The 144,179-nt window shown below is 42.1% G+C and overlaps 2 protein-coding genes and 2 long non-coding RNA genes across 10 annotated transcripts; 1 reads left to right on the top strand and 3 right to left on the bottom strand.

Moving 5' to 3' along the window:
- Window positions 1-26,654: 26,654 nt before the first annotated feature.
- LOC120718119 lies at window positions 26,655-36,004 on the bottom strand. The gene is made up of 7 exons (XM_040006471.1): window positions 35,772-36,004; window positions 35,176-35,221; window positions 32,926-33,017; window positions 32,726-32,836; window positions 32,341-32,614; window positions 31,863-32,024; window positions 26,655-27,179 (listed from the first exon to the last, which is right to left on the bottom strand). The coding sequence occupies exons 1-7, from the start codon at window positions 35,897-35,899 to the stop codon at window positions 26,985-26,987; spliced, it is 1,008 nt and encodes a 335-aa protein (XP_039862405.1). The 5' UTR covers window positions 35,900-36,004; the 3' UTR covers window positions 26,655-26,984.
- Window positions 36,005-36,951: 947 nt separating this feature from the next.
- On the bottom strand, window positions 36,952-47,351 carry LOC120717999 (tubulin-specific chaperone cofactor E-like protein). 6 transcript variants are annotated; one of them, XM_040006300.1, is made up of 7 exons: window positions 45,495-45,689; window positions 45,030-45,199; window positions 43,194-43,320; window positions 42,925-43,041; window positions 42,703-42,814; window positions 38,434-38,478; window positions 36,952-38,341 (listed from the first exon to the last, which is right to left on the bottom strand). In XM_040006300.1, exons 3-6 carry the CDS (start codon window positions 43,274-43,276, stop codon window positions 38,470-38,472), a joined length of 321 nt encoding a protein of 106 aa, XP_039862234.1. In that variant the 5' UTR covers window positions 43,277-43,320; window positions 45,030-45,199; window positions 45,495-45,689; the 3' UTR covers window positions 36,952-38,341; window positions 38,434-38,469. The 6 variants fall into 6 exon arrangements, with proteins under 6 accessions (XP_039862234.1, XP_039862235.1, XP_039862233.1 ...); XM_040006301.1 differs by lacking the exons at window positions 45,030-45,199; window positions 45,495-45,689 and adding an exon at window positions 47,304-47,351; XM_040006299.1 differs by having other exon boundaries at window positions 43,194-45,199.
- A 7,408-nt stretch (window positions 47,352-54,759) lies between these two features.
- LOC120718003 lies at window positions 54,760-59,258 on the bottom strand. Of its 2 annotated transcripts, XR_005692340.1 has the most exons (4): window positions 59,142-59,258; window positions 55,682-58,942; window positions 55,431-55,570; window positions 54,760-55,111 (listed from the first exon to the last, which is right to left on the bottom strand). It is a non-coding gene; the product is annotated as an uncharacterized LOC120718003 (long non-coding RNA). The 2 variants fall into 2 exon arrangements; XR_005692339.1 differs by having other exon boundaries at window positions 55,431-58,942.
- An 80-nt stretch (window positions 59,259-59,338) lies between these two features.
- LOC120718002 lies at window positions 59,339-97,051 on the top strand. Its single transcript, XR_005692338.1, has 3 exons — window positions 59,339-59,912; window positions 92,978-93,049; window positions 93,221-97,051. It is a non-coding gene; the product is annotated as an uncharacterized LOC120718002 (long non-coding RNA).
- The last annotated feature ends 47,128 nt before the right edge of the window (window positions 97,052-144,179 follow it).

The following is a 144,179-nucleotide window of genomic DNA, read 5'->3' as shown; positions in this document are numbered from 1 at the left end:
TGTAAGCAGGAGTAATAAAAATACATAAACTGTGTTTTCATACGTTTTGATTTTCTTTAAATGTTTCTGACCAGGTTTGACTCTAAATGCAGAGTCGGTGTACAAACCGATGCAGCTTAAATTCATGGTAAGGCATCAATAAACCACAATATGTTATTCAATGAAGAGAAATCACCTGACATGCCACTGATACACAGGTATCGTCAGCTTGTTGTCTGTAGATGCAAATCATTAAATATACTAAAATTTTTGTAACAGGCTTTGTTGTAGAACAAAATCTGCTTAGTGTCACTAATGTTAGCTATTGATTATGTTAGACACAGGTTAGCTTTATGAAGCAGGATAAAACTGTCATTTTTGGCTAGGCCCATTCAAAATACAATGCTCTAGCTAAATGTTACACAATACAAACCCGGTTCAAAAAGACATTTTAAGTATTTTAAGTAAGCTTTAATATAAAGAGTGCAACACAGATTAAGACATGGGCAGCCTGTCAGTAGGAGACACAGAGAGAAGAGGGCAAACAAAAAGCTTACAATGACTGCTGTCGGGTGACTGTCCTTCTCGGTGTCTGTCAGTATGTTGTTATCTCTCCGGCTGCAGCATCCACTACCAAACACCTTCCAGTCTGCCACATCTACAGCATCTCTGCACGCTGAGCAGGGCAGAGCAGACTGGGAGGGGCGGGGTGGGGCCTGGTGAACTGATGGAGGAGGGACACTGGATCTGACAGGGGAGGAAAATTCTCCTTTACTTCGTAGAAACGTGGATTTCTGCATTTCTAAGCTTTATCATGAGAGACAGGTGCCGGCTTATGTTTCTGTAACCCACATTTCCAAAACCATAGCCTGTAGCCTTATTTTACACTAACCCCTGCTTCACAATGTGCAAAGTGCAGTCATTGGGAAGGTAAAGAGATGATTTAAAGATGATTTATGGTATTTGCAGGTCCTGCTGAACACTAAACAGTAGTAGCCTGTAACTGTGCAGCCTACGTATAATGTAGAGATACAGCAGATGCCACCGTATCTACTGAGTGAAAGTCAAGGATGTGAATTTTTCAGAGTCTTCAAAGATGTGACAAGTACAGCAACACTCTTAAAATCATGTCTTAAACTCATGAAATCATTATCAAAAAAGTGCATTTTGTATTTACTCAGGTTATCTTTGCCTAATATTAAAATTTGCTTGATGATCTGAAATGTGAGTGTGACAAATGTGCAAAAAGAAAGAAAGAAAGTGTCAAATACCTTTTCACAGCACATCCCTCTCTACCTGGGACATGCCCTGAACACACCTGGTGTCAAACAGGGACGACGGGGCCCTTCAGACGTGTTGCTTCACTCCCAACAGTGACGAGATTTAAACACAACAGAAAAAACAGGCGACTTGCAAAGAGACATTTTGAAAACCTGTGTTTACAAAGTGAATGAAAACTTTATTGACTGAGTCGATTTCAGGTGAGAAGTTGCATTTCCACACTCTGCAGTTAAGATTTGTTTTCAACACCGTCATACAAAGGACGCACCAGGAATATGACTAAGGCTTCCCCTAAAAAGAAGCGAATACTGAGAGATTAGCTCATTTTTGATATGAGCAAGCTATGCAAGCAGTCATTGTTGCTGTGTGTTACTTTGGACACTAAATGAAGTTTAGAAGGAAGAGTAAAAATCCACACATGTATGTAATCTGTCAAATTCTCCTCATAAAACAACATATACATTAAATATTTTCTGTAAATCCTTGTAGAAAACACTGGTCACAGTTTCCAGGCTTATGTGTCCTCTGTACCCTCATAAAGATGTAACATGTGAAAATGTCACTCAACAAGAGTCTGAAAATAGTTTTGTACTAACTGTCATAAAAGTAATAAAGAATATTTATTTACCGTATTTACCGCACTATAAGGCGCACGTAAAATCCTTAAATCTTCACAAAGATCGACAGTGCGCCTTATAATCTGGTGCGCCTTATGTATGAATTTTGGTTTGTGCTTACTGACCTCGAACCGGTTTTATGTGGCACACTATGCTCAAAAATCTGTCAAAAAAAGATTTTTAGTGCCACTTTTTGGAGCATTACGGTTACCGTTGCCAGGAGCCTCGCGGAGTAATACGTACTGTGCTCCAACACAACATTACCATGTTGTGTGTGTATAACGACTCCAAAATGGCACCCGCGAAGAGACACGCTTACGAAGCTGATTTTAAACTTCGAGCAATTAGTTATGCAGAAGAGAATGGAAATAGAGCAGCTGCCAGACAATTCAGCATTAATGAGTCCATGGTGCGCAAGTGGAGGAAGCAAGAAGATGACCTAAAACAAGTAAAGAAGACCAAAAGGAGTTTCCGAGGGAACAAGGCGCGATGGCCGCAGTTAGAGGACAAAATTGAACAGTGGGTTATTGAACAGAGAACAGCAGGTAGAAGTGTCTCTACAATCTCTATTCGACTCAAGGCAACAGCGGTAGCACGTGACATGCAGATCAACGACTTTCGAGGGGACATTCTTGGTGCTTCCGTTTTATGAAAAGGCATAATCTCTCAATCCGCACAAGAACTACTGTCTCACAGCAACTGCCAAACGATTACAAAGAAAAGTTGGCCATTTTCCGCACGTACTGCCAGAATAAGATCACTGAAAAGAAGACCCGGCCAGAACACATCACTAACATGGACGAGGTCCCCCTCACCTTTGACATCCCCGTGAACCGTACTGTCGAGAAAACAGGGACCAGTACGGTATCTATATGCACCACAGGGAACGAGAAGTCATCCTTCACTGTAGTTCTGGGCTGCCAAGCTAATGGCCAGAAACTACCACCCATGGTCATTTTCAAGAGGAAGACTTTGCCAAAAGAAAAGTTTCCGGCCGGCGTCATCGTCAAGGCTAACTCAAAGGGCTGGATGGACGAAGAGAAAATGAGCGAGTGGCTGAGGGAAGTTTATGTCAAGAGACCGGATAGCTTTTTCCACAAATCTCCGTCTCTTTTGATCTACGACTCCATGCGCGCCCATCTCACCGAGGCTGTCAAAACCCAAGTGAAGCAAACTAATTCGGAGCTTGCCGTCATTCCGGGTGGATTAACCAAAGAACTCCAACCACTAGATATTGGTATCAACAGGTCGTTCAAAGTTAAATTACGAGCTGCGTGGGAGCATTGGATGACAGAAGGCGAACACACATTCACCAAGACAGGGAGGCAACGCCGAGCGAGTTACGCCACTATCTGCCAATGGATCGTGGCTGCTTGGGCTAAGGTATCAGTCTCAAGTGTCGTCCGAGCTTTCACGAAGGCTGGAATAATCACTGAACAGCTAAGTAACAGCAACGAGACTGATTCGGATAATGATGAGAGGGATCCGGGCATGCTTGATGCCGAAATTGCCCAGCTGTTTACCGTAACTCAGACACGGAAGGTGAAGAGTTTGATGGATTTGTGGAAGTTGAATGTACTGGAAATGTAAGTGTATTGTTCAATATTTGATGTTTAACAGCTCAACAATGTTAATAGTTACTGTGAATGAGTTGGTTAAATTTTAACTGATCCGATTGTTTTATTCTGCTGAATGCACTTTAAACGCCTTTTAATCCGGTGTGAGAGGGATCCGGGCATGCTTGATGCCGAAATTGCCCAGCCTGTTTACCGTAACTCGGACACGGAAGGTGAAGAGTTTGAGGGAATTGTGGAAGTTGAATGTACCGTACTGGAAAAAGTGTGTATTTTTCAATATTTAATGTGTTACAGCTTAACAGTGTTAAGAGTTACTGTGAATGAGCTTAATAAAGGTCGAGTTATTTTTTGTTTGTCTTAATGCGTCTTATAATATGATGCGCCTTATGTATGAAAACAGAGCCAGTCTTCAACAGTGCGCCTTATAACCTGGTGAGCCTTATAGTGCGGTAAATACGGTAGTAAAAATTTACAACCCTATTTAAGTAATGTATCATTCAGTTTTTAAATGCACATAGAGTACCCAGTATTAGTAGATCATTATATAGAATCACAAACATGATTTTATTGATTGATTCATGAGTCACTTTAATGCTGTAGCTATTAGCAAACAATTAAAGTCAACCAAACTGGTCTAAATAATACAGAAAGGGTTGAACAGAAAATGTAATTCGAAATGACTAAACACCACCCCCTGGTGGACACAAATGGGCTACTGCACAGGGATAGACTCCATCTTTACTTTGGGCAGCTCAGTTTACAAGGGTGGCGCCATTTTGGTCAAATCAACATGAGTAACTACGGCCACGGTCTCGTGGCGACACAAACCACTGGCAAACTCTATATAAGTATCACACGACATACATGGGCGAGTATAGGATGAGTTACAACCATAGAACAAATACAAGGCACTTACTTATCACTGAAGTCTGGGCTCGGGTGAGCCTGAGTGTCCTGGAGGTACTTTCCCTGCCGGATACACGATGAACGGGTGGCATAACTGGAGGGTCGTGTGCCTGGCGGGACTGTCGATCGAAGACGCTGAAGATATCTACCTATTCGGAACCATGATAACAGGGTTTTTGCTGATCGGAGCTGGCTTGGCCCTGGCTTATCGGAGATTAAAGAAAGCAGAATCGGCTGTTCAAACCCCCACAAGGCTGGGATTGAAACAATGGGACGAGTCGTGAGTTCTCAAAATGGGCTCATTGAGTGCAGCACGGATAAGATCTTGGAGAAGCTACGGCTGCCGTGAACACTCAGAATAAGACCTCTGAGCGCAAATTGGATTACATCTTGGAGAAGCTCACTGTGGTCGTGAGTTCTCAGAATCTGCTCTTTGAGCACAAGAATGACAAGATCACGGAACGTAAGGTTGATAACATCATGGAGAAGCTCGCGGCTCTCCAACGGGAGATTGAGAGGCCAGTGTTGGAGTGTTAGAACAGCTTTGAAATTCACATGAGTTGTTCGCACTAAAGTATAAACCACCATCACTTCATGCGGAGACCACTTCGGCGCCAACTGCGCTCTCAAGGCTGGAGCTGAACAAAAACACCCTGATGACGACGGTGTTGAGTCTGTTCCTTCCCACTCAAGGCCACCTGGGTTGGCTGGAAGACTGTTTACTTAGCCTGGCAGGGCGAAGGACACTGTCTCAGCTGAACTCTGGACACACACACACACATACACTGATACACACTCATCCCCCCTCCCTTTCCAAACGCCTTCGATGCTTGTGCCCTCCCGGGGAAGATGGCGGTCGACTGGACCAGCGCAGACATGCTGCAGGACCGGATGCGCTGTCTACACCGGCTCTCTTACCCTTTACCCGCCCTGTTGCTTGTCTTGTGTTTCATGGTGTATTGACAGTCATGTGCTTTTTGTGCTGAGGTGGTTTTTTTCTGTTATCAAACTGTTCTCCCACTAGGAGCTCAGTCTGAGTGGAGTTTTCTCTCCTCTCACCTCATGTTATGTATTGTCGTTGTTTTTTCCTATCAGCCTACCTTTCTGACATGTCTTCCCAATGTGTTGTTTGTGTAAGTCTGGTCAGAAGGTTCCTTTGTAACGGTGTGTTCACACCGAACGCGATGGACGTGAACAAAACGCCCCAAACGCCCCTAATTTGACACGTGCACATTCGCGTCTCAACGCGTGTCCAAGAAAAATCCATCGCGCGTCAAAATATCATATTTTGATACCTGTGCTAATATGCTAAACCATCCATTTATACACTGCTAACATGGATGTGCTATGCTAACAGTGAATGCTCTCGGTGTTTACTGAAAGCAAACTGTGGTAAGGAGACGACTCTTTATAATATTTCTAGTGATACTCAGAAGGTCTCATCAAGTCCCGATTTAATTCGATTTATGCTGTTATCAGTGTTTGCGATGATAGCATGGCTGTGGTGTCACATCAATGTATGCGCTCGGTGTTTGCTGATATCAAACTGTAGCATTAGGACCACTGAGTTAACCTTTGTAGTGATACTCACTCTTTTTTATTTAGACCTGGTTTGATTCTGGGATAGTTGAATATTTGTATATAATCCCTGCAACTGTCAGACTCTATAACAGGGGTCACCAGCCTTTATTAAAACAGAGTTAGATAAAACTGTGAACAGTTTGGTTCATCTTTAGTTATATGGTTCTATCTTGATAAGCTGTCTTATCACAGATTAATTTTTCAAAAATATTAATGATTTAAGCAAGGAAAGGGCTACATGTCAACATACAACTCTTTATTTCTATTAATGTCTTACTTCATTCCTACCTGATTGACATGTTTAGGAATTATGAGTGATTGGCTCACTGTAGTTGTAAAAGTTGCTACCAATCAAATTATGATATGTTAAAGTTAAAACAAAACACAACTGCTTTTAGATATGATCTAATATACATTTTGTAATTATCCTTATAATTACAAAATGTTTTATGTAAGATTTAAGTTTTGTGATTTAAATCTGACATCACAAAAGTATTTTGGAATTTGAATAATGTATTTTGTAACTGCAGTACACATAATACTGATTTTGAACAATTTTGTCCAGGTTCCTTGTCACCGCGGACTCCTTCACGACCAAGCGTTCAGTTACAGAGTCGGTGTGTCCACGGTGAGCCAGATCACCCCCCAGGCAGCGACGGCCATCTGGGACTGTTTTATTGTAACAACCAAGGATTTATACAGGAAAATAATGTCTATTAACAAGGTTGCCCAAACTTTTGCATCCCACTGTATTAGTATATTTTGTCATTAGTATAATATGAAATAAATTCTACATGTGTCAAGTCGTGTGCCAACATTTGCTGTGTAGTAGAACTGAGACATTAGTCATTATAAAAATTTATTTGAAATAATATTAAAATTCTCAAACTGAAAAACATTAAACATAAATATATAAAATATAAGAATTTACAGAGAGACAGGAATAAAAAGGACCAGCTGCTCTCCAGAGCAGGAACAAGGCTGAGGAGGAAATGCTCCATTGGAGACTGGTGTGGCCTCTTCAGGGACTCCAGGATGGCCAGCTCCACCGCCGATGGACCGTCCTGGGACCCGTCCCTCATCTGCCTCGGAGCCGTCCTCCCCTGTGGGCCTGTAAAACAGCACAAAACACAAAGAAATGAGAAGGCTGCTACTAGATTTTAATTTCAACATTGAAAAAAAAACAAAAACAATAACAGGATATAATCAGATTGGTTGTAGATATTTAGTAAAGGTGATCACAAGGCAATCCCACCGACTAAAAAGCTATCAGTGCTTGCTATACATACCTGTGGGTGCAGCAGCAGGAGCTCAGGGACTGGGGATGCTCTGCTGCAGAATCAGTTGGTTCTATCAATACAGTATTAAATGTTAACAGGTTGAATATAATAATCATAGAGTTGACAGTGGTCCCTCATTTATTGCAGCAGGGGTTCTCAGAATAACTAGCCCCTGGTCACGCACTTTATACACTTTTTTCCCCACACACATGAACATTGGTCACAGTTCTCACGATTGATTCTGAAAGTGCAAACCTTTGTAGATTGCAAAACGTAAAAGTATTATTATGCCGCGGTTTGTCTTCATCTGCCCGCCACTTTCGTGCGCCTTTTTCCCTCGCGGTGCAGGTGTCTATTTCCGAATGAGGGTCATAGTTATGGGTGTTTTTGTGCTGTTTTTTCTATTGGACGTGATGGTTATCAAAACCAAACGTGACAAATTTGGCAAGCGCAGGAGACACGACACGGAGCAGATTTGTCAATCAGGCTGCAGAATGCAATGCTGTACGGTGCAATAACAAATCAGCGAAAAAGCAAAGCAGTGACGGATGAGCGGGACCACTGTGTGCTGTTTATTAATAAACAATAAAATATATTCCTAAATGACAACATGCATAAAAGCAGAACGGTATTTGTACGTCAGTGGGAAAATAGCGGTGGCTTGCTAGCTTTTGTGCGGCTTCCCCGGGTCAGCGAAAACTTTCAAAAGAGAAATGAATGAACTTACCAGGTTGCCCGATCTCTTCACATATCTTCCTCCAAGCTCGGTCCTTTTTATTCCTGTCTCGGTACAGAAAGCAGCTGGTGTCGTACAGCTCCGGGTTGTTTGCTACGCGTTGATTAGCCTTCCCTCCATTGAAGTATGAAGGGCTTTGGCTGGATCTGCCCCTTTGACCTAGGTAACAGCCACGTCACCAGGCTCCTGATTGGTTGTCGCGGCGTGATTTGACGCTGGAGTTCAGATTTTTCCAACTCGAGCGGTAGACGCGAAACATGTGTATGCAAAAAATGCAACACAAAAACTGACGCGAGTATTTTTATTCACGCGTCAAACGCGCTACACTGACGCGCGTTTGACGCGTTTTGGCGTTTTCGCGATGCAAATCTGCTTCCGAATTTTCGCGGGACCTGCAATCGCGTGTCATCGCGCCTTTCCATTGACTTTACATGTAAACCTGACGCTCTATTCGCGTCCATCGCGTTCGGTGTGAACACACCGTAACGGTGTGTTCACACCGAACGCGATGGGCGCGTGAAAAAAGCCCCAAACGCCCCTAACTTGACGCGTGCACATTCGCACCCTCTACGCGTGTCCAAGAAAAATCCATCGCGCCCCAAAATATCATATTTTAACGCGCGTGAACCGGAAATGTGGGAGGGATGTGGGAGGAAGTTTTGCAAGACCGGTATCTTTGCAAGATGGCAGCTGTCGAGCTAGCGCTTGAAGAGAGAGTCTCCCTTCTCTATTTACTGTGGAGAGCAGAGTAGCGGCGTAAAGGACATCCTTGCCGTACCTGGGTCCATCAGGTCCTCCAGAGGCGTGAGCAGTTTGGTGAGTTTCACCACTTGCTCCAGGAGCTGCGCCTGGATGACGGACGATTCCAGCGCTATCACTGTCATTCACTCGGCCAGTTTGAGGACCTGCTGTCCCGCGTCAGTCCCAGAATCGCCCGCCTAGATACCAATTACAGGCGCTCAATCCCACCTGCAGAGCGCCTGTCCGTCTGCCTGAGGTTAGTAAAAGTGTTTAATACGGTAGTCCTTTATTGATACCTGTGCTAATATATGCTAAACCATCCATTTATACACTGCTAACATGGATGTGCTATGCTAACAGTGAATGCTGTCGGTGTTTACTGAAAGCAAACTGTGGTACGGAGACGACTCTTTATAATATTTCTAGTGATACTCAGAAGGTCTCATCAAGTCCCGATTTAATTCGATTTATGCTGTTATCAGTGTTTGAATGATAGCGTGGCTGTGGTGTCACATCAATGTATGCGCTCGGTGTTTGCTGATATCAAACTGTAGCATTAGCACCACTGAGTTAACCTTTGTAGTGATACTCACTCCTTTTTATTTAGACCTGGTTTGATTCTGGGATAGTTGAATATTTGTATATAATCCCTGCAGCTGTCAGACTCTATAGCAGGGGTCACCAGCCTTTATTAAAACAGAGTTAGATAAAACTGAACAGTTTGGTTCATCTTTAGTTACATGGTTCTATCTTGATAAGCTGTCTTATCAGATTAATTTTTCAAAAATATTAATGATTTAAGCAAGGAAAGGGCTACATGTCAACATACAACTCTTTATTTCTATTAACGTCTTACTTCATTCCTACCTGATTGACATGTTTATGAATTATGAGTGATTGGCTCACTGTAGTTGTGAAAGTTGCTACCAATCAAATTATGATATGTTAAAGTTAAAACAAAACACAACTGCTTTAGATATGATCTAATATACATTTTGTAATTATCCTTATAATTACAAAATGTTTTATGTAAGATTAAGTTTTGTGATTTAAATCTGACATCACAAAAGTATTTTGGAATTTGAATAATGTATTTTGTAACTGCAGTACACATAATACTGATTTTGAACAATTTTGTCCAGGTTCCTTGTCACCGCGGACTCCTTCAGCACCAAGCGTTCAGTTACAGAGTCGGTGTGTCCACGGTGAGCCAGATCACCCCCCAGGCAGCGACGGCCACCTGGGACTGTCTAGTGGACGACTTCATGGCTGTGCCTTCACCTGGAGACTGGCGGTCCATCACAGAGGGATTCCAGGAGCGCTGGAACTTTCCTCTGTGCTGTGCAGCTCTGGATGGGAAGCACGTCCAGACAAAGGCACCCCATATATCATATAGGAGACACACACATTGATATACACTAAATATTTATTTCATTTATTTTTTGTGGTGCCCAAATTTATGGACCTGCCTGATTTTGTTTAAACAATTATTGCACACTTTCTGTAAATCCAGTAAACTTCTTTTCACTTCTCAAATATCACTGTGTGTGTCTCCTGTATGATATTTAACTGACATTTTTTATTGTAACAACCAAGGATTTATACAGGAAAATAATGTCTATTAACAAGGTTGCCCAAACCTTTGCATCTCACTGTATTAGTATATTTTGTCATTAGTATAATATGAAATAAATTCTACATGTGTCAAGTCGTGTGCCAACATTTGCTGTGTAGTAGAACTGAGACATTAGTCATTATAAAAATTTATTTGAGACTTTTAATATTATTTCAAACAGAAAAACATTAAACATAAATATATAAAATATAAGTATTTACAGAGAGACAGGAATAAAAAGGACCAGCTGCTCTCCAGAGCAGGAACATGGCTGAGGAGGAAATGCTCCATTGGAGACTGGCGTGGCCTCTTCAGGGACTTCAGGATGGCCAGCTCCACCGCCGATGGAACGTCCTGGGACCCGTCCCTCATCTGCCTCGGAGCCGTCCTCCCCTGTGGGCCTGTAAAAAAAGCACAAAACACAAAGAAATGGGAAGGCTGCTACTAGATTTTAATTTCAACATTGAAAAAAACAAACAAAACAAAAACAGGATATAATCAGATTGGTTGTAGATATTTAAGGTGATCACAAGGCAATCCCACCGACTAAAAAGGTATCAGTGCTTGCTGTACATACCTGTGGGTGCAGCAGCAGGAGCTCAGGGACTGGGGAGCCAGGAGAAGCAACAGGGGATGCTCTGCTGCAGAATCAGTTGGTTCTATCAATACAGTATTAAATGTTAACATGTTGAATATAATAATCATAGAGTAGACAGTGGTCCCTCATTTATTGCAGCAGGGGTTCTCAGAATAACTAGCCCCTGGTCACGCACTTTATACACTTTTTTTCCCCACACACATGAACATTGGTCACAGTTCTCACAATTGATTCTCAAAGTACAAACCTTTGTAGATTGCAAAACGTAAAAGTATTATTATGCCGTGTTTTGTCTTCATCTGCCTGCCACTTTCGTGCGCCTTTTTCCCTCGCGGTGCAGGTGTCTATTTCCGAATGAGGGTCGTAGTTATGGGTGTTTTTGTGCTGTTTTTTCTATTGGACGTGATAGTTATCAAAACCAAACATGATAAATTTGGCAAGCGCAGGAGACACGACACGAAGGAGATTTGTCAATCAGGCTGCAGAATGCAATGCTGTACGGTGCAAAAAAAAGAATAGAAAAAGAAAATCAGCGAAAAAGCAAAGCAGTGACGGATGAACAGCGGGACCACTGTGTGCTGTTTATTAATAAACAAAATATATTCCTAAATGACAACATGCATAAAAGCAGAATGGTATTTGTATGTCAGAGGGAAAATAGCGGTGGCTTGCTAGCTTTTGTGCGGCTTCCCCGGGTCAGTGAAAACTTTAGAGAAAACTTAAGAGAAATGAATGAACTTACCAGGTTGCCCGATCTCTTCACATATCTTCCTCCAAGCTCGGTCCTTTATATTCCTGTCTCGGTACAGAAAGCAGCTGGTGTCGTAGAGCTCCGGGTTGTTTGCTACCGCATTGATTAGCCTTCCTTCCATTGAAGTATGAAAGGCTTTGGCTGGATCTGCCCCTTTGACCTAGGTAACAGCCACGTCACCAAGCTCCTGATTGGTTGTCGCGGCGCGATTTGACGCTGGAGTTCAGATTTTTCCAACTCGAGCGGTAGACGCGAAACGCGCGTATGCACAAAATGCAACACAAAAACTCACACGCGTTTTTTTTTTCGCGAGTCAAACGCCTGAAACGCGCTACACTGACGCGCGTTTCACGCGTTTTGGCGTTTTCGCGACGCAAATCTGCTTCCGAATTTTCGCGGGAGCCGCAATCGCGGGTCATCGCGCCTTTCCATTGACTTTACATGTAAACCTGACGCTCTATTCGCGTCCATCGCGTTCGGTGTGAACACACCGTAAGTGTGCATGTGCCATTAGCGTGCTGCCTGCTGTAACCTATAATTTCCTTCGGGATTAATAAAGTATTCTGATTCTGATTTATCATAAAGTAATTCAGAGTCATTCATACGAGAGTAACCAGAGAGCACAACATATATTTAACTTTCTACAGGACTTAAAGATATTATGTAAAAGTCCAGACCCTCTGAGGATTATCTGAGTACTTCTAACATTACACAAAGCAAAGGTCTCCATCAGTGTTCATGAAATGCTGGGTTTATCCATCTTCTGGGGTGGGCCTACAGTGGAGCTCAGAAGACTTCAATGTGAGGGAGCTGCTGGTGAAGATCACGAGCCCTGCTTGATCCCTGCGATGAGTTTCAGTGTTCCTGGTGTTTCTCAAATGATGCCTCTTATTGTGGGTCAACAGAACATCTGGCACAGGACAACTGTAATGAAATAAAGGGAAGAAATTTTTTTTTAAAAATCTTGGAAATGACCTACAGAAATAACTTTTAAAAATGCAGATTTTTTATTTACTTTTTTTTTTTGCCAATCAAGATAACTAAAAGTATAATTTTCACCATACAATTACTAACCTTGTCATCTCCTGCACTGTCTGTTTTGGGCTCTGGGCTTGTCCTTCCCAGCGCTCATGAGTAGGGATGGGTATCGTTTAGGTTTTATCCGATACCGGTGCCAAACCGGTACTTTTGAAACGGTGCCGGTGCTTAAACGGTGCTCAAACCGGTGCTTAAAGAATGGAGAACACAAAATTGGTCCAAAAACCTCTCATGTTCAGCTGTTTTTATGTAAAAAGATAACAATGTTAGCCTTTTCTGCAGCTATGGGACATATATGGTATCACTCTTGGCTGGAAGCAGTGCTTAAACAATGGAAAAAACACAAACTTTGTCCAAAAACCTCTCATGTTTAACTGTTTTCCACTTTTTCTTTGGTCATTTTAGCCTTTTTGGCCAGGGTGAAGGGAGCATCTGCCATCAAACAAGAAGACAGCTGCATGTAGCTATGATGATGTTTGCTAGTTCACCTTACATGCATTAATGTAATAGCTTGGTTAGCCTACTCAACGTAAATTACACACGAACAACATTAAGCTACTCACGCAGAGAAGAACGGCTGCTGCTGCATCATCATCCGTCATCATTTCTGCTACTCTGGCAGGGCTAGGGGCCAGGACTCTCCTCTTCGGGTTTTTGGGGGATGTTGCTAAACTCCGGGTCCGATAACAGGCACCACACCGGCAGTAGACGTGCACGGTGTGAGGTCTCGCAGCAAGCTATCAAATACGGCGCATTTCTCGGCTTTTTAAAAAAAACGCTATGCGTTGCCAGGTGTTTCATCGGATTCGAGGTGTTACCTCCTTTGACAGTATCACAGTATCAGCTTAAAGCACTTGTTGCAGGCTGCTGAGTTTGCATCTTTTGCTGTGAAGTACAGCCAGACTTTTGACCGCTTGGCCTTGGGCATTTTTAATCTGTAGCTCTGCTCTAAAAGAACGTACGTACCTGGGCCCGCCTACTATCCTCGGAAACGTAAAATGATTGGCTAGAAGTGTATCACAGCTCAGGAAAAAAAAGCACCGAAATAAAGCACCGAAATGTGCGCTGCTTTTCGGTCTGGTTACTACCGTTTATGTCAGAACCGGTGCCATCATGGCACCGGATACCGGTACCCATCCCTACTCATGAGACTGCTTTTGCTGCACTGTGGTATGAGGTGCTAACCTGTTGACAATGTTGGGAAGGTTACTTTTAAAATTTATTCCATTACACATTACAGAAGTAACGTATTCTGAATACTTTACAACTACATGAATGTACTATTGCTGTGTGATTTATTACTATTACTGAAGGTTATTCGCCATACCAACACCAACTAGATTTTTAAATCTTAATATAAATGAGTAACAGTAGGTGGACAGTAGGTAAGGCTGCACTTTTTGCAGCGATCTCGTATAGAAAACTATTCGGCTGCTCTGAACCGTAGTAAAGGGACCTCTGGCTAATACGTCGGGTTCATGTCGGGCTCGTAGCTGAAAAGTATGGCGTTATTTTTGTGCCACTATTCTGACGCACGTAAAAAAAATTCGAGTGCACGTAAAAAAAATTTGCAGGTGCAAGTGTTGCATTTTGAGGAGAAATTTATTATGAGCGAAGAAAAGCTAAATTTGAGTGAACAAAACTCATTGCTGCATGCAAAAAATGTATTTCAGTGTTTGCTATTATCCACACAATAGCAGCCCCTCTCGCTCAATTTTTCATTCTGGGATATTGCATTTTGTCATTTCGAGCTGAGACCAGCCAATCAGATTTTTTTGCATCCAAGTCTGTGATTGGCTGGTTTTGTGACACAAATATGTAGAGAAAGAGTTGAACGCGCACGGGCAGAAATGTTGAGAGCGCGAGCAACACATTGCGAGCGAGCGCAAATGGAAAAACTGAGCGAGAGGGGCTGCTGTGTGTGTGTGTGGATAATAGCAAACACTGAAATACATTTTTTAGCAATGAGTTTTGTTCACTCAAATTCAGCTTTTCTTCGCTCAAAATAAATTTCTCCTCAAAATACAACACTTGCACCTGCATTTTTTTTTTTTTACGTGTGCTCAGAATGGTGGCACAAAAATAACGCCATAGAAAACTAGCTTTACTGTGTTGTCTGGGTCGACTTTGCTAGCGAGAGACAGAAAGAGGCGTTGAAAGGCTGCTCCAACAAAACTTATTGTTTCAGAGGAAAACACGAACACAGCGTACAGTCGAGTCTTAATAGCTTACTTACAGCTGGGCTCGTCAGGCACTCTTCTTGGCTGCAGTGGTTATTATTATATTTACATGCTTCCAGCTCCCGTTTCTGCTCGGTGACAGCTCGTTCTTTTCCTTTTTCTCCCTCCCTCGCTCACAGATACATAACAGGTATGGCGGTCCATTCTCCCTGCAGCAGGGACTACACTGCCCATGAGGCTACATTCTTTAGGGCGATGCCCGTAACACTCTGCCTTTTGCCTTCATATTAAATCATTTTTGCATAATAATTTTTAAAAATATTTCTTCACTCACGGGCCGTAAGTAGTGGTGACATGGGCCGCGAGATTGAGACACAGGCGTTAAGAGCTTCTTATTGCGTGTTTTGTTTGGGTTTCCACCGGGTGTTCTGGGAATCCATCCTACCTGACAAACCATCCTGTTTCTGCGAAATTAAGTGCCAAACCATACCTTTGTGAATGTTACCTACAAGCATACTTTAACGGGTAAAATGAAGTGGCAAACCATCCAGGCTTTATGAATATGAGCTACAAGCATACTCTGATGGGCAAAGTTAAGTGGCAGTGCTGGAATTACTCTGTGACAGCAGAAATGTGCATAAACTACTTACAGTAGGACGTTTTGCCAAAGGATGGTTTATCAGAACTGCGTGGAATTAACAAAAATAGATTGGGGGCAGCCTAACATATGAAACAGGAAAAGACCTCCATGTAATCCACTTATTTCAACAAAGTAACTGTATTCGGAATACCACCTTTTTAAATGGTAACTGTAACAGAATACAGTTACTCATATTTTGTATTTTAAATGCATAATGCCGGCACATGTATTCTGTTACTCCCCAACACTGCAGGACATACCTGCTGCAGCCGCACATGTTACAGATGACACTGTAAACACTAGACTGTGCACCACAAACCTCATTGCACAGGTATCATTAGGTGCAGATGGTGAATATGAAAGTACTCTTGGGACTTCTTTGAACCTCTTTGAATGAGGTTTAGGAAGGTGATAAGCACGTGTTGTAATGTGGACTGTGGTAGCTAAACTAATACATACAGTCTGGTACAAATGTATTCGGACGATGACACAATGTTTGGAATTTGCCTCTGTACACCATCACGGTGGATTTTAAATCAAACAAACAAGATGTGATTAAAGCGAAGACCTTTAGGTTTAGCTCAGATGGTTTAACAAACAATCTGAAGCATTACATTTATTCAGGAATTATAGACATTTTTATACATAAACCCACAATTTTATAAGCTCAGATGTATTCAGTCAATCGATCAACAAACAAATTAATGTTTAGCTGAGACATTTTCCCTTCATTTTTCCATTCAAGCAGAATGACCTGAAAGACAATAGAAGACAACTGAAGTGGATAATTCGAAATTTTCGTCCTTGTTAAAAAAATAAAAACAAAACAAGACAAAACATCTTGAGGAGTTAGATCCATCATTACATTCATGGATGGAAAAACAATAACGTCTTTTTTCCCATTAATATTGATGATTTAGTTTACTTTATGTACAGTTTGATGTTCTATAATGCTCTGCCATATAGTTTGCTATAAATGCCCTTTTATTGTCATCATCTCATGCTGCTGCAACTAAAGATTGTTGAAATCTGAAAAAAACAAGATTAAAACTGGGCAAATTAATAAATGAGACAACTGAGCGAAAACCTGTTAATGTACATCCTTAATGAGCGATGCAGTTCTTTGCAAGCCCGCTGCTATCCCTAATATTAGTCTGCCTGCTGTTCACTATTGTACCACACACTTTTTGCATTGTCTGTTGGTTTTGTTCCTTCTTGAGTTGCTCGATTATGTGTTATCTGCCTGTCTGATGCAGTATTTGTGTTAGATTGGATGTTATTCGTGAAGTGTGTTTTCACATGGTTTGTTTGGTGGGACTTTATGTAAATTAGGGTGTGTTGAGATGTTTAAGGATGTGTGCAGCTTAACTTTGAACTTTTATATCTTTCTTTTTAGCCTTTGCCATATTTTCTCATGAGGCTTGGCTGTTTGGCAGGCCACCATGGTAAATAACCGTGTGCTCTTAATAACTTGCCTCGTTAAATGATTAACATAAATGATGTGTTCTCACATGGTTTGTTTGGTGTGACTGTATGTAGAAAAGGATGTGTGGAGATGTATACGGATGTGTGCTGCTGATCTTTGAACCTTTTATATTTCTTTTTAGCCTTTGCCATATTTTCTCAATAGGCTTGGCTGTTTGGCAGGCCACCACGGTAAATAGCCGTGTGCTCCTAATAACTTGCCTGATTAAATAATTATAATAGGCAAAGGTACAATAACCTTATTGAACTTCCTTTGCAAGCACATGGTTAATGATTGCAGTTCTGAAGTGTCAAGCAGCATTCATGTATATGGATAAGGACTGTGTAGACTAAAAGATGAAATTTGTCATTTAATATTTAATGTTACACTGTATATAGAATCATCCAGAAGGATGCAGTATTTTCATAGGAGTGTTATCATTGTTATAGGTACCAACTAGGACATGTAGGGACCATACTGAAAGCAATAATTAAACTTTTTTTGTGTTTTTGGACATAAAGAAATACCCAAGATATTAAGAGAACTTTATTAATAATTTCAAAACCCAAAGTAAACCTATCTGAGAGATTGCAAAAACTTTAGGAGTAGACAAATCAATAATCTGGTACATTCTTAAAAAGAAAGAATGCATTGGGCAGCTCAGCAACACCAAAAGACCTGAAAGACCATGAAATAATACTGAAGTGAATCATTCTAAATTTCTTCCTTTTTTAAGAAAAAAAACTTGAGGCCTTACGTCTATCATTGCCAGCAGGGCCGTGCAGAGAGGTTTAAAGGGGCGGGTGCTCAAAGTTAAAAAGGGGCACATTGAACCAGGCTGAATAACAACAACACACATTCATCAAGAATCTAATATGGGCAACAAGGCAAAGCAAACGTAGCCGATGCTTTACCTGATGGGTACAATGTTGCTGTTGAGGGGTTGCTGTGGATAGTGCTGGAGGGCAGGGCTGTGCTGATCTGAGACTGAAGACATTAAAAAGTCCACAGGAGAGATGGTAGCTGATTAAACAAGTGTCATGAGATAATAACTAAATGCAAAGATTGGTGACAGCGCTTGGAACCATAAGGCAACAAAAAACTGTGAGAAATAATTTAGGCTCTGCCTGTGAATCACTCTTTGCTTCTCTTCTTCCTTCCATCCCATCATTTCATATATCACTCTCCACTTGCTGTCTTTCTGAGAACAAGGCACAACTTGCTATTGCAATAAACTATAATCTAATTATCCACACCTAACAACTCTTGCACTTAATCTATAATAAAATGATGACAGAAAAATGTTATAGCCCTGCCTTTAGTAGCCTCACACAGCTCCTGCTGTTTCCTCCTCATGTCCTTACCAGGCATGTCTGGACAATGTTATATCATGAGTAATAATTTAAAATAATCCATATACATAAAACACACACATGCACGCACACACAGTGACATTTTAGACCTTCTTCAGAATACTGTATATACTATGGGCATCATGGTGCTGATCCAGAATCCTTACATTATTATTTATTACTAGAGCTACAATAATAAAGCAATGAGGAGGGGGAAGTAATAAATATGAAATAATGTCATTATGACGATTCCATTTGTTTCACTATCCACTCTGTGCAGGGGCAAAGCTTATTACATGCTTAAACTGTAGAGATACAATCATTTTACTGGTGTAAAATCCAAATTTTGTCTTATTTAAAATATAAATCTAATATAATCTGCTTCTTGGGGCGATCGTGGCTCAAGAGTTGGAAGTTTGCCTTGTAATCGGAAGGTTGCCGGTTCGAGCCCCGGCTCCGACAGTCTCGGTCGTTGTGTCCTTGGGCAAGACGCTTCACCCGTTGCCTACTGGTGGTGGTCAGAGGGCCCGGTGGTGCCAGTGTCCGGCAGCCTCGCCTCTGTCAGTGCGCCCCAGGGTGGCTGTGGCTACAATGTAGCTGCCATCACCTGTGTGTGAATGGGTGGATGACTGGATGTGTAAAGCGCTTTAGTAAAATACAAATACAGGCCATTTACCACTTAATGTATGTTCTTTAAAATACAGCGTGTGTTTTTTAAAATATTATAATTATAACAATGCATAATTATGTGGACATGCATATTAGATCGTTTTTAGTGAAATATAATCCCTCCAGAAAGGCCGGAAAAGCCCGGAAACTTACTTTAAAACTAAATATGTTTCTAAATACTTTAAAACTAAATATGTTCCCTAAAACGGTGACAGAGCTACAGACCCATGACAGCCTTACACAGGTAGCCAGCAGCTATGACCAGCACTACTTGTGCAGTTAATAAAAGGACAGGTAATGTTTGTCGCGCTGTTGCACACACAGCACGCTCGTTTGTTTCAGTTCGTCAGTTGCAACAAGACAGCTTACCAACGTGTACGTAATAAGCTAATACTCCTGGGTGCTACACACTACAGTGTACGCTGTACACCTACTTACTGGTTTTGTCGCATCAGTCTGTGTCTCTGAGTTAACTTGTGTTTCTCCTACAGCTCCGGACCGGAAAAAAATGCGCGTGCTCTTTGTGAGCTCGTTCCCGGCTCGTAACCAGCGCGTTCTGTCGTCAAGGGCGATCATTGGTTAAATGTGATCATGTGACTGATGCAAGCCAGATCCTTTTATTTAGCAAAACTGTGATTAATAGTTAAATATTATTGTTGAGGGGCACAGACAGGACTCCGCACGCACACACACATTAAAAATAATAATAATAATTTTTTTTAAAAAGTTGCCTCAACAAAAGGGCACCTTGGGCACCCATCAGGAAAGGGGCAGGTGCTCAAGCCCCTCTAGCCCCCCCCCCTCTGCACGTGCCTGATTGCCAGAGCCTACGATCAGGAGATGTATTCATGAATGAAAATACAACAAGATCAGGAAAACCAGATTTGAGTTTTCCGATAAAGATCTAAAAGAATCTGGAGAGAATCTGAAAACAAAAGAACCTAGTTGGTCACAGCAGATGGCCCCGCCCCTCCCTGAGCCTGGTTCTGCCGGAGGTTTCTTCCTGTTAAAAGGGAGTTTTTCCTTCCCACTGTCGTCAAAGTGCTTGCTCATAGGGGGTCATATGATTGTTGGGTTTTTCTCTGTATCTATGAAGCACCTTGAGGCGACTTTTGTTGTGATTTGGCGCTATATGAATAAAATTGAATTGAATTGACGATGAAACCAGGATCAACTTTCCTTTTCCAGAATGACTGGAAGCTCATGATCCAAAATATACCATATCATTTGTCTGACATAGCAGAAGCAGTATAATGGCATGGGTATGGGCGTCATGTTCATGTATGAGTTGTATAGATTTAATGTTTTATTTGGGAACAGAATGGTGTGTATGTGTAAGTTTGGTGATGGAGTTTTTATTATGAATGAATGATGAATTTTTATGAATTATTATGTCTATTTTTTTATGTTTAAGAACAACAGATGGAAATTAGCCTTTGGCTATAATCTGGCATGTTTACATTCATGTAATTTTTTTACATTTATGTTCATTAACATGCACTGTCCTAAATAAATAAATAAATAAATGTTCATTAGTGTCAGCAGTGTTCACTGTGTGTTTACACTTCCATCATTACCCTTCTGTGTATTTAAGTCCTCTGTTTCCTTTTGTTCATTGTCAGGTTGTCTGTTTTCCCTTGTCTCATGTTTCTTAGAACAAATGAGATGTCACAGCGAGTGAGAGGAGCCGTGTGGAGGAGGAAAAGGAGGATCCACACGCAGGCAGTCGTGAAGGTGTAAAAGGTGATTTATTGAACACAAAAGGAGAGGCAAACGGCAACACGGAGAACTAAACTATACTGGGAAACAACTAAAACTACAAAGCACAAACCTGAATGAGAATGAGCAGAGGAGAATGATGATGGACAGCAGGGAGAACACACAGGTGAGACATGGTAGAAACGCTGATGAGGCAGGGTGGAATACACAGACGGACCAGCAACTACAATGACGGAGGACACGACTTAAATACACACAGAGAAATACGGGAATTACACACAGGTGGTGGACACAGCTGGGAACAATCAGTAAGACGAGACAGAGGTAAAACTGAACACACTCACATGAGACGCAGACCTTCACAATAAAACATCACACGCAGGCTCGACATCGAGAGACAGACAGGAAATAACATATGAAACTAAACCCGCATCTTAAACCCAGATAAACAGAAACATGGAACTCTAATAATAAACATCATAATCATCATCATAAACACAACAAGAGAACAAGAAAACAATCCCCGATGCAAACTAAAACCCAAACATAATAAAACTCAAAATACTGGGTCCAACGGACCCAGAACCGTGACATGAGATTCCTGATGTTGACTGAAGTGTCAAGCAGCATTCATTTATGTAGATAGGCATTGTGAAACAAAAACAAAATATCCAAGATATTAAGGGTACAGAAATAATAATTTAATAAAAACCCTGTAAAACTGTCATTTTTACACTTTTGTTGTTTTCTTTTCATTTCTTGCTGATGTGCACAAAGTTTAAGCAATGTTAAAAAACAAAAATCCCAATCCAGAAAGGTCATGGGAGAGTTCACTGATGTTGGCACATGATGCAGCATGTTGGTACGTCATTGTTCATTGTACAGTTACAAAGTTATCAGTTCAAACATGATTTCACAACAAGGACTCAAGGTGACATTAGAGTTGGTTCAATGGATAACTTTGTTTGCTTTTTCAAACCAAGATCAATAAAGTCTGTATGTAAACACTGATCAGTGAAATAAAACATGGGGAGTGAGCATCATCATCAGTGAAGTCGAACTCCTAACAGCCATGATGACAATGATGCCCTCTCTCCTCTCTGCAGCCCTGTTGCTCTCACTGATTCCTTGGACTTTGACTGAAGGTAAGTTTCATAACAATAAGTGTAATTTTTATTAGAATGACTGTCATTATCATTTAATATCTATTTTTAACCTTTTGTCTGTGGCTCATTTAGCATCGCCAATGATTCCCATTGCTATAATGGTGAAGAACACCTTACAAAACAAACCTCTACAAACCTACAAGACTGAAGTGATTAGTGGGGGGATCCTGCTGGGTGCGATGAAGAGACTCAGTAACTCCGATGCAGGCTTCAAGTGAGATAACAGCATCAGTTGGAACCTCAGTCTTTTAATTTACATGCAGAAATTTATGTTGACACAAGAATTTTAATAATCTTATAACTTCTAGGATGTTTTAAAGGACATGTAATCTCCATTGAGCAACTATGGCTAACATACATCTATGAAATCTGGTGCATACATCTAATATACTAAGATATGCACAGAACATCATGGAACCATGCCTTAATCCCAATATGACGCTCACCATACTTTGAATGAAATTTGCAGCTTTTCATTTTGCACTGAAGGACTGTCTGTGGCAGCTTTGCAACTGTTTAACTCCTCTCCTCGTGTCAGTATGTTGTTATCAACTGTCACATCATTACTGAGTTTAGTTACAGATTCCACAGAACACATCGTCACAGAAGGCAGTAAAATACTAGTATACAGTACATCGTTTTAAAAAAAATATGAAATGGTATCTGTTATGACAGTTACTAATCCTGTTGTCAGATTTATCCACATTTACAATTTATAGCTTAAGCCTGTTTCAATACATCCTCTTTCCAATAAAACGTAGACTACAACAGATGAGGCAGGGTGTACATTAGGGTGTTGCTGCCATTTAATTGACAGTCCAACCCAGTATCACAGGAAAGAGTGTAACAGACACGCCAGTCCACTGTGTCCATTTCACGCTTTGCCTCTCCACAGACATGCACGTAGCTCCAGTACATTGCAGTAAGCTTCAGTACCAGAAGAGGGTGATAGTTTATTTCAAGCCAACACCAAAATAATCATGGGAAAGTGTTTAAACACACATGTAAATACATATTATCCACGTAGCATAATTGTTTCTAACATCACCCTGGAAAGGACTTCATACCTTCTTCGGTAACGAGCACTTTATGGCTTTAGATACATTATCTCCTCCTGCTGGTATTTCAGCTTTTGCATGTGCATCTATTTCAGACTCTGGAGAGAAAAAGTGTGAAATGGACACATTGGACCTGTGTGTCTGTTACATGCCCCGAAAAGGCCTTCAGCTTCTGAGTCAGATCCATGCCTTACTCTCCTCTACTCCAATCTGCTCACCGAATAATTTCATCATCATCATCATCGTTTATTTATATAGTACTTTAAAAACACACCTGATAGACCAAAGTGCTCTACAAAACAAATATAAATATAGTAATAAAATAGCAAAAACCAAACATAGCAATAAAAGAAATAAAAATGTCAGTGACCCACACAGTAAAAGCCAGGGAATAAAAATAGGTTTTTAATCTGGACTTGAAATTAATTGTATTTTTAAAATCTATGATAGCCAATTGCCAAACATGTAGCTTTAAAAAACACCACTTTGGTGACATAAGGATCTTCTGTATAGTCTATGCTGTAAGTATTTGAGATTATCTGGACATCAATTGTCTACCCAAATTAACCAATCTGATATACACTTTCTTTGAAGTTAGAGTGACCCGTAGCAGCCATACTAATTATACTGAGCTGATGTAGTTGCAGAGCCATAACTCAGCACTGAGAGGAGGTCTTGGTGATGTTTGGGACAGGAAGGCTGCTGTTTGTTTTCAAAACTGATGGTCAGTGTTTTGTCTTTGGCCGTTTCTAACTTTAAGTGGCTGTTTATACTCTTATACATGATGACTTTCATCGTCATGTTACACATACATAACACCAAACCAAGATCGTTCCCTCACCCGAACCACGTTAGAAAGAAAGAAGAAATGCAAACACAGCTGCCACGTAACAGGAAATTTGCTGAGGAAGTGAGCTCAAATACTGAGCCTGACTGCTGTTGTTGATCATTTACAAGGTCTTTTCTTTCTCACAGATTCACCTACAGTGACAATGATAACTATGGGCCTTATCTGGAGAGTGTGAATGGCGTGGCTGGGAATAATGAAGCTCGTACCTACTGGCAGCTGCTGGCCAATGTCACAAACAGTGAATTCAAACCAACCGAAGTTGGTAAGCTCACTGTAAAATGTTCCATAACATTTCTTGTTGTATTCAACTTATCATACTTTATTGATACATCTATTGAATATTTCTAATACTGAACTGTTTGCAGGTATCGGCTGTATCATTCCCAGCCCATATCAGCAAATTATCCTGAACTTTACAGTGTGGTAAATATTCATCAGTCTGAATGCAACAGAATGACTTCAAAGGCTAATCCTGGAAGTGACTGCAGAGGAATTGATTTCATAGATCAGTAACATCTAGCTGTTTGTCGCTGAGTGACAATAAATTTGAATAAAGCATCATTACAAGTGTTGGTGTTGTTAGTCTGCAAGAGGCATACAGCATTACTGACACGGCAACACCTGACATCTTTGAATTTATCATCATCACTTACAACAATTATATGTATGCAACACAGTTATACAGATGTGTTATACAGTTATACAGATGTGCTGAAGGCAGCAACCTGAAAAAAATGCAATATATGTTCTCAAGAACAGATCCTGGCAGAGAAAAGAAACAAAAGATGCTTTCTGCTTGATTTGGGTGAATGATGTGTCCATGATCGAGTCCATGATGTCTGCTAATTATGACCCAGTGTCGTCACTCAGACGATGCCAGGGCTTTTGCATTTTATTTTAAAACTAAAGAACCACTATATAATTACAGTCTTCTCCCATACGTCCACGTATAACAATTTTTAACTTTGTTACATTTGAACTTAACAAAAAGTGACACTTCAGTGTCATTTAGCAATAACTATTTCATATTCATACACACAACAAAAACAGCAACATTTTCTTAAATTCAATGTGGTTTCCAGATGTGACAAATAATATTTACGTGATGAAATCAATTAAATGATCATTTATCATTACTGGAACCTCAGTCCAGTCCTCTATAATCCAGACAAGTCCCATCTTAAACCTTCTACCCGTACGAAAACTGAAACTGAGACAAGACTTCTTTATTCTTTCATGTCTTATAAAACCATTTCATGTCACTCCTCCTGCAACCCTGGTAAAGATAACCAGAAGAGACTGGATGCATATTTCATACTAGTATTTACTTCTCCAAGTTCCCACTTGTGCATTATGTGTTGCTTTGTAAATTCTTGTGATGTCTCAAGTAGAGATGGACCGATCCGATATTACGTATCGGTATCGGTCCGATACTGACCTAAATTACTGGATCGGATATCGGAGAAAAATAAAAAATGTAATCCGATCCATTAAATATCACGAAAGCACCTTACAAAACTTGCAACACGCCGTAACTCACCTCAGAACGTTAGCACGTCGGAGCAGTATGCATCACGTGATAGAGCGGCTGTGGCATGCGGGACCTGTCGGTGGTCTGGATAGCATTTGGAGCTTCGCTAGCAACCCGGCATTTCATCTCCGACAAAGTTATCCCCGAGAGAAGTAAAGCAAGTGTGTAAGTCCATCTCTGAATGTTTGTAAAGCAGTCCTGCGTTAAGCTTAACAAGCGATATATGGAGCGACTGCCTCTTCTTGCTGCTACTTCAATCATGAAACTGCTTAACGATCAGCTGATCGGCTTTTCTGTCGGGAGTCCGTGTCTCTAGTTTGTTTTTGGCCCACTTTGCACCAGAAAGAGGAAACCAGCGGCTGAACAACAGCAGCACGTTTAAGCTTGATCAGCTGTTGTTAGAATGTATTTAATATTACTTTCTACTCGAGGATCTTTTTCTACGTAGCTGACGCTGGTAACTGTGCAGGGGCGGATCTAGCAAAGTTTAGCCAGGGGGGCCGATAGGGCATTAACAGGGAAAAGGGGGCACAAAGACATACTTTTCTTTCTTATTCTCATTTAAAATGTCTAGCTTTTAATAAATAATTATCTGACACCCAAAGTTTTAATTTGATGCAAAATGAATAGAAGTCAATTACTGTATATAGTAACTATTAAGTCTAATATATATACCCTAGTAAGCTATAGTACTTTTTCCTTTGGGAAGGTACCATCTGTGCAGTCTGCAATTTTGTTGAAGAAAGATGTTGAATCTATTTAATATTTCTTGAAAAATAATTGATTTCTGTGCATTTTTTTTCACACTGCATCAAATTAAGGTTGATTACGTCGATTAAGCATCATGAGGTGGAGCGTGAGGGGTGGTTCCCTATTTTTTATTTATTTATTTTTGTTGTTGCTGGGAGTTGGAACCCTATTAGTTAGGTTGCTTAATATTTATGCTAAGTACTCTTTAAAATACCAGAATAGGGAGGATGGTGTAGGTTTAAGTTTATTAGATTGATCAGTATTGCTGAACTATGAAATATTTTTTTTTGCATACAGGTATAACAGAATAGCTTTAGTGTAGTTGTTGTTTTAAACTTGAGTATGAACTTATACAAAATGCAGCAAGATATTTAAAAAACAGTTTTGTTGATTAAAAAACACTATATCGGATTCATATCGGTATCGGCAGATATCCAAATTTATGATATCGGTATCGGTATCGGACATAAAAAAGTGGTATCGTGCCATCTCTAGTCTCAAGCTGAAGTTTTACTGCTGCCATCAGTGTTTTGAAACAGGATGTAATAAGTGAAGAGTCAATGTACTTGAGAAATTTGGAGACGTTTTCTTACTTTAATGAGATGATAATAGACAAAATGAACATGTTCAGACTTGAAATTAGCATCTGACATAATTTAAGCACAAGCAAACACACAGACATGATAGGAAAGTGCAGTTTGTTACACAGTGTGTCTGTGAACTAAAATAGCAAAGCCCAATATTTATGTACTGACACCAACTACGGCTGTTTGGCAGCTTAAGTTGAAATTTATTTTTAATTTAACCACTGATGACTTTTTCAGCACTGTTTTTAAAAAAAAAAAAAAAAGTTTGTTTCAAACATTCAGGTAAAAAAAACAGTCTGAATGATTTTTAATGACCTTCAGTCTTCCGGATGTTTCTGAAATGATGCCTCTCTCAGAGGGTCAACAGAACATCTGGCACAGGACAGCTGTGATGAAAGAAAGGGAGGAGGTTTCCCCAAACCTCTGGATCCAGGAAACCCAGTTTGGTCCTGATGGTCTCCCTCACTAGTTTCCCCCCAGGGTGGACGTAGCTGTTGATAATATTGTGGACTCTATTATTAAATGAAAAGAATAAATTACACTTCTATGAAACCGTCTGCTGTGTTTTTAATTTAAAGTTTCCATGTTAGCAGGCTGTAGAGTGCTCTGTAAGTGTAATGGATCTAAAACTGTTTAAATCTTCAGTTTTATATCATCCTCAGTCTTATTTTAAAATCCTAAAGGACAACATTACATTTCTGATATTAACAGTAACTCTGGGCCTCTGTGGAGTGTGCAGCTGATGTCATATCTGTCTAAAAAGGATAAAAAAAACAAGTAAGGAGTGCTGCATCACTCAAAAATACAGACTATTAGAGTAACAGGTGTATGGCACTGCTAACTAGCTAGCAAAACAAGCCTCTAACACACAGTGTGTATGCTAATGGATAATCTAGGAAACTAATTAACAACAGAGTGATTTCAGATATTGTAGAACTATAAGATGATAAACTGTGTGTCTTTTTAATAATAGTGATGTGGTTGTATTTACCTTAATTTAGTGAGTCGTCAGTAAAACCATCAGCAGATAAACTGGAGCAGCCTGGCTACGTAAGAAGTGTAGGGGGGCGTGTTCGCGGTCACATCCAGTGAAGGTACTCAACTAGTGATGGGATTTCCGGCTCTTTTTACAGAACTGGCTCTTTCGGCTCCGAACCAACTCTTCAGGTTGTTTTGTTGCTTTAATTAATTTATTATTAACAATAATATAAAATTACGCACAAAAGGAATTACTAATGTAAAAAAAAGTTGTTTTATTTATATATGTTTATATATAATTATAAATATATATATTCGTCACTTTTTGCTATATCTGCCATAATCTTGCATGGGCATCATGCAAATTCGCTACAGTAGAGACACTCTGGTTTCTATTGGGCTACAATTCACGAACATTTCACCATGTTTAACTCCGGACCCAACCTGGCCAAAGGAGATCCTGAGAGAGAACAAAGGACGCGACCCTAAGCGACGGCCTCGAGGGAAACGAGCCGGCATCAGGAACAGGCTACGGGCTCGCGCACACCGCGCACCCATGCCCAGTATCCTGCCAATGTTCAATCCATTGAGAACAAGCTCGATGACCTCAGAGCCAGAATCAAGTTCCAGAGAGACATTCGGGACTACAACCTCCTCTGCTTCACCGAGACTTGGCTGAACCCAGCGATACCAGACCACGCCGTGCAGCCGACGGGATTCTTTTCGGTTTACCGCATGGACAGGACAATGGAGTCAGGGAAGAAAAGAGGTGGTGGAGTGTGTTTGATGGTGAACAACAGATGGTGCGACAGCACAAACATCTCCCCACTCACACGCTCTTGCTCGCCCAATCTGGAACTTTTGATCATTAAATGTCGACCTTTCTATCTCCCTCGGGAATTCACTGCGGTCATTGCCTGCACTGTTTACATTCCGCCTCGCGCGGACTTGGACACTGCCTTATGTGAGCTACATGAGGCTCTCACACATCAACAAACACTTCACCAAGATGCCGCACTCATTGTTATGGGAGATTTTAACAGAGTGAATCTCAAACGGACATTTCACAACCTTCACCAGCACATCAACTGCCCCACCCGGGGCACGAGGACATTAGACCACTGCTACACCCCGTTCAAGAACTGTTACAAGGCTCAGCCCCTGCCGGCATTTGGAAAATCGGACCATGCTGCCATCTTCCTCATGCCTGCTTACAAACAAAGGCTAAAGCAGCAACCACCAATCAGGAGGGAGGTCGCTCGGTCGACGGACCAATCAGTGGCCGCGCTGCAGGACGCACTGGATGACGCAGACTGGGACATGTTTCGGCGCAGCTCTGATGACATCAACATGTTTACGGAAGCGGTTGTGGGATTTATCGAGAAACTAGTGGACGACACAGCAGAAAGAACTATCATCTGAACGTTTCCCAACCAGAAGCCGTGGGTGGATAAAAACATCCGCAACGCTCTGAGATCACGCACCGCTGCCTACAATGAAGGGCTCGTCTCCGGTAATATGGACCTATACAAGGCTGCGTCCTACAACATGCGCAGCGCGGTCAGAAAGGCAAAGCGGAGCTACGGGGAAAACTAGAGTCACAGCTATGACAGTGCGACTCTAGGAGCCTGTGGAAAGGACTGTGGACTATAACGGACTATAAACGACCAGCTTCTTCAATGAGGAATGCCGATGCTTCACTGGCTGATGAGCTGAACACGTTTTATGCTCGCTTCGACGCCGCAGCAATTAAAACAACAAACGGCTGCGCGCGCTCGAAGTGCACCAGTGCAGAAAATGCATTCGTAATCACAGAGCATGCCGTGAGGAACACCTTTAGGAGGGTGAACACCAGGAAGGTAGCAGGACCAGATGCAATCCCTGGCCGGGTCCTGAGAGCCTGCGCTGACCAGCTAGCACCGGTGTTCACGGAGATCTTCAACCTCTCCCTGGCCCAAGCTGTGGTTCCCACGTGCTTCAAACAGTCCATCATTGTTCCTGTTCCAAAGAAACAACAGCCCGCTTGCCACAATGACTACCGTCCAGTACCACTGACTTCAATTGTGATGAAGTGTTTTGAAAGACTGATGAGAGATCACATCACTTCTTCACTTCCTGCCACCATCGACTCATTTCAGTTTGCTTACCGGACTAATCGTTCCACAGACGATGCCATATCTCACCTGCTCCACACATCCCTGAGTCACCTGGACACTGGCAGAGGGAATTATGTTAGGATGCTGTTCGTGGACTACAGTTCAGCATTCAACACAATAATTCCCTCTAAGCTTTTCACCAAGTTGACGGATCTAGGACTCAGCTCATCACTGTGTCAGTGGATCCTCAACTTCCTCACAGACAGACCCCAATCAGTGAGCGTGGGAAAACAAGTCTCCCCCTCCATCTCACTCAGCACTGGAGTGCCTCAGGGCTGTGTTTGAAGCCCCCTGCTGTACTCACTGTACACTTATGACTGTGTAGCCACATCAGACACCACCTCCATTGTCAAGTTTGCTGACGACACTGCTGTTGTGGGCCTGATCTCCGACAACATCGAGACGGCCTACCTGGAGGAGATTAGGAACCTGGAGACCTGGTGCCAGGAGAATAATCTCCTCCTAAACATCAGCAACACTAAGGAGCTGATCGTGGACTTCACTACAAAGCAGGCGAGGAATTACAAACCCCTCAACATCAGTGGCATGCCAGTGGAGAGAGTGGACAGCTTCCGATACCTGGGTGTCCACATCACTCAGGACCTGTCATGGTCCTGCCACATCAACACCCTGGTTAAGAAAGCTCGTCAGCGTCTCTTCTTCCTCAGAAGACTTAGAGACTTCCATCTGCCACTGAGGGTGCTCAAGAACTTCTACTCCTGCACCATCGAGAGCGTCCTGACGGCAAACATCTGCACCTGGTTTGGGAACAGCACCAAGCAGGACAGACGAGATCTGCAAAGAGTGGTGCGCTCAGCCGAACGCATCATTCAATCAGAGCTCCCTGACCTGCTGTCCATCTACACCAAGCGGTGCAAGACCAAAGCTAGGAAGACTATGATGGACCTCTCCCATCCCAACAATGGACTCTTCTCACTGTTGAGGTCTGGGAAACGCTTCCGCTCCCTTAAGGCCAAAACAGAGAGAATGAGGAGGAGCTTCTTCCCCCAGGCTATTCGGGCCCTGAACCAGGTGTAGGACTGGACTCTCACACACACATCACATCACCACACGCACTCTGGTTTTTCTTTTTCTCTATGCACACTTCCTATAATTTATAATCTTTATAATCTCTTTCTGCTATTTGCACATTTTTTACTGTAAATTTCTAAGTTAAATTGTAAATTTTTGTAGTGACCTGTAAATTGTAAATACTGTAAAACTTTTTTCTGTCATTTAATGGTCGGGCATTGCATTGCACAGCTACAAGCATTTCACCCCATGTCATACTGTGTATGGTTGTGTGTGTGTGACAAATAAAATTTGAATTTGAATAAATATATGCGGTGGCCCCTGGGAAAAAAGCACGTACAAACTCCAAAACACATTTCTAGCATGAACTGAACTTCCAAAACAGAGCTACCTAGATCACTTAAATTACACAATTGAATGCATATGTGTATTGTTTGTGTATTTATACACAAGCACTCATATATATTCAAATAATTTAAAAAAAAAGTTCATTTACCTGTTGCTACCACACACCAAATCCGGTCGTTGGTACTTGCTGACTTGTGTAGCCACTAGGTAACAAAAGCTCAACACTGCAGCCTAGCATCCTGGAGCACTTCTGTTGTGTTTGTACGTTTTTTGGAGTTTTTATGCGCTTCTGAGTTTTTACGTGTTTTGGAGTTTGTACGTGTTTTGTCTCTAGGGGCCACCGCATATATCTATATATAAACATATATAAATAAAACCACTTTTTTTACGTTAGTAATTCCTTTTGTGCATAATTTTATATTATTGTTAATAATAAATTAATTAAAGCAACAAAACAACCTGAAGAGCCGGTTCGGAGCTGAAAGATCCGGTTCTTTTTAGTGAGCCGAACCGAAAGAGCCGGATCTCTAAAAAGAGCCGGAAATCCCATCACTACAAATTACAGGGACACCAGCTCAAACTTCAGTATGCACAACAGACAGGTACTTTTTGCTCAAGGGCAAAAACCCGAAGTATTCTCTGACCGATCTTGATAATGAAAACTTTAGGTTGGTTACTTACAAGCTTTGTGTACTCAGAATGTTCCAAGGGATTAATAGTTCTCTGAAGTCCCTCCAAGGTTTCCTCATCCAGTGGGCATTCAACTTCAGGAACCACAACTGTGCTGTTAGATTCTTCTTGCAGTACAGCACTCTCCCAGTCAATGCCAGGATCCTGAAGCTCCTTCAAATCCACAAACATATATAATAGTCATTATTCAAGAATAGGTACTTTTGGGAGGAATGTTATTTTGTGTAAGCGTTTTTTCCATTAAATACAACAATTTAAAAAGAATGCCTTTGTTTTCATGTTCTTCTTACTGTAATTTAGATTAGTGGTAATTGATAAGCAAGAATGTATAAAATCACCAGAAGCATCTCCCAGATGTGCTACAAGAGTTTAATTTGTTAATTTCAGAAGAGCAGAGTTAACTGCTAACTAAAATTTTGAAATTCAACATTTAAATAAATCAAAAAAAAATCGGATTATGATCTGGTACCTCAAGTCTCTCGCCCTCGTCCAGCTCTTGTAGATGTCCCATACACCAGAGCTGTTCAGGAGTGAGACCCCCTTCTGTCCTGAGGGGATGATTATTCCATCCTCCAACAAAGGTGACAAGATCTGCTCGGAGTCGAGGGACAAAGATGTAGTGGACACCAAAGAGATGAATGACATCTGAAATGTCAAGCAGGCCATCCTCCTCGAGTGAGTGAAGAATATCATGGTACTTGCTAGTGACTGCAATCCAGACATCACGCCAAAGTCGTTCTACTCTGTAAATACATTTGAATTTCAGGTATTTCATGCTTCAAATCAATATCAGAACTGCTACAACAATCTACCCATGCAGTCAATAATAATATAAAAAACATCAAAAGACTAACCTCTGATTGTGGACACTCTTTCCAGATATGAAACTCCCTCTCCCTGTTCCTCTTGTGGCAAACATGAAATGTGCAATGTCCAGGTTTTCTACTCCTTGATCTGCCCTAACCCTATGATAAAAATACATTTTTAAGGAATTTTTAAAGTTTTCTTTAATGAAACTTGTTGCTAGCATATAAATTTAATCAGGGCATAAAACCTTGATGGCAAGCCGTGAAGCTGGGCTGATCTCAGGAAAAATGAGAATGCAGTTTTTGCCCTGTTGTTAGTTGTTGCATCCAAGTACAGGACCTGCAGTAAAAACAAATAGAAAATTAAAGATCTGGGCCCTATTTCAGGAAGCCGGTTTAGAAAACTCAGAGTGAAAAACGATACTCAGGGTTGAGTAACCCCGAACTTTCCAACTCGGAATATTCGGTTTCAGAAAGGCTGATAACAATTAGTTCAATCAACGCGGAGTTGCTTTAACCCCAAGTTAAGCGCGCGCACGAGGATACATAAAGCCCTGATTAGTGGAGCACAGATTAAGCGAGTCACCATGGAGACGGAGGGAAAGAAGGCGCGGTCAATGTATCTTACAGCGCTTGAGGCCGAAATTCTGATGGCAGCATATGCCGATAACATGCAAATTATGCGGAAAAAAAGGTAACACAGCCTCAGCTGCAAAAGAAAGGGAGCATGCATGGCAAAACATAGCCGACAGAGTCAATGCGTGAGTGTTAATTTAAACATTGATCTAGGGATTTCCACCCATTTAACACGTTATTTTATTATATTTTATTTTATTTTTTATTTTATACATTTGATTTTGTGATGTGATGTGATTTGAGCGCAGGTGCAACCCAACAGGCCCCAAACGTTCCTGGCAGCAAGTAAAAATGAAATATAAAAATATAGTCCAAACAGGTAAGGTGTAATTATATTATGAGCCATAGTGCTTGGTCTGTTTGTCCGATGTCAATCAATTGCAGTTAGAGGCTACATTAATTTCCTTTCTGTAAGCACTTATTGAAATTATCTGAGCACATTACAAGTACATATTTGCTTACTCTGTATGCTCAAATGTGACCCGTTATAGCCAACAGAAAAAGAAGCGGAGGCCCGAAAAACAGGTGGAGGTCCTCCACCACCACCACTCACAGAGGCTGAGCAGTTGGCTTCCACATTTGTGATAATGTTGGCAGCATCACATATGATCTTCACAGTGCAGAGAACACAAATTGGCATCCATTACTATAATGAAATAATTTGTTAGTTTGAAATGCTACAGGGAACTATGTACCTGTACATTAATGCTGTGGAAAGACTTCCTGTTCACATAGTCTCCTTCATTTACTGAAGGAGCAATGATTGGAATGTGAGTGCCATCTATACAGCCAATCACGCCTGGGAACCGTGAGAATAAATGTAAAATTTAAGTAGTAGTTCAAGTATCACCACATCATGAATTAAGTTTCGTTCATCCTGATACCTGCAATTTTGTGGCATCCCTCTTTGATAAATCTTGTGGGTCTATGACCGGGGAACACCACCAACGAGTACAGGAGACGTTTCAGTGCAACTGTAACATTCCTGACTGCCCGACAGACGGTAGCCTTGGAAACGTGCTCAGCGTCACCAATATTATACAGAAAGCTCCCGTTTGCAAAAAACCGAAGTGCAATACAAATAATATGTACAGAACTGAGAGAATGTCCGCGGTGTGTCACATGAGCAGTATTAGGCCTGAGGATGTTATTCGAATGAATTATAGATTGTGCTGAAAAACAGTAACGTTCACACAGAAAATCATCAGGAAATGATCAAATGTCCAAACGCGCTCTAATCACTCTCTCCCGGCAGAGAGCTCTGCGGAGAATTTGGGCTTCAACATCTACTGGCTCTTCAAGGAAGGGACACGCCATGTCTGACACTTCCTACAGTCAGGTGTCCGACAAAGAGGCGGAGAAAGTCAGGGTTAGTTGAAGTAAACCTGCTAGGGGGCAGGTTAGCTTCACGGAGTGTGTCGTCATAGTAACTCACTCAGAATTAATCTAAACTCGCTTTGTGAAACCGAAAACCCAGAGTTTTCGTTAACTCAGGGTATACTTACTCAGAGTTTGCACTAAACCGGCTTCCTGAAATAGGGCCCTGGTTTCAGATCATGTATAGTTTTTCAGTTAATAATGCAGTTTCATAATAAGTGTTCAAGGAATATTGTACGGTTCTATGTTCATTACCATAATTCAAAGCTTGAGTAGTCTATACATCAATATTGGTAGTACTTATCAAAAAATGAAAATGGCCTTTTAGTTGAACCTTTTCTTTGTAAAGAACTGATTAGAAATTTTAAAAAATGCAAATCGTCCACTATGTTGGCTTGCTGAATAATTGATGTTCATAAAAAATAACCTAATAAAGCTCTCATTTCAAAACTACCAAATATTCTACATAACAGTTACAATTTTACCTTCCTTGAGTAGCCATCCACTCCACCAAAGATCACAACATTGTACCTGTTTCAGAGGGAAAACAATCTCACTAAGGCTGGATTTGCAGAACATGTAAGACATTGAAAATACATTTTTCATACGCACACTTGCCACTGATTTAAACTGGACACTTGTCAGGTGTGCTGAAAATAATACCAACATTTTTAGATGTGAAAGTGGATAAGTTCAATGAGACTAAATATTTTAGTTCTCTTGTCATGATTTTCTGGAGCACTTACCGTATTATGTGTTGATAGGCTTGTTATCATGGAAAATATCGATATACAAAGTGTAAATAATTGCTCAAGAAAATTTACAATTAACAATATTACTGGTTATGTTACACATCCTGTATTCCCTTTACTTAATATTACTCTATCAAGTGCTTTTTAAAATATTATAAATACACTGAAAGCGTGTAATTGTACCTGTGCATGTGCAATGACAATAAAGTTGAATTCTATTCTATTCTATTCTAAAGACCTATCAGATAAGGTTGATTAAAGCAGATTTAAAGTATAACGTGCATCTTTCTGCCCAACTTGTGTCAGAGCTATATAAGTGGGTATTTTACCTTATTAGCTTGTGATTTGTGTCTATGTGGACCAGGGAGAGAGGGCCTCGCACCGAGTAGCTTCTTTGCACAACACAGCCTAGTTCTGTGATCCGTGTGAAGATCCCTACAGCATCAACTCGATGCATGGAGTACGGTGTACATTTTAGGACATCGTCAGGTCTCAGGAAAAAAGTTGTCAGGTCTCAGTCTCACATGAAAAAATGTCAGGTCAAATCTGAATAAACTTTTAGGCATTACGCTGACGGACAGATGGATGGACCATGAATGCTTTCTCATCCTTCTTGTCATGCACCATGGAAGTGTCTGAGGGGCTTTTCCACTTGGAATCGGGATACTGTGTCCACACTTCAGAGGTGGAATTTCCAGCATCTCACCTGGGCCTCATCTGCAAACAATCAGCAGGAGGGCTTCTTAAACCAGCGCTGCCTGCTACTCCTCGCCAGTTTGTTCTGCCATCTCCAGTGGTAACTAGGCTTCCCCTCTGCTCCAGTTCTGGCGTGCTCCTTGCCTGTGTTTAACCTTGTTTTCCCTGTGTTTAGGTCTCCTCTGCCAACATACTCATCCTACCCTCAAACTCCCTTACCCGTCCAGCAACTTCTTCTCCCTCTGTTGCAGAATTCCCGTTGGATTGTTCCCATCAGGAGCCAGGTGTTCAGTCTCTCGATAGCTTTTCCTCTGGTTCCTGCTCTCTGCTGACACTCCTAGCTCGAGCCACGTTCTCCATTCCCTCTCTTTAAACAAAGTCTCATAAATAGTTTAACCATGTGCATTGAATCTGCATTTGGGTCTAAGCTTTCTATGGAGGCAAGAAATCATCACAGTGACATCTATTCAATTTTTAATTCAATTTTATTTAAAGAGCGCCAAATGACAGCAACAGTCACCTGAAGGCGCTTTATATTGTAAGATATACTTACAAAGAAAACCCCAACAATCATATGACCCCCTATGAGCAAGCACTTTGGCGACAGTGGGAAGGAAAAACTCCCTTTTAACAGGAAGAAACCTCCGGCAGAACCAGGCTCAGGGAGGGGCGGCCATCTGCTGCGACCGGTTGGGGAGGGGCAAGGAAAACAGGATAAAGACATGCTGTGGAAGAGAGACAGAGGTTAATAACAAGTACCATTCAGTGCAGAGAGGTCTATTAAACATAGTGGGTGAAGAAGAAACACCCAGTGCATCATGGGAATCCCCCGGCAGCCTAATGCTGGGCATACACTGTGCGATTTTTGGCCCATTTTGAGCCGATTTTTCAGTCGTGCGACCGTTTTGGGGGTCGTTCCGAGTTTGGCCTTGATCGTGTGTCGTGCATCGTCTACATAACGAGGGTAACGGGGTAACGAGAAGCGATTAAAACCTCACGACCAGCTCCCGATTGATGATCGGGAGCTGGTCGTAAGAAATCGTAAGAAAATCAAACCTGCTTGAAATCCTGTGGGTCGTCCTGAGGGTGTCACCGCAGCGTCTCACACCGCGCACGTGCAAACGCAGAAATGAGAGCGAAAAGACGGAGTAGAACGGCGGTGCGGCGTGTGATCGGGACACAAGCGATGGAGGCACAAACTTCTCACCCCTGCGAGTCAATCGTACAGTTTGAGCAGGAGCTGAATAACGCGACTGAAAGAAATCGCAGCACAGTGTATGCCCAGCTTATTGCAGCATGGAGGATTCAGGGTCACCTGAGTAGGCCATCAGCCTACTAAAAGGATACTGAAGAAACCCGTCGAAATAGGCTTAGTCTTCATCACTGCTGCTGCTGGACTCATTTGAACACCTCCGAAGTTTGCAAACAGGCAAGTATTCCTCTTCTTCCTCAAAGTCCTCTCGGGAACGCTTCCTCGAGCCTCCAGCTTCATGGTTGTCAAGCTCTTCGTGTGCATCTTCAAAAAGTCCATCACTGCTGCTCTCAGAGTGGTCGTACACAGTTGAGCTGGTCCCCGAATCAGAGTTTGCAAGCCTGGATTTTTTGCTATTACGCTCTTCTTCGTCTACATCTTCCTCTCTGGACCTTTTCGTGGATCCACCAGGCTGCGGTTCTTCTTCTCTTACCTGCTGACTGATGTCCTCATCGGCAATATTACCAGCATGAGGACAGCCCTCGCTATCAGTGTCAGAAGCAGAGAAGAAGTCAGAGTCATCATCGCTCCATCTGATTCTTTTGTTTGGTTCCACATCTTCTTCATCCAGCTCTCTAGACCTCCTCCTGGAAACACCTGGCTGAGGGTCCTCTTCTGGGATGTACTGGTGAACATCCACACGGTCTTCAAATGCCTCATTTTCAATGCCACCAACCACAGCATTACGATCCTGGTGCTGTTCATTGTTGTCAGCATTGGCATTATTGTCCCTCACATTAATATTTTGAGCGTTGACATTGTTGTCATTGTCATCGTCATCGCTACCGTAGAGGTCATCATATTGTTCCAGTACTGAAGCTATTAGCTCATGCAGAAACCAACGAATATCACGGAGAGCGAGATACAGATTGCTCACGAAGCCTCCATTAACTGGTTCATTAGCAGGTTGCTGATCTCCATTTGCAAACCTTTGTTGGTTAACCTGTTGGCCTGCAAGATCATTAAATCTTTTAATTAACATCCATAACTATCTGCTGAAAATCTGTTTTTCATCAATTTCAAGACTGAGCACATGTGCTTACCGTTTTGGTTATTTTGTGGTCCGTCTCCACTTGCACTCATTTTGACTACAAGGAACACAAAACAACAATGATCAGTAAACCTCAACTAAGAATGTTCAGAGAATTTGCTTTTTTTGTGATGACTTCAGGCTGCGTCCGAACGTACGCGGCTATGTTTGAAAACGCACGTTTTCCTTTTTTGTTTAAAAGAAATCCAGTCCACATGTGCAGTTTTGAAAAAATATCTCCTTCCACATCTAAACGCTAAAAACAAAGTGAAACGCTGTCAAGAACACGCCAAATCTTAACCGTGTAGAAATGTTGGCCAATCAGAAGTCTAGAAGCCTGGGTGGGAAAACCTCATAAAACCTTACGTACTTCTGAGAAGTTTTTGTCTTTTTCTGGAAAAGCAGCTAATTTTGTGTTACTTTCACGTGCCTTCATCGTTTCAAATGTTAATAACTAAAGACAGCTTTTTGGCTGGAACAGACTCACAACTTTGTAATGGACAAAATGCATACAGCATACATAAATGTCATTTTTTTAAATGACATTTATTCCAAACCGACGTCAGGATTTGGGTTGGGAGAGCGTCTGTGTTGAATGTAGAAGCCACGTCTGATGCCTCTGTGTTTCTAAATGGAGGCACAGTAACTGTGTGTGTATGTAAGTGTGTAAAAACTGCAGATACTAAGATGAACAGACACAGTATGTTGTCTACATCCGCCATTGTAGAAACTGATCTCATGTAAACACTAACGTGGCCACAGCGTCAACAGCGGCGCACACTTTTGACATTACCTGAGTAAATGTCCGTTTTCCTCGTCCACACCTAAACACAAAAACTTCGTTTTTAAAAATCTCACCTTTCAGTGACTCAATCTGCTGTTTAGGTGTGGAAGAAAGGCCCAAATGCAGAGACAAAGCTGCGCTTTCAGAAATGTGGACGCAGCCTCAGGTTCTCAGAAATTCTAATAGTTTGTTTGAGAATAAAACTTAAGTCTTCTCTATTTTCCTAAATGAACAAAATAATCTCAGAAATAATCGTGTTAAAAAGAGCTTCTGTCACTCTAACATATGATTAAGAACATTTTCTCATTTATGTACATTTGTTTTCCTGAATAGATCCACATCATCCTCTCTATGATGGAAAATATAGTCTAGTCTTGCACAATGTAAAGTACATAAATACTGTCCTGGCAGGCAGGAAAATCAGGCTTTATATATTTAAGTAAATGCTCTTAAGTTTATAAAGTGAAATTTGAGCTTACTTTAGTTCTTGGTAAATTGCAGAGCAGTTAATCCTCAGGGAAACGTCGAAATGTCACTAAATAGTGGTCTGCTTTCATACGGTTGGAGTGTCTCTTCAGTTTTGTGTTCATATGCTGATGTTTTCATTCAAAACATGCTTAAATGCTGTGATGTCACTTTAGCAGCAAAGACTGTGGAATGTGCAGAGATTCTTTTTACATTTGCTCAGAGTTTGATATCTTTTAAATGGAGACAAAACAAAACAGACAGAAGTGAATCTAAAAGACTAAAGCAGTCAAAGTGTTATTATTTTTATTTATTCTAATAGTTCCTGTAAAGTTCTACTCTAAGAGATTCATCTCGGCCTTCATGCAGGATTAAAGCTCAATAATCAGGACACACACACACAAAATATAAAACATTTCTTTATGGTTGTTAGGCAAAGTTATCAAAGCATATATCCACTAATATGCTCTCATTCTTGCTCTGCTCCCTAATTTTTCCCTGGAGGCATCGCTATGGCAACAAAACAACAAGCTGTTTCCAGAGCTTAATATTTAACATGTCTTTGTTATAAACTTTATTTGTACAAACCAACTATTCACAGTTCAACTTTTAACTATTTAAATTTTCAGCTTTTTCTTTTTAAACAAATTTAAAATGAAACAACACAAAACACTGCAAACCACAACACAATTAAATATAAATTAAAATATGAAAACAAAAAGAAGATGCACATTCTCTGTCATATGGACCTGCATGAATAAACTTTCTGAATCCTTTATCATCTGCAACTGAAAATAGTTGTAGATGATTACTATACCTTTCTAATGTGACGTTGTTATTGTTGTCCCTGGCTCTCTCTCTCCCGCCCGCTCTGTTCCTGTGCTACTGAGTGTAACTACCGCCCCTCCCCCCTCTGCTCAGCGTAAAGCACAAGGCTGGCATGCTGAGTAGAGAGAGAGAGAGAGAGAGAGAGAGAGAGCGAGAGCGAGAGAGAGAGAGAGAGAGCGAGAGAACAAAACAAACAAGGAGCCGGCTCTAAGAGCAGTTTCGTTCGCGAACGACCCATCACTGCTCTTCTCAGCCCGTTCTCAAGTGTGACACGTTTGTGCGCTCGCTCCAGTGGTTCCCCCTCAGAGAAAGCTCAATTAAATAAAGACAGCATCCGCTGCATTCCCAGTGCTCACTTATATTTCAGAGGCACTCAGCAGCCATCTGTAGTCCACTAGTCTAGTCTCCTTGATGGTGCTCATATTGCTTTCATAATTTCTGTGTATGCCCTCTCTCAGTGGGCCACTGCTGCTGTTCTAGTTTCCAATTATTTTGCTGTATCAGTTAACCAATCAGAAAAAAATTATTTTTTCAATTCACTCTCGTCAGCCAGCAGGTCATCAGCTGTTCACTTGGTTTTGGGCACCACCAGTATTTCGTCACCGTCTTGGATGCTGTAGGAGTGGAGAGCTCGTGTGTTGTACTTCATTTCCTCTGGACCGAAGGCACTGCCCTTGTCGATGTAGTAGAGCGTCATGCTGTTGGTAGACAGCTGGACCACTGCTCGCCTGCTCCCTCCAGGCAGCTATGGAGCTGCCCAGCACAGCGTCCGTAGAAAGCTGAGTAAGCAGAGGGTTGCTCCGAATGATGGCATCTACAGCGCTTAGCCCAACTGCCATGGTCCTCAAATCGTTGGCCTGAGCAATGCGGTCCAGGAGCTTAATCATCCGCTCCATCTCAGCGTTGAATTCAAAAGCTGAAAAGTCTGCGGGGTCCATGTTCTGGTCGTGATCTTCTGTCATGGAGCGGCTGTGTGCAGGCAGGAGTGGAAGTAGAAGGACCCAAAGTGCAGACACTCGGAGGCGGAAAGCAACTCAAAACTCAGCTTTTATTGCTGGATGGCAAAACGTGGCAAACGTAACAAAAATCCAAATAAACTTACATGAACAGGCAGACAAGACCACACAGCATAAATGAGAGTAGATCCCGACACAGAAACACAGGGCTTAAATACACAGAGGGAGCAATCAGGGAATGGGTAACAGGAGGGAAACACAGCTGGGGCAAATCAGGCCTGACGAGACAAGGGGAAGCAAAACCAGACACGTTAACATCAGACATGGACTTTCAAAGTAAAACAGGAAACACAGACTCACAAGCAGGCATTATAACAAAGGGAACAGAGACGTGGGACCAGGGCAGACACTGACTGGACGTGGGGATACAGCAGACAGGGGAGACAGCAACTATGGAACACAGACAGAAAAGCAGAACACTAAAACTCTAACCAAACCCACCCAGAGAACCTAAACTAAGAATAACCCTAAAACCCATAAAGCAAAGCTAGAATATAATGAAATAACAAAATCAACCAAAAACACAAAACACTGGGTCAACGACCCAGGGACCCTAACACTAGCAGCAACTCCCTCTACATTACATGCAGCTGTGGGGTTTATTGGTAATATAAAAATACTGATTCAAGCACCTGTAAACTATGACTGAAATGTCAGTGTTTGGGACAAAAATGCATATTTCTATATAAATTTCACTACGATTGTTTCTAATATATGTGCAATCTTTTGAAAATTTAGGATTTGCAAATAAATGTAAAACTGTATTTTTTTAAGGTTTTGTTGTTTTGAGTTTTTGTGGGCTTGAACAAACATGTGCACTGATTACATCATTGATAAAGTATACCCAAGCAAAATAAATCATCTCCAGGGTCCTTCACAGCAAAGGTATTTTAAAATGTTAAACTGGTGCTGATTGAACTATTAAAATTGTTTTATAGTACTAGTTTTTAACACCGAGTTTTGTAAACTCTGTGTTAAGAGATTTCATCTACTTCTAAATGTCAAGTGCTTAGGCACTAAGGGCAAAGTACAAAGGCACAAGTCATTTACTAAAGTGATTCACAGTGGTATGAGTAGTAGAGAAGGAAAAGAAAGCAACGGTTACATTTTATAACATTTTATAATTTCCAAAAGGTATTTTTCATTCGAGGATTCTCCAGAACAGCAGATTATTAAATGCCACACTGACCTGTTCTACTTTTTCCTCACAGTGAACCTCCACCTGGGCACGGCAGCGAGGTCGGAGGTCAATCTCAGCAAGTGGTTCAAGCTTGCCATACTTGTTTACGAGGGAATGGTATCTGAGGAGGAGAGCAGGGTGTGTCGTCTGTTTTAACAGCACTTACTGTAGCACACATAAACCAACACTCATACCACTGCTCATACAGTGTAAACAAGGGTGTGGGTGTACCTATAAGGCAGCTCCTCTTCAGGGTAGTCTAAGTAGTAACGGATGAAGAACCTCTCTGCGTCCTCTCTCTCACTGTCAGTCACAGCACTGCCGTTTAGCAGTGATACTGAGGGAAGCCTGAAGAGGAGATATGACATATTGTGCAGGTGTCTGTTTATTGACCTTCTGCAGGTCAGAGTACAGCTCAGATCTGTGGATTATTCAAGCTCTCATCAATGTCCTCTACTTGCTGTGAAGGATGTCATTTCTCTCTAATGTCACAGACTTACTGCGCTATCATGAGGCTGCGTCGCTCTGCATTGGTGTAGGCCTGCAGTAAGGGAATGCCCTGCAGGCGCACCTCCTCCAGCATGGGGAAGAAGTTCCGCTTCTCTACATCTTCCCACTGGTTTAGACCTGACAGTGCACGTGCGCGCACCAGCACACACACAAACACAAACACACATAGATGTCATGTTTCAAGCTTGCACACCAAAAAGTCTTTATAGGGATGAGGTGTGAAACTGCATATGTGATGAAAGTTGGACACTTGCACGATTTTTATTTATTGAGGAAGCTGTGTGATAAATGCCATCAAGTGGAGTCAACTGAGTTGGGATCGGGGATGTAACGTTAAAATTAAGCCAGCTCACCAGACCTCTACAGTCTGGCTCTGTAGTAGCTACTCATGTCCACTTAAGACAGACAACCTGAGCCTACCTTACTTACAAGACATTATATATACAGTATAATATAACAGATGCAATATAATATCACACAAATAACCCTCCATCATATTACACAATATACATATAACATTATGTCACTCTATTTAAACATGATACTTCATGTTAGTTTTAAAATGGTCCTATTGTGCATTTCCCCATTTACATATCTACTATTACAGTGATGGATATGCATATTTAACCTGGTCACGGTTTTAAGTGGTGTGATCAGAGCATAAACAAATGGATCCTTTGAGCCAGAAGCTCAAGCTCAGACTGCTGTAGCCTAAGCTTTTGTGCCTGACAGTGTTTCCTACCCTTGCCTCTGCATGATGTCAATTACAAAGGAGTGTTCTACATTAGCTGATACTAGAACAGCTATATCTGCAGCTGAACCTTCAGAGGTCATGTATTGCAGGAAATCTAGTTGTCAGGTTTTGATAAAGAAGAACCCCGTGCATGTTCATCTATGCTCTCCTTTTTTTCCTCTTCTTTTTACCCTCAACCCCAACAGGACCTGGTAGATGGCCGCTCCTGACTACAGAATCAGAATCAGAGAGACTTTATTTATCCCCAAGGGGCAATTAAGATACAGAGCAGCATGATGTTAAAAATAAGGACAGGGCATAAACAGGCAATAAGAATGATATAAAAAAATGCTTAAAGTATACAGTATACACAGTTTTAAAATTAAAGTGACTGAATAAGTGAATAAATAACTGTAAGTGACTAAAACTGAATAAAGTGTCGGCAGTGTAAATGGGCGTAGGATATGGTCTTATTGGCTGGAGTTAAAAAGCAGAGTGGCTTTGAGGACAAAGGTGGCGCTCCTCCTCTCAGTCCTGCAGGAAGTGCAGTGGACGCGCAGCGCAGCAGGGAGCCATTGAAATGCAGGACGAAGAATACGAGAGGGGTCATTGATAATTTTGGCTGCCTGTCTAAGGACCTGTTGGCTGAAAACCTGTGCAAGAGTTCTGACAGGCAGGCCGATGATTTTTGAGCACACTCATGCAGTGCCCTGCAGTCTGCTCCTGTTCTGAAGGCTGAGGGAGTGGAACCAGCAGGTAATGGAGACGGTCATGATGCTTTCCAGGAATACATAGTTAAAAAGTCATCATGATGGGTGTGCTGACTCCAAAGGAGCTGTTTCCTAAGGAGGTATAGCCGTTGGTGGCACCTCCTGAGAATCTCCTCTGTGTTAGCAGAGAATTTCAGGAGGTTGTCAAACCTCCTGAAATTCTTGTTCTTCTTGTTGCTCAGTGTCCAGTCTCACCGGTAACTCGCTATAAGCCTTGTCCTCTGCGACTTCTCTATGCTGTACACTTCTAAGCACAAAGATGAAATTCAACATCCAACAGCTAATACACCATCTTTCATTAATAGTTTGATATTCATGGTTACCCGTGTCACACAGTGCTTAAAGTGCTTCTTTTTTTAGATGTAGTAGAGCCTCATGCTGTTGGTAGACAGCTGGACCACTTGTAGCATCCCCGGTTGAAAAGATGGTCTCTCAAACTGATGGTTCACAATCCTTTTATTAAACAGCCGTGTATGTGAACACACCGTAAGAGCTACAACACACAGAATAAAAGACTATTAGTAAATCAAACAGTGTGTTACCTTTAACCTTTTGACTTATTCATTAATCACAAATTAATTCTCCTTACCTTACATAACAAATAACACTAAAACTTGTAAATTATTGCATATAACAGGAAAATCGTTGCATCGCTGCCTAAACATGACGAGGTACGTTAGCACCTTCTAGTGGGTGAAAACTTAGCCTTTATGCTTAGTAGCGGTCAGCAGCTATATGCTCCGTAAAACAACAGAATACATATCTACAGGACAAACTTTGTTACAAACCTTGTTCCCTCATCAACCAGGTGCTAAGAAACTGCTTTCAACTCAGTGTTGCACCTTAATAGCCGTTCTTTTCCCCATTCCTGTCCATTAACCATAGAGCACACCTTCTCTCTGTGCATTAAAACTCGCGCTTCTGCTTTATGGTTTACGCCACTTGATTTACGGCACCTTGTCGCTCTGTGACTTTCAAAATAAAAGCACCCGCTCCAACAATATAATAGTCACTCATAACTTTACAAAACAATTTACAAAATATTAATGAGGTGATTTACACCACTGTCGTGAACTGCTTTTTCAGCTCAGCCACTGTCTGGTCCAAACGGATGCTCAGCTGGCACAAAGACAAACAATTTCTACGTTTGCGACTTTCAGAGTAACAGCAAGAGCACAGCAGGTTAAAGTTAGGAGCCGTCTGTAGGTTGACAGCTATACTGTTAAAAGTGAACCAACACAACCCAGGTCATGAACTCAAGAAGCTGCAGTTCACGCTGTTACGAACAGACTCTGAAACAGGAAGAGACCGCCGTGTAAGCCGTTTCATTAGTTATATTTAAGAAGAGTTAAGTTATTCACCTAAATGAATGGGTTTTTTTTTTCATTTTGCATTGTGTTGTACATGTAGAGATCAACAAATCACTAGTCGTACTGAATTTTAAGGTTTAAGCTTGTGTAATTACACGTTCAGCAGACATCAAAGTACATCCTCATCCAGCTCAACTGGTATCTTTTTTTCATCTTATAAATTCCAATCTAAAGTGAATTTACTGTTTGAGCTCAGCTTTGGTCTTAAACTTCCAAAAACAACACGTGGCTCAATAATCTTTGCCTGATGATTGACAGATAGCTCGCCAAGGCTGGAAGTAAAGCAAGAGAAACTCTAACTGAAAGAAAAAATCTAAAGAATGTTGAATTTTTTGAATAAATAATTTTCAGGGAAGGATATTCCCAAAAGTTAAGTTCCTGTGGACCTTTTTCCAAGGGAAGAATGTTTTGTTACTCATGTAAGTGACTTCTTAAGTAATCTGCAGTCACATAGATGAGTGATGAAATGTTTCTCCCACTAGCTAAAAACGGTAGCTAGCTAGTACTGCTGGGACGCAATATTTTCATAAGCTAAGATGATCTTGAAAGTCCATTCATAGCTGCCGCCACTTCCTCCTCACTAATCCTCTACACTTCCTGACTTTCTTTGTCTCTGTCTCATTTTCTACATTCATGAGCTTCATGTGCTCCAGCTGTTTTCTCAACACACTCCCTTTATTTGTCACTACGTTTTCATTTTTGTCCTTGATTACCTTAATTTGCTGAATATTCCTTCTCTGGTCCTTTTCTTGTTGCTCAGTGTCCAGTCTCACCGGTAACTCGCTATAAGCCTTTTCCTCTGCGACTTCTCTATGCTGTACACTTCTCAGTACTCCTGTCTTTTTTCGTCATCTCCCTGACTGACCTTTCTTTCATCCTACAGACCACCATCTGATGCTGCCTTGTTGCATTCTCCTGACACCACCTTGGATTCTCCTGTCTCTTTCAGATTGCATCTTCTGCATAAGCTGTAGTCCACCTGTGTCCACCCTCCTCCCCTCTTATGTAACCCAACGTTCCTCCCTCTCCTGCTGCCTCTGTTCCATCCCACTTATCCAACACCACCTTATCACCTCTGTTCCCTTCACTTCCATGTCCACTGAAGTCTACTTCCATCACCACTCTCTGCTACTTCATCCGACCTACTCCAGAATTCCTGTCTCTTTTCTGACAACATCCAACAGCTAATACACCATCTTTCATTAATAGTTTGATATTCATGGTTACCCGTGTCACACAGTGCTTAAAAGCGTTTTAATTAGTTTAAGTCTGCCCCAGGGCAGCTGTGGCTACAACTGTAGCTGCCTCCACCAGTGTATGAATGTGAGAGTGAATGAATAGTGGTATTGTAAAGCGCTTTGGGTGCCTAGAAAAGCGCTATATAAATCCAATCCATTATTATTATTATTATTATTATTATTATTAATTCATCTGTGTCAGGCTGTGGGTCTCAAAACCAGAGCAATGCTAAACTGCTCTGTAGAGTTGGCGTGAGGCACAGATGATGATGCCCATTGAACCATTCTGGGAATGTTTCACAACTGCACGTCTGCCATTTCTCCACAAGAGTGAGCCATAAAACAAACTCTTCATTTCCATGACTAAATGCCAGAATGAGTCCATAGATTTTTAGCGCCAGTTCAGCCAGAAAAGTGTGGCTTTAAGTACATCAGACACCAGGTGTTCTCAGGTTGCTCTCCTCCCAAGCGTAGGCAGCTGTCGATAACAAATATGTTTCCATTCTAGCGTCGCGTGATAAACTTGAAACAGGCCTGTACAGTAGAATGCAGAATGTAATGAAATATTCTCGTATTTCCAGTTTGCAGCCAAAAAAGATGATCTGCCTCTGTGGCCTCACTCAACCTCAGCCCAGTGAGCTGCATCCCATCCCATGCAGCCATGCATGCATTTCACCACACCGCTGTGGACAGGCTGAGGTACACAGTGTTTATATGTTACTGTAAAACTCAAATCCAAGGTAGTTCAATAAGTTCAACTTAAAAAAATATCTGTTTTTGTTTTTTCATTTGGCTGCACATACTTTGGTCTTGGCCACAAAAGGCTTCTTGTTGGGTTGAGTGAAAAACATTGTGCACTGTTTTTGGAACAGTTATTTGCTGCTGTACATAAATGCACATAAAAGGCTACAGCCTGGACAGATAACCTGAAATGAGCCCATCTCGACATCATGTTGCAGTGTCTGCCTTTTTTTTAGCAAATTAAACTGAATCTTTTTTCATAATGTTGAGCAGTTTTGCAGATTAAGTACACACTGCATAAAAGTGTGCATTTGTATTGTTTCAAAGGCAATTTTATTATAGTGAAGATTTCTAACACAAAGAAGCAATGCATGAATCATATTAACCCTTTAAAGCCGGTCGGAACGGCACGCTCCATTTTGCATAACTATTTTTAAATCCCGGTAGCACTGCAACCATGTAAGCTAGCGCAATAATTTTTTTTGCATATGAAATAGTGATGGGATTTCTGGCTCTTTCGGTTCGGCTCACTAAAAAGAGCCGGCACTTTCGGCTCCGAACCGGCTCTTCAGGTTGTTTTGTTGCTATAATTAATTTATTATTAACAATAATATAAAATTATGCACAAAAGGAATTACTAACGTTAAAAAAAAAGTGGTTTTGTTTGTACGTGTTTTGTCTCTAGGGGCACCGCATATATTTATATATAAACATATATAAATAAAACCACTTTTTTTTTACATTAGTAATTCCTTTTGTGCATAATTTTATATTATTGTTAATAATAAATTAATTAAAGCAACAAAACAACCTGAAGAGCCGGTTTGGAGCCGAAAGAGCCGGAAATCCCATCACTACTCTGCCCAGCGTAAAGCACAAGGCTCGCATGCAGGGTGAAGCGGAAAAAAAGTGCAAGAGAGAGGGTGAGAGAAAGAAAAAAAAATACAACCCACGTGACGGCTCGTGATAAGGATACGGCTCGTGTCGTTCACGTCAAAGAGCCGGCTCTAAGAGCCATTTCGTTTGCGAACGACCCATCACTAATATGAAACCGGAGGAGTTGTACTTACATCTTATGCCATCAGTATAATTCCCTCGAAGCACAGGCAGACGCAAGTGGTTTTCTGTCACTGGTTTATTTGAAGACTTCTCTCCAAAGCCACCGTGAAAACTATACAGCATTAACAAAATAAAACTCAGCGTAAGACACAGCAGTAAAAACTAGGGGTGCAACGATACACAAAGTTCATGGTTCGGTTCGGTTCGATACTTTGGTGTCACGGTTCGATATTTTTTCGATACAAAAAAAATGTTCATGCATTTTTAATTTGTCATTTATTAAAATTATAAATATATATTTTAACTCAAAAGTACAGTTTTTAAATTTAACCCTAACCCTTGTGCGTGTTTTTTATTTTGACAGCGAATGCGCACCTGCGGACCACTTATGTGCAGCCCTGGTTATTTAGCTCGTCATATTGCAGCCACAGAAATTCTTTTGTCCATGAAACCATAAAGCTGCACTTTCTTTTTGCCTTATAGTCTGATTTGTCATAACTTCTCCGTTTTGTGGTAAGCTTTTCTTTGGCTGTCACTTCTTCACCCTGACCTGTCTTATTTGGCTCAGCAGAACTGAAATGCTTTTACACGCTCACTCACATAAGCTCAGCGATTCTCTGCGCGATCAACCTCTCACATGTTTAAGCTGCGGGAGATTTCACTTGTCATGTTTGCATAGTAAGCTAACGATTAATAAGACTATGTCAGAGGAATTGGTGCACAAATTATCATCACTCACAGATCAGTGCTGTCGCTCTCTATACACAGTTCGCACGATTGCAAAGTGAAAGCAAAAAAACAAGCGCAAATTCAAACGCGATTTCAATATGTCACATATTGACAGTGGCTCACCGATGCCAATGACATAATTACCCGGCTACATTTCTGAAAGAATGCAAAAGCATTGACATATATTTTTCCTTCCTACAATAGGCCGACGGGCAGGGAAGAGATAGATTTTGGTAGCCCGACTGAAAAAATCGCTAGCTCCGGGACGTCGGGCTAGCGATATTGCAAGCCCTGTATCTGATTGAGGAATCACTCATCTTTGGAAAAGAGAGTTTATTACAGAGAAATGTCTCTTTCCAAAATAAAAGCTATACTATCCGCTTCTTCTGGGCTATATTCTCAGCAGCATAAGGAGAATCATGTGCTAACAGCTGTCTAAATGACTCGGCTAAAGTTAGTAGCATGCTTGCTTTTTTGTCTGCTTCACTTGTCTTTGCACTAGGATGATGTCGGCGTAAATGTGCAGTCATATTCGTTGTGTTCCCACTAGTGCTTTCAGGTTAATCTCGTTGAAATGACCTTAACGCCACAACACGGCAAATCTCCGTTAACGAGCTACCGCCAATCGCTCCGTGCATGGGGCTAGACGGCAAACACGTTAACGAGCTAACTGCGCTAACACACTAGTTCACACCAATGTAATTGAGCATTGCATGGCACATCCAACATACTGTTTTACTTTAGTCCATGACTCGCTTACCTTCAGGGTCATACGTCACATGAAAACCAAAATAATTCCAAACGCCAGATCTGAATGAGGTTCAATTTGCCTGTTGCAAGTAGAGCTTAACTTCTGTCTCGCTAGCTTGCCCTGCTCTCTTCCTTCTGACTATGCTGTCTGTGTTGAGCGCTCAGTGGATCTGCGCTCGACAGTGCAGCCTAGGCGGAGTAGTCGAACGCAGATTCACTGAGCGCTCAACACAGACAGCATCGTCAGAAGGAAAATTGATAAAATAAATTACAAATGTTGTATTGTTCGATACATATGCGTACCGAACCGAAAGCACTGTATCGAACGGTTCAATATCGATACGAATATCGTTGCACCCCTAGTAAAAACACTGTACAACAAACACGATAAATAAATAAATACCTCGTTGGCTGCATGCTGCAAAAAGGGAATTAGCCGCCGTTCTTCTGAGGTTTCCTTTAACCGTTTAACTGTGTGTAGTTAAAGTCCACTTAACATGTCTTTCAATAAAACCATCCTTTCTGCGCGCTTACAGGTGTTTTTCTTTGTTCTACCCAAAGCGGAAACTAGCGCAACTTGTAAGCGAACTTGACTTTCAAAATAAAAGCACCAAAACGTTGACTACAAAAAACAAACAAAGTAATGTACAGCTTAAACAATTTACAATCATGACATGGATCTTGACAAGATAAAGAAATAATCCAAATTATATACCATGTCATCATGCCAACAGTTACAATCAGCTTGTCCTAGGTCACGGTTTCCTTCCACATATAGCTTTGCAAAAACTGCATAAAAAGCGCTTGCAGCAACAAAAACATAATATTCCAGAACAGGCTTTGCCGATCCGATCAGCTGTTTGTAACACTTCCTACGTTGGAATAGACGTCAGCGCGAACTATCACATCTCCGCCATTACCTGCCCAAAACCGGAAGTGACATCATTTCGCGGAAATGTAGTTTTTTTTACCTTCAGGGCCTATACAAGTATATACTGGTGTTTTTAAAGGTTATGTTTGACTTTATGACTTTCTGTGTCGTTTCTGGGATGCTTAGAAGTCAAATTGCACTGCTGGAAATAGTTTATTTTGATGCATATGCTGTTTTTTTGCAAATTTGCACTATAATATTTATTTTCATTTTTCCTGCAGTATATAATAATTGGTGTGTTTAAAAAATAAAACTTTGAAGACACTCAAAATAAATTTCATGTGGTGGGAAACTATTTTGTGCAACTTTTTTGTATTTACAGTTTTGAGGGATAAACCTCTTAAATTTCTCTAACTAGAAATATATGTTAAAAAAGCAAAAATGATTTTCAATTTTTTTGTAGTTTATTGCACTTTCTTGCAATTTATGTAATTACCAGAGGTGGGACCAAGTCATTGTTTCGCAAGTCTCAAGTAAGTCTCAAGTCTTTATCCTCAAGTCTCAAGTCAAGTCTCAAGTAATGTCAGGCAAGTCAGAGTCGAGTCTCAAGTCACTGGTGTAAAAGTCCGAGTAAAGTCACAAGTCTGAAATTTTGAATTTCAAGTCCAAACGAAAAAAGCATGTTGCAGTTATATGCTAAATGTAAATATTAGACCATGTAATTTTTAAATCTGTGTTTTTCTCAACACATGACAAAATAGTGAACGTAGAAAATATACACAAATTGTGAAATTGCACCTCTTTAGAATGCACCTCAATTAAACCTAGCTCCAAGAATAATTTTCACCGACAGTTCTGAGATAAGCTGCATGTTATTCTTGGATGCGGTTGTAGGACCGGCTTTAAAATCGCATGACAAAAATATACATACATATTAAAAAAAACTGCATCACCAACGTAGCCTGGAAAACATTTGCTAGTTAGATGAAGTCAGCTATCTCATTGTAGCATATTTATATGCATATTTATAATCATACGGTTCTTGGAGTGAGCGCATACACTCATGAAGTTTAGTAACTTCCGGTCACTGCAACAAGCCCAGGTACAGTTTACTGACGGATGGGTGCAGGACCTTGAAATGCACCGTGTAGAAAGTAAAGACCATCGTACGTATCATAAGTTTACCAGTCTCACAAATCGTCGTCATAAATACACATTCGTTAACCGTTTATTAATAGGACCTTTGAGCTCAACGATAATTAATTAGCAGTGGAAATAATTTCTGGTAGCATCACAGAAATGTAGCAGTGACAATAATACTGTATGCTGTAATCGTACTGGGCAATTAGTGATACAAAACAACTGTTTTATCCTGTGAATAAAATGTTTTTGTCAGTGTACCATAATAACAGAAGCGAAACGCAATATTGTGTCAGGACAATTCACTATTTATGCACAATAAACAAAGGAGCATAGCGCGACAATTTCTGTTCAGCGCCAGACTTGCTTGTAACCTATATCACCAATTATGTTAAGAAAAATGTTAAGAAAAATGACTACAACAGCAGACTGACCTTTGTGTAAATGCTTGGAGCAGACTAACCTGTGAGCTGGAGTGTTCTGGGACGTTATATTTGGTCTTTGAATGGCTGCAATCCAGGCCATCCGTCGCGTCTTTGTTACTTCGGAAACATGGCTCGAACAATTTCTCCTCAACGACGTAATCCGATAACAACCGATCTCTTTACCCGTCGGCTTCCCGTGGCTGTCATGCGACCGGCTATTGCAGTTAATAATACAACAGCTTCTTGCCATTTTTGTGTTTCTTATTATCGCTGTGTAACTGATTTCAATTGAAAGCCTGCGTGCACTAGTACCTCTTGCCACGAGTTCCCAGAATCCTTTGCGGTTTTACCCCTGAATGACGTCACATTTTCAATCTCTATATAATATGCATGTTAAATTTTATATTTGGGGTGAAATATCAAGTCTTTTCAAGTAAACCGGTTCAAGTCCAATTCAAGTCCCAAGTCATTGGTGTAAAAGTCCAAGTCAAGTCACAAGTCTTAGAACATTTTTTCAAGTCAAGTCTAAAGTCATAAAATTAATGACTCGAGTCCAAGTCATGTGACTCGAGTCCACACCTCTGGTAATTACTATGCACTTAATGCAGACATATTATTAGAATTTAGGCTGTAAGCGTTGTATTGATGTATATCAACTTGAAATGCTCCTCAAAATGGCTCCACAGCATGTAAAAATATAATATAAGCTCTGGCGGACTTGGTTCTATGGTAGGTCTTAAAGGGTTAAAGATGATCAAAAATCAAACACAGATTGTTGGCGCTGACAACCAAACACAGGCTAATTATCTGCTCAAAACTGCAAAGTGAACGTCTCTGTCGAAGGTTTGGAAGACAAAGGAAAGTCTGTGTATGTTTCAATCTGACAAAAAGAGCAGCAATGCTGAGTTAAAGTAACAAAGAAGGAATATTTGTAACTCCATCCTTTGGATGAGATAGTAACATACTGTACAGTAATAGAAGTGGAACAGTAAAGTTAACATTTACTCACTTCACAGTATGTTACTGTGTTTTACTATCATTTACAACCTTAATGTATTTTTTACAGTGTAGAACCATCGGCTTCAACCCAGAGGAAAAATACTGTGTGTTTGTAGCTCCAGCCAAGAGAGATTAGATCAAGATTTGCAGTTCATCGTGTCTCATTAAAAGGCCTGATGTTTATGAATATCAGTCAGATAAATGCTCATTCTGTGTCTGATCCTCCTCTAGTTTGCAATAGGACACTGTGATAAAACAAACCCAGGGACCTTGGCCCCTTTTAAACATCCAAAGCAATTATTGGAGAGCAGTGAATCTTTGTGATCTAATAGTGCTCTCGGTGTTCTTTTTGAGCTTTTAAACTAATTCCTGATTGATCGCTAATTATCGGTGACGGGGTCTCTAGAGGGAGCTGGGCCCCCCCCTTCTTTTACCACCAAGTACGAAGCAGCTATAACTTTCAAAGACTCTGCTGCTTCCTGTTGCAGCTCGATATTCTGCAAGAATATTAATCGTAGCCTTTCTTTCCAATAAAGAGGGTGGCGCTTCCCCACAGCAAAACAGTGGAATCCCAATAGCACCTGGTGGATGGTGCAGTAGTCTGGGAAACAGCTTTATTGATCTCAAGTAGTTTGACTGTATCATAATTTCAGGTGCATGTCCATACCAATCAGCTGTTGAACTTTAATTCTCAAGTCCAGCATCAAGTGAGTCCTGCTGCACTTTTTCTCTGTATTGACTTTGATGCCGAATCAAAAACATGGAACTGATAACCTTCTGTGTTAATGACAGAAGCGTCTCTTAATGGCACATCGATTGATGTTTGCTGTTTGGATGTGAATTGCTCTGCCAACAAAAGCATTAACAAAGAGGATCATTGATGACAACGTATTTATTTCTTTCAAGGTCGGATCAATCGAGGTGCAGGTTTTGTCTTGGAAATCTATTCCTTCAATTTGCACCGTGCAGCAGGATCCAGGCTATAAAGGTGGAGGCGGTGTGGTTGTGCAGCTCAAAGCTGCTGTCCTGCTTTAACCGGAGAGGCACTCTGAAGGCTCAAGGAACTGCCGTTAGACTGCAGACCTGTGAAGGTATGGTCATGGCTTTGTGATATGCAACATTCGGAAAGGTCAGTTTTTATGATTATTACCATCATCTCATAATAGCCCTGAGCCAGCTGACATCACTGATTGCTCCTCTGGAAAGTTTTTCAAGTGTAACGCCCCAAAACAGGCTCCTTCATCTAAATGACCACATGTATTACGGATGTTTCCAGGCTTGTCTTTCTGTCTGAAGTTGTTTTATTTTAACTGTAAATTTGGTGAAACAACTATCAGAATCTTTACTTTTGTCACAATCCTCTGTAAGTAATAATGAAAACGGTTTAAGGATCAAAACTGACCTCCTCTCCATTTGTGGCCGGCCTCCTTGTGGGGGACTGTGGTAGAGTGGATCAGTCAGAACGTCACTGGTCCAGTCCCTGACTACTCCAGTTTGCACACTGGAGTCCCCCACTGAAGCACGATACTGGCTCCAGTGCATCTGTCAGAGTGTGAGTGTGTGCATGAATGTGACTGAGTGAATGAGGCTTGTAGTAACAAGTGCTTCGAGTGCTCAGTTAGAAATTCACTATATACGTCTCAGTCTGTTTACCATTTCATGTCCTAGCCTTCCTCGGATTTGCTTTAATCTCTCCTCGGCGGTATTCCTCTAGAATGAAACGATGACACAGCCTCATTGATATTCACAAAATATCCCAAACTGTTCTTTGTTGTCTTTGGCTGTTATTACTGTAACACCACAATTACTGTTCCAGCAACAGTGTAGTCCAAATTGCTGACTTTCTTTTTAATAAGTACGAGTATACCTTTCTCACTTTTACAGTGGAAAAAAACATTGACTGGAGGAGAAAATGATTGTGTACACTGCAGTATGTCTAAAAGCCAAAAGGAGGCACTAGTGCTCCACACACTGGCTGATTCTATACATACAAGCGGTTCAACAGCGAAGCACAAGAGGGAAATGTTGAGCTCCGTCCCGTCTCCGAGTCTTCAGTCCTGCAACACATCTACCCAAAAGTATCAGTCAGTTCTCTGCTGAAAAAATTAAAAATAAAAGATCGTGTTTCAGATGGAAAAACACATACGGAGATCATAGGAGGATACAGGACAGTGTTCAGATATCATTATTGCTACTGATACTGCCAACGTGTCATTAATAAAGATTGCATATCAACAGCTGGAAAGATCAGATCCATACTTTCACAAAACCAATTTGTTGGTTTATCGGTGGGAGTTATTTAACATCAGCATGTCTAACCAGCTGTTTGACCTTTCGCGACATGCTTTTAGTTCAGCTCGTTTAGAAATAAATGTCAAAACCTCAATCGTCAAAGGAGCTTGCAAAGAAAAGCGTCTGGACTTCTTTAAGTTGCTTGAAGACGTTTCACCTCTCATCCGAGAAGCTTCTTCAGTTCTAAGGTCAAATGGTGAAATGGTGGGGAGTCCAAAACCTCAATCCGACAAAGTCCCAAGCTCATTGATTTAATTAAAGGCACAGTCCACTAAATCCATAGATTGTACCGAGTGTCTGATAATAGGATGCTTTTCTTACCCAAAACTGATTCCTGAGGTCTGAAGATCCACCGTGTTCATGATCTTCAATAATTATGAACAAAAAATCCCTGAAACTTTTTCATCATTGCTGTGGTAGGCTATGGCATGCTGTATAAAAATGCAGTGTTTGAGAATTTAACAGTAAACTCATTGATTGTACTTGCTTTTTCACATCTGTTAGAAAGGTGATCATAGTGAGCCAATTTTCAGCACAGGATACTGAATGAATTTCCTGTTTCACGCCAGTAAAATATGATCAATAAAAAGCGGTAGCGGCATCCTCCATGCAGGCGCCACACTGCTTAACAAGTTCAACATGTCTGTGTGTTCTCTAGCTACTTGTTATTGGTTTATTGACTGGAGGAACGAGAAAACAAACAACTGACTCGCCACCATTATTGCTTTTAACCCCCCCGCCCCCGCACTTAGTGTTCATTTGCCGCACTTTAACGAGACATGTGACACGTCTGTTTGCACAGGAGCAGGTGGATGGTCACTGTTCATCTATTGCCTGTAAGCAGCTTGTCATTCTTGGCCTCTTCTGATGGAGGGAGCAGCGGGCGGGTGGTCGTCAGAGGGGTTAAAGTTTGTCTGACCCGCTTTATTTCATTTTCCCGGCTGGTTTGTGGGGGCTGCAGGTCAAAGTCTGAGAGGGCAGCCAAGCCGGAGTTAATGTCAGGGCTTTGTTTGCTGCTCGGTCCCTCATCGGGATAGACCCGAGCCAGACAATAGCTGGGATCACAGGTCACCAGAGAGCCAGTGTGAGAGGGCCGGTGTATGTATGCTGTGTGTTTCAGTCCGGGCAGGATGCTGCAGAACCACAGCTCGGGCACATAGCACTTGTTCCCACAGAGGTTGATTATTTGAGCTTTAGAATTCTTAAGATGGGATGAATCACAAAGATGGTGATGTTTATTGGGAGTTATTATTTAGTATGGTCAGAGATTATATAGAATCAATGTGAGTATTAGGGCAGACGCTGATATGTGCAAAGAAACCCAACCCTACTGGAATAGACTGAATAGAGTTTAGACAAAGGCCCGACTGGGGTTCAGGATTAAGTCTTGAATGTCATTCAGAGACTCGGTTCTTCCTGGATCTGTTTTAACTCTAAGTAGCATGAGCAGGTTGAATAACTCTGCCTGACTGAAGTATACACTCGAGCGGACTTCAAACAAGCAGCTGAGATGCCTTTTCTATTTTCCATTGGGTATCCTGAATATCTGCGGGGAAAATGAAGGCTTCACTTGTTCTAAAACAAAGTTCTGGCTTGATTGCCTAACGCTATGCAGTAATCTGTCCTACGTTTACTTTTTACATGCTTCACACTTCAGTCGCTGTGATGTGCTTGGCCGAGTGTGACGCTGCGAATACCTCCCAGGAGGGACTGTTTGCAAGTGCGTGTCCATATCTCCAGACAACCAAGACAGCAAGTTCTGGAGAAAGCTCATGTCGCCTGCAGAAAGTTGTGAATGTGGTTTGAGAAGACACTTTGCCCAAACTGTGTAGTAACGGTGGTTTCGTCAAGCTCGTCTATCGTCCTCTGCGGCTTTTAATTTGGATCTTGTTCCGCTCCCACCCCCACGCTCTATCCTTCCATCAATCGACCCCGGCACATGTGGCTCTGACTTATCCAGCCATGGCATTGACCCCTCTATTCATATTGACTGGCTGTTTCTCATGACCTCTTGACCTCTCGGGGTCAACCCTGCAGCCGTCTGGACCTCCTCCTCCTCCTCCACCTGGCTCCTATCTCCACCCCTCAGATGCTCCAGATGGATTACTTTCTGCTCAAACCGTCCACAGGATTACGCTGTTGTCTCGACACAGCACGGGTCCCTGGCTACGGTTAAAAATGTTCCCTGAACCGGCCGCTCATTTCAAAGTATTTTCTCTGAATTTGTCTGCAGATGCCGGGGGAACTTTCTCTGCCCGTCTTTCTTTCATTGCCCGTCTGCCGCTCTCTGAACTCGCTGTCCTCGTTCCACAGCCTGGTTTTGATACATGGCGTCCTGATGGTTTGCTAGGGAGAATCTGGGTCAGTGTGGGGAGCCTGAGATAGAGATTGCACAGGCACGAGGCTGGCTTGCTGAAGAAATGCGTCACACAATGCCGTCCAGAGTCTAGAGAAAACAATGGTGCTTTAGAGATTTCAAGTGGCAGAGTCCACATACCTCACATAGCTGTCAGAGTGCTCTGCTTGAGATCTGCAAATATCACCATCAGCGATAAGGCGCAAGAGAGCCGGGCCCAAGCAGTCCTTGAGTAGGATGTCACACGGGTCCAGATAATATTTGATCTGTTTGGAGCAGAAGCGACGCAGGAAACTGTTTATATGAAAACATTTCATTAGCAAAAGTGAGTGTGGCTGATTTGTGTGTGATCCTGAGTGACACGTCCATTAGTTTTGGATTAAATATGACATAACTGAAGTCCAGACAGGATTCTAACATGCACATGATTGAATTACATAGATTGGAAATGTTCAGCAAGCCTACGATATTTTTGGCAGCAAAGTCATCAAAGAGAGTGTCATCTTTCTGTCGCAGCAGCCGTCCCAGTACTTTTAGTTGTGCTGAAGTTGTGATATTTTCCATGCAAAGTGGGGCTTGTCCCGTGGAGCTGAGTGGACTTTGGACTAGCACCAGCAATCCCTGATCCCTGCTAAACCGAGCTATAGGGAGAGGGGAGGGAGGCAGAGAAAGGGCTGTGAGAGAGGTGGGGGAAGGCAAGAACGAGAGAGGAAGTGAGTGTTCATCACAAAGTGTGCCACGGTTGTGGGCATGCCCAGTAGAGTTCGACTCACAGCCTGAAATCCAGCCTCTAAATTTGAACAGGAGGGAGACGAGGTGACTGAGCAGACTTTTGTTGCTGCTTTCTCTCCCCGACTCTCTCCTTCCCGCTCGCCCTCGCTCTCTCTCACAACATATTATTTTTCCCCTCCTCCCTCCATTAGTGAGTGTGTGTGGAGAGGTTTGCGTTTTGCTATGGAAGAGCAAGAGGAGGTGCAGAATTTCACCTAGAGAAAGAGACAACAAGGGAGAAGAGAAGTAAAGAAAATAGGAGGAAGAGGACAAGAAGTGGGACAAAAAGGCAAGAGAGAGCCCACGTTTCTCCTGCTCTCCCCTCCCTCCTCCACCAACGAGTTTCACCTCAAAAAGAGCAGAGGGACCAACTTCAAAAGGCAGTCAGGAGGGAGCTGGAGTGTGAAACGTGAGGAGAGAAGAAGATGAGAGGCTGACCGGCGCTGTGCTTGCTGTGCTGTCCAGGTCAGTGCCCAGAAAAGACTGAACAAGCGCTCGCTCTTTCGCTTTGCTTGGTTTTTATGCTTGCAAACTCCAGCAGTGTGCATCCAGTGTTTTTCTCATTTACCCGTGTTGTGTGCATGCGTGTGTGTTGGTGGGGAATTGAGCGACTGATTGACAGCCTCTGCACCGTCTCCTCTCAGCGCCGTCCGACCGGTGTCGCCGCAGCCGAGCCAAAGTACAGAAACTCCAGCTGCTCCCTTTAGCGCTGCACATGGGAACTGTTATAGCTCAGATGTTCACATGCATACACGTGTTGAGGGAGGACAGACTCTGCGAACGTAGCCACGTGGTTACAATAAGGGAGAAATCACAGAGCCGTGCTGCTGGCCGGGCACTCGCACTCACTCACGCTGAGCTGGAGCGCAAAGACGTGACGAATTTTCTCTTTTAGTGAAGAGATTTTCAACAGAAGCCCTTCCTGTGATGCTTGGATGTGTTTGTTAGATCAGCCGTGGTGGTTCAGACGCTCGTCTTTGCAACGCGCTGTAATTACATATATACCTTTTATCAATGATGGCATCTCTGGCGTCATCTCCCACCAAGTAGAGCTACAGTTATGTAAGACGGTTATTTTATTTACTAATCAATGGATCCTTTTGTCAAACAGCTGAAAAATATTTATTAAATTATTATTATCACATAAAATATACTTCAGCATGTTCACCAATCAATGAAATATCTTTAAATATGTGTTTCCTGACTAATAATGTCTAATTTCTCCTTTGTGGAAATCCCAGTGGTGTCCAGTATGAAGCAATCCTCGTTAGTCACAAGCTGCACTTGTGTTTAGAGGAGTAGTGGCTGCTGTTGCCGTCTCTGACATACCAGACATGCTGTAGCTAACTCTGTGACTTGAAGTCCATTATTAGATTCATTACCCATTTAGATATTTAGGGATTACAGGAAGTGCTGCAGCAAAATGTTCCTCTGCTGGCCTGTGCTTGTAGATTTAGTGCCTTTTTTTCTGGTCACAATTAACATGTTAATAAAACACAACTGATATGTATCTGTGTACTTGGCTCAGCAATGATCTGTGGAGAGCAGAGCTACTATTAAATATAGAAGCTAGAGATCGGAGAGAGGTCAGATCAGATGTGCACGTTCTTCTTCGACAATGTTTAGATGTTGACGCTTTAATGTAACAAAACCAAATTCATGTCACATCCAAAAAAAACATACAAACAAACAAAAACAGCAATTTGATGTTGTAACTATTTTCTTTGTAATGCACTACATGCACCAATCACACGACTCCACCAAACAAAGCAAACAGATGGAGACATCTGTACAGCCAGCATCTCACTCAGAAACATCAGAAAGGAGAAAAAGCCCTGCTGAAAAACACGCACACGTGATATTTGGGTGAACTGTCCCTTTAAATGCAGACGTCAGATTCATTTGGTTGCTTCTTTGTCCTGCAGTTGATTTTATTCACGTGGAAACCAGCTGTCCGCACAGTTTCTAACTTTCTGCAGTCACAAAGCAACACAGGTGCAGGTAACATCGTGTTGTTGTTACCTGAAGCAGCCAGTGGAGTTTTGTCCAGTGTTGTGTCTATTTTGGTTCTGGTTTTGGGCTCCCCAATGTCCAACTGTGGACAAGAAATAGATGGTAGATGACCAGGACACCAAAGAAAACAGCGTACGTCCTGTGCCAAAATGAAAAATAATAATTTAAGTCACTAAAAATCACAATTGATCTGTTTTGTAAGTTTAATGAGTGATTAAAAAGTGAGCTTTCTGAATAGGGGGCTGCATGACCAAAAAGAGAACCTCTTGTCCATATTGAAATTAATATAATTATTATTGTAATGATTATTATTAGTTACAATTGTATTTTTTTAGTACCTAAATTCTTGTGTTGCACACCGGCTGGTGTTTAGACCAGAGAGAGTGAGAGGAGCTCTGAATGATGAGCTGGGACTTGGTGTGAAGCTCGTTTATCTTTTCTTTTCATTCTAAAGAATTTTTTTGGACTCATCATCTAACAGGACCTTCCATAGACACAGTGCTCACTTTCCTCCCCACGGCCTGTGTGACTCTTACTCTGAAGGTTTGTGTGGCTGAGAAGTTTGGAGTATGAGGGCAGTGGTTTAATTAACAAGCCTACCGAGGAGCACTATGGGAAATGTAGTTTTGTTACAGTTTCTATTTTTTCTTCTTTTATTCTCGAACAAATTGCACTACATGCTCTGAGTGGATTGTTGAGGCCTTAAAAGCATCGGTCCTGTCATTTCTGAGCAGCAGCAGCGTTGTGGCTCCACATGGAGCGGCTCAGGAAGCAGCTGAGGCAGCTTCCATCTTTTCATTTATTTAGCCAGCACCATGACTCCCTTATTCCTCGGAGACTGGGTTCCCATGCGTAACTGCTCGGGTCTCGCCCCCGATGGCCCGTCAGAGGCTCCGTGATCCATCACACACCAGGCGGCCGTGTTTTCTGAAAGGGCCGTGAACTTGTTACCTCCCTCAGCCAGCTCGCCTGAATGTCAAACTCATTTTTCTTTTCGTGCGTCCCCTTTCTCTGCTCCTTCCCAGGACTGCTGGTGTATTGAAATAATTGGGCCGCATTCAGTGCGACCAGGTTGCCAGCGCGGCGTTTGAATAGAGATATCGAGTTTGGTGCCACGACTTCCCCCTGACTTCCCTTTCGCAGCTCTTTCCTCCGCCTTCCTCCGAGGTCGTGACGGGTCATCATCGTGACACGGCATCCGCGGTACATTATCTACAGTAGCTGGCCCGCCCTGGAGCTGTGTCTATAGACCATTCTTCCAGGGTCTGTTGTCTCTAGGATCTCTGGATTCACTGTTCGACATGGCACACATTCAAAACGGTAGCCTCGAGGGGCTTTTATTCCTCCAACAGAATTCAATCACTTTTCTCTCTCGTCTTTCTGCCTCTCTGCTGAGTTATTCAGAGTTTAATGAGGGAGGGAAGATAAAGGCAAGCTTATGGTTTGCCAGATCACGAAGAGGCCGCCTTTTTGTTTCTGCTGGAGGACCCACACAGCGAGCGTTCATGTGAAATGAGTTCTTTTTTTTAAACCAGAGGGGAAGGTGATTGAGATGTCTGAGAAAGAGCCGGGGAGTCTGGAAAGGCGCGGGTCATTAAAGTGTCAGAGGAGCTGCAGCTCTTCAAATATTCCTCCATACTTTGCATGCAGTGCAGGATGCAGAGGACTGAGTGAGAAGGGGAATTTTGGGGCAGCACAAGGAGGTATAATCTGCTGCGAGGTATTATGATTATCAAACGTTAATGCACTGGTTTCACCACGGGCATCAAATAGTTATGCAGCGCTACACCTCCTGCGCTGTGCATCATTGAAATGACTGCACAGGATTATCCCCTTACATAAGAAAGTGTGGGTGGTTTGGAGACGGCTCCTGACAGTGTGGGAGGGCATCGGACCGGACCCGAGGAAGCGCCGGGCTGACGCTAGGCTGTTGTTGAGGCTCAGTTTAGGTCAAAGTCCATACTACGTATCAGCTGTCAGAAAGTGTGTTTGCTTTACCGGCTGCACGGGCGTCAGCATCTACGCAAGGCTCCTCTGTCTGACATCAGAGAGGAGAGGTAGAAGGGTTCACGCCTTCTCTCTCACACACTCTGTCACCGAGGTCAACGCTGGTCTGTCTCTTTGGAGCTGTTACTTTTCCCTCGAGCAGTTGCACCAGCCAGCTGCTGGGGACATGCAGAGTGTCCGAGCACATCAGGTTTGTAGGAGCATTGATTATTTCCACTCCTCTCCGAGGTACACGACTCTCCTGGATTTGTTTTTGTAAAGCTGCTGAAATCAGATAAAATGGGTCTTTGTTGCAGAAATGAATTGGGCTTCAAAATTACAAGGACGACGCAGGAACTCGCAGGAACTTGTCCTTTTTGGGTTAGAGGCTAGCTTTAGTGCACAAGATGTCAGACGGTTCAACTGTGGCCAAACTGATAACCACACCTATTTTTGCTGGTTATTATAACCTCTATTAGTCACTAGCTTTTGTGTTTACTGTATCGTTTTATTTTCTTGAATTTGTAGCAAGTAAATCTAAAATGAGTTGGGTGCGGTGTCCAGCTGGGGGACTAGCAGGTGTTTTTGAAGAGTGTTTCTTAATGGGCCATAGTTGGTATTCATCCTGCAGCCTTTACCCGCAGATGTCGGCTTTAAAAGAAAGAAACAGCGCCAGCTCATTTCAACTACAAGAGGACTTAAAAGTCCGTTATCTGCCAAAGCCACAGCCCAGTTCTTCAGTTTCAAAGCAACACATTTAAATCAAATCTAACGTCGTCGTCATTTTGCCAGTTTGAGTGAAATTCGGCCTGGTGTTTGATCCTGGTGGCAAACAGGAAGGAAAACAACAAAACACAGACTCTCACTCATCTGGTTTTGGTCCTTATAAGAGCAACATCATTTCCTGACCTTTCCCAGGTGCTCGTCTCGCAGCACCTTGTATCTTAGATATTACATTACAGAGTAAACATTGTTACATGTGCCGTTGGTGGAACACCCACACCTCACACCCACGATGTCACATATTTATTTAAATATTTAATAATTAAAATTTGAACCTGCTACCACTTCATTCTGAAGTCTGACTTTGTTTGATGTGAAGATATAACATTGCAAAATCTATTTATAAGAAATGATTCGATTCCTGTAAAATTACAGTAGAAATGTTCGGCTGATTTGTCGGATCTGTTAGTGTCTGTTTGCAAAGGACAATAATTAGGCCGTGTTGTTATTGTGCAGGTGCTGCAGTGAAGTTTTCCTGGAGCGCTCAGGCTTTTATGAGCGGATATCCTAGTAATCATAAGATAATAAAAAGCTTTTACAGTGAATGTATTTCCCTAAAATAGAAGCAGGAGAGAGAGAAGGATTGGGCCTGAATACCAAGAACATCCCAGATCAACATAAAACTGTATTATAGTGAATGCATCAGGAGGACCCGTGAAGCCTGATCCTGAACACTGAGTGCATCAGTGTGTCCTGTATTACTGACAGATGTTTCTGCAACATTTTAAATTAAATTTGGAACATTTATCTGTGCTCACATCTCATTTACAGCCTACACAAGCATCATGGAAACTGCAGCTGTACATTAGGGTTTTAATAGTTTTGCAATTTTCATTAGTTTTTATTTTTATTTAGTTTTGACTTCAGATTTTCAATTTTATATCAGTTTTAATTAGTTTTTACCATTTGTTTGCTAGTTTAGTTTAGTTTTTATTTTTTTGAAAATCCTTAGTTTCAGTTATAGTTTTAGTCGTGTTTGCAATAATTAAGTGTAACAACATCCCAGTTTCATCATATCAGTCATGCTCTTCTGCTTATCCTTGGGTATGTTGTTGCTATTCCAGCTACCATACCCTGCACCCTGGACAGGCTGCCTGGGGTTAGCTTCTGTTTCTGGGGATGAGGGTTGAGTGTGCTCCCTTACCTTCTCAAGCTAAGCTAGGTTAGCCTTCTTGCGTGAGCTTTTCAAGTGCACTTTAAGGTTTGTGGGATTTTTTCCCTTCAGAAATGTCCCTCATAATTTGTCTCTTTCCACTACAAGACACTTGCTTTATCCAAAACACAGTCATATTCAAAATAATCCGACATTGGACTCTGGCGCTTTCTCCCGACTTTTGCTGACGTGATTCTGCGCGTGGACGGAGCAGCGACACAGACGACTCGACTAACGTACTGCCACCTGCTGGCACAATGAGACACAGCAAGACAAAAACCTGGAAACTACACTTTATTTTCACCCTCGACTATTGTGTGACACACACACATCAATGAAACTAAACACATTTTCGCTATAAATTCAGTTAATTTTAGTTAGTTTTGTGAACACTCATTAGTTTTAGTTAGTTTTCCTTTTTTTGCAAAGTCTTGTTTTATTTTTATTTCCATTAACGAAAATGTTTTTTCACTTCTAGTTTTCGTTCTAGTTATAACCTTGCTGTACATTAAGTATTATTCATTTAACATTAATCTTAACTCTTGAAAATATTTAATAAGTGAGCTGCTGAACATCACTGACACACGAACACTTCAGACAGAGAAAATCTCAGATATGATTCTGGTAATTAATTTTTTAGAGACTTCTGAGGAGTCTTATTATTCTTACTGTGCACTCCCAGAGTGTAAAAAGAGAAAAAACATCTATTTATATCACATTGGCGCCACGTCTGGTTGTTCTTACTTTATCCCAGCTCGTGATAACAGATCGACAGTGCATGATGGTTTTGGACGCGTGTAGCTTCTCTGCACCACATTTGTTTTTGTGCCCTGCTCAGGGAGGATTTTGATCAGTACTGCACTGCAAGGATGTCTCTTTCTATAATTTGTATTTATATTTATTTGTGAAGATGTAAAGCCACATCACTGTGTATGAATACACCACTCTGCATTAGTTATCATAAACTCTTTTGTCCTGTCTTGCTCCCCGTCCCCCAAACTGGATGTTTTTCCTTCCCGTTTTTAAAGTGCTTGCGTATCGGTGTTCTTCTCATTGTTGGGGTTCCTTTGTATTATTGTAGGTTTGATTTTGCAGCATGACCCAGATCCTGATCATTTTGAAAATTCGAGCACTTCTGTGTCACTAAAATTTGGTTTGATTATGATTGCATGGCCTTCGTGGTGGCGGTTAATTAAGGGAAAGAATGAAGCATAAATGTAATTGGAGGTAACAAATTCTAGTAATTGTGACTCCAAATAAGCAAACAGCTGATTGAAGCTGACTCCAGATGAGGTCCCTCCTGACGCTCGTGTGACACGCCACCCTTCTCAGAAACAGCCTGTCGGTTTGAGAGCTGATCTGTTCTCCTTTGATTCTCTGAGTCCTCACTTGTTGCTGTATATTGTAAACAAAGCAGAATGTATGCAGGTACAGGAAAACAGACAGTCGTATGAAGGTGTCAGAGAAGCTTTTATGTGAAGGATGATTGCTGTTCCACTGAGACTCGAGCCTCTAAGCAGAATGTAATGTTAAAGCTGTGCTCAGTGTGTGGGCGTGTGGGCGTGCTTCTAACCGACACTCCTGCCCTCGCTCTCTGTTTTAACTCTCTTCATCTCTGTCTGCCTCCCTCCACCTCTTTTTTTCATACCCCTCTCCATCGTGCCTCAGCGGGGGTGAGAGTCGCAGGTTGACAGCCTTGCAGGTCTCCTCATTACGCGGCGTCTGAGCCGGTAGAGATTTATCGAGATGATAAAAGCAGTCTGGAGGGCAATAATGACCACAGGCTCTGATGCAGGAGGAGGAAGGAGGGGAGAGGCAGCGGCTTGTCTGGCCGCTCGCTCTGCATCTGATCATTCATCAAATGAAACAGCAGAAAGTTTGCTTCAGTGTTTGCTGAATATATTCGTGCATTATCGTTATGTATCTTTTATTTATTTTACTGGTGCAGTAGTCGATGCAGTGTCAGCATGACACAAGCCATGGAGCCCTGTAGTTTATGTCCCCCTTATAGCTGTGTGCTGCTTGCTTTTAAAAGATATAGTTCATATATGCCTGTTAAATTTTGCAATATATGAATCTGTTTTTTCTTCTTTTTTAGTAATAAAATCAGGCATGTTTTAAATGAAAGTGCTAACTAGGTGTGGCTGTAATTATTTCCCCCAAAAAACACCTCAGATCATTGTGATTTTCTTTTTTTACGCAACAAGACGAACATTTGTGGTTTAGTGAGGTGTACGTGTGAGCTGAAGTGAACATATGTTGCTTCATCACTCAGATATTCCCTGTATTGCGCTTACATGGGGGAATCTATGTCGAAAGGATTTCGGTTCTGCACAGAAACGGGTGTGTAAAATGTGGTTAACCAAACTTTAGTGCTCACACTCCCTAACCCAGTCGTTTAAACATGTAAGCTGGCGTCAGGTATATGGAGTGTAGTGTCCTACGTGATGTTTGTGTGTGTAGCAGAGAGTCGGAGCCGCGGAGCAGGAGTGAACTCGACGGCTTGTCTTGCAGATCAGAGATAATACGAACATATGGTGCGCTCGCAGCGTTGGCGGCGCTCTCCCCATCGCTGTCGGTCCCTTATCTTTTTATTGCAGTTATAGATCAAGTGTCCCTTCCTGGCTGCCACACTTCAGCTGTGGCCTTACGCCAGAGGACAAAGAGGAGCAGCAACAGTCGTGCCTTACAGTCCCAACCATATCAGACTGCAAAATCTCATTTAGTATTTTGTCTGTTTTCATGTTAAAAACCTTCCATTCACTGTAAGAGTGGTTAGGGAGCATGCTCAGTTCTCCCTGGGTGTGGCTGCAGCTCTACGCCGTGCTGTCTCTTTTCGCAGCTCCTCCTGGTCTGTTCTCTTCCCCCCCAGCAACGGCCTCCTCCTCCTCCTCCACCACCACCTTTATTCATCTTCACACCTGCTCTCCACACACCCAGCATTGAGATTCACCTCTTTGCTTCTGCCCCCCTCGGTCTGTGCTGCAGGACTAAAACGGCTGCATTTAGATTAAAAAACACAAACCTACCGTTTGGGAAATGGAATTGTTGGAAAGGCCTGTACCAAATATTTGTTCTGCTCGTATTCACTCTGTCTATTTATGGACTTCATAGTGCGGTGGTTTATACAGTGGCCTAACAAGCTAACTGTCCCTGCTTTAATCCCAGGAGCAGACACAAATCCTTTTCGGGTATCCAGCATAAAAATCTGCCCAATCAAACATGCTGAGCGACCTGCTGTGGTGTGAAAAGGAGGGGCTTTATTCACTATCTGTATCCCTCTTTGACCTTTTAATTTTAAAATTAAACATAGATGTACTTGGTTTTTAAAGGCTGTAAACCTTTGGTTCAGATTTCAAATAATCACTAAAACTTTAACACTTTAAATGATGCTCAATACTCCGGATAGTATTCCTGGCATTGGATAAAATACAAAGACCATTTCCAAGCCAAACACTTCTTTACCAGGACATAATTAGGCTGCTTTAGGCCTGTTAGCAGAGCATGAAAAGATATTCCTCAGGCTGAAACGGGGGGGAAATCCCAGACGCTGCCGTGGCCACGTCTTCTTTCCTTATCTGTCGGTGGGAACTCGTGATGATTGAAGAGAGAAGCAGTGAGTGCTGACAAATACTGAAAGAACAACAACTGTAGTGAAAGAGAAAGAAGCTCCACGGGGATGTGAGGTGTCATTTAACCCGGCACAGAGGTGCTGATCCTTGGACTGAGCTGCTCAAGTTCAAGTTTTTTACTTATTTATTTCTTTGTAAATGCATTTGATGGTCATGCAGTCGATCAGACGTAGAAGTGCTGGTGTCCCAGCCATGTAGCTGAGAACGCTTGGCGCAGAGGTAAGTCACTCGTCCCTCTGAGGTCACAGGTCTGAAGCTGAAGCGTCAGGATACTAGAATATTCTTTCTGAATGATCTCTCATGTAGGTGCATATTTTTGCTAACAGCACGTACATACAGAGACGCATTCGTTAACAAAGTGCTGTAAACGGTGCCGTTTGTGCCACTCTGCTCGCTCGCTCGTGTCTCTCTGTGTCGCTGCTCTCTGTTCCATTTCTCGGGTTCATTCGTATGGTAATAGGGGTCAGGAGATGAGGGGGTTCTCACGTTCAATGTGAAACTTGGCCCTTTGTGTAGCGCCGGCTCGAGCTGCTGTGACAGAGGCCAGAGGTGAAATTGAATTTAGCTGAAATTCCCCAGTGAGTCTAGCCTTGGGCTGGACTGAGCTAGGCTGGCCCGGCCTCGCCTCGGGCAGCACGGCTCTGTGTACGGCCAGAATCCGTAGGTGTTACCGGACCTCGGTGGACTTGGTAAACCCGAGGCTTAGCGAGGGTTACGGCACGCTGTGCCATCAGATTTGTTGTGGAGATGAACAGCAGCTCATTTGTATTTAATTCAGACATGATGTTGTTTTTAATACGACTACTGTGCTGTTTCCTTCTGAGGTCTAAGCAGCTCCCCTAATTCTAACCTCAAAGCCAGTATTTCCAAGACTCAAAAGGCCTTTTTAGGATTAAAAGTAGATAGTCTTAGATGTGTCCGATTTTTGTCATTGATGGTGGCTTTTTTGAAGTTTATGCTAAAAAATGATTTCTACTCTTACATGATTTTAAAATGTATATTTTTCAAAACTCTGTGTTGCTGTGTTGCAGCTATTTTTAAGTCAGCTGATGCTGGGATATGTCAAATATTTGAATAAATAAAACAAATGTTTAGGGCGACAGCTCTCCAAGTGTGTGGCCAGGAAAAAAATCCAAATTCAATGAAACGCTTTTTTTTCCTGGGGAAAATGAAGAAAACAGTTTGCTGAGGTCATCAGGCGTTTTTGCTTTTATTGTAAATGATTGATAAAATTGTAAGCTGTTCAGGCTGGAAGAAGGAGAACCACTGGGTGTCGTTTAAGCATAACCACATGACAGGAGTTTGTCTGCTGCTTTGACCAAAAGGCTAACCAGTAATCTGTCCGAGTTTAATTTACTGACATGCTAACCTGTGCTGAAAATCAAGTATTGCGCTGATCCATGTTTTGACCTATAGTTGTAGATGAAAAGAACACTAATGACAACTTACTAATTTGTCAATTTCATTTAACAAATTATTAAAAAGGTGATTCTACTAAAATCGATGTTGCCTTATTTTATCTAAAAATACAAAGACTGCCTAGTTTGTTACAGTAGGGAACAAATCCATTAGGGACCAACGTTGTATGGGTGCCAGTTTCACTGGATAATATAAAACCCGACCTGATCGTGGCAACGACAACATTAAAATCACTGAAGTCACTGAACCAACCTCTGGGAACCACTAATGCAAATATAACATTCAATCTAGGGCTGGGTGATATGACCCAAAATTCATATCTCGATATTCTTTAGCTGGATGGCGATATACGATAAATATATCTCGATAAATTTTTTTAAAGCCATAAAGTAAGAACAAACATCAAAGCTGTGTCCCAGACGTCACACAGGCACTTTTATTAACATACAGCATAGATGTACATGAAAAAAATTACTCTGAAATAAATTATGAGCATTTATTAAATAATAATTCTCCATAAATAAAATAAAACTGTTGTTTTTGTGCATAACAAAAAGCTCACAATTGTGCAGTCAAAATGTAAACTAACAGACGCTGAGCATAATAACAAGCAGCTGCTCTGTTCCCAACTTCTACTGCGTGACCGACAGCCTGGAGTTTGAAATCCGCTTCGTAACCGTGTCTCTGAACAGGTGCCATTTGTGGTCCTTATACGCACACAATACGGTAATATTACGTTGAAGCACAGTACGTATCACTCCGCCAGGCTCAGCCGCAATGCTCCGAGAATCCATCAAGCCCTGCGGCTCCGTAGCTTACCAAAGTCGTACTAAAACATTTTTTGACAGATTGCTGAGCGCCGTGTTCCACATAAAAACGGTTCGCGGTCATCAAGCACAACCAGAATTCATACATAAGGCGCACTGTCAACTTTCGTGGTTAGCTCGTTAGCGGAGTTAGCTCGTTAACACATTGACGCCGTCCAGCCCCACGCACGAGGTGATCCGCGGTAACTCGTTAACAGAGATTTGCCCCGTTAATGCAGTTCTGGCGTTAAGGTCATGCTGCAGCACTAAAATAGTCTCCAAATGTTTTCTTTTTACCGAGCAGCTCCTCTTTGATAGCTGCCGTGTCCGTCCTGTCGCTGTCTGCAGGTGAAGCGATGGGGGAGGGCGAGACAGAGTAACGCTGCGTAGAGACAAAAGTGGACGAAAGAGAGGCAAACTTGCAGCTCCACAAGTATAATTATAATGTAACATAGACTATATCGATTAAACAATATTGTCACATCTCATATCTCGCATAAAAATATATCGATATTTTTAAAAAACTCGATATATCGCCCAGTCCTAATTCAATCCATCCAATAGTTGTTGAGATATTTACTGTGGAGTGGTGACTCCACAGCCAGCATTGCCACCCTGCTATGACCAACGAGTCATCGTTAAATGTAGATGGATACACTCTAAAGACTACACAGTACACTCCCTAATGTGTATTTTCTGCTTTATGCATTTGAACTGACTATGTTTATTTTGCACAATTATAATCCCTTCAAATGCTATACCAACTATAAAGCACGCAAGTGGAACTCTCCAAGGTGTGCTAGCAGTGCCCAACGGCAGGTCAGACAAGCTTTATTGTAGGTTTTATAAACTTGGGAAAATAACTTTGTCTCTGAGATCTGAGCAGAGCCCAAACTTTGAAAGAACAGGGACAGACCTCTAAAGAAATCCTGCGTGTCGTCTCCTCTGGACCTTTTTTAGTTGGGTTTTTTAATTATTTAGTATTGCTTGTACAGAGAAACAACCTCGAAAAGAGTCGTTAGAAAAGATTGAACACGGTTGTAGATCTGCAGATGTGGTTGTAAGAACAGTGTTGCTTTATAATGCCTTTTGTTGTGTCATTATTTTTGGAGAGTCGGGATGATTCCTAACCTATACTTTTCCCATCTCTTTTAAATAGTGCTCAAACTGCTATGATACTGCACATCTCAGCAGGATTTGTGGATAAACGTTCCAATTTAGAATGAATGGAACGAGATAAGAGTTTCCTCCATCGGGGACTTTCTCCTCTGCAGATCTTCTCCACAATGATCTTTTACTGTTTTGATGCGCTTGGAGGATTTGTTTGCACAGAGAAATACCTCATTGGTTTACGTGCTTGTAAAGCTCAAAACGGGCTCGTCTCTAATGTTGCCCTGTGGCTCCGTCCGACACGGCCTGATAAACATGATTAAACATTCTGCGTGCCCTGCAATCAAAAGCAATTTTCCCAAATTATGTCACAATTATGCGTCTTGATTCATAAACGATTTGTTTTTCTTTTCACTCGTGCTGAAAAAAATGCAAATTTGAGATGAAATCTCACTCTGAGTAACTGTGCAGTAAAATGTGATTCTGAAGGTTGCGGACTGAGAGCTGTGAAGCAGTTTTGTTGAGCTATCAACAGATTCTTCTGAATAGACTTTGGGTGAATGTGTGCGTAACCTTGAGTAAAACTCAGCTCCCCGCTCCCTTTCAAAGACAGAGAGGTCTGTCGTCCTCTCTCAAAAACAAATATTTGTGTCCTTGGAAGCTTGTGCGAGCTCGAGGTCGGACTGCACTTGTCACATTTTTAGGAGAATTTGCGTTTCTGGCATGTGGAGCAGGTGAGGAATCTGGGTTTTAATTGGAATGGAAATGCAGCTGCACGGGAAATCAAGCGTCCAATGATAACAAAATCTCTCCTATGTGTTAATTGCAGCCAAGCTTCAAGCCCTGACAGAGGTGTTCACGCTTCACAATCTACTGATCCTGTTACACTGTGACACTTTTACTTGTTCAGTGTCCCGTATGAGGAAAGACAAAGGCATGAGAGGTGCTATTTTTCAAACTGCTTTCAACATCCACCCACAGCGGTGATGCTGGAGAGAGCAGATGGCTATTTCCAGCTAATGCAGTTGGAGGTCTGAGACAGCAGCTACGTGCATTCAGCTGATTAACAAACAAACAAACAAAAAAACAAATCAGTGTTGGCAGATTTATAGAAGGCTGATAATTCAGCCATATTTGTTTAGTCATTGGCAAAGGCAGTTATGATCGAAACACAATCCATCGAGCTTCTAGCATTTTAGATATAAACACATATTTATTTGATGTATTAGGTGTCACGGAGTCGGGGAGCTACGTGCAGTTCACATAAAAATCCTTTTTACTGCCGTTCTTATGTGCAGTGCAAACAATGTATGGTTTATGTTGACAATACTGGTAATTACCAAAATCATTTTTCATGTTTCTCTGATGGTTAATCCACCAGTGTGTGCAAACGCTTCCAAATCTTTAAATATCAAACAATATTTTTAATGCTGAAAGATAATTAATGTTCAAATTCACTGTCTTACAAAAAAGATTCATAAAGCACATTATTATGCTGTGATTAAGATGCCAGCTTGCAGTTCTTTCCTTGCAGTTCTGAACAGATAGATGGGTTTAATGTGCTAGCTCCAATTTGGGTAAAAATCTGAATTCAGCATAATTTTTAAGCACTCTATTTTTGCTTGCTTGTGCAGAGACACAATGGAAACAAATTTAGCTTTAGGTTGTGGGAAACAGTGCGAATACGCTGCCATCAATACTGGGCGTGGTTTGAGGGCGGAGCTCTCAGATGCCATCGGTGCTGCACAGTCGCAGCTCCTATTTTTCCACTTTGAAGATGACTGTTGGTGCTGGCTAGTTCATGAAAATGATAATGGAGATAATTGTTTAACAGTACAACTCATGATTATTTGACCACTCGTATTACAGCATCTATCCAAAGATTCCTCCTCCTGCTCTGTCAGTGGTGTTAAATAAAAAGCAGGCTGATACATTGAGACATGCAGTAATTAGCATGTGGACACTATGTGAGGAATGTAAGTGTTCTCGTGCACGTTAGCTTTGTTAGTTTGTCTCTTTAGCTGTTAAATGCTTCACTCTGTTGCCGCCTGTCTGTGTGTTTTGTTTTGACGCGAGGCCGAGTGATTATTGTGCAGTTTAATATATTTAGGAGCAACTTTGGCATTTTAGGTTTTCCTCCATCTTTCAGTCCGGGCAGCGCTGGAAGCTGATTGGCAGAGCCCACAAAGTTCTGTGCGGTGAACTTGGTCCATCCCTGATGCTTCTGCAGTCTCACGTGGTGCATAATGTGAATAATGGGAGAGTCTGTAATCATAACTGTACAAAACACACAAATGAAATTATTTACAATATTAACATCTGTGTATCATCAGCACAACATCAGTATTTCACATTTTAAATTCAGTGATCATCGATACAGGTATATCATAGCAATGCAAACACACCACAGAATAGCAGTTTGCATGAACAGTGTGCTCAAATACGCTAAAATGCTCCTTCACTGCATCTTTATGAAACATCTCTGGCTTAAAAATAAATATGTTATAGAGGTAAGCCTGCATTTTTAAATATTTATTATATTGATTTGAGATTGTTGCAGTGGTGGCCATCGTGCCCAGCCCTGTTTAAGACCCTTTTAATCCCTGAACTCATAACACTCGACTTATATGTCATTTATTCAAACATCTTCAGTCATAGTTTTAACTGTGAAGAAGCAATAATGGCACATGTTAGGTGTGTTACAGACGTCTGGGCAAAATGAAACCTTACACAAAATGCAGAGTATAAATGTACTGCAAACCCTACGTGGTGATCAACTGCAATTTAATAAATGACGTGAAAGGTGATTGGCCAAAATGTTGCCTATGAGTTAAACTGTCTTGATGTGACGCAGTGCAGGATGGCGATCATGGAGAGATGGGTTTGCCTATCCTTGGGTGTTGGTGTGGGTCAGCAGCACAGCAGTGTTTGTTTGGTCTGGAGGTGTGTGAGAGTTGTTCCCTCGTCTCTGGCACTGCTCACACTGTCTGTCCTGTAGAATTTCAGTCATCAGGACTCAGAACAGACTCTTCAGGATTTAGATTTGGGATATGTTTTTCCAAATTTAATTGCTGCTTTGTGTGATTTGTAGGATTTTTCTGTTGGATACATGTTTGTTTGGCACCAGAGCCTGACTGATGATATCGGATAGAGGAAATTATATATTAACCTTCAGCAACTCTGCATTTAAACAAAAATGTAAAAGGTGAAGGAGCCACGAGAAGCATGACATCACATAGTTTATCCATCAGAGGGAACAACTCCTCTGATGGCATTACAGTGCAAAGTCATAATTCAATTCAATTCAATTCAATTTTATTTATATAGCGCCAAATCACAACAAAAGTCGCCTCAAAGCGCTTCATAGGTACAGAGAAAAACCCAACAATCATATGACCCCCTATGAGCAGCACTTTGGCGACAGTGGGAAGGAAAAACTCCCTTTTAACAGGAAGAAACCTCCAGCAGAACCAGGCTCAGGGAGGGGCGGGGCCATCTGCTGTGATTGGTTGGGGTGAGAGAAGGAATTAAATAAGACGAACATTCTTTCCTATGCACAGAGTATCAGCATTAAATATATGGCTGTTTATGCTAATGTTAGCTTTGTCTTACACTTTCTTTGTTGCAGTTTTCTGTATGTCTGTATTGAAGGACATAGTGCACCTGGTTTTCTGAATCTGAATTGGTCAATTAACTGATAACAACTAAGTTAGCTAACCTCAAATGCAAAAAACCTGTAAATTATTAGAGATCTGCTAATCAAGCAAAGCTGCAAACTAGAGATGATTTTTTCTGTGGAGATTTGTAATCAGCAGCGTGTTATCACTGATCCATTTATGGATAAAACTGGAGCACATTTGTTTCCTGGCTTTTGCTTTAAGTGCATAGTTATTAAATGCTAGTCTTGTCTTTAAAGATGCTATCACTGACCACCTTGTGAGCGTTACAATGGATGAAATGCAATACTTACGACAGTGCACTGCATTATATTATATACTGCCCTCAGAAACTCTACCAACAGCAGGGTGGAGATGATGTTTTGCACCTTTAGGGAGTATGAGGTGAAAAGGACATTATGTCCGTTTTTAACACTGAAGTGAAAGTTTGAGGTTGGTTTTGAATTACACAACAGGCAGGAGTCATTTATCTGGCCATGCCGAATCCTGTTTAGTTCCCTGTATATCTCACTTCTTGCAGTTTGAGTGTTTGATGGGTAAGCCTGCCTGACTGGACAGATGATTGACAGGTGGTAATGAATTGTGGAGAAATGTGAGAGACCAGCACAGCAAGAGGAAGTGCAGTGAGGGAAGATAGGTGAATGAGACTGCAGTAAATTAAGGCAGAGCTGGAGAGGGGGATAAGTGCACTATCCCCCAGAATGCTTTATTTCATGGTGTAAAAATGACTGCTTCTCACCGCAAACTATTGCCTTGTGTGGCAGGTAATTATTTTGGCGGCCAGCGAATGTCCCCAAAGCCTCTCAGGGGGCCATCTGTGCACAACCAGCCCAGATAAGTGAGAGAAATGTAGGGCATCCATGCTGTGATGTAAGGTGCTCGCCAGGGGCTTTAGAGGCTCCGCCCCTACTTTGTACATAATGGCAGAATGGAAGGCTTAGGAGGGCATGGCAGGCAGCAGGACGTCTTAGGAGAGGTTGGATACAGGTAAGGGGGCCTACCCGGGATGGAGGGGGGGTCGGAAAGTGTGTGAAATAAGCACTAGCTCAGCAGTTTTCTACTGCAAATGTAACTTGACATAAAGATCATACTTGTCTGCTTTTAGATTATTGTTTATCCTGTGTTTGGTTCAACTCTGCTATGAGAGGTGGAGTATTGATGAGGTATAACACAGATGCTACAGCAAGGGGGAGCCAGGACGTCCGGTCAGGGGGGAGGTTGGGTATCACGCCCCAAGTACGACAGAAGAGCAGCCGAACTGAAAGACGGGATCAGGGACTGATCTACACCTCAGCGGCAGCCACAAGGAGCAGTGCCCTCCATGGAGAAGGAGACTAGAGGCCAACACCAAGGCAGCAGAGGGAGGTTAGCTGAGTATCGGAGCTGCAGAAAGGTACAAGAAGTACAGCACGCTGCTCATACCTGAGGCCTTGGAAACTGCCAAGCAAAGGCAGGAGAATAAACCAGCTGTGCTCCACTGAGCCTCCGAGGTGTACTCTCAGTGGAGAGTATACCCTGAGTATACCTCTCAACACATATATTTCATTACTTCCCAACATGGGATATATTAGATTTCCACAAAGGCACCGAGCTGGGTGCAGACATACCTCAGCATCTGCAGCCATCATGGTTTTATGTTGTTGTATCGTTTAACGCAGTTAGAAGCCAACGCTGCATGGAATCAGCACTTCATGGTAGTTATTACATTAGAATAATTAGTGCTTTATTCACCCAGCAATAACAGACAGAAAAGGGTTTTGCTGTTTTCAGCTGGACAGGCTGAATGTGAGTGGAACACGTGCAGGAATCATTTTTCACTCCAAGCTTTAAATAAGTGAATCCATTATATAAACTGAAACAATGCTGTCAAAGACCTGAGACAGTTCTTTGCTACTTTTTTATAGTTCCTGTTTGTGGCATTTTTGGCATTTCACCCTGGAGCTCTTTTCTGTTATAATAATGCAGTCAGTGCAACTCTTTGCATGATGAGTAGGTCACCTGGTGCTCCTGCGACTACACTGGATGCATCACTTGCTGTCTTTCATGTCTGTTGCACCAACCTTTGTACATTTTATGCATTATTGGAGCTCATGATTACCTACAGTGTAATTTACAACATTGATAAGGCATTTCTGGACTGCACATGAGGATAAACAGACCTTTCCCCAAGTTTTCCTTATCTACAGCCCAAGATTGTTCATTTTGGCTTCATAGTTTTGCAGCCGTTATTAAGTTTGGGGATTTTTTCCCCAGGTGGAAATGTCAAACAATAGCCTTGGGCTAGGCAGGCATAAATGATTTAGGTGCAGTGACATCTGTTCTTTCTGTTCTGCAGACATTATATATAAATGCAAATACACAGTCAAACAGCCTACAAGTCAAACCAGAAAAGAAAATATGCAAAAAGTCAAGCCAATGTTGAAATTATGAATACAAACGTGTCAAGACGGTTACATGTGACATGTAAAAATGAAAGTCAGAGTAAAGCAAAAAGTAATACTTGTCTACATAGACAGACACTCTTTGAAGGCCTGAATCTTAATCAGGTTTTGACGACAGTGATCATGTGTGTTCCACTCAGTGAAAAACTGAAGATAACCTTGCTGCAAGTTTGCGGCTTCCTCTGCCCAAATGATTCCTCCTTATTTGCAAATTAAGAGCCAGTTTCAAGCTTCGGGTGTTATGGAATATTTTTAATGAGGGTGCAAAAACCAGATTGTATGTAGTTTACTAACCTTCAGAACGAAGGGACATGCCATCGATATGCAAGAATTCTAGTCAGTGATGTTTGCAGTTATGAAGATGAGATGTTCGTCTAAAGATCAAACTTTGTGTTTTTAACGTCTACTTCGTGCTTTGTTCTCAAACATACCGTTCAGAACTCGTTTTGAGGGGTGAAAATTTGAGCCTTTGATGATGGCGTGACAGCTTTTGGATATTTATTCTCCGCAGCTTTAAAGCTTCAGTAGCGTATACATCATGTTAATTTGGGCTGTTGCTGCCTTAACTAAACACTTCAGAAATTGTGGCTCTGCAGCTTTAATTACCCACAACAACAAGTCCAAGGGACTAGTTAGTTCAGCTGAAACTGTTATATTTTCAGGTTGTGTGGATGTTGTTCCATCTTGAATCCCTGGCCTCCGACCTTACTTAAATGTGAGCACACAACACTCAGACTTACAACTGCTGCAACTTTGATGGTTTTAGGACCCATTTAAACAGGGCAGAGAAACTTCCTGGCAACCACCTGTCACTGGGGAAAAATGCTGCCGGTTGTGAACGTGATTGGTAAACTCGAGACATGCAGGCTGAGAGACACCGCTGCCGTGGGAATCACTGGTTGCAGAAAGGTGATGAATGAGATGATCCCTGTTAGTATTAAGTATCAATATTTGGTGTTTCTGTATTGATAGAATATCATCATGCAAAATATATTATTTCTGCCCCCCCACTCAGCCTTGTTGTCATGAGGCCGGCTCACACACATCTTACAAACTAATTCATTTACCAATGATACACATTGTGGCTTAGACTATATCTGGTTAATAGCAGGTCAGGTAGTGGAAGTGTAATGTTCTCACAGCTGCAGACCTTAAAGAGCTGTCGGTGTAAATGTAGTATGTGGCTGACACACAACCTTGGAAGCCTGCGTCTTTATTAGCACGAGTGAACGTGAGGCAGACACCAGCCTTCTATCATGCACCACACATCAGCCGGTCAGTCAGGTCATCCAGCCAGTCAGTGTTTCATCTGCTCAGCCAGTCATGATTCAGCCAGCCAGCATGGTAGGGAGCAGCAGAGGAGGACATAAATAATACATACTGTACAAGTGAAGACTTTAGAAGTATGGAGCTCGTTCAGTTCCTCTGGGCATCAGACAGCTCATTTTCTTTCTCTCTCATTTTCCTTCTTTCAGACATCTTAATCTCTCTGCACGACTGCATCTCTGCTCCTCAGGCTGTTTCTCCTTTCGTCTTCTGCATCTTATATTTACAGTATGTTTGGAGATTATGTGATGTGCTTTGCTAAAATACAATACATTTGGTCACAAATGAGGGGTTTTAGATTAATTGAAGTTCTGGAAATATTTCATCCACGTAGTTCTCTGAGCTGGATGATATATTGGAAACAGCCATTTTCTGCTTGAAGTTCACTGGGTTCATTGTGTCGTGTTACTCCATTTTCTCCTCGACTGCCATCTCTATTTTTTTACCGCCTTCAGTGGCAAACGTCCTCTCGTGTCCATCTGCCCGTTTCGCTCTCTCTCTTTCTCACACGCGCGCGCACGTACTTCCTCTCAACTTCCTCTTTCTCTGCTGAGCCGTTAACAAGCACTGCTCTGCTCTATAGGTGCCCCAACACAAGGTGCAGTATACACTGGCGACTACAGCAACTCATGAGTTACAGCCCTGTGAGAGAGCTCGGAGCTGGGGCATGCTCAGACGAGGGGGAGAGGAAGAGCTGCCTTCCGTCAGCGATGTACTAAAAGTAGTGGCAGTGGGTGTGTACGTGAGCTGTGTGTGAGCACACTGTGTAGCGTTGCCCTGTGTCTGTCCTCGGCCCCCCAAGTTCTATAACGCTGATCGACTTTAGACTGTTAATGAACATATCAAGCACCTCGTTTGGAGCCAGATAAATACACTGAAATTAAATGAAAACGTGTATTCTTATGTCAGCTCACAATAATGCAGAGAAACATGTTTTAGCAGTCGCACTGCCTGGATCAGTGTTTTTCTCAGTGTTGTGTGTATATTAGATATTTAATGTAAGGACATTGAAGAGTTTTAAATGATTTCCAACGTGGTTTTAACAACAGTAGCAATAAGGCTGTCATCACATATGTTTTAACTGCGTTTAGACTGCGTGTTGGGTTTGGTCTCAGCTGACTGAGATATTTTGTTAATTGTCTCTGAGCTTTCGTTCCTTAGTTAACTTTTCTATGTACCGAGTAGATATGTACGGGGCTAAGCCAGGCTTTCTGTAGAGCGGCACAGTTGGATAATATATTTAGTAGTTTTCAGCAAACCTTAGTTGTACTAAAGTAAAATAATCTGAATTTTATCCTTTAAAAAGGCTTGATGTCTTACTAGCTCTTAACTTTTTTTTGAGTAAAATGAGTTTTGATCACATGGTGACTAAACACTGTAAATGAAAGTATAATATCTATATTTTAGCCACGACCTCAGTCTGGTCGGGATGTGTTTGAGTAATAACAGATCGTATCAGTGGACTAATCTGTGCACTAACCAAAACTAAGTAAGTAAAAGTAAGTAATCTAATAAGTAATCTGTTGACACCGCTTTCATCTGTTAGGTGTAAATATAGTTTGAGAACATCCCAATTAGTGCTTGGATAACAAAAATACATTTGACGTGCACAGTGCAACTTGTGAAAGAAAACAATGACTGCAATCATCAGTAAGACTCTGCACAGCATGTCCCACTCTGCATCAAGAACTCAGTAACCTTCCTGCTGTGTTTAGAGCCACATGAAATCTGAAACTGAAGGTGCTCGGAGCTTAACACTGAGTGGTTACATTGTCATACGTTGTCTTCAAAGGTTCTGAAAGGCTTACATTCACTAAATATGTGCACCATCAGTCATTTTGATGGTGAAGTTTTAGTGCGAATCCATGTCAGTCAAATCAATCAATCAATTTGATATCCCTCAAATAAAACTGTGAAATTACTTTATTTTGTTGTGTTTTTGGCAAATATGTAACTTTAAGTATAAATGCCTAGAGGAGGCCAGAGAGTTAGTGACCAAAGTTGCACAAACGTACGGTAAATAATTGTGTCAGTTCTCTTTCATTATTGACACAATATGGATATTTCATTGGAAATGCATGCTCACTGTGAGAATCCTAGACAGAACAACTCTTATAGTTAAACTTTTTAATTGAAAAACCTTCTGGATTTTCCATTTTAATAGTAGTCTTGATGGTCTTTTTGTATCTCTTCACTCAAATGGGGATTTGAATTGATTTCAGTTGACACCATCCTCCAGTATCTGTCATTGTTGTCAAGAGGTACTGGATATCTGCTTAATAGCATTTAACGGACCTGCTTATATTCTTTATATATATTGTTCTTTTATGCTTTTATATGCATTTCTTTTGCTTCTGTGTTTTCAATGCCATTTAACATGTTGGTACTTTGCCATAGCCTTCATCCTCCCTGTTACTTCATCTTACCCTCTTGTATGTTAAGCACTTTGGTACACCACTGGTTTTTAAATGTGCTATATAAATAAAGTTTGTTGTTGTTGCTGTGCTTTCTTTCCAGGTCAAACTGGCACAAATTACAAAAGATTCACTTTTGTCCTCAGAAATACTTTTGGAGTTATTTATTCACTTGTGCTTTGAGTCTGAAAGGTGGTTGGTGCCTGTTGTGGTGTAATCCCTGAACCACATGGTGGACACCAGAGGTAAAGGGAACCATTAGGCTGAAGAAGGAGTCCTATAGGGCTTGGTTAGTCTGTGGGACTTCGGAGAAAGCTGATAGGTACTGACAGGCCAAGCAAAACGCACCTCGGGCAGTGGCTGAAGCAGAAAACTCGGGTGTGGGGCTGCCTCGAAAGATTCTAGCAAACCGTCAGGCGACTCAGGAAGGAAAGCTGTGCTTTACCTGCACTGTGCAGAAATGAGCTTCCTCCGAAGGGTGGCTGGCCTCTCCCTTAGAGATAGGGTGAGGAGTTCGGCCATCCGGGAGGGGCTCAGAGTAGAGCAGCTGCTGCTCCACATCGAAAGGAGCCAGCTGAGGTGGTTCGGGCATCTGACAAGGATGCCTCCTGGGCGCCTCCAGGTTGAGGTGTTCTGGGCATGTCCCACCAGGAGGAGGCCCCGGGGCAGACCCAGGACACATCGGAGAAATTGTATCTCTCGGCTGGCTGGGAATGCCTTAGTGTTCCCCCTGACAAGCTGGAGGAGGTGGCCTGGGAGAGGGAGGTCTGGGCTTCTCTGCTTAGGCTTCTGCTCCTGTGACCCGGCCCCGGATAAGCAGAAGAAAATCGATAGATGGACGGATGGCACTTTAAGTGGAAGGCTGCAGAATAGGGAGGTTGTATAGGAGTGAGGCAACTTTTGATGATGTAACAGGTAAAGCAGACAGAGGAGTACAGAGACAGCGACTAAACAACATCACCTGATTCCCCTCTGTCCTTTTAATGCCATTACCAGCAAGGACTCAAGCGGACCTCACTGGACAGCACAGACGGAAGCAGGAGTGTGTGTGTGAGGGGGGGTATGAAAAATTCATAATAATTTCACATTTCATCAAAAAAGATTATTTGAGGATTAGTGCGTAACAACAACAAAAAGGGAAAATGCAAAGCACATAGACAGAGAGCGAGTGTGCCAGACAAAAGGTGAGCACGATCGTTCCCTTTCCATCCATTTATCCCTCCCTTTCTCACCCTCCACCCCTCTGCCGACCCCTCTGTCTGCTCTGTCATTCTCTCTGTCCCCTCTCTGCTCTTGCCTTTGTCTGCCTCTGGCCAGAGTCTGGCGAACTCAGACAAAAGAATGCCGCCTGTCATGGAGAAAGAGCAAAGGTCTTGGCTCTCGGGAGGTGGTGGAGGGGTGGCCGGGTGTCAGGGTTGGAAAGGCATTGTCAAAGCTGTGGCTATCTATTGTTGTTTTCTGGGCTTGCTCCCTACCTCGCCCGTCTCCTCTGTCTCCGATTTCCTTTAATGTCCATGTGGGGTTTTTCTGTTTTTTTAACGCTGTAAGAGCGAGGGATGGAGACTGTAGGGAAAAATGGGGAAATGCGACAGATGTCACACTTGAAGCTGTTCGCCCATTTACCGCTGTGGCTCAAGGCTCAGCGGCGTGCTGGTGGTTCTTGCCACACAGCGGGCTCGGGTGCCTCCGGCAGGGTTCAGGTTTTGGAGCGGTTAAGTTTAGGTGATTCATTTTCTTTGCGGAGTGAGCTGCTGTGGAAAGATGAGCATCCAGTGGAGGATGAAGTTTGCTTCTTTGCTCTTGAGTGATGTCACCACAAAAAGTAATTAAAGTAACTAAGTAAGGCATGTACATGAGTATTAAGATACTTGTACTTTACTATACAGTACAGTTCAAAAGAAATGCTTTTTAAAAAAGATGCTGTTTGGCCTGTAACTTCCTAAAATGAGCAGCATGTAAACTGAATTTTACGATGTGAAGTCTTAACCCGAACCCTGAGGCATCACATCACCTGTGCTGTGATGGTTGTTGTCCCAAGCCTTGGCATTCAGTGAGGTGTGACTTCTGTTATTCTCCAAAACATAAAGTTAGGATCAGGTTAGATTTGATAGATTAAGGTTAGATTTAATCATGGTGACTTTAAAGACAGTATAACGTTAACTCTTTGGAAGGAGCTGATTAGTACTGTTCTCTCACTTAACTCCACATGCTTGAGAAACGTCTTTGCTGTGGTTATTGATGGGGTGATTTTTAGAGGGCAAACAGAATAATGTTGGTTCTGTGAATAAGAGAAAGTCATTTGCTTGTGTACGTTCTGGCGCCCTGGTAGTGGATAGAACAAAAATCTTCATATTTTTAATAATGAGATGTAATATGCATGTAAAAGTGAAGAGGATATAAATCTACGGTAGATGAAAGTCCTCTTCTTTTCCTTTCTGAATGCAGCTTGGAGATCCCCGTGCTTTGACAAGGTTACAGTAACACGACTTCCCGTTGTCAGTCTGTATTTGCGCAACGGTCTTTCGATTTGAAAGGTTTTAGGAAGTGCTGGTCAAGTCTTAGTCAGTCTGTTGCCAAATGACAGTCGGCTCTCAAAGGTAAAAAGTTCAACACTGTGACTTGACTGAAGAGCACAAAGTGGAGCTGACACCTGATGTCAAACTGAAGCTGTTCTGCCCTCTGTGGGAATCATAAGTGGGGGATTTAAGCCGATGCCCCTGCCATCGGGCAAGATTTTAATCTCCTTCAATATTTTGCCATTCCTAAACTTTAGCCTAGTCCTTCTGGGTATTTTGCCGCTCTGCGACCAAGTGTTGCTACGCAGCCGTCTGGGGACACATTGATTATTCAGTCTGAAAGCCGGGGCAGCCAGTTGTCTCTGGCTCTGCTTTGATTTGCTGAAATGCCATTCTGACGGATGCCGGGGGTGATACTTCCCACAGTAAACACTAAATATTTACCGAGTCAAAAACAGTCAGCGCCTAAATGTGAATCCTAACACTTATATGGTCTGGACAGTAACTGGCACATATTGCTGCACACACACAAAGTGAGACTTGCATGCATGAGTTTGAAAGGATGTTTGCTTTTGTTGTATACGCCTTGAATAGGCGTTAAGTGCTAACTTGAAATGAATTAGTTAGGTGTGCATCCTTCAGCGATTCCTTAAAGTGTCTGAGAGCAGAGCGAGCGCTGCGTACTGTCACCGGCTCCACTGCAGTTTCTCTGTTGTGCCAGCAGATGGAGAAAGGCAACGTGTTTATAGGATAATGAGAGTGAAAGGCAGCCACATGGTGAGGGATGATTGCAGGGCTCAGTCTCTGTGGTCCGATACCCAGGTCGTCGCTTTGATTGACAGGCAACACTGTTCTTGATATTGTTGAAGGTTTTCTTTTTTAAGGAGGTTCTTTATTAATTCTTTCACTAAAGAAAAGCAGAATATGAACATGTTATTGGCTTTTCTTGCTACCAGTGAAACGAGTATCAAAAATGTTGTTAAATGTTATGGTTGTGTTTTTTTTAAAGTAAAGAAGTGGCTGTCTGTGTATTCAAACATATTTCCTTGAATTTAAATGGAGATGCACAGCTGATCAAAATATAAAACAGTAAAATAGTCCAGTTCAAAGGGTTCTTTACGATGCGCTGAAAGCCTCACCTACACACACACACTCTGTTAAACGAGGGTCTCTGGGAGATGATTTCCTTCCCCGTGTGTCGTCCCCCTCGCGCCCCCCCTCCCTCCTCTGCTACGCAGTGTAAACACAGTGTTCCAGAGGAATGTTGGACTCCCTGACCTCCACTGCAGTTCACTCGGTTCAGCCTGGCCGCGCTGTGCTCCGGCATCGGCAGCGGCAGCCCCCCTACCCTACCTCCCCACACCTTCCCGCTTCCCCCTCCAGAGCCCCTTCCCTCCGTTTTTTTCTTTTTCTTTCCCCCCGCCATGCCTCGCTCCTTCTCCTGTGCCTCCCCTGCTCTTTATCTTCCTCCTCCTCTTTTCTTACCCCATTTTTCTTTTGGTTGTCCTTGTCCCTCACTCCTGCCCCGCCCCCCTCTCTTTTCCCCTCGTTCTCTCCTTTCTCCTTACTTCCTCCCTTTACCTTGCAGTCTTTTCGCTGTGTAGGGATGGATGGTTTCTCTTTATGTGCTTCACTTCACTGATTCGACTAGAAACTAAAGGGGGGTTACAAGTGCATCTGGCCACTAGCTGATTGGATTACTGAGGTGACAAGGTGGCCAGAGCAGACATGTGGTGTTTGCAGTTTTGACCCGACTGTGGCTTTTTCACCATGCAGAGGTTCACAGGGTTTAATTGCTGGAGCATAGAGCAGATCATAAATACATCCAGGCGGTCACTGGAGGTCGGGCTGAATGCAAACGTCTGGAGGAATCAGAGACTGTTTGTGTATTTGTAATAGATGCTGCTTGTGCTGCAGGTGCTACACAGGAACAGCTGTGTCCCCGCCGGCTGCCAGCTAACCTGATCAACAGGATCAGCAGCCAGCCAACAGAAAATCCTGAATATAGATAGATCAGAGGAGGGAACGTGTGTGTGTTTCAGGGTGCTCTTTCAGGTCATGGGAGGCCATTCCTACCATCAAATCCCCCCTTTTAAAAAAAACCCTCGGTGCAAACTGCAGATGCTGTACTTTTGAATGGAATAATTTGATCGATCATGCAGTAAGGTGCACTGCAGTGTGAGTGTCAGTGCACGCAGTGCTAGAAGAAGCAGGGATGTCCTTTCCTGACTACTCTTCACTAGGTGTGCAGCTGTATCTGTCACTGTTTATCAAATCTATCATAAGTAATGCAAAAAAATGTAACTTTATTCATGAACTGTACGGTGAGGAGATCCTGTGGTGGTTTCCTGTAAAGCAATGGTGGGGAACTCTGGTGTCCTGCAGGTTTTAGGGTCAACACACCTGAGTCAAATGATTGGTTCATTACCTGGCCTCTGGAGAACTTGAAGCCATTTAAATCAGCTGTGTTGGATCAAGGACACCTGGATCTAAAACCTGTAGGACACCGCCCTCGAGGCCTGGAGTTCCCCACCCCTGCCATAGAGGGTAATCCAATCAATACAGTTCTGAGTGATCACCTCCATGCTACGGTGAGACTTTTCTATCCTGATGGGAGAGATCTCTTCCAGGCAGGAGTGCAGCCAGGGGGGTGTTTTCAAATTACTTCTTGTTGTATTTCAGCATCATTGCAGAAAAAGAATAAATAAAAAGCAAGACACCGTTTTCTTTGCCAGCCTGTTGGTACCACCACTAGGATGACGATGCTCCCATCCAGAGGAAAAAGGACTCCCTGAGGATGACAGTGATGTGAATCAGTTTGTATGGAATTGGTCGTACTCCCCACTACCATCATTTAAACATTTAATAAGAGAATATCTGTAGGATGAGTGATAATTCCCCTTGTTTTTAATTAGTGGCTCGTCTGTATACCATGCATGATTATAATTTGTGATGTGCTAGATCCTGTCAGCATTTAATAAAAGATATTCTGATGTCATACCTTAAATTACGGCTCTGTCTTTAAATCAAGCAGTAATGTGACAGAATGTGGTATCACGGCATCATGAAATGGGAAAACCTAACTGAAGGTATCTGGAGCTAATTGTGGCAAAGATGCAGGACTGGAGATTATTTCTGTCTGAACCATCCAGCCTCTCAAATATGATCAAATTCAGAGCACAGCGTGTTTGGGAGATTTAACCAGGAGTCGAGCGTATTACAGTTGCTCTCCAAGAACAGGAAGTGGAAATTCAGGTCAGTGATTGATGTGTTACCGTCAGTTGTGGTCTGTCATAAATACAGCGCTAGCTGTGCGGGACACATGTGACATTTGCAGCATTGCAAACACATGCCACCGAAAAGAAAAGAAAGAAAACGGCAGAGCTAGATGATGAGAGCTCACAGCCATCATGTGATAAACAGCCCGACTGACGAGTATGCAGAGACATCTCGTCATCTGTGGCTTATATGGGTTCAAGTACTGTTTACAAAAGCCACAAATGCTCTTGTGCAGAAAATAAAAAGAACTCACTTTGGCCAAAAGTCATTAACACAGATTTCACGCTCTGCGCTCCAACACTAGGAAGCACAGGTGTTTAGGTTGTCCGCTCCTTTATGTCTGCTTCTAACAAGGAAACAAAATCGTGTTCTTCTCATCATCATCTTCAGCCGCATCATCAGCCTGACTCAGTCGTCTCTCGTGGTCCTCCCTTCCATTAACATTAACCTTCACTGGCGTTCTTCCCTGCCCGTCTCTTCCTTCCTGCCTTCTCCTCAGCGATTTGCTTTTATTTGCTTCCATAAATCCCAGCCGCTGTGCAACCAGCCAGTGTCTCTCCATATGTAATTATGGGATCTTTTTCACTCAGATTGTGAGTGTTGCCTGCCTGTTTGCACCGTGGCTGCGAGCACGGCAGTGATCATCAGTTACCTGGGCGGTGTAATTGTTGCACGCAGATAATGAAAACGATGCTGGTGGAGGAACATGTGGCCGTTTTGCTCATTATGCAGACGGGGAAGAGGAACTTGGCTGACCTCTGCTGGGCTCTGACAGGCACTGTTGCAGATGTTGATCGGCGTTAATGACTTGATGCGGGATGTATATGTATTCTCAAAGCTTCCTCTGGCTTCAGTTACCCACAGAGAGGCTTTGGAGATGATTTAGAGGTGCGTCCTGTTATCCAGTAAAGAGCATCTACAGATGTACTAGATGGCAGTATTCTTACATGTAGTCCAGTGTATAATTGATGGGCGTAGGTTTTATTTGTGCATTCTTGCATTCAGGTGAATTTTTATGCATCAGTTTGTGGTGGACATGTGTTGTAGCCCAGAAAACACTGGGCTATAATGTGATCAGGTGTTCTGCATTACTTTTAAATCATCATGTTCACCTTTTCTCATTTAATGTTACTCTTGCTGACTCACAGGTGGACACAGTTTACACAGTTTGCTGGGTTCAAGAGGTGAGACTGAGTTACGCACTGACTGATAACAGGCTCAGACGTGCATGTTTCACCTGTTTGTGCCAATGGCACACATTCGTTTAGCTTCATTTATCAACCCCTGAATTGATTTCTGTTCGCTAATGTTCAAAACGTGTCACACAGACGGTGTAATTCATCATGTGCTTGTCCTGTTTTACTGACAACTGAGTGAAAACCAGAAGGTCTGCAACATTTCCCCGAGATTAGCGAGCAACAGAGCAGCAACACCTGTGCATTAGAAGTCAGCGGCTCCCCGTCCATTCTTTGAGAAAAAAAATGTTTGACATCGACCCTCCTCCTTATTGGGTATCCAGTGAAATCTGCATCTGTGATGTAAATGCAGTTATTTTGACCCTAAATATCTTCATTTTAATTGGAAGGTATAAAGGGCAAAACAATGGTGGTGAGAGCAGGAACCCCTAATAATGAAAAATACATTTTCTAATTTGAATTAAACATGTGGAACCGCATCACCAACCGCAGGCCGGCATAAGAAAGGGAGCAGAATTCGATCTGAGGGACTTTACTGGGAAGGAGAAGACTGATGGCGGGAGCATGAGCGAGCGAGGGAGTGAGACAGAGAGAGAGAAGCAGATGGCTGGAAATATAGCCTGTTAAATTATTCATCTAGGCTGGAGTCTGGAGATAGAGAGATGGATCGGAGCTGGCATGGACACTTTTATTAGGATTCCGAGAGCTGTGAGGAGAGAGTGCTTCAAAATGCTGTGATTGCCTTTTGAGACTATATGAAAAGTAATTGCGTCAGGTCTGGGAACAGCTTTTATGGCAGAGCAATTCAACCTAAAGTCTCAAATTAAAAAAGCAAAATAAGGACAGACATACACAGAGAACCTGCAAAGCATAAAAATGAGTTTCTTTAGACAAGAAAACATCTTTCACTTTACTTTTTGGAGCCATCATTGTCTCTCGACAAGGAGTTCTGGGCATGCTCAGATATTTCAGCTGCAGCGATTCATTTTCAGTTCATGCAGAGGGTAACGCGCAAAAACAGTCGCAAGTTTCCTAATCCCATATTCTGACACTCGTGACTGTGTGTGAGGTGACTGGGGTCACTGCGTGTGGACTGAAAAAGCTGCCCTCAGTTTGGGTTTCAGAGTAAGTTGCTTCAGCCGCAGCCAGGACGAATAAAAATGAAACATGGCTGCAGGGGCAACCGACCCGCTTCGTAAAAGAAGATTTGCGGTGGGCATATGTTGCGAGCGTCTGCAACAGGAAGCCTGCAGAGGAGCGGATGAAGCTGACTATAATTCACAGGAATGTCTAGTAGACTAATAATTTCCAATCCTAACCCTGAGTTTAGTGGTTTAGCTCAAATATTTGCATTAAAAAATCCTTTATTTGCCTTTTAGATGGGTCCTCTTTGCTTTCCCCTCCCCTCCATCCTTTCCTCCGCTGCACATGTTGAGACAGTAAATATGAGGGTTTTTTTTCCATCATGTGCATCATATATGACTCTCCCAGATTCAGAGAACACACACACACGCGTGCACACACTGATGCACACATGCTCCTGAGCAGAGGGCTCTGGGGAAATAGAGCAGAGAGGAAGCTACGTGCCTTCGCCAAGCAAGGGCTGTCTGGTGTCATGGCAACGGGGCTGCAGATTACCCCACCCTCCATCATTCAGGGAGAGGAGAGGAGACACACTCATGCACACATATATAGGTGTGTGGAGACACAGCATTCACAAAAGGGGTTTAAAATGATCTGATATTCACAAATAATCAGCTTAAGTGTGAATTAGTAATGGCAGTAGCATCTCAGCTACATGAGGAGAGGGAGAGGCGAGGGAGGGAAGCGTAAAAGGCGAGCGATGATGAGAGCGGCGCGGGGAGCGCTGGAGATGTGCAGAGGGGCCATAAACATATAGTAGCACTAAATACGTCTGGGGGATATACTGTTATTAAAAGCGGTAAGGTTATCCAGAGAGCAGCTTTACCATGGGGTTGGACGTTTTGCTACGTGCTGCTCGAGTCCTGCTAAAATGAATTTAGCGGGAGATAATATCCTCCCTGTGTGTGAGTGCTGGAGCCTGAGAGCAGAGGCAGTGATGCATGGACGAGCTGACAGCAAGAGAGGAGATAATATTAGAGCCCGCATGAGGGTATAAAAGGGTAGCTGGAGCTTTTTGTAGCAAAAAAAAATGCAAGAAAGACGGGGCGTGGAGGAGATAAATGACACCAGCCTGGAGAGAGAGAGAGAGGATGAGACGGCTAGAAGGGAGGGAGGCGAGGTCGTTTGAGGATATCTCCTCTGAAATTGACTGCGGCACAGCCATCGTCCACAGTTACATCACAGCTGAGCTCAAACTCGGGATGAACCTCTCCCTCCTGCTCACTCGCCTCTTTGTCCCCGCCAACCTTTAAATGCTTCAAAGCCATACGGAAACGAAGCAGCACAGACTGAGCACGTGCAACGAGACGCGTCGCACTTTTAATGGGGTTCGCTGGGACGGGATGCGACCGGGGAACCGAAGCCGGCGTCATTTTCTCGTGAGCCTGCTCAGCGCCGCCAGGTGTCTTTCATGGGCCTCATTAAAGCTCCCTTACACACTGTAAACAAGGCGCCAAACTCGTTTTAAAAGGCTTTGTCCTCCACAGAGGAGCGGCCTGTCATTAGAAATCAGTTAGCGTCACAGCCGAATGATCACATACACACAATCTACCTTCCTCTTATACATCCTTTCAGCGTCAGCAGGCCCCTGACTCTCCACAGACCTTTATCTTTGCAGTGACGCTTTACAGTTGCTTTGCAGTATAATGTAAAACTGCTGCTTCACATTCACGATGTAATCCCCGGGAAATCGGAGAATCTGCCCAGTCCAAATTAAATACCAGTTTTTTCCTCCCAGATTTAATATCTGCACATCAAACTGCATGTGATCATTTTGATGTAGGGCTACGTAAGGCGGCTAAAAGCCATTACCATGACTTGATGACTATAACTGCTAGAAGGAATATTGGATTGCATGATTCACACGTGTGATAAAACAGCGTAGACTGGTCAGATTTGGACTCTCCATGAAAGGGTGCCTTTAAAAACAAGTCCATAGATAAATAAAAGTCATTATTACGTTCAACAAATCAAATCCGTCTCCTCCTGTTTAATCTGAATGAAGACCATCACTCGTCGTATTCCTGACCACAAAGCCCATCAGACGTTTATGGGCTCATTTCCTACCATGATGAATCCAGTCTCTAGGGGTCACACAGTTTGTACCTGGAGATTTTTTCCCACATGGACATCGCTGTTACAACCATAAACATTTTAGCAGCTCTCGGTAAATTCAGCTTTTACGTTTTCCTGGTTTTGTTCTCCCTAAGTATCTTTGTGGTTCTTAAAATCCTCACTGTCTCACCAGCTCTCCCAGCCTAAAAAATTACACAGCTTAAAAACTGCAGAAACATGCCAGCTGTACCAAATATAATACTAAATAAAACTTCTGTGTACAAGTAAATGCTTTTTTTTTATTTGTCAGAAGCTTTGATAGACTTCAAAAACAAACAAAAGGCTTTTCTGACTTTAACTATTAAAGAAGCTTCATGCACTGTTTAAACTTTCAATTGTTTTAAACGTTTGTTTTGTTGGTGCGTTGGCTTGTTGGGGGTAACACTAATTTTAACTAAGTTTACTTGTCCAGGCAGCTCAGATCAACCATTCCTAGTTGGATTTCCCCTTGTCTCAGACTCTCCAGCTGTGGTGGCAGAGAAGCTTTTTAATATTAACTTGTCTCATCTCTCCATCCTTAGGACACAAGCAGAGCCCTGGATCCACAGGTGACTCCTGGCAGTAATGGGTAAGTGATGATTTGACAGTCATCAGTAGTACTAGTAGAGATTTGTCACTGTGAACACTGCTGTTGTTAGCTAGTGCTACCAGCTAACACAGATGTCTCTCTGCTTTCTGAGAAGCTCTCGTGTGCACATTCTGCTCTGTAATAAAAAAGTTACAAAGTTACAGTTTCTTCAAACTTTAAATGGTAACAAAATAAGTTAATGGCTGTGATCCTTTGCTGTCAGTCGTGTCTGGAAAGTAAAAGCAAATCGTAATCCTTGAAGGTCCACCTGAGATCACAGATTTACTTCTATGTTGTTTCCTTGCTGAACTTTACTGATTTCCTCTTCGCGTGTGATGGTAAAACAGTGAAGTGCTCACACTTACAGTAAACCAGGTGTTTTAACTTGTTAGTGTGCTCGTTCTCTTGGTTTGGTTGCACCTGTTTTTCTTTTTGGCCAAATGAATTAACCTGCACTCACCTGTGAAATGAGCTGCCGTGTACAATAACAGCGTGTGCACTAACCGAGCGTTGGAAAGCAACACCATAATTTGTAACTTTAATGAGGCTTCAATATACCTGTTGAACAGGGTTGAATAGAAGTGAGTAAAAAACTGCAGGTACTCACTGACTGGTAATACGTCGCTGCAGCTTATTTTATTTGTCTTGCTAGTGACACATAAATGCAGCATGGAACTGCCCACCTCCAGCTACAGCAGACTCCTAATTATTCTAATGAGTGAAAAAACACTTATGTGGGTGTGCAGCCCCTTTAGGATCAGCAGTGTTTTCACTGCAAAGATTTTAACCTGTCGCAGCAGGAAAAGCACGGGTGGTTTTGTTAAAGTGGTTCACTTACACTACGTGCCATGAGCCTGATGCACAAACACCAAGACCCTGAAATGACTTCACTAAACACTGGTGTATTGGACATCATCACATTTCTGTTTTGGAGCCGGAAGTGATCGTATTTGGAAAAGATGCTGGTGTTCTTAGTTATGAGCTAAAAAGTTGAGTTAGCAAGCTCTGTCCTTAGACTGACTCACTGCATTTGTGCTAAATAACATACTCGTACGCATGCTGTCACCTACCCTAGAAGGTTGTTACATAGACCGCATCCCTTCCAGCAGCACATATACAGTCAAAGAGTCCAGCTGAGATGAGCAGAGGTGATGTTTAGCAGACACTGATTGGTTCCATCTGTGGGTTTTTTTTTTTAGCAGAGCTGAAAACCAACAGATATTTAATATCACTATGAGCTTTTCTAGGATCTTCCACTGTGAACTGCAACACTCTGTAGGAGCGTTCTTTAAGTTACAGGTGAGTAAACGCTGGCCACACGTCTGGTCTCTGCAGGGCCTGACTCACCATGACAGTTGACGGCTGAACATAACTCTGCTTTTTGCCAATAAAAACCAAAAAATCCCAACAAACCACACCCATATAACAACATGCAGCAATTACACTGCCAACTTAAGCCACGTGAAAAATAACACTGACATGGCTCTTTGAGTGTACGGAGACCAGGAGGCATAAATGCTTTTCATTCAGACACGCTGCTGTGGGCTTCAAGTGACTGTTTCTGTATCATCAACAACTGCATTTTTTTGGCACTTCCACGCTGATTCTACTTTTGGTTGGAATCTCAAGCATGATAATTCTATACAGGGATTTATCTGAACTCATGCCCTCGAAGCAGATCGATCTCTACGACTGTGCAAAAGCTGTCATCAGTTTGGATTATCGTCTATGGTGCATTATCATTGGGGAGTCATGGAGGAGCCCTGCAACAGATGGTATGGCCCCCACAGAGCCCTGTCCTCAACATCGTGATGGTGGTCTGGGGTCGGGATGCCATACCGTTCATCGCTGCATATCAGATAAACTATTAATTGCATTTTTAGAGCATCCTCTCCATCTGCAGTCATAGAATAGTACTACAGTAAAACACTCGGACTGACTGATTTGATTTGAAACTCACTTAAATAAAGTGTTGGCACTAAAAAGCTGGCTGCTGACATGTACAAAAGTTTAATTTACATGTTCACAAGCATCTAAAATAGACTTTTTCTTGCAGTTTTATCTTAAAACAGTAGCATGTAAACGTCCCATTGTGGATCAGTGGTATCTACAGGTTAGCAGTTGAACCAGAACAGCAGTTTGTACAGTCTTATTTGCATTGTGCACTTTATGCCCGTCAGCGCTGGGCTGGGCATTAACTGGCTACTCCGGCCATTTTGAGCAGCAGTGAAATTGAAGAGATTCCTGCGTCCTCTCTCTCACTTTCTGTGTTTGTCCCCGTGTGATGCAGCTGTTGTTGTTCTGTGGTCATCACCCTATAAATACAGCAGCTGACTGATGGAGCCTGCAGCAGCTGTCTGCTGCCCCATGACACATACTGTACACACAGATTCAAATGTTCACAAACACATGCAGCGTTTGTTGTTTGCAGCGTTTGGAGGACTTCTGAGTTACTGCAACACATTTCACCTGATGCTTTGGTCACAATAATCTTAATTTACAGCATGATGGGATGAAATCCATCACGTCAGTTTCCAGCTTAACAAAGAACTTTTTTGACTCTTCAAAAATCAGGTCCTTGAGTTGGAAATTTCACAACTTTTGCTTAATGAAATTTGTGACACGTGCTGGCGAAAGCAGCAGATCTGTTGAATCAGAGAAAATAAATAGTCAACAGGAGGGAGGGACAGCGAACCGCAGCTATTCCCTGCTCTGTCTGCCCCACACGACAGCAGAGAGTGGCAGTGAAACAATGATGTTGAGGATCCCAGATTTATCCTCTCTATTCAGCGCTACAGCAGCTGCACAGACATAAGGAGAGGAATCATTACAGTGAGCCGAGGCCTGTTAATAGGCCCGCGACATGGGGGGCCAGACAGCTCTGCAGAGGCCCCATGAGAAGGGAGGTCAGGGGTCAAGAACGAGGGCAAGGTGTGGGAGGAGTGTTTGAGACAGGAGGAGCAGGATGGGGAGGGAGAGGGGGAGGACTAATGTCAATTAAACTCTGTGTCATATATTTTTCTCCCCCCGTTACTGCTGTTTTTCACAGTAATGGATTTTTTTCCTGGTTTGTGCTTTGATGTCACTGTAACCAGGCTGTAACTGTAACCATGACAGCAACGCTGGTACTGCATCTAAGAACTGCTGTCTGAGCAGCTTTTATAAAATGTAGCCTCCAAAATAACCCTGTTAATTTCTGTGTTGACACGTCTCCCAAACAGACTTGCTGTAACATCATGTTGTGTGGGATGCATGGTAAAGATGGGGAAAGGTGAGCATGTCAACACGATGCTTACGCGGATAGAGGTGGAGGATTTGTAGTGAATGTACGATGGATGTGTGCAGTTAGTTGACTACACGATGAGGCATTGCTGCTTTTGCTAACAGGTTCAATACTGTAACACAACACATTTCTTTCTGTCTGCAAATTCCTACTACACAGCAACACAGGTACGTCCATCGTACGGCCCTGGTGGTTCTTATCTAACATACAGTATCATCATATTGACTAGAAATGGGCTAAAATGTCATTTTTGAATACCATAATTTCATGACAGTTACATTCAATTCATAGCCACAAAACTTGAATATTTTTATTATATATTACGACGCCTTAATGTTGCCTGGCAACCACCTAATAATAGACTAAAATGACATTTATATAGTAGAGCCGGACCTAAGCATCGGCGATGACCCACAAAAATGGGCTAATCCTGATTTACCTGTTAATGACCTTTGACTTAAGTTTGCCAACAGCACAAACACTCCAAACACACTCAGCTACTACTAGCTTTATTAATGTTATAGTGCCGTTTAACTCTTCTGAGATGTTGTTGAGGAAAGTGTATATTTGTAATATTTGTATAAGGTGGAAACGGAGCTTGATTGCAGCCATTTAAAGCAGTGTGCTTCTGCAATACTGAGAAATATTTAGACCTAGAAAATGAACACAATGAACATATTTCAGTGTCATATTCATTATATTTTAATTACTTTTTTTTTTTTTTTTGCCTGTCCAGTTTGGATCTTTAGCCATCAGAATTGTTGTCTGACGGCCAAGAAAGATGCCAAGTGGACTTACTTTACCAAGTGGATCATCATGGCCTTGCCATATTGGTCTATTTGATTGACCTTTATTATAATTATGTATTTATTTTATTTTTGTTTTTTAAAGACGGGACAGACATGACTGGGGGAAAGGACAGGGAGAAAGAATGAAAGAAAGAGAGGGAGAGAAATAAAAACAGAGGGGAGAAGAGATGGTGAGAAAGGGGGGAAGAAAAAAAAAGAAAAACAAACAAAACACCGGGATCACCACGATCACCAAAGAGCAACATAATAAAAACAACACCATCACAATAAACTAGCTAACAATAGATAACAGTAGATACTTTTTTAATTTCACCTGTTGAGAAAGAAAAAAGAAAACAAGCAGAAGAGAACAAGAGTAATAGAATAAACAACATCACAATGATATATGGGAATATGACAGTAAATACTAAATATTAAACATTATTGTGCAGCACATAAGATCAACAGAACACAGTGTGCTTTGAGGTAGGAGCCAAAAAGGGTGTAGTTTGTGGGTGTGATCACCCGTGTGTACACCTGTGAGCATGGACGCGCTTGTATTAAAAGGTTACTTCATGTAATGATCTGCTAGAGGGTGTGGGGGGGCCACAGCCCCATCCTCCAGGGCATGAAGCAGGTATGGAGGAGATCAAGACTCCAGACATCCAGAGGCCCCCAGAACACAAGAGACCAAGGAAGACCAACAGAGGGGCAGCCGCGCCACTGTCCCAGAAAGAGCTGAGGAGAGTCCCAGATGAGGGCTCACTCAGCAGCCGCGGAGCAGAAGCCAGGGGGGGTTGCAGTGACGTGCCCGTGAGCTCCGCCGGCAGCCAGCCGTGCCTGAGTGACCGAGCCCCACCTCCGAAGTGGCCCGAGCGAGCCCCAGGCTCCAGGCCCCGATAAGCGGCCGCCAAGGAGTGAGCCGGTGTGTACCTGGACGCCCATCCCCGGACACAAAGAACCACCAACGCACCGATGTCTGAGGGCGTCTGCCACTGGTAGGGGGAGTGGTGGGGGGAGATAGGCCTCCATACCTTGGAGGGCCTGAGATGTCCCCAGAGAGGTGGCGTCTGATACCCGACCTGACATATAGACACAGACATACAGGCACACACAGATACAAAAATCCATTCCCACCCTCATGCTCTCATATGCACTTACTCCACACTCAACCAACGTGGAGACAGACATGAAGAGACGCTGTACACACGATCACACTCCCCAGCACACTCCAGACCGCAGTCGGACGGCCAACTCCTCCTCCTAGCCCCCCCCGCTCCAGCAGGCCGCAGAGAACGGGGGTGAGAGAAGACTCCAAACCTCCCTCCACCCGCTCATATGTAGTGTTGATGCATGTGTGTTCTAAGGTGCATTTAAAACCCAGGAGGGCATGGAGCTACCTGCCAGAGAGCAGCAGGTAAAGCTGACCCCAGTAGGCACTACCAGACTCTGCAACCCGCCAGGGAAAGGGGGCCCAGTCCCATCCGGACCGAGGCCCAGTACAGCAGCGCCGCCCGGCCCCACAGAACCCGGGACAGCACCACCCGATCCCACCTCAGAGAAAACTGCACCCACCCCGTCATCCACTCATCTTCCGGACTACACAAGACAATAGACGCCCAGGCTGAGATCTTCCTCCACCTCTCTTGTATCTCACCCTCCTGCATGGTGAGTTCCTGAAAAGAAGAGAGCTCCTGCAAGATGTAACAACCCCCCCACCCCCACCAGTAGAAGAGCCCCCCAGGTGGCTCGATGCACCAGCGGCACCCTGCACCAGGACTGGGCCCCCATACACCCATCCGCCCACAACCCCGGCAACACACCAGGACCCAAGCCCCCGAGGCCCAGCCAGGGCCCCAGCCCGGAGACGGAGCACCCCCACAACCCCACGCCCGTCCCGGACCCACCCAGGGGCAGCCAGGCTACCAGGTCAGTAATCCACGTCCGTCAGCACAGACCCTCCCCTAGCCCTGCTGCACGCAGCCACGAGGAAACCGTCACCTAAGAGCCAACAGAGCCCCTAATAGGCTGTGACCGCTACCCCGGGTTGAGCCCCCCAAGGAAGATGACCCCGGGGAACCCCTCGACGCCCTAAGCCTGTCCCTACCCCCACACCAATCACAACAGTGAAGGCGGGACCAAACTATGACACCCCCCCCCCACTAGGTGATGGAGCTGATCAAAGGAGCCCAGAGCAATTGATCTGATGTGGTGGCAGAGGCTGTATCAAGACTAATGTAATCTATTAGATAATTTCTATATCGGTTAGAATTAAGATTATTTTTATTTTTCCAGTTCATGAGGACTGTTTTCTTGGCTATGCATAGGGCAGTGAAAACCATATGGGCGATATTCTTATCTGTAGTGACATTATCTAAGCTGCCCAACAAACACACTAAGGGGGAAGTTGGAATGTTACATTTCAGACACTTCGATAAGTCTTCACATATCTCGCGCCAAAACTTCTGAACTCGTGGACAGAACCAAAGAGCGTGGATATAATTGTCCGGTGAATTGGTTTGGCAGTGTGAGCAGTTGTTGGTAGACGTAAAGCCCATCTTGAACATCCGATGACCTGTATAATGCATTCTATGTAGTATTTTGTATTGAATTAATTTAAGACTGGGATTTCTAATTAGATGAAAGGTTTTTAGGCAAATCTGAGACCAGAAGTTTAGGTCTAAGTTAACTGATAAATCTGCTTCCCATTTTGCAATAGGAAGTGATATTGATTCATCTGTTTTAGAAAGCATTCTGTATATTTTGGATAGTAATTTGGGGGTTTTAAGAGTAAGAAATTGAACCACACTTGGTGGTGTTTGTAGTTCAACTTGACCCGGTTTAAATTTCTTTTTTACTATGGATTTAATTTGTTGATATTCTAAAAAGCTTTTCTTGTTGATCCCATATTGTGTAACTAGTCTGTCAAATGAAATAAATTCTGTTCCTTCTAGTATATGTTCTAAATATTTGATTCATTTACCACTCCAATCTGAAAGGTTTATCATATTATTGTTTTGTAATATGTCAGGGTTGTTCCAGATAGGTGTACGTTTGCATGGGATTAATGAAGACGCTGTCAATTTTAGAAACTCCCACCATGCTGTCAGAGAAGAGCTGATGTTGATGCTTTTGAAGCATTCATGTCGTTGGATGTTTGAGCTGATAAATGGTAGATCTGAAATCTCTAGATTATTGCAAAGTGCTTGTTCTACATCTAGCCAAGGTTCATCTAAGAGGGTATGTTTTAGCCATCCTGAGATAAACTGAAGCCTGTTGGCTAAGAAGTAGTGCTGAAAGTTAGGTAGTTCTAGTCCTCCTTTATCCTTGGTCTTTTGTAGTGTTTTTAAGCTTATACGTGGGGGTTTATCTTTCCAAAGGAATTTGGACATACATGAATCTAGAGATCTGAACCAATCTTGTGGCGGTTTAGTTGGGATCATTGAGAATAAATAATTTATTTTTGGTAAGACCATCATTTTTATAGCGGCAACCCTTCCCATGAGTGTTATGGGTAGACATTTCCATCTAGCGAGATCACCTTCTACTTTCTTTAAAAGTGGGATATGGTTTAATTTAGTCAGATCTGCAAGCTTGGGAGAAACATTAATACCTAAATATTTTATATTTCCCGATTGCAGTGGTGTAGAAGAGGAATTATGGAGGGAGCAATTAATCTGAAGGACTGTAGATTTTGACCAGTTAATTGAGTAATCTGATATTCTTGCAAGAGAGTTTATCAATTCAATCACCCCAGAGATATTGGTTTGTGAATTTTGGAGAAAAAGTAACACATCATCCGCATAAAGGCTGATTTTATGTTCCACGTTCTTGCATTTTATGCCCTTAATTACTGAATTCTGTCTAATTGCTGCTGCTAGTGGTTCAATAAAAATTGCAAACAGTGAAGGGGAGAGTGGGCATCCCTGCCTGGTGCCCCTCAAGAGACAGAAGCTGGAGGATGTCTGGTCATTTGTTCTAACACAAGCTGTTGGGGAATTATATAATATTTTTAACCAGTTAATGAAAGAGGATCCAAAACCAAATTTGTGTAAAGTTGCAAATAGAAATTTCCAGTTAACTCTGTCAAATGCTTTTTCTGCATCTAAAGAGAATATTGTAGTTTCTAGGTTTTTACTGTATGAATAGTCAATCAAATTAAGTAATCTACGTGTATTTGTTGATGAGTGCCTACCTTTTATGAAACCAGTTTGGTCAGGATGAATTAAGAGGGGGGTTATTTTCTCCAGTCTCTTTGAGAGATCTTTGCAGATTATTTTAAGGTCTACATTTATAAGGGATATTGGACGATAGCTTGAGGGATATACAGGGTCTTTGCCTGGTTTTAGCAGGAGATTAATGTTTGCAGAATTCATATTTGATGGAAGTCTGCCCTTTTCTTTAATTTCCAACAACGTTCTGTAGAAAACTGGTGCTAGAATCGACCAGAATTCTTTGTAGAATTCTGCAGGGAAGCCGTCTGGACCTGGAGCCTTATTATTGGGCATACTTATCAGGGCTTCCTGGAGTTCACCTGGTGTCAGTGGTGAATCCAGTGCCATTGCTTGAGTGTCTAATAATTTTGGAAGAGTTATGTTGTCCAAAAACTGATCAATTTCCTTTTTAGATGGTTTATTTGTGGTGAATACAACGTTTTATAGAAATCCCTGAAAATGTTGTTTATTTGTTTCGGGTCATATATTGTGTTCCCAGATGAATCTTGAACAGCACATATAGTTGTTTTTTATTTATTTATTTTTAGCTGGTTTGCTAGAAATTGACCGGATTTATTACCATGTTCATAATTTTGTAAGCGTAGTCTTTGTACTAAGAATTTTGTTTTTTATTAATTATCTTAATTAATTATATTTTATTAATTCTAGTTTTGTTTTGCGTATTTTGTTCAATGTTTCCTGATCTTGGTGGGATGCGTAGGCTTCTTCTAGTTTTCTTTTTTCTTTTTATGTGATGAGAAAGAAATTATTTTACCTCTCATCACAGCTTTCCCTGCTTCCCATAGAACAGAAGCTGATGTTTCAGGAGTGTCATTATAGTCCAAATATGAAGTCCACTCTTTTTTAAAATATTTAATAAAGGCTTCATCTTTAAGTAGTGATATATTAAATCTCCAGTTTTTCCTTGGCGTAGTATTATTCTTGTGCATTAGTGTTAAAGATACAGGACCATGATCGCTGACAGCTATAGGGTGAATCTCAGTGTCTGAAATGTCGTTCAGCAGTGAGCTGCTGACCAAAAAATAATCCAGACGAGAGTAGGAGTGATTGACATGTGAGAAAAAAGTATATTCCTTACTGGTGGGGTAAAGGGAGCGCCATGCATCGCAAAGACCAAAGTCGCTCATATACTGTTTGATTATATTTATGGACTGCCATTTACGCTGAGGTCCTGCTGTATTGAGCCTATCCATGTCTTCATTTAGTCCAAGGTTGAGGTCGCCTCCAAGAACAAGTTCCTTTTGTTTGAAGTGGCCGAATTTGGCCACAATAGGACGTGGTCTCCCGGTCGCAGCCTGCATGGGGCTGATGCGATGCAGTCTATTATATTTTAATTACTGATGAAATTCAAATTTCTCTCAAACACAAAAGCTACAGTATATTTTTACAGATGATATTTAACCTGATTTGTTAAGTTGGGCTCAGCTTCAAACTTTGATGCGGGTCATCACATCGCCAGACGTCTTAGCAGGGTGTTGCTAACACTAGCAGTAGCACCACAGGCTCTTCTATGACTTTTGGCGAGTTGTCAGTTATTGTAGGGTCTAGCCTACAGCACACTGTAGAGCAGGGCTATATGACCAAAAATATTTATCACGATATACATTTGAAAATTTGCGATAACGATATAACTGACGATATAATTAACACTAGACAAAATACTTTACAACTCCACAACTTTATTAGTGCAAAAAACCCATCAATGTATTTTCACTTAAACAAGCAGCTGTTTTTTATGTGCATTAAAGATATATAAAAATTTAACAGTGCAAATGCAAATTCCTTGCTGACAGTTTAAACCAGGGGTCAACAACCTTTAAGACCCAAAGAGCCATTTGGACCCGGTTTCCACGCAAACAAAAACTCTGGGAGCTGCAAATACTTTTTGACATCTAAAATGAAGATAACACTGCATACATTGTTTTTTACCTTTACGCTTTGTGTGAACAACTAAGGTGTGTTGCTTATGAAATCCATGAAGTGCTACAGAGAAAATGACATTTTATTTATGTAATTAACACATTTTGAACTCTTAAAGAAACATAACAAAAGCAAAGATGCCCAGCTGAACTAAAATGATCCAGCAAACAAAAACTGTTGTGAGCCACCACCCTTATATCGCCTTTGGGCTTTTGGAGCCTTGACCTGACTTTTAAAAAATAGATGGAAAAAAAGCTCTATGCTGCTGAAAAAATGAAAAAATTCTGCAAAATATTTGCAAAATTCTGCCTAAATGTGTATTTTACCAGTTTAAGGTGTGTGGCGGGGCGTGGTCTGCAGCGCCACTGCAGGGGAGGCGGACGCACCTGATTGCACCCACAATCACGCCTCGCCGCCTTAATGTCTGTGGTATCTATGCTGTTGTGTTGTTGTTGGTGTGTGTCGGGCTGTGAGCTGAAAAGCTACAGCCGGCTGTGTGCGTACAGCAACCGTGTGTGAAAAGTGGTCAATAAAGAGATGCCGAAAAGCCTGTTCATGCAAACATCGTTGGGTCTGCCCTGATATGTTTACAATGGGACTTCTGCTCCTGAACCTCTGCGCACAGTGTCTGCAAATCGGGGCTGTACGAAGTCACTTTATCTTTACGCAGGACTGTAAGCTGTCATCTGTGAGGCGTGAGCGCTGTTTGTTTTTAACATAGTTCACGGTGGAGCTGCTGACATAATGTGGATCCCAAGATCCATAATTGGCCTACCTGGGGTTGAAAGTCTCGATAAATGCACGGCGTTTTGGCGGGTACACCGGCTTCCGCGAGTGTGATGCTTATTTTGAGCGATCAAAAACTAATAGAATATAATTTTATATTTATATTTCAATATCACAATAAGCTTCCAATTTAGAACTACAAGTTAAAAACAAACTAACATAAATAAAATACAATTCAGCTAAATACTTCTAATTTATTTCCCCAAACCACGCAGAGCCGCACTATAAGGACTAAAGAGCCGCAGGTTGCCGACCCCTGGTTTAACCAAAAGGCATTTCCAGTGTAAACTGGCCGACATATCCTCAGCATAACCATGTATAATATCCACAAAACTTAAAAAGAGGTTATACACACACAATACGGTAATATTATGTTGAAGCACAGTACGTATCACTCCGCGAGGCTCCGCCTACGATAGCCGTAATGCTCCGACAATCCATCAAGCGGTGCGGCTTCGTAGCTTAGCAAAGTCGTACTGAAACATTTGACAGATTTTCGAGCGCCGTGTACATAAAATCGTTTCGAGGTCAGTAAACACAACCAGAATTCATACATAAGGCACACGGGGTTATAAGGGGCGCTGTCGATTTTCAGAAAAATCAAAGGATTGATTTTAAGTGCGCCGTATTTTCCAAACAACACGGTAATAACGACGGCCCGCTAGCATGCTCTACCAAAAATAGTGCTTTGTTGTATATCTGACGGACGAAAGCTAAACCAGTTCCACACCACTGGAGTTGCAGCATTTTTACAAACCAGTTCCGGTTCATCTGTTTCATTCGACGATCCACTTTCGCCCTTCTCATTCTCTGTCGCCGCCATGCTTTTTCCGCCATGCGCGTATGAAAACAAAGGCACTGCGCATGTGCGTTTTACTCATATTCTATCGTGATATTTCATTTTCTTATCATTGCCCAACATTACACCGGTATAACTGTGAACGGTATGATATGGCCCAGCCCTAGCACACAGCACCTTGAGGTGATTGTTGTTGTGATTTGGTGCTGTGTAAATAAAGCTGACTTGAATCGTGGTTTTAATGCTGTCCACAGACACATCATATCTCATTAAGCACACGTGAGGTTTACAGCCTTTGGTTTGTTGGTAACATGATGTCTCATCATGGATGAGAGGAATTGTTTTCTCACAAGCTTAACTATTCCCGCACGTCCTTACCTTGGAAACGTACTGGCTATCTAACTGGGTTGTCACCAGCATTCCAAAGCCCACAGTCTAGATGACGCACTCTTTCTAACATTCAGCAGTGCAACTTAAACTGTAAATATGAAAGGATTAAAAATAAAGCGGCTCTATGGATCATAAAAAGATTAAGTCCTACCAAGAGTTGCATAAGGAGAAGAGCAAGTGGCAGCTGCATAGAGCTCTAGCAGCTACCGAGTCATACTCTCAATCACAAAAAACCTGCAGTTTAGTCCTTTGCAGTAATATTGCTCCACATGTAGCTGGTTCACTTTAATCCAGTCTATAATCACACATACTACATCACACATCACAGCTCCAGAGATCAAGGTCAGAGTGGGGCTGGATTGCTTCGAACTGAGTGGATTATTGGTCATTTCTATTTAAATCTGCAAACCATGTAGTGGGGACTGCAGTTTATACTGAGACAATCCCAGAGTGAGTAATAAACGTCTCACCGAGGATGTAGAATATTTGTAAAGTTGGAAAACGAATGAAATATTTTTACATGATCTGGAAACCAGATCTATTTATCCAGACAGGCGGGGAGGCCTGTTTGCTGCTATTTAAGGGGAATTTGACGAGCAAGTAACAATGAGGAAAATGTGATATAACATGCACCAATACAGGTAGAAATGCTGGCGTCCAGCCATCGTTTGCTGAAGGCTTTGACACTTACAGCTATAGAGAATCTCAGGTTTTGTTAGCAGTAGTAACTGGATCCTTCTGTTACATGAGAGCTTTGAGAAACTCTTTTTAGTTTAGCTCGATATATTGTGTAATATCAGAAATGATAGACTGATTTCATCACCTTTTTGTAACTTTTTAATAGCATTAATCCATTTTCAAGCTCGACTGAGAGACTCTGAAGGTAAATAAGATTTTGGTGATTAATGTCTGTTGTTTAATAGCATAAATTGAGATGAACTTTATTCCAGAGTTTCTGTGATGAACTCCTGAGCTCTGCAGCCGTAGGTAGAAGTCCACACAGGTGATGTGGTGGCTGCATGTACGACTACACGCCTGTTACTTTGGAGGAAAATGTTTGTATGCAGTATACAGTTCTAAATTCAACTTCTGCCAGTCTGGCTGACTTTTCCTCGAAATATAATCCTCCTACGGTCAGTGACCATTTTTAAAAGGATGCCATCTTGAATTTCCAAACGCGTTTCACGCTGGTGAAGGAGAGCGCAGCACCTAACCTGTAACTTCCAGCTATCTATGTGCTAATTCTGAGTTCTAATGTTTGACAAAGAAATTTAGATACCCAGAACAAAACTGACTTGCTTTCATTTTCACACCAAACTCTCGTTTTGCCCTGTTTTAAATTGGGCAATCTTTACATTAGTGACCCATCTCAGTTAGTTTAGTCCAGCTGGAGCCAGGATCATGGAGTGGCTGTCAACACCATCCATCTGAAAGTGAGCCTACTGAAGGATCTTTGGGAAAGACAAAGACTGCATCTTTCTTTTCATTAGTCTTCCTGTCATGATGGTGTCCTGAGGCCTGGACATCCCACTTTCAGGCTGTGGATCCTCCAGAGTCCAGCGGTTGATCCTGAGACTGATTTCTGGCAAAAAAAAATGTACAGGAAATCTCCGGTAGGACACGTAACACCCACAAATGCACGATGAGCCCTCTCCTATACTCACTCTACACCTACGACTGCACAGCCACTAACAACTCCAACATCATTGTGAAGTTTGCGGACGACACCACAGTGGTGGGTCTTATCACCAACAGTGATGAGACAGCTTACAGGGAGGAGGTCAGCGCCCTGACCCACTGGTGTCAAGACAACCATCTCACCCTCAACGTCGCAAAGACAAAGGAGTTGATAGTGGACTTCCGGAGGTGCAGAGAAGTACACACCCCCATCACCATCAGCGGCGCTGCTGTGGAGAGAGTGAGCAGCTTCCGGTTCCTTGGTGTACATCTGGCTGAGGATCTTACGTGGTCAGTACACACAAACAAAACAGTGAAGAAGGCGCAGCAGCGCCTCTTCTTTCTCAGGAGACTGAAAAGATTCGGCATGAGCCCCCGCATCCTCAGGACCTTCTATCACTGTGCCATTGAGAGCATCCTCACTGGATGCATCACCACCTGGTATGGCAACAGCACCGCCTACAACTGCAAAGCTCTCCAGCGAGTAGTGCGGTGCTCTGAACGGATAATTGGAGGTGAGCTTCCCTCCCTCCAAGACATCTACAGGAAGCGGTGCCTGAGGAAAGCGGGGAGGATCATCAAGGACTCCAGTCACCCCAGCCATAAACTGTTCAGACTGCTTCCATCAGGAAGGAGGTTCTGCAGCATCCGGTCCCGTACCAGCAGACTGAGAGACAGCTTCTTCCATCAGGCCATCAGACTGCTGAACACGTCATAGACACCTCAGCTTCACTACTGGAACTTTAACATTATGCACTCCATACTGTACAGTAATGCCACTGTTTTGCACATATTCAACTCTGTATATTTTATATATTTATTTTATATATTTTATTTATTGTTTGTGTACACACACACACACACACACACACGTAGAAAAATATTTAGTATACACATCCAGAAATGCATATACTATTATATATTGTACATATATTTATTAGCTTCAGATGTAGCCATTCTTGTATTTTGCTTGTTTACATTATTGTATTTTGCACAACTCTGTTGCTTGTGAAGCTCGCACACAAGAATTTCACTCACATGTGCTGTACCAATGTACCTGCACATGTGATGTGACAATAAAAGTGATTTGATTTGATTTGATTTGATTTGATTTGATGAGGTTGATGAAAAATCCCAATTGCGAGATTTCAGACATAATGGAGCAGCTGCAGCGACTGCAGAGAGTTCATTTTGATCCACTGGACTGTGGCCTGTTGTTTGTATCATCTCTGTGACATTGATATGCCCCAGAATATTTTTGTGTGAGGCTCCATATTTTCATTCCATCTCTACCTGTTTGTCATAATTCATAGCAATGTGTGAGAAATGTTAGGCCTGTAGTTATGGCCTACAAGTACTGACAACATTGTCTCTTTGTGCATCACTGAGTTAACGTGCCAGCGTGAATTAGAAGCGAACCGGACATTTTTTCCCTCCTGGTCTCGATCAAATGAGCTGAGCTGTAAATGTAAAAACACTTCATAGCGGCGGTCAGGTGTCCTTGGTTTTGTTCTCCAGTGTCTTTCTTGTTGCTAAAATGCATGTTTTTCAGAGCGCTTTCATGCATCTGCAGGCTCTGCGGCCTCATTTTGTGTGTGCATGTGTTATCCGAGCTTCTTCTTGACCTTCACAAAGTAATGCCTGCTCGCCACACTCACAGCTCCTTTGTGAGAGTCTGAACGTTCTCTCCTGCAGAGGAGAGGTGGAGTGCTACGCATGGCCTGCAGACATTTTGGGGCAGAACATGATTGGCAAGAAAAAAGTGCAGTTTGTGCTCACGTGCACGTGTGTCTCTCCCACTGGTCCCGGCCGTCTGAAGGTCACACCATCCCCACGCTCAGCGTTGTGGAGAGCTGCCAACGCTGATGGCTGCTGCTGCTGCTGCTGCTGCACTGTGTCTGGCACATGCTTCCCCCACTGCAGGGCATTGATTAAGTGGCACAGCTATGCCTCACCTGCTGGAACCAGCCAATACCAATACAGCAGATAGTCCAGCCAGCCAATAGGAGAGCAGGGAGAGATTTGGAGAGGCTGGAGACAAACTGACATCCAGCAGACAAACAGTTTTCCTTTTTTTCATCTTTTGGATGAAAAAACAAAGAGTGATGGAGGAGGAGGAAAAAATAAGTGGTAAGGTTGGAGAAAAGGGGGAATAAAATATTGAAAAAGGACTAAGACTGAAGGGTAATGACAAAGGACCAGATGGATGATGGAGAAATGAGGGACAATGGGCGTGAAGGAGGGAGATGTTAAAAGAGGGGGAGATGGGAAGAAGGTAAAAACTGCTTTTGAAATAGAGCCGGGGACGCACAGATATGAGGGAAACTTTGTGATCACACACACACACACACACATAAATATTTTCAGTCTTTTCAGGGTGCTTTAATGAAGCTGTCAAGATGAAAAATGAGCTAGTCAAATCTAATAACACGAGAAGTTAAGAAGCAAACTTTTCATGCAGAACTGTGGAGAAAAGAGGATTCTGTGCTGATGAGTGCGAGCAGAGGAGACGTGCAGTATTCGTCAGCTGAATCATTGATCGAATAAAACAGCTTCTGCTCAACATGGATTGATTTCCTGTCTGAACCATCAGACACGGTTTGAAGTCACTCAGTCTGCTCGAGTCATTTACACGTAGAGATTAAATCAAAGAAGGTGAAATTGCAAAAATGAAATGCTTTTTTGTTGTAGCAGTGAAACACTGAAGTGAAATTCTACATTTGGGTTTGGGGATTATATGCGGACAGTTCCTGAGACGATCCCGTCTCAGTCCGTGGTCTGAAGTCATCTAAGTCAGTAATACTTAATGTAAAGTAACTGTGTGAATTCAGTGTTTTCCATACCACTAAGCAACAAAAACTGGAAAAGCTGATTTTTCCTTCCTGAGATGAAATATTTTTGTGCTGTATGACTGTCATCATCATCATCAGCTCCAGTCTAAGACAGCAGAGTTGGACTTCTTTTGGCCAAACTTTCCAGAGGGGAAACATTGTTAGCCACGATATTTTCTTTGGTAGTGCACATGTAGACACATTACAACTCATTACTTCATTAACTTGAACATACATAAGATTCTGCATAATCAGAGGCTTCCCTCACATCTGCACTTGGGATGCTACCATAATAATGGCTGACTGCAGCAGCATAGAAGAATGTATCTCACTTCTTTTTTTTTAACAGTAAAGTTTCAAGTCTGGGAAATATTCAGGAATCCTTGGCTCCTCCCCCTTGGGTCCTCCCCCTTGGCTCTCTTGGTTGCTGGGCAAAACTCAGTTGTGAATTGTTGCTGAAGGTTGCTGACAGTCACTGTGACATCAATTACTAAAGTCCTGTCACACCCACTGTGGTTGCAGTGGGTTGCTTATGTTGCTAGATGAAATTGTTTGAATATATGTATATTTTATATACACACATATATATATAAACATATATATGTTTATATATATATATATATATATATATATATATATATATACACACATACATATGTATGTTTTGTGTCTTTGGTTCATGATGTAAAGTGGGCCATCTTCTAACCAGATGGTCGATGGTTGGATCCCATGTTCTGCCAGCCTGCATGGTTAAAGTGTCCTTAGGCAGGGTACGAACCCCAAATTTTCCCTGATGCTTCCATCGGAATGAGAGTGTGGCCGAGACACTGAGGATGCTCTCAAAGGCAGACAATAAAGCACTCTATAAATCAAGGCAAGTCAAGTGGCTTTATTTTTATTCCACCCATATGCCGTGGCACAGTGCACAGGAAAACGAGACAACGTTCCTCCAACACCACGGTGCTACATACGACAGACAGTCAACACGGGACGAAAAGTGCAAAAATTCCAAAAAACCAAAACAAAGACAGAGCAGACACAACAGTGCACTAGAAATGTGCAAAAGACTGAGCAGTGTGCAAACAGTATCTTGGTGTATGGTGTGTGTGTGTGCGCGCGGGTGTGTGTGTGCGTGTGCGCGTGCGTGGGTAAAAAATAATGCTTTGGGTAAAAACAGCTATGCTACCCGTCCATTTCTTAGATTTAAGGATTTTTTTCATGACTCCCTGGTCTTTGTTGGTCTTCAAGTAGTTCTTCAGAAGTTTGAGTGGTGCTCCTCCTCTTTGGTCGAGGTGGAATCATTTTGGTGCAGGTATCCAAATAATGGTAGCAAACACCGTCAAACTGTGTTTTACTGTGGGTTTGGACCAACGCTATACTATTAGATAATTATATATCATGCTCATGTCCCTCCAACACAGTCGTGTTATTTACCGTTTACTCAGTAAATGAGATTCTTTTTCACAATCTGTTTTAAAGTGCTAATATATCTGAACCCACCTGAAGCGTTTAGCCTTGTTTCCCCTTCTGAGGTGTGGTTTAGAGCTGTCCCACAGACCTTTGGCTAGTATGAAGGCTTCTGATTCCTGACTCACTCACTATGTAATCTTCAAAACTGAATTGTAATGGTTGCCTTCTACACAGCGATTAACATGACTTGTAATTTAATTAGCTAATGATTTCTTATTTCACACTTTCTATAAAAGATGGGCGTGCTGACCAGGAGAACACCCGTCGGTCGGTAGTTCCTTGCTGTGTATCATATTTGGAGTATACCTGGTGACTTATGATTAGTTTAAATTGTGTTTATAATTTTGAATATAAAAACCTGTTTTAACCAAAATATCTTTGCCACACAAATTACTAGCTAACTCTTTATTGGTACAGTGTTGAACAAAAAAAAAAAAATGGCGCCCACCTGTCACCAACATGTCTTTGCCAATAATATTTGGTCACCGTGCAGGTTGCTGCTTTGTAAGCTTACATTGGTAATCTGCATTAGAGCAGAGACACAAGTCCACAGTCCAGAATCCAGAGTTTTGTTGCTTTACAGCAGCGGTCTCCAACCTTTTTTGTGCCACGGACCGGTTTATGCCCGACAATATTTTCACGGACCGGCCTTTAATGTGTCGCGGATAAACACAACAAAATAAAACTAGTACCGGGTACCGAAAAAAGAAGATTTATTCATAACACACGTGAAAAGACCCAGGAAAACCGAGTTAACGATAAAAACGATAACAAAATAACGCTGAAAACCGATAAAAACCCTGAAAACTATACATTTCACACCTGAGCCTCGACTCTCGCGGCCCGGTACCAAACGACTCACGGACCGGTCCGAGGCCCGGGGGTTGGGGACCGCTGCTGTAGAGGGTTAACATGGTTAAAGTTTTCCTATTTCATTTGCAACAAACATGTTTTTAGACTCCAATGAGTGTATGAACCTATTATAAAAATATTTACTGGATAGTTTGTCTCTTGATCCAGAAAAGCAGAAAAGCAAAAGCGCTCATTGAGTCGTTGCCGTTTCATCTCATCTATTAAATTAAGTCTGGGCTTTCACCCAGTGCTGCCTCTTCTTCAGTTTCACTTCTCCATCTGTTCACATAGAACGTGTTTACGCTTTACTTCAAATATGTGTTGGGTCCGCCGATTGCTTCCAGTATGAATGAAGAAAAGTGCAGCGTTTCTATCTCGGCATGCTTGATAAATCTATAGTGTGCTCTGTTTATGCTCAATGCAATGTTTTGATGGAATGAGTAAAGCAGTAAATGGCCTCCAAAGGCTAAAAGGTTCATTAGAAGTTTCATTTTGAATGTTGTGTACAGCAGAAATGTTATCTTTGTGCTGGACACCAATTGTTCTCCTGTTTTTACAGAAATGTAAAAGGAAAGGTCAGAGGATCACAAGTCAACATCACTGCTTTCATGGCAGACTGCCAAATTAATTTTATCATGTATTTGTTAAAAGTTTCTAAAGGTCACAGAGTTCCAACAATCGTTTCTTTTAATGATGATTTCTGTTTTTCCTGTCTGTATCTCTTTATTACATTGCTTTGAGTTTTGTAAAATGTGCATGAAGGTCCAAAGTGTCAGTGAATGTTGTTTAGTTTTATACCTCTGAAATTCCCTCTCAGACTTATGTGGAGGGTAGAGCTGGGCAATAGACAAAAAAATGAAAGCTTTTTTCATATTGGTTGATATTGACGTGCACCAGTCAAAGGTTTGGACACAGCTTCTCATTTAATGGTTTTCTTGATTTCATGACTCTTTGCATTGTAGATTCTCACTGAAGGCATCAAAACTGTGAATGAACACACGTGGAAGTATGTAGTAAACACAAAAGTGTGAAACAACTCAAAACATGTTTGATATTTTACATTCTTCGTAATATCTGCCCTCTGCTTTGACTCCTGCTTCGCTCACTCTTGGCCTTCTGTCCATGAGCTTCATGAGGTCGTCTCCTGAAATGGTTTCCAACAGTCTTGAAGGAGTTCAGAGATGCTGAGCGTTTGTTGGTCCTTTTGCCTTCACTCTGCGCTCCATCTCATCCCAAACCAGCTCCACTGGGTTTAGGTCAGGTGGCTGTGGAGGCCAGGCCTCCATCACTCTCCTTCTTGGTCACAGAGCCCTCACACAGCCTGGAGGTGTGTTTGGGGTCCTTGTGCTGTTGGAAAATAAATGATGGGATGGCATGTGGCTGCAGGATGCTGTGGTGGCCATGCTGGTTCAGTGTGCCTTCAGTTTGGAATAAATCACCAACTGTGAAACCAGCAAAGCCCCCCCACACCATCACGCCTCCTCCTCCATGCTTCACGGTGGGAACCATGCATGTAGAGACCATCGTTCACCTTTTCTGCACAAAGGCACGGCAGGTGGAACCAAAGATCTCAGATTTGGACCCATCAGACCAAAGCACAGATTGCTACATACTTCCATGTATCTTCATATATTTGATGTCTTCAGTTTGTATCTACACTGTAGAAAGTAGTAAATATAAAGAAAACCCCTTAAATGAGAAGGTGTGTCCAAACCTTTGGCTGGTAGTGTACATCACAATGTAAATCAAATCACTATTTCTGTCAAGCTTACTTTTTAGTCCTAAGGGAGAAAATATGAGGTTATTGTTGGTTTAAATATCATTTGCTTCTGTTAGAAGGGACAGACTGACAGAGGCGAGGCTGCCATATCGCACCATCGGCCCCTGTGGCCATCACCAGTAGGCGGTAGGTGAAGAGTCTTGACCACGGACACAACGACCGAGACTGTCCGAGCCGGGGCTCAAATCGGCAACCTTCTGACCACAAGGTGAACTGCCAACTCTTGAGCCACGATCGCCCGAAATAGCAATGATAATAATACTTATTAGGGGTGCAACGATACACAAAATTCACGGTTCGGTTCGGTTCGATACTTTGGTGTCACGGTTCGATATTTTTTCGATACAAAAAAAATGTTCATGCCTTTTTAATTTGTCATTTATTAAAATTATAAATATATATTTTAACTCAAAAGTACAGTTTTTAAATTTAACCCTAACCCTTGTGCGTGTTTTTTACTTTGACAGCGAATGCGCACCTGCGGACCACTTATGTGCAGCCCTGGTTATTTAGCTCGTCATATTGCAGCCACAGAAATTATTTTGTCCATGAAACCATAAAGCTGCACTTTCTTTTTGCCTTATAGTCTGATTTGTCATAACTTCTCCGTTTTGTGGTAAGCTTTTCTTTGGCTGTCACTTCTTCACCCTGACCTGTCTTATTTGGCTCAGCAGAACTAAATATATATGCTGGTTTACACACACACTCACATAAGCTCAGCGATTCTCTGCGCGATCAACCTCTCACATGTTTAAGCTTGCTGCGGGAGATTTCACTTGTCATGTTTGCATAGTAAGCTAACTATTAATAAGACTATGTCAGAGGAATTGGTGCACAAATTATCATCACTCACAGATCAGTGCTGTCGCTCTCTATACACAGTTCGCACGATTGCAAAGTGAAAGCAAAAAACAAGCGCAAATTCAAACGCGATTTCAATATGTCACATATTGACAGTGGCTCACCGATGCCAATGACATAATTACCCAGCTACATTTCTGAAAGAATGCAAAAGCATTGACATATATTTTTCCTTCCTACAATAGCCCGACGGGCAGGGAAGAGATAGATTTTGGTAGCCCGACTGAAAAAATCGCTAGCTCCAGGATGTCGGGCTAGCGATATTGCAAGCCCTGTATCTGATTGAGGAATCACTCATCTTTGGAAAAGAGAGTTTATTACAGAGAAATGTCTCTTTCCAAAATAAAAGCTATACTATCCGCTTCTTCTGGGCTATAGTCTCAGCAGCATAAGGAGAATCATGTGCTAACAGCTGTCTAAATGACTCGGCTAAAGTTAGTAGCATGCTTGTTGTTTTTGTCTTTGCACTAGGATGATGTCGGCGTAAATGTGCAGTCATATTCGTTGTGTTCCCACTAGTGCTTTCAGGTTAATCTCGTTGAAATGACGTTAACGCCACAACACGGCAAATCTCCGTTAACGAGCTACCGCCGATCGCCCCGTGCATGGGGCTAGACGGCCAACACGTTAACGAGCTAACTGCGCTAACACACTAGTTCCCACCCATGTAATTGAGCATTGCATGGCACATCCAACATACTGTTTTACTTTAGTCCATGACTCGCTTACCTTCAGGGTCATACGTCACATGAAAACCAAAATAATTCCAAACGCCAGATCTGAATGAGAGTGGGGGAGGTCCATGTTGCAAGGAGAGCTTAACTTCTGTCTTGCTAGCTTGCCCTGCGCTCTTCCTTCTGACGATGCTGTCTGTGTTGAGCGCTCAGTGGATCTGCGCTCGACAGTGCAGCCTAGGCGGAGTAGTCGAACGCAGATTCACTGAGCGCTCAACACAGACAGCATCGTCAGAAGGAAAGTTGATAAAATAAATTACAAATGTTGTATTGTTCGATACATATGCGTACCGAACCGAAAGCACTGTATCGAACGGTTCAATATCGATACGAATATCGTTGCACCCCTAATACTTATGTGATGTAACACAAGCTTATAGGGATCATGTTATATACTTTTCCATAGCATTACATTTGAATTCAACAGTTCAATCTTTCAAATAACGGACAGATATTTGTGAGATCATGATACATTTGTGAATGAATTTTTACAATCTAAATATGCATATGTACAAAAAAATATATTTAAAAAACAAGTAAATTGTGTTTTACTATATTTACAGTGATGTTATGTTATTTTACCTTTGACATGTAAAATCACAGTCTACTTATGTAAATTTAATGATATTCTAGAAAGACAGTACAACTGTAAAATATACAGTAAGATACTTTGACATTACTATTTTTTGGAACAGTGTAACATGGGTATATATGACAAAGGTCAAATCTTAATTCTGACTAGGCAGAAGTGTCAAGTGTTAGAGAAGAACAGAGTCGAAATTCTTTGATCAGTTCCAAAGAAATATGATCTCTGTTAATACAAAATAAGATATCAGAAACTACCCGCACACTATTTCTTTCTTTCTTCTCTTTTTATATTGAAAAAACTGTTTAAAGTTGTTGGGAAACAATTGCACAAGCAAAAAGATTTTGAATAGATCCTCAGTACAAAAATAAACAAACCTGACATGTTCATGGTCAGTCACACTGTTAACATTTTTTGTTTTCATTTTTATCCTGCTCACATTTCTCATACCAATATGTAGAAACCCAAACATTAACACGTGCTGCTGCTCCACCTACATTCTGCACTGTTTGCATCAACCGACTGGAAATCTTGTCCTAACTGCAAAATTAGAATTTCTGACTTTTGACTTATTCGGGGATGCACCGTAGGAATCTCCCCATCAGACGTTTGTGACTACGCACTGAACGTACAAACTCAGAATTAAGCTTTTGAAAAGTCAAATTTCACGTGTGTCATTTCACATGTAGATAAAAGTTGGAAGTTTTCTTAAATATAAAAACTTCCCAGGATAATCCCAGTATTAACAGTAACTGAGGGGCCCCAGATAGGAACCTTTAAGCTTGACAGAAATACTGATTTATTTTATATTGGGATAAATTTCGGTATGTCCTGCTGTGAATAACATTACTGTGATAAGATTCTTTGCCATATTGCCCAGCATCATTTTGAACTTTGACCTACAACAAAGATCCCTCACCAATCAAATGGTGTGGTTCCACTGTGGAGCGCATGTGGGTCAACCGTTTGAGTCCTTTTGTTGCTCACACATGCTGTTACAGCCTCTGTGTCACCTGACTTTGGTGTCAGGTGGAGGGAGTATGCTACTCGTACTGATTGTTTGGGACAAAACGTATTTGTTGCTCATGATTAGCTGTAGCTTTAGCACACCCACGATAGCCCTGATGGAGACAATTAGCTAAGTGAGTGAGTACTGAGCAGCTTTGTTTGCGTGGTTGTTTAAGAGATAGGTGAAACCAGCTTGAAGCTTACTACACAGCATCCACTTCCTGTGTTAGGAATTAAACTGACCAACATATTAGCATTCAGTGACCCATGGATGCTGACTTGATAGTGATCTTGCTTAAATAAGTGTGCTAGCAAACACCTGACCTGTGGGTGGTACTGTGATGTTCAGAAACTTTCAAAGAATTTAGTTTAGTTGGTTCTGAAGTCATTTTAAATGATGGAGCAGCAGTTGCAGTAGCTGTAAAGGCAACAAACCTTTTCACCTACCACATCGTTATCACTGTTTTCACCTCATCCTTTGTAGGTGCTGAATTTGATTTGACCAAGAAGCAGGAGCTGAAAAATGAGGCAAACCTGGAAATGCTAAAACCCGCAGTCTCCATGGACAGTTTTCCCCTTTACACCACCCGTATGACTGATGATGTTTTTTTCCTATTTTGTAATCATTTATCCAAACAGAAGCTGCAGTCGGGGAAGTTGTATCTCCATAATGTTGGCACATGTAGCTGCTTAGACTTTAGCTCCACTATTTGCACTCAGTGAAGCGACCCTCCCCACCGTGTTTGCTTTTGGTGTGCCGCAGATGATTTTTCATTGAGTTACATTAAAACTAATAGGGCCTGCTGTGTGGTACAGCCAGCCCATAACCTTACTACTAAGTACTGAATAAGAGAGTAACAGAATAGCAGGGTTCACTCACCAAAACTGAAGCAAAGATTCTGGATGTCAGGCTCGGATAACTTGGGTAAGTTAGTTGTTAAAATGCTGCGTCCAAAACCAGTAGGTGATGTCACACTGACATCTTTTAAATACATTACCTTGACCTGAACTGGCGGGTTCGAGTCTGTATGCACCTCCTGCAAGAGCGTGTTGTAAACCAGTGCGTACACAGCAGGCAGTTTTTATCCCACAGCGCACACACGAACACAAAAAAGAAGATGTATGTGCAATGGAGCTCCAGCGAGGCAGCAGACAGTCTGAGATGGATGCAACTTTCTGACTTCCAGTCCCCAACGGCCTTCGACCTGCAGCGTTCTGCAATGTCTGGTGTACGTGAAGCGCTCGTGTGTTTTGTGCGTGTGCTGTGTGTGTGTGTTGCTGTAATAGAACAAAGGATTCTTTTGTACATCGGGCCCGTGGCTGCAGCGTCTCCTCCAAACACTGTGCTCTGCATGTATTTTCGTGTGTGCTGAACACATGTGTGCCTTTTCTTGCTCAATGTTTATTAAGCAAAGCCTGAGCTTCACTCCAGTGTTTTTACATCCCCGTGGAGCGCAGCTTTCGCCCCAGGCCTGGCTGACTTTGGGCCTCCTGCCTTTCGTCAGACCCTGCTCGCCTTCCTTTCCTCTGGCAACCACCTAGTAGACTTCTGCTCCGGCTAATGCTAATCCTTCTCCTGACAGCTCCTTAGCACAGCTGCACTTGTTTTTTTCTTTCTGTTTATACGCCGATATTCAGAGATGCATGAAGAAAGGGTCGCAGGAAGATAAAAATACAGACCGTCTCTTGAACAACAGAAAGAAGCCACCAGTAATTAGATTCCATATTTTGCTTGGACTTGCTTTAGCTCCTGGCATCAGTTTAGTTGGATACGATCCAGTTCAAGCAGCAGTGCTGTTGTCATTTTTTCAGTTTTTTATGCCATTGGCATGAAAATCTGCCTACTTCCTGAAATAAGAAAAAACTCTTCTATGTGTGGAGCATCTATGTGCTTGCTTTTTGAAAAACCATGCAAACTCCACCACTGGTGTGAGTTGGTGGTATCGCCAACAAGACTCCCAGTATGTGAAATTGGTATGTTTGGGTTCCTGCGACATCATCATTGTAACTGACCAATCACAGCGGTTTAATCAGGGATGTTGTAAAATCCTGGTTTCATGTGATGTCACCCTGTGTTTGTGTGTATTAAGCTATGCTAGCTGCTTGGTTAAACTGTACTGCTGTGCCATCTGCCGTGACTCACAGATGTCTCATTTTCACGCTGTTGCAGCAGATGAATAAAAATGACTGCACTGCTCGTCCATTATTACATCTCCGCACCTTTACTGAGTGCGCATTAGGAATGTGATGCCAAGAAGTGTCACCAGCCACGGGCCCATTCGTCTACTAAAAGAGCTCTCATTAATATTTTACCTGTCCCCTCCCACATACACTGTTTGCTCCGTGGAGGTGACACTGTATTGGAATTTGTCCTCGCTAGAACAGCTGCTGGAACGCTTCCCTGCGTGCCGAACCTGACAGCGACATCTTTTCAGCATTTCTAAAATACCGACACCTGGAGCTGAAGAGCGTACAGCACATATGCTGAGCTGCACATCCGTACACTCAAAACCACGCACTCGCCTGGAATATGCAGCCTATGTAATTCCATCGTCTGTGCATGCCCATCCCTCTGTGCTGTGTTTGTTTGGGTTGTATCTAGTTCCATTGCCATATGCTATCCGCAGCCATTGGTATCACACTCTGCAGCAGGCCCTCAGTAGCCTGCTGTTCTCAGGGCTCGGCTCCTCTTGTCCAAACAATGACTCCACTGACAAACACAAGCATTAGAGTTCATGATGAAAGTTTCAGAGCAGACACTTGCATATTGTTTTACTGATCCACTTTCCATGCGCTGTGCACCTCCATCACAGTAGCGCCAAGCACAAGGCTTCTTTTGAAATTGGTCTGCAGTTCTGCAAAAAGTGGCAAGCAGGGCAACAAAATGAGACAGTGCTTAAGTGCAATAAAACTCTTTCAAAGTTTGCAGGAAAACTAAAATTAAAACAAATTCATCTTCATTAGACCCGTCCACCTCTAAGATGTGCCACTAAACGCTCTTAATGCACCATCTGAAAAAAAGCTGAAGCAAACATGTCACACAAAGTCTGTTTCCACTTTAAAACAACACAAGTTCTGAATTTGATCAGTGCTGTTGGAATAAGGTCTGCAAACCAAAATATCGGCAGTGGCAGTCAGGAAAAGGTTACAGTTTGGGATGTCACATGTTGGAAAGCTTGCTGTCACTGTGCTTACTGACAAAACTTAATTATAGCTTGTTTTCCCATCAATGTATTTAAGCTCATTATTAGATTCCTATTAAATTTATTCTTCCTCGCTGTGGTTGCCATTTTTGCATAAAACACTGTGGGCATGTGCATGATTGCACACAGCTTCTTGCCTGCACCTCGGCCCTCTTTAAAATGAATCGCACGAATGTATGTCACACCACGCAGGAGTCAAAGTTCAACCCAGTTGTGTAAGTGCTCCTCGCCAACACACTTGCGCCTTGCTTGCGCAGCACAATCAATAGAAAAGAATGGATTTCAGCAGCGTGTGCGACTTCCTTGATGGAGTAACCTCAGTCATCCTAGCTTGGCATTCTTCACTTGTGGCTGCAGCTCAGGCGGTAGAGCGGGTCGTCTACTGATCAGAAGGTTGGTGGTTCAATTCCTGGCTTCCCCCAGGCTGCATGCCAAATATCCTTGGGCAAGATACTAACCCCAAATTGCTCTCCGATGCGTTCATCGGAGTGTGCGTGTGTGAATGTTACTTAGAAAGCACCTAGAAAAATGTGCTTGTGCGAATGGGTGAGTGTACAAGTTGTGTAAAGCGCTGTGAGTGCTCAGAAGAGTAGAAAAGCGCTATATAAGAACCAGTCCATTTACCATTTACCTGAAGAGTTGTGGAGAAATGTGCTCTTGCACCAAATGGCACATTTCAGCTTTGATAACGACATTAATTGGACGTATGGCAGGATGACATGAACCAGAGAAATATTTCAGTATACTTAGTCATTGCCTAAATGACCTGCAGATCTCGAAAATGAAGCCCAAGTTACTCATTCTGCCTACATGTATATGTGCTTACTGGTCCCAGTTTAAGTGACTGATGGAATCACCTGTGCAGGAGGTATATTTCTGTAACATATATGTCATATTCCCAGTATGAAGTTGTTCAAACCACAGTGTATAAACATTTATGCACTGAGTGTGTATTGGACTCTCTTGAGTCAAATGGTGTGTGCTTCAGTAGTGAGGTCATAGAGCTTGTTACCATGATACAGACTGTCATAGTAACCTGATGTTATTGCCGTCGGTATTACAGGAACTCAGATGTTAGTTAAAATAAATGCGTAGTGTCGTCTCAGTCGTGTCGTCTCTAGTCTCGGCGATCACTCCGCATCAATTCTTTTAAACTCTGAAGGATCATAAAGTAACTTTACCTACACGAGTGTTTTCAGCAGCCACCATGCAGTGATGGCAGCATTAGCCAAGTTAGCACTTTACCCTCTGCAGGTGGTTAGGATGACTCCACTAGTGCACACTTGAAGGATTTAAGGCAAATTGTTCAGTTCAGCACAAACACTTTTAAACTCTGTAGCAGGGCGAAGTTAATGGAGCAAACAGCAGCGTAGATCAATCCCGGGGCCATCCTGGGTCTCTAACCAGTGAAAAAGCAATCTGTGGCAAACTCTCATTTTTCTCTGAGGACTACAAGAGTCACAGAAAGGAAGTACAGAATCTGCAGTTTCAATTCCAGAAAACCAAATTTGTATTCCTGATTCGATTTTTGGATCCATTTACTTATTTCTCTTTTTAAATTGCAATTTTAAAAAAGTATTTCGAAGATGTGATTTTTAATTTTGAAGCTGAATTTCTTTTAAATAAAGTTTTTATGAAGTTTTTCAAGTTGAACTGTTTATTTATAGACTAATAGTGTATTGAGTAATAATAAATTACTTTGTTAATGTCTTAATAAGTAGATATCACTAAATAGAATTAATTAATATAATTGTAAAAGAATGTTTTATATTTTATTGCATAATTAATTCTTCATTTATAAAATTCTTTATATGGATGTTTGTGGGTCTGTGTAGATGTATAAAATAAGTGATGTCACTGATTTCTATGAGGAATTAGAGACTAACTGATTTAAACGTCAGTGTTGGCGTTTATAAAAGCTGATAAATGAAAATTAAGCTGTAAAGAAGAGACTGGAGAAACACCTTCATCAATGTTATTATTATTATTATTATTATTATTATTAATGTTGCTTAGTGTGTCGACCAGAGGACACTCTGCAACTGTGATAAACCCAACGACCAGCTGATCCAAACAGGGTTGTACAGATTAAAGTAAAGTAAAAAAATATATAAAGTAAAAACAAAAGTGAATTAATAACTACACGTACCTGTAGCAAATGTTAGCTAATGTAGGCTAATGATAGCAAATGGGACGTATGTTTATGTGTCGTGTATCTGAAAAAACAAATTTAATATACAAATATTGGACTTTTACATCATGAAAAATCAGTATTGACATCAGTTTTAAACCAGTCAGGCTTTATGTCGAGTGACAGTATACTGAGAATGTTGAAGTAATCCAGTAAAGCTAGTAAGTGCACAAGTCCTGCCCCTATCCTGTTCAGGGTAGCCAGCCTCGGGACCAATGACAGCTGGGATAGAATATTTTCATCGGTTGAATTCTTTTCTGTGAATTTGTAGCAGTTCTAAGACTCTTCCTGCAGTAAGCTCTCAAACTGCTGGTGATTGTTGTGCCCAAAGGCAGCTTGCTGCCCGCCATTGATTGAACTGGCGAGGATCCTTTGTATGGGGAGGAGAGTGGGCGGAGAGGGGAGCAGTTTTGGAACCATATTGTCCGTATGTGCAGACACGTGAGTACGCTACATGTCTGAGTCGGGTGGCTTTGCGTCAGCCTTGGGTAATTTCAGACGGCGGTACAAACTAAATGAGACGGACGTGTCCCTCCCGTTGACTTATTTATTTTGACTTTCTGAAGATATGATTGGCATTGCTGCTATTTTTGACTCCCATCAAAGGCTTTTTAAAAAATCTTTGGCAACTCTGATTGTCCCGAAGCCAACCTGTAATCATTTAATGCACTGTACTTCTGTAGAGAGAAAGAGACACTCTTTCACGCTGCTGTCCTAGAAATTCTCTTTTAACTGCTGCTGTGTATTCTGTTTGAAGCCTCCGTTTGACAGCTTCATTTGTGAAGCGTCTCAATTAGGCAGAATATTTCTGCCGACATATCTCGACGCCCAGACTGTCTTACTCGAACATGAAAGCCCGGGCTTAAGGAAGTCATCACACACCTCAGCAGACACACACACACACACACACACACACACACACACACACACACACACAGGCAAACACTAAAAATAGAGGCAGCTATCCTACTAACACTGGTTAATACTCCTCACCCCAGACAGTCAGATTTGCATATCTTTAATGTGCTTTTTTCTCCTCTGCTTTCCTTTTCTAGTTTCTCCTATTTCTCTCTGTCTTATGTGAGTCAGTCTGGCCTTTTATAGGAATTCTCAGGAGGGCTTGCAGTGCATGTTGGGAAGGAGCATTTTGTATCAGAAAAGCAAGAAAAAAGCAGGCTGAAAAGATTTCAACAATTGCGGTAATTAGAGATTTTTGGAAAGCCGAGACACCCCATCGCCACCGACCCCACCTCTTCCTCGCACTTTCACTCAGTCCTTCTCTCTGAGGCCTTTCAGGCCACTGTAATGGTCTCCATCTGGTCTGTGAGGGAGGGGGAAGGAAAGGTATTGAGTCTCCGGGCTGTATAGGACGACCATCTGGGCTGGGCCACTCCCGTGGCTCTGGGACTGCCTCTCAGCTGCACCGACCGACCAGCAGACACTGGTCCCGGCTACATGCCGTAACCCCGGCAGTAACAATGGCAACAATAGGTCCCGGCCCCATTTATTCCATTAAGCCCATGTGAGTCTTCCAATAAATAGTAAGCATTGCAATCTGCTAGTGGGCTGTCACTCTGCTGCCTGCAGTTAGCATATGCTATACTGATGAAAACATGGCAATGCAGAGCCAGCTGGGATCCTTCCAGTATACAGTGTGTTTATCAAACTCCGGGGACCCATTTGTCCTCTTCCTCCAAGGCCTCCTTCTAGGAGTAAGGCAGCTTTCAAATTCAAGCATAACCCTAACATTACCACCGTAGTTAGTGGCGATTGTTAGCGGCTGCAGCCTGCAAGGCTCGGTTTGGGAGAAACGAGCCCGACTTTTAGAAGGAACAGAATTCCAACTGTTGCATATTTGTCAGTGGTCGTGTTGTTGTAGTTTTTCAATGAAAAGAAATAATGCAAAAATATTTCAAGTCTTTCTTTAGGCAATGAAACGATGCGTCCAAACACCAAAACCGTTGGGGTGAAGGAGGGCGGAGTGATTGTCGGACATCTCCAATATGGTGCCACCTCCTGAGCTAAAATGTAGCTTTTATTTTTCACCAGTGATAAATAAAAGCAAAGTTTTGCAGAAACAAATACAATACAATACAACTTTATTTATATAGCACATTTAAAAACCAAAGTGCTTCTCAATAATACAATAAATTAAAATTAAATTACATATAGCAAAGTACAAACTACACTGACAGGTGGAAGGCACTAATTAACCAGGAATGTAAGTTAAATAAATAAGTATTAGAACATAATTTAAGAATTAAATCAATTCATATACATAAATATCAACTGGAAGGTTATTCCAGCGGTACAATAATATAAATCAAGATTACATAGAGGTGCAGTTGCAAAGTGCAAACACTAACTACCCAAAAATGCTGGGTTAAATAAATATGTTTTCAATTGCGACTGAAAAGATTGGATAGATTCAGATGCACGAATAACGGCTGGAAGGTTGTTCCAGAGGTTGGGTGTGGTGAAAGCAAAGGCACGGCCACCTCTGGTCTTCAGCTGGGACCTAGGTTGCACCAAGAGGAATTGGTCCGATGATTTTAGCGTTCTCCTAGGGGTATACAGGCTGAGGAGTGCAATAAGGTAGCTAGGCGCAATATTGTTTATGATTTTAAAAGTAAGCAATAAAATGTTAAAAACAATACGGTGTTTGATGGGAAGCCAATGTAGGTTGGCAAGAAGTGCAATGATAGAATCAAACCTTCCAGTTCCAATTAAGAGGCGTGCCGCAGCCTTTTGAACGAGCTGCAGTCTATGAAGAAGGACAGATTGGAGGCTGAAGTAACGGGGGTTGCAGTAGTCTAATCTAGGAGTAACAAAGGCATGGATACGTTTTTCAAGATCCTTGCGCGGTATGTAAGGCTTAGCCTTAGAGATTTGAATTAGTTGGTAAAAACTAGATTTTTCTACGGAGGACACTTGTTTATCAAGCTTAAAAGAACTGTCCAGGAAAACACCTAAGTTGCTTACAGTATCAAAGAGAGAATTAGCAAGGGGCAGTGACTTCCCCAACCAGACAGTACAGTCTAGCATTTGGTGGTGTTCACGAGTACTCCACCTGTGACTGGAGCTTATATGCATATCTTTTCCACAAAGTAATTGCAAACTTTAAGTTAATATTGAGCATATTTTAAACCCTGTGATGCATCTGTTTTCCTACACTGTCACTAACACCTTTTCAATATGTGCTGTGTTGTTGTCTTAACATTGCAAGATTCCCTCACCGTTAGCCATCTGACCACTGTTTCATCACATTGTTTTTCTCCAGATGCACACAAATGAAATATTGAAATATCTTATAAAATTATAAAGATATCATCATTTTAACATGACTCTTGTTTGTGGTTTGTTTTTTAGTAAGAAATAAAAAAGAACTGCACTGCTTTACCTAAGATGAAACTGCAGTTTGACACAAATACAAACACGTGCCTGATCTATACTGGGATGGGAGTTTATTATAATATATGGTAAATGCTTAACCAGACCACTTAAAGGATGTTGAAGCAAACACAAAACAGAATTTAAGACCCTGAACCGCCGTTGTTTATTTATTAAATAACTGTGCAGTCGAAACGTCTTCTAATCTAAACACAGCTTGACTTCCTTAAGAGCCCTCCAACTATAAACAGTCCATCCTGTTAGAGCTGACTGTATGTAGTATATTTATTCTTCCCAATTTAAATAAAGTTTCCTGCCGATTGGACGGTCATAAGCAAATAATTTCAACGGAAGCTGCGTGTTGGCATGTGGAGCAGCAGGTATCATCGGATTCATTCCTAAACATGCCCTGTTTACATTCTGGAGAGACGGGAGTTATTGGAGTGTGGTCCCGCCCATGAAGGGAACCGCCAAAACCACAAACTAAGAATCTCTTCCTGTCATTACTTCAATCTCACCTGAAATATATTTCACCATAATAACTAATCAGTGCTTGAGTGAAAAAAAACACTATAAAATATCACCAACAGCACTTACGCTGCACTAAACTAATGTGACTGGCCTGTGGTTCATCGTTGTGGAAGCTGAAACCAGAATATGTTAAAGACACGGCGTGCAGCGGTTTTTCTATAAGAGGAAAATAACATCAGATTCGTTAGGGAATCTAAAGACTGCTGAGCAGACAGTATCTACACCCTCAAGTCACTGTGCATGGTTATTGTAGACTAGCAGAACACTTAAAAAATTCAAAGGAACTTTTTTAAAGGTTGTAGTATTCTTTGGCATCAGGTTTTCAGTCTTACTAATCATTTGTAGTAGTTACATCCAGTGGCTTTAGTAGTAGCTACTAGCTTTCACCACGCACAAGTACTGAAGTAGACATAAAAAAAGCTACGTATGTATAATAGGGCTGTCACCATTACGTCCACTATCAAAATCGTCTAATTTAATAGTTGACGTGTTGTTTGAGACTTCGTAAGATCCTGAAAGACGCAGGAATAAGTAGTAGGATTTAAGAGTGTAATAACGGACTGAAACAGAAGATGGCAGCACTGCATGTACAAGGATGCCAGCTGCCGTTAAACACCAAAGAAGAAGCTGTGTCCAAATTCAGAGGCCGCATCCTTTGGAGGCTGCATTTGTAGGCCGATTACGTCACGAGGACTGTCCAAATTCGAAGAATCCTCCAAATGTGGCCCACAAATGCGTCCTTCATTTCCCCAGATTTGAAGGCTGGGTCGGGTGTATCCTTCGTGGGCCAACCTATCCCAGAATTCATAGCGCGGCCCAGCTCAGTTTCCAACAGTGGCGGCAGCTACTTAGTTTTAATATTACTCTTATTAATCTTTCTGGGTCACAAAATAAACTTTTAAGATATTTTCAGGCGAGGGTGTAGCTGTGTGAACTTCAAATATCTGCTCGGATTATTAAGACACCACATATTTGTAAAAGCGCTCCGATGTTTTCAGAGACGTCTGTTACCCACCCGCTCGATAGCTAGCCGGGAGGTCAAGGGTCACTAGAGCCGTCGAGAACAGTGAACTCCCGGCTTTTCACAGCAGCAGAAAAAATATGTGCTTAATATTGGCAATATGTAAATACACAAAAATGGAACAAATTCAGACCTTTGAATGCACCAGAAGCCTTTTGACAGTGAAAATGATCAGATTGTGAAATGTGTTAAATATCTACATGCATTCAAATTGCTCGGTGATCATTTTAAGGTCAGTTTCTCCATAAATAAGTGGTTTAGGGAAAATTAAGGAATGGGTAGTTAATCATGAAAAAATTCCCCATGCTATATAAAAATGGAGTGTGCGTCATGATATGCTACTTCAGCTGTTCACTCTGTCCAGTAGTACGTCAGTACTGTCAGTAGTACTGTGATGCTGGCTGTTAAGCAGAAGCAGAGACCAGTCTGCACTAAGATAAGTGTTGGACCATAACAAACTCATATTTTTGCTGAAAGCTGAAATGTTTGACATTGTCGCAGTAAGCCTTACTGGTTCTTGTTTCACTCGAGCCGAGGCAATTGATACATGGCATTCAAAGCCCTGAAACCTATATTTTCCCTCCAATTTGTCTCCGATTTGTTATTTCAGACTGCAGCTCAAGGCCGACTGAACACATTAAGTGCGAGCCCTGGCAGCTGAGTGATCGTGTAGCTTCCTTTAGCCTCTTCTAACAGGCTGGTTTTGTCCAGGATCTTTAATGGAAATCAGGAGCATGGAGTTTGTTTGCTGCTGTGATTAAGTCGGGTGGGATAAAGGGTGGATTGGGCGGTAGAAGACGCTTCCATGTAAAAATACCATTAGTATCCATTGTAGCAGCAGTAAATAGGGTATTCCAGATGTCCTTCTTTCCAGGAACGGGTTCAAGCTTCTCTGATGCTAAGGTGCATTGAAAAGTGGCTTACAGTTGTGCAGCAACTGAGGACAGTCAGCAGAGCTTTGCATTGGGCAGTTCAGTGGCTAGAAGGGTATGAAGTCATGTGGAATGGCTAATCATCAGAGACCATGTCGCTGATCAAAAACTTCACCTTTACATGTAGATACAGTATCCTGATGATTTTGACTTTTATTTTGACTCTTTTGTATATTTTATCAGCCAGCCTGCTCTGTCGCACATCATCAGAGGTTTGGTTGGATAGAACTCCCACCTGAGATATATCTAAAGGTATATTGGCACACCGACTGCTGTGTTGCATTGATATAAAACATACCTGACACGAGATATACTTTTGTGTGAGCTGAATACTCACATACGAGCAATAACCTCTGTGCGAATCAGTGGCCTCCACCCCGTTTGTCATCGATTCCCCTCGTCTGCAGTCTGTCTTTGCCTTTGGCCTCTGTCTGCGGTCTGCCTGTCTGTCACCCCTGACTTTCCCTTTCTGTCTCCCAACAGTCATCCAAGCTATACAGCAGCTCAGCCAGTGGAAGAACGCTGGGCGTGTTGCCAGCTATCCAGGGCGCCAGTTGGGCAGTCCATCAGTAGCATTAAAGACATGTTATCCACCCGAGTGTATCCGTCTGGCTTAGAGCCCTTATCCCCCTGTCCGAGTGCCCCCAGCCCCATACTTCCTCTGTAGTCACCGAGGGGCCCTGCGTAAAGTGCAAAGTACCCTTCTTGCTTTATCAGCATGGTACCCAGGCATTCGGCTTGCTGCTTTGGGTCTCTTAAAACACGTACACAAATAAATGAGGAGGCTGCTGGAAATAACTACTTTCTCATCTCCAGCCAAGCTGCCCTGCTGGTCAGGTCATTGTCTTTAAAGGGAAAGGGGAACAGAGAAAGCATGCCACTGCTGACCTCCGCTCGATGCTTTCTTAAAGAATACAAAGTCAGCAAAGTTCATTTAGCTCTCTTGAAATATAAAATAGACGAGTGGTTCTACAGGGGCTTAAAAGGACTGTTTGTTTCCTGTTATACTTGGTTCAATAATGGACCGAGCATTATTTTTAGCTGTGATGGGAAAAAAAAAGACTGTTTCTGTTTTGATCCTGAATATACAGGATTTGTACTGCGTCTTGTCCTCATTCTATCTGCTTTAATATGTATAATGGCCACTGCTTTGTGGCACTCTTATTATTAGTGCTGTCACTTCAAGGGGCAGCTCCGAAGCAAGTTTAGCAATGTTAGGTGAGAAAAAACTTCATTTCTGGCCTTTAACCCAAATCGAAGAGTGGCGTGACATTCAAACTAAACGTTGTCTAATGGGGGAAAAGGAGAGCTGGTGTTCGCAGCAAAGTTCTCTGTTGCCTCACCGAGGCACCGAGTAGTTTTTATCATTCATGTCAGGAAAAGGCCAGCCAATTTTCACAGAGAATCAAATGGAAAAACACGGTATGTGGACATCATTGTCACAGCGAGTGTGCAGAATATAACCCAAAGATTTCTCTTACACACTTTTCTGTAGTTGTGCCAAGAATCCAAGGCAAGCAAACATCCTGGAAACCCTCGACAGTAACCTCGGAGCAAGGCTTGCTGCAAACAAGTTCTGGATGTAGAGCGGTCACTCGCCAATGCTAATTTACACAATGCAACTGAAAACAGAAACTCTAATGCGACCCAAAAAGACCCGAGAAAACATGTCTGTAAAGTCCAAAACCACTGATGGATGCGCAGCTGTCAGCAATATTGGTTTTCACTTCCCTGATGTAATCGTTTGTTCATGAAAGTTTCATGTTCGTGAACGTTAAACAGACCCGGTGGAAAGATTTATTTTCATGCCATTATAGTTTGAAGTAGCCTCTATTGGTCGACAAGGAAAGTGTTGCTGCAGCCATCAAGGGAAACACTAATGGATGGATGTGCAACTAATGTATGCGGAGGAAAACCCAGAAGAATAAATGCTTTCTGTGCGGATGTTCACGGGCACTCTGCCAAAGCCGCCCTAAGCCAGGTCATAGTGCTGATGACATTTTACACTATTAAATAAATTTGCCTGAACAAGCTGAAACAGTATGCAGACCCAGGCAGCAGGCATTGCGTTTGACATTGCCTGTTGATGTTTTTCTTGTTGGTTGAGTCGTAGGTCTCAGTGACTTTGGCCTACAGACCAGTGGTTTAACCCCTGGCAACCAACAGAAATGTCTTTTTCCCAACTGGCTGGTGAAGGCTGCTGGGCCAAGTAGGTTGCAAAGACCTCCTTGTGATTGCTTTGGTCATTAGCAGATTATAGGTGTTTCCTATAGTTTGCGTGGAAATTGCCAAATTGTCTGCTTTGTAAAAGTGGCACCTTTAGAAACAAGCTGGTTTTAGCACACGGCACAACTTTTACTTTGAAGGTGAACAGTTAGTTTCTGGTTTGCGTTGCACTCTACAATATCACAGTTTCTTAGCAAGCAGCTTGCAAGTGTTTGCAGACCGCTCACCATCTTTCAAGTCTGTGGACAATTGCTGCAATCTGCCAGCAACCAAAGGAAGTGCTTGGAGTTTTTGTTTCAGCACTCTGTAATCAGTGGTTACAAGTCTGTGTTACAGGGGCTTAGCAACAGGTTAGGAAATACTCGTTTTTCCCTAGTATCTGACGGCAACCAATCTCTACGCCTGTGTGACCGAGACGTTAATGCTTTCAGTAGACGACTGGGAACTCAACTTATTTGTAGAACCCTGGAAAGCTCATTTTAATTGCACATACGGTTAGTACACCGCTTACCCAGCTTCTCTAATTTGTGAATAAAAGCTCGGCCGTACATTATCGACCTCTCTCATTCTCCCCATAATAAATCTGAAATGCAGTCTTCATCATACACTTGACTGTGTGGCCTGCAGCAGCTGTAGAAAGAAGAGCAGAGTCTGTTTGCAGCTTTATTGAGGAATTTCTCAAGGTGTCATTAAGGGTGGCGGCTGAATGAACTCTGATGAAAGGCTGACTCGGAGTCTTTTGAACCTGTCGAGAATTGATCGTGGCATCGGTGAGCTAAGTGAATGTTGTGCTGGAGCTCACTACACCAATTGAAGGTCAAGTGCTTCCAAAACATCAGAAAGGAATTTTAATCAAAGGATCTCCTTTGGCTTTCACACGCATCTGAAATGATGTTCTACTTCTTACGTTTGTCTTTGTCATTAAGAAAATCTCAGGTTTTCCTTTATTATGGATATGAGTTGGTACAGTTAGTTTCTAACATTAGAATGAATTGGGATGTGAAAGATGGCAGTGGGAGAAAATGACATTTTTTGTGTGGTGTCTCCTTTTGTGCTCAGCTTCTGCCATTGTTTCTGTTCACAGGAGTGTTCGTGGAAGAACTCGCTCCTGAAGGCCCGTGAGAGGACACACAAAAGGTCAGCCAGTCACATTCACTGTACTGAATGGCTGCAAATCTGTTTGGCTTTTTATCTCAGTCTCCTTTCTCTTTTGACGTGACACTTGTGGCGTTCCCGACAGCTCGCACGTGATCCACAGACATGTAGGCATTCAATCCTGGAAGTGCAGTATTCATAGATTTTGAATACAGATTCATGCAAACATGTGAAAATCAATGGTTTTCTCACTTCGGCCCACATTTCTTTTCAGCTCTTTGCAGTTAGAGGACGGTGTATACAGAGTTAAATCTGTCTTTTCTTTGCTCCGACTCATTCTACATGAAAAACATGCACAATAAAGGGCTAATTTTAAGCATAGACATTCGGTTGTCCTACCCAGAATACATCTCAACCAACACCTGGTAACACTTGACAAAAATTGGGGAAACGAGCAGAGTTTGTGCTTTCCTCTGAATCACACAGAATAACAGGGTGCAATGAAAAGAAAAAGCCATAGTTGCTGGGACGTTTTTATCTGTTATTGCTTTACTCATTACCAAATTTACCTTGTAAATTATCCTTTTAAATGGAGTACACATTTTACAGCAAAGCAACATCAAACTGAAATTCACTCAGCTAATATTACTAATATTACAGATTTGTAAATTACACCACGAGAAGGTCCGAGCTCTTTTGTATTTGTTCATCTTGTTTTCACAAAGGAGCCACTGAGAAAATCAACCAGTCCAGCTCTGCAATGCAAAGACTTACCTTTAGTTATTTTCTTAACGTTGTCGGAGTCGCAACCTTCAGAAGCGTTTTGCATTTTGTTCTTTGCAGAGAATTCAGAGTTTTGTAGACTTACGAAATTGTAACTGATGAGCCGAGATGTTTGTAAAATGGCATCTTTATTTGCAATTGGTGTGAAATATTCCAAGCTTTTTATTTAATCTGCCCTCAAGAAGCAGAGAAAGTCCATGATACTGCTGGGAAGCATTCATGTAACAAAGTGTTTTGCAGGTTACCTCTGTGGTGGCCATTGCAGCTCTTTTATAGGCCAGTCTGTATTGAGAAGGCGTGGTCTTTAGAGTATTTAAAGGGAGCAGGAAATGGATTGGGGCCATTTTGAGAAGTTGCTGTCTGTATGGCTGTATCCCAATTCAGGGTCTGCAGCCTTAAAGTACGCAGCCTCAACGATCCTCAAGGGCCACGTACTCAAAGACCGCTAAGGCCGGAAGTGCGAGGCTTGTGAAATGGGGCGGTCTAGCCTCCGTTGACCTGCCCAGGTTGCCTAGCAACCATGATACTAACAGCTGGAAACGTGTCATACAGCTTTGTTTGACAGAGATGAAGGAGAAAATCTTTTGTTCATTTGTTTGTTTCTACATGAGCTTTGATCATTCTCTGTAAGATTAAGCTCAGCTATTGAACGGCGTATATTTTAAAGTAAAGGCTTTAAAACCAAGTTAGTACAAACGTCACTAATGTCACATAACTTTGCCGACATGTGGCCAACAGGAATGTTTTAATGTTCTTCGTTATTAAACATTTGCACATAAATAAGTGACATAATATTCAGTACTTAAAGTTTACTCTTCGGGCGCCCCTTATCCGCCGTTTTTTTTCGGCAAAATTATCCACACCCACCGCCGCGCTATGCATTCTGGGATATGTTGGGCCACGAAGTCTACACTGCCACAGCCTTAAAATTCAGGGAAATGAAGGATGCATTTCAGGGCCGCATTTCGAGCAGCCTTCGAATTGGGACAGCCTTCGTAGCGCCGCTGTGACGTAATCGGCCTTGAAATGCGGCCTTTAAGGCTGCAGACCCTGGATTGGGATACAGCCTGTATGTGCATGATGTTGGCAAGAAAGTAAACCAATTACTTCAGTTAAGATAGAGTGAAGTCTGATGTTTCCCTCACTGCGCCTCTCTGCGTAACAGATACAAAGTGTACCAATTCCCTGTGACCTGGTGTGTGTAGTCCAAAGGTGCTATACTGCACAACGTTTTACCTCAACAAATAGGATTCATGGAGAGAACACAAAGAAGTGTTCATGTGTGATGAAGGGCACTAACAGAACATACAGGCGTAATGTTCAAAAACAAAAAAGGGTTTTTTATAACCCCAAAAAGACAAAATTATTACAAAAATTCAAAAATGACAAAAGCAAGCTGCTTTAAGAACCAGGTGAGCCCATAAAAAAGGTCAACTTAACAAAACACAACTCAGCGAACTGACCTGCAAGCAAATGAACCATGTGTACACCAAAGGTGAAAACCACAGAGATGATAGCGAACCATAATTTGAGAAGAACCCCGTTCCCCCCTGCATGGTCACAGCAGATGGTTCAGTCCATTTTATTGGCCTCTGCATTTAAACCAGCTCCACCCTCAGCCTCCGCTTTCACCCGAACCAGGAAGGACTGGAGCGGCAGCCAGCTAACTCAGAAAGAATAATTAATATATCATATCCCCATGTCACCATAGCACACAACACAAAACAGACTCTATGCCATCATTTGGGCTGTAGCTTACTGCTGTCATGTGTTACAAACCAACTCAAATGTTTGAATTGGTTAACTTATAATCACTGAAGCTTTACAGCACAAAGTAAAAGTAAGACAGAAAGGTAAACATGAGTATGACCCAAATGTTTTAGTTGTGTGATTTTAATATTATTGGTAATTAATAATGTTATAAATCATTTTAAATAAAAATATTATTTTTCTTAAGAACTTTATTTTAAAGAAATCATAACTCACTGTTGTTTTGCTTCTGTAACCTAACTAGACCTGCTGTTGATTATTGCAGACTCATGTTAACAGTTTTTAACTGTGAAACAGATGGTTGTTTGCTGTTTTAAACGTTGGCTGGTAGAAGTGAAACAGTGAATCTAAATTTCAGAAAAATATCTGATTTATTTTGAGCAGCTTAGAAAAACGACGACAAAAAGTAAAGTAAAAAGCCCGATGATTGGTCCAATGAACGCGGATGACAGAGTCTTGTCCTTTGCTGATTCTGATTCTGATATCAGTTCATGCAGACTAGTTTAAATCTAGATAGGCGGGATATTCTTTTTATTACATAAATGTTACTATTTTTTGTGTAAAATATATATTTTCCCTCATTTTTTGTCAGTACCTAATAGAATGCAGTACATTACTACTGCTGGAAGGTGGCAGTCATGCACCTGAAACCTGTTTGCTGACCACCTTTAACAAACAAAAATAGATGAGGGCACCACGAACTACCAGGTGTCAGACCGGGATTATATGTTACCATATAAACAGTAGGGGTGGGGGAAAAAATCGATACTGTGTAGTATCGTGATATTTTGTTTGCTAATAATGTATCGATACAGGGACAGCAGAAATCGATATTTTGTTACAAAAAAGGTTTTTGTGCTCTGACTTCAGAGCACGTTGATCCTTTTTCTGAGCAAGAATCCTGACATTCCTTCACTGTCCAAATGTGTTTAACTTGTTTTTGGCAGCAATAAACATGACAGTTTACTTATTTTAATTTAAGACATGTTTTATTTTAATTAAGTTTAAAACTTTTTTATTTAATGTAAAATTATATTTTGTTTTAATTTACTTTCAAATCCTTCAGTTGCTGAATGGGCTGCATAGTTTTCATAAATTGCATAGTTCAGAATAGCTATAATTGTACCAGATGGTTGCATTCAGTTAAGTTGGACTAGACTGTAATACAAACCGTTCAGTTTGTCAACAATAAAACTGAAATGAGAGAAAGACTGAGTGTGAGACTTTGATATTAGATAAAATGAATATTGATAAAGTTTACCTTTATGTACAGAATTTGAATATCGCAAAATATTTAAAAAAATTGCAATAATATCGTATCGTGCGTTAAGTATTGTGATAATATTGTATCGTGAGTTGTATGGTGATTCCCATCTCTAATAAACAGCTAATAAAAGCTTTTGTATGGAAGTTCTTAACATAATTAACGAAAATGAATCTAATGTCTACTGTGCCGGTAAAGCTAGCATCTCAGAGGTCTATCACACCTGTGTGGACTCATAGTAGCAGTTAAATAATTAAATAATCTGATTTTTAATTTTTTTTCTGTGCCTAAAAGTCTTGTAAACACATTGGTGGCAGAAAATACAGGAATAATTTGAAAAAGCCAAAAACTATTTTTATTTCCAGCTACATGCTGTCCGGCTGGTGAAGACGTAAACCTGACAACATTGTGTCCCTTACATAGTGTTTCTTACATAGACCCTTTTCTATCAGAGATGTGTTCGGCAACGTTACTCCTTCATCCTGTCTATTTAAACACCCTCCAAGTGATACAGCTTTTGCTGCAGCAGATTCACAGGAAGTAATCGCTGATTCTTGTGGGCTTACAGTTAGACATCTTGAAGTTTGCCTGTCTTACTAATACATTTTGAAACCTTGTTGTGGAGTGTTAAACTCCGGTTCTTTTGGATTCTTTAGGGCCAAGAAAGACACGGCTCAAAAGTGGTCTTTTTACTTTAAAAATGATCTTTATTTTACATATCCGGATATGGAGACCTTAGCACACAACACACAACCCCAGGTCTGAAGCACAAACGGAAGCCTAGTTATTTATATACTTGCTCTCTACGTCACACCACACTTTAAGTTTCGATCAAACAGCCTAGTTGGTTTCACTTTCTAGCTGCAAAAGCATGCAGTTTCCCATCAGCACTTTTTGGCACAGAGTACTCAGAGTTAGGCCTTTCTTATATAAAGCAATGTAATCAGCATATAAACATTTAAGATGATAAATTTAAACCCCAACAGGAGTTAGTCAGTCATTGCCCGTACCATCAGCATGATTCACTGCATCATTGATTTTTCAGCTGCATCGTTACAACCAGATACAACCTCAGCATCAGTGCCAGTGGTGAGGCCTACAGACTCTGTAATATCAACATTTGGCTGTAAGTTTGGTTAAAGCTGTCCGAGGGAAGTTCAGCTTAATCTGGTTGTACAGTAAGGTAAAGTCAGTACTTTCAGTCCCGCAGCACAAGTTCATTGTGACCTATGTACATATGCTAATGCCCAGATATTAGGCTTCAAACTTCTGTTGGTCAGTATTATTGTAGAACAAAACCAGCAATTAAAACCAGATTCATCAAGTGCATGATTGTTGTGAGGGCTTAGAATAGAACAGAATAGAACAGAATAGAATAGCCCTTTATTGTCATTGTCCATGTACAATTGTCAGCGTTCCACACCAACTGTGTGAATAAAATATAAATAGTGGACAGCAGGAATGAAAAGCAAACAGGAGAAATATACAAAAGAAGAGAACGGCACACATTCGAGAACAGGCTGCAAAGAAAAGACTTGGTCTGAGTCCGTGTGTGAGCTGAGTGATGAGGGTTACTTAGACCGCAGCTCAGCTTGGTGGGGTGGGTGGGGTTTGGGGGGATAGTGTTTGTCCACAGTCCGAATGACCCGGGGAAGAGGCTGTTAGTGAGTCTGGAGGTGTGGGACCTGACTGAGGGCAGCGGGTCAAACAGTTGGTGGGTGGGGTGCGAGGGGTATCCTGTGATGGCCTTCGTTTTTCTGAGACAGGAGATGGCAGCCATTGTTTTTTGGGCGGTGTTAATTACCCTCTGCCCTGTTCTCAGTAGTGGCCACAGCAGGAGGCTCTCCCCTGAGGAGCAGTAGAAGGTCAGCAGGAGCTTCTAGTCCAAGTTATTCCTCCTCAGGACACGGAGGAGGTGCAGCCGCTCTTACCAGGCTGTTGGTGTTGTGGGTCCAGGTGTAATCGGCCATTCATCCAGATTGCACCACCAGATTGCACCCGAGACAAGTCCTCTACCTCTACCCGATACGCAGAAGATGCAGTCACCATCCTAGGCCATACTGGGCCAATATGGTTTGTGAGTGAAGATGGTGTTGGTATGGACTTTATGTGCTCTTGTGCTGTCGCCCTCCGACCTGATGTGCTGTGTTTATGCTCGGAAACTCTGTACTGAAACCTGGGTCGTAGCTGGAAATCCAGCTCTCGCCACAGGTGATTAACCCCAACATCAAAGTCGGTTCAGTTCTCGGAGAAGTTGATTATTGTTACCTTCAAATTTGGATCCTAACATCGCACAAGATAGGCAAGTGGTCAGAACAGCAGACTAATAGCAGCCACAGGTCTAATGTGCACAAGATGATCACCTGAAGCTGGCATGGTTTTATTATATTGGTGGAGTCACAGAACTATGTTATCATGCCTCACATGAGGTCAGAAAATTGCAGGTCAAGGTTTAGAGCTTTTTACTAGACAAATTAAAGCGTCATCAATAATTTCAGAATGGTCCTTATTAGCCATGAACCTTTAAAAAAAGCTTTAAAACACGACAAAATTCTTTACAAATTGATTGGATGTTTTGGGTTAGCGTCAAACAATTGGCCGTCTGTGTTTTTCCCCTCGTTTCCTCTTGTTTTTAGACGCCACCTGTTTGGTGCAGTGACAGCCTCCCAGCACATCCTGTGGCCCTCTGCACTGAGCCACTGGCAAGGCTTTAGTGAGCTAAGCCATTACTTTATCACAGCGTGATTAAAGCAGACCTGATTTGCATACACCGAAGGAGGCACTTCACAGACTTTGCCCATTATGAAGCAATTAATGAATAATGATCCATCATGAATGGTGAAACTGTCATTTAACAACTTTGAGGTGATGTCTTTACAAATGCCTACTTTCAGTGCCGAGTCAGGAAGTGCCACATCGTCAATATAAAATTTAAGGTTTAATTAGAGGGTGTATATACTGTAGACCTGAAACATGAATGCAGGGGTATCATAATTCTCATGGCTAGCAGGGCTCAGCTACTCTGGTATTACTTGGAAATCTGAATGCAGAAACGTTCCTTTCTCCCTTGCAGTATGACATCAATAAACACTGTCCTGATGATAATCAACTCTTATTGATTATAGCATCTTATGTAAGATATGCTCCTCACTGGCTAACTGAGGAAAACTGGACATAAGACGATATTAATACAAAGTGTGTTTTAGTCTCTGAGATGTCATCCAATGAGAGAGCAGTATCCCCACAGTAAGATCCACACTTGACTCCTTCCACGCACGGGTGAAAATCCTTCTCTTTAGGCTTAATGAGACTTAACTAACTACACTGTAAAAAAAAAATGCAATATAAAAGTATTGTATTTTATCCTGTCTCAGAGTGACGCTGAAAAACTAGTTCATGCATTTATTACTTCCAGGCTGGACGACTGTAATTCATTATTATCAGGAAGTCCTAAAAACTCCCTGAAAAGCCTTCAGATAATCCAAAATGCTGCAGCAAGAGTCCTGACAGGGACTAGAAAGAGAGAGCAGATTTCTCCTGTTTTGGCTTCCTGTTAAATCCAGAATTGAATTCAAAATCCTGCTCCTCACATACAAGGTCTTAAATAATCAGGCCCCATCTTATCTTAATGACCTTGTAGTACCATATCACCCTATTAGAGCACTTCGCTCTCGCTCTGCAGGCCTACTTGTTGTTCCTAGAGTATTTAAAAGTAGAATGGGAGGCAGAGCCTTCAGTTTTCAGGCCCCTCTTCTGTGGAACCAGCTTCCAGTTTGGATTCAGGAGACAGACACTATCTCTACTTTCAAGATTAGGCTTCAAACTTTCCTTTTTGCTAAAGCATATAGTTAGGGCTGGACCAGGTGACCCTGAATCCTCCCTTAGTTATGCTGCAATAGACGTAGGCTGCCGGGGGTTTCCCATGATGCATTGAGTTTTTCCTTTCCAGTCACCTTTCTCACTCACTATGTGTTAACAGACCTCTCTGCATTGAATCATATCTGTTATTAATCTCTGTCTCTCTTCCACAGCATGTCTTTATCCTGTCTTCCTTCTCTCACCCCAACCAATCACAGCAGATGGCCCTGCCCCTCCCTGAGCCTGGTTCTGCCGGAGGTTTCTTCCTGTTAAAAGGGAGTTTTTCCTTCCCACTGTTGCCAAAGTGCTGCTCATAGGGGGTCATATGATTGTTGGGTTTTTCTCTGTATCTATGAAGCGCCTTGAGGCGACTTTTGTTGTGATTTGGCGCTATATAAATAAAATTGAATTGAATTCATGGGTATCATTCCCTTTATCCTCATCTTTCCAAGACTTTGGCTGATGAGTTTCTATTCCTTTGCCCAAAGTTGACTTTTATCTTTAGAATCATCTATTTTTTAATTTATTTATTTACAAATGTACTAACAACAGCATCAGGATCACTCACACATGACTCAAATGTTGCTGAATTGTATTGTAACAGTAGTCCTGCCGAGGTCTGGGATCGATGATCCTTTGACAAGGACCAGCTTGTTTGGCTGTTTGATTAGGTTGGAAAAAGTCAGTGCTACTGTTTTGTTGCTCTGAAGAGGGACAAATACAAACTAGCAATAAAGTGACAGGTTTGAAAAAAAAAATCTGCTTTTAACTCGAAAGGTTTTGTTAGATTGTAGTACGTTTCAGTTCAGAGGTATTTTGGTGGCATTCAAGTGAACGTGGTCAGTTTAAACAGAGATTACGAAAATGAGGAAGTTACTAACATCATCAGAAGATGTGCAGATAGACAACCTCATCTTGGTTCCTCCAGCTTTTGCGTAGCCTTCAGTAGGAATACGCTGAGGCCGTGAAAACGACTAGAAGTCACCAGAACCATCTCAGAACACACCCAACAAAATCAGTTACAAAACAAGAGCTCCCAAAGCTTCACTTTGGTCACTTAGTTGGGTTATAGCATCAAAGGATTGCCTCCTTTTGTGAAACCCTTTTCTCTAGCTCACTACAGTGTACCATGGCCTTGAAAGAATGCTGATCTCTCCTTGCTGATGATCAGACTTTTCTTTGTGCTTCTCTTTGGGTCAATGCCAGCCTCCCTGGCTGTTGGCTCTCTGGAATTTTTGTCAGCATACTCGTAGGCCCAATGTCACATTGTATTTTCTGATGAATGCCAGTGCTGCTGCTGATTGTTGGTGGAATCTTTCTATTTTATCCTTTGAGATGGATTCAAGATGGTACAGTTTTGCGACGTCGGTGCAAATCAGCGGTAACTTGCACTGTCTTTAGAATAGGGCTATGAAGCCACAGACAAATCTCATCTTTAAGCATAATGTTGCACAGAAGCAAAGATTTTCTCTCGTGCAGTCATTTTTTTTGCTGTGCAGCAAAGCAGACTGTGCTCACGTCCGCCCTGCTAATACCCATCATGCATTTGTCAGAGCGTAGATACGAGAGGGAGGGGGACGGCTGGAAAATCGACTGACACAGTAACAAATGGCAGGCAGCCAGGCTGTCAGCTCACAGCGGCCGTCCTTCACAGGGGGGAACTGGTAAATGGACAAGACAGAGGAGAAGAGGAAGACACAGAGGAGGGCATGAGGAGGGCACGGTTACTTCGTGTTATCCCGAATCCTACAAAAAAGGAAGATTCACACAGCAACTGGGTCACGCTGAAAAAAACCCTTGTTTTGTGTTGCCTCCAAGCACTGATCAGCTTTTCCTTCAAAGACTGGAGTCAAATATACAGCATCTGTAGTCTCAGAGCCTTCAAGGGCTTGAAATCAGGTTTGAGCTCAGCATTTCTTGCTGAAAATCTCTACTTCTAAATAATGCCTACATATTATTGTTTTTATATATTGTTAAAAGAAGATGTTGGTCAGACAAACTGTGATGGATGGTTTGAAGACTGTGGCACTGACAAAAAGGCAGCAGGTCAGAGCTGAAGATCCTGAGGTTCTCGTTGGGTTGGGAGTAATAAGAACGGAGTACATCAGCGGGACAGCTCAGATCACGTGGCTGGAAGACAAAGTTAGAGGCGAGGCTGGTTTGGATGTGTTCAGGGACAGTCGGTGTGTCGGACAAAGGATGCTGAGTATGGGGCCAGGCAGGAGGAAAAGAGGACGACCACAGAGAAGATTCGTGGATGTACAGAAGGAAGAAATGCAGAGGGTTGGTGTGACAGAGGAGGACGTTAGCAGCCAGAATAAGGAGTAGATGATTGGTCTGTGCAGCGCTGACGCTTTTAGTAAATCAGGGCTTTAAATTCTATAACCAATTAAAGATATTAGTGCAGGTTATATAGATCGTTTTTATACGCAGTTGTTTTTAATCCAAATTGTATCTTAATAAATTTATATTTTTAATGACTGATATTTGTCTTACATTTAAAGGCATTGCAAAATATTAATGCAGTAGTACCAGGATTCTCTTTCTCAGGGGATGAACTGATTTAATCTCAAGCAGGTAAAAAAATCAATACAACAAATGCATAATCTATATTTCTTTCAATGTAATGATGTACAAATGTTCTAGGACCATTCTCATTAACACGTGTTGTATTTCTGTGATGTGCTGAACCTGTCACGATCCTGGGTCTTATGACCCAGTGTTTTGAGTTTAGTTTATTTGGATGTTTATATGATTAAGCTCATGAGTTTTTCATATAAACATCCAAATAAACTAAACTCAAAACACTGGGTCATAAGACCCAGGATCGTGACAGAACCACAAATGTTCAATCTAGGAAAAAATATGTATATATAATAAACACCAGTACACAGGAATGTTTCACCTACTGTAGCACACACACACACACACACACACACACACACACACACACACACACACACACACACACACACACACACACACACACAAACCAAACACGCTAAGATAGGAACAGGACGCTGATTACCTTTGTCATCACTGACAGTTACATGCAAGACCGGAAACAACTAGCATCAGTTTAACGAATCGCTGTGGAAGAGATGAGTGTTTCTTCTGTGGAGTGACTGCATTACTTTGCATTTAATGCAATGTGCTGCATGAAAAGCATTGCAGAGGGGACACATTCAACAATGTGTGATCAGTAAGACATATTTCATCCACTTTTTACAGTTGCTCAAATTCCACTTTAAGTGTAGCTGAGCTGAACCCTCTCAGACACCGTAGTATTTATACACGTGTGGCACAGCAGTGACTTTATATATAGATGTGGAAGTGCTGAGACTCACATGGAGCTGGTACAGAACCTGATGTTCAGTTTGTTTCTGTGTGTGAAAAATTACAATAAGATATAAAATAGTTTTTTGTCTTTTGTTTTTTTGATTAGTCAAGCAGCTAGAAAACAACGGCTCTCTCCTGTGCGTGTGTGCGTGTGTGCGTGTGTGTGTGTGCGTGTGTGTGTGCGTGTGTGTGTGCGTGTGTGTGTGTGTGTGCGTGTGTGCGTGTGTGTGTGTGCGTGCGTGTGTGTGTGCGTGCGTGTGTGTGTGCGTGTGCGTGTGTGTGCATGTGTTGTTTACTGCATTTTGATTGGTCTGTATGTAAAACATCCTCATAGAAATAAACCTCCATACTGTATAGTTAAAATGAACTCTGAAGCAGACAGTACACCGTTACAGTACAGCTTTGTAGTAATAATCCAAAAATGTGAGTCTTTTTTTTAAATGTGCACTTTTTAGATTACATTTTATAGCCAATTAGCCAGTAAAGCTAAATTAAAAGCAAAGTGTTGTTGTAGGAACTTGAAACAGAGTAAATTGTTCCAGCCGTTGCTTTGGTCCCACATGTTTGAAGCTGCCATCTTGTTGCAGTGATTCAGAGATATGACTGCTGAGTGTTGGTACAACAGTGATCTCTGCATCATTGTCTTTATATCATTAAGGGCATTATTCATGTTTGCTTTATTTGATGATTCAAAAGTACTAGTAAGTCATAGTAATGGGAATTCACATATCAGGGTTTTTCAGGATCTGCTAAAAACCCAGAAAATCCCCCAAATGCATTAAAGCTTTAAAAGCTGCTGTGATTGGGTGAAATTTGAGAGATTTCCCATTGTGTTAAAAAAAATGCACCCGCTGGCTACAGCTGAGGGGTGCAGAGGAGGCGCTCAACAGGAGGGGAGCTGGACATGTTGTCACGCCAGACTGCGACCTGCAGGGATCTCGCTCTGCACACGATTACGCTTCTGAAACAGAAACAGGCTCCACAGCAAACGTAAAGTCACTTTGACTCATTGGACTGTGATGAAACCCACGTCGGGATTTGATTGGTCATATGCAGCTGTTTCTGAGCGGCTCTGCTCTCAGGCAGATTTGTCCACATATGTGAACTTTGTTGGCCAATCATTAAAAACAAACCCACAGAGATTTAAGTCATTACGCTGTCATTTCTCTAAAATGTGCTTAACCTGCATGTTTTCCCCCTTTTTATTAAATACGAATCATTTACAACATTTCCGTCCTCTATACTACTAGTTCTATACCAAACACCGACTCCTGAAACCTGTTGGGTTGGACTCATTTTCTGAATGAAATGGTTTTAATAATGTATAAAGGAGTTTTCTTAAACCTTTAACAAACGGTGTTTCACGCCACCTGGAGCTGCTGAAAACACTTAACCATCCTCGTGGATTTCATTGAACGGATCCAATCTGTTCAGACTTGTTTGTGAGTTTGATCGTTCGGTGTGAAAGGACCACATTTAGCCCTGCAGTCTTCTTCTTACCAAATCAAGCCCAACGTTGCTCAGCTCTCTCAACATGAGGCAGAATTATCAA

The sequence above is a fragment of the Simochromis diagramma genome, unplaced genomic scaffold (assembly GCF_900408965.1).
Source record: "Simochromis diagramma unplaced genomic scaffold, fSimDia1.1 OVJJ01000024.1, whole genome shotgun sequence".
NCBI classification, from domain to species: Eukaryota; Metazoa; Chordata; class Actinopteri; order Cichliformes; family Cichlidae; genus Simochromis; species Simochromis diagramma.
This window is presented reverse-complemented; position numbering and strand designations above follow the sequence as displayed.

Coding starts and splice junctions, on each gene's coding strand:
- LOC120717999 (XM_040006295.1), bottom strand. CDS start 38,473: ATGAGTGCAAGTGGAGACGGACCACAAAATAACCAAAACG. Junction 38,342..38,433: donor ACCACAAAATAACCAAAACG/GTAAGCACATGT, acceptor ATGATCTTGCAG/GCCAACAGGTTAACCAACAA.
- LOC120718119 (XM_040006471.1), bottom strand. CDS start 35,899: ATGCATCGAGTTGATGCTGTAGGGATCTTCACACGGATCACAGAACTA. Junction 32,837..32,925: donor CTTCACGGCTTGCCATCAAG/GTTTTATGCCCT, acceptor TTTTTATCATAG/GGTTAGGGCAGATCAAGGAG. Junction 27,180..31,862: donor ATTCTGAGTACACAAAGCTT/GTAAGTAACCAA, acceptor ATTTAATAATAG/AGTCCACAATATTATCAACA.